The following is a 144,179-nucleotide window of genomic DNA, read 5'->3' on the forward strand; positions in this document are numbered from 1 at the left end:
TAGTATCAGACTCTGATGAATCAATACAGATATCAGTAGAGCACGATACCGTTGCTATTATAGATTAGAGTGCAACCACACATCTTATATAGTGTGTGGAGGATTCCGTCAACTGTGCCCAAAGAGATTGCAGACTCCCCAGAAGACTGGGTTGAGGTGGCTGGTTTGACGAGGTAGATACCAGTACTGTGCCTCGGAGAGATTGGAGATGGTCGGGTTGAGGATTGGTAGAGCTACAATTGACTTTTCCTAGTAGGCCAACCAGAGTTAAGTCCTACTTACGGGCCGCACAACCCGGTCATGAGGGGTTAAATCATAACGTACAATTTTTCAGGGTAAATATCACAATTATGCATATGTATACAGATTTATAGAATATCAACAGATATATTATGATACTAGAAGTATAGAAAAGTAGAAAACTCAGATATTATAGTTGTATTTAAACTATAATAGATGCAAGTTGTAATGTATATATTGTTTTACCAGCTTTTACAGTTTCAAATAATTATCAGTATAGTATTTATGAAACTCAGTTGCCACACACTAGTAATAATATTTTTTCTTTTACTGAGCATTGTTTCATCCCAATGGTTTAACATTTTTCAGGTGATCCAGCTAGATGAGCATATTAGGCTCGCCGATAGAGGAGTTGTTGCACTGCCTTAGTTATGGGGTAAGTGTTTTTAGGGAGATGTGTTTTGGGTAGTTTTCTAGGGTTTTGGTGGATGTTACTAGGAGATGTGTTATTGTGTATGTATATTTTGGGAAATTATTGAATTCTAGTATTGTAAATATGGATGTACAGTTTATGTTTTCCCGCTGCGTAGGTGTGCAAAATGAAAAGGGTTTCCTCAGTGCTTATTTGGGGTCTGAGCTGTTATAGTAGATAATCTAAGGGTATTGGAGTAAATTAAGTTTCAGTATATAGTAAAGTTAAAAAGAAAAAAAAATGGTATAGATTTTTGGATCGTTACATTAGCTGTCCCTTTGCTCTGATACCAACATAATTTGATTTGAAAACATCCCTTAGGCCTGCTGAATGTAAGTCATGTTTACCCCTATGACTAGGTTATGCAACGCAAAAAGTGGACTTAGCTGGTTGGTCGACCAAGCTAAATCAAATTGTAAACTATAAGTGAGAATTTCCCAATTAAGTCCTGGTCTAGAACCAGGTGCGCACTTAAGAGAAATCCACTACTCTGTAAAACCACTTTGTAAATAATGTGGGTGCACTCTATAAACTGTAAACTGTAAGTTACGGTACCGAGCATATGTAACCTTGTAATCTTTGAGCCATAAGAGTTTCTAAAACATATTAATATAATTTATGCAATAAAAATAACATTATGAAAATCTCATCATTACTTATTATAAAACATGTAATAAAATAACATTATAAAATCTCATCATTGCTCATTTATAAAATATGTAATAAAAATAAGTTCATGTCATACGATTTGCGTGCTAATAATTATTTATTTAATAGAATATTATAATACTGTAAATTACCTGAGTGGATTAAAATACTTCCTTTAAAACAATAAACTCAGTTATATTTAATAAAAAAAACCGATATAATTAAATCTACGTACTTTAATTTAACTCATGTATATTTAATAAAAGCTGATATAATCAAATCCCCGTACTTTAATTTAACTTAGGTATATTTGATAAAAACTTATATAATTCAATTCCCATACTTTAATTTAAATTAGGTATATTTAATAAAAAAATGATATAATTCAATCCCCGTACTTTAATTGAAATCAAGTATATTAAATAAAAGCTTATATAATTCAATCCATATACTTAAATTTAAATAAGGTATGTTAAATAAAAGCTGATATAATCTAATTCCTGTACTTTAATTTAAATCAGGATATTTTATAAAAACTGATATAATTCATCCTTCGTACTTTAATTTAAATCAGACATATTCAATCAAAGCTGATATAATTCAATCCCCGTACTTTAATTTAAATTAGATATATTAAATAAAAACTAATATAATCCAATTCGCGTACTTTAATTTAAACCAGGTATACTTAATAAAAATTGGCACATACACACACACACATATTATTTTAGTATTTACTATACATATTATTTAGGAAGTGAGTATAACGGAAGTGATAATGAACTTCCTAATATTATATTATATTATCTTACTCAACTCATGTATATATATTTTTGAGATCATTACAGAGACTATTTAAAATACTTTTGTAGTAAATTTCGAAAGAAAATCCTCAAAATCCCCTAATCTACTGATCTCTTGATTCAAATTTTGTGACCTGTGCTGAACAAAATCGTCGACGATTTTAGGTAAATTGTCGACGAAAAGATACCGAAAGCTGAATCCTGCAGATGACTAAAACTATCGATGATTTTCCTTCTACAACCTCCTTCTTTATTCTTTACATCAATATATTTTTCGACGCATGTGTTCCACACAAATATGAAACACATCTACAACAGTTGATCATGCGGCAGACGTTGGTGACATCCAGTCCAATCTATGCAATTGGGATTGCGATATAGAGTTTGGGTATCAACGGTATAAATTGACATGTTATATGGTAGGCGTGTGGGAGAATTCGTGGGTGGTGTTTTGCACGTGTGTGTGTGTGTGTTTGAGTGTGTGTCCCTTTTCTTGAATAAATAATTAAGGTTGGAATGCGTTGTCCTCATGAATTGATTGCCTTATTGATAATGAGTTATTGGCTGCACTAAGTAGAAATTGGTACCCTAAATGGTAAAGATTTCTATAAAACTTAGATTTGTCACGAATATAACTTTGTCCAAAAATTTCAATTTGTAGTTACGAAAAGACTAATCTTATGTTTAGAAAAATCTTAAATTTGGAGTCATATTAAATTTAGATAAACTATAATACAAAATTATATTTAAATTTGTTCAAATTCACTCAAATCTGAATTTAAGAATCGAATTCATACTCCCAAATGCAAAATAATGAAAAATCAAACTAAAGGTTTAAAATTAACAGAATAACAAGCTAAAGTTTAGAAATTAATATTTAACAAAAACCACAATTCTTTGACGTAACTTATCCAACAAATCCTAGATTTAAACTACCTTTACTCATATAAAGAAAATTCTTAAATCATGAGTCTATAGGACATAACATGTATTCGTGATAATGATGACCCATAATAGTAGCATTACAGATTCAACAATAAATTAGGTGTTGGGTTTTCCTAGTATGGCAAAGCTGGTGCACGCGAATCTAAAGTAACTACTAAGTACTAAGAGATCGTTTGAAACCACTTATATAAAAATGTTTTTCAGAAAAAAATGCTGAATTTAATTAGTAATAGTATAAGTGCTGAACTAAAAAAATGCTGAAAATTATAAGTGACGTTTGCTTCTGTTCAAAATAAGTGGTATTTAGAAACCTATTTTCATTATAGGGTACTATAAGATTATTTTGTAAATATATTTTAAATTACAAATATTAATATTGTTAATTAATAATTTTATTAATAATTATTTTAATTATAACATATTACTATCATATTAAATTAAGATAAAAATAAAATTATTAACTAAATTTAAAATATTAATTTAAATTAATAAATAATTCTTATTCAATCAAGAATTGAATTATAGTAACTCTTATGTATTTTTAAATATGTTTAAAAAATAATATTAAATGAAAATTATATCATTTTTCTAATTAAAAATTTAAATAATTTCTATTAACTAAAATAAATAATATTATTTATTAATTTAAAATAATCCTACTATTAAAGTATATTTATAACTTATGATCATCACATTAATTTATTTTAAAAATAGTATTAATAACTAAATTAAAACATTAATTTATTTAATATTAATTTAAATTTATAGATGATTCTTTTTATTAATTTCAGAATTTAATTATATTTTATTAATAACTAGTAGGTTATAATACATAATAAAATAATATATGATTAATTCTTAATTAACAGTTTAATTAAAAATTATTTTAACTATTATTTTAAATTAATATTTAAATAATTTTATTAAGTAAAAGTATAAAAATATATTTTTTGGATTAATAATAATCTTGTTCTTAATATATATTTATAACATATAATTTTCATATAATTTTTATTAAAATAATATTATTAATTAAATTAGTATTTCTAATTTTTAATATTAACTTAAATTAATAGATGATTTTTCTTCTTTACTTCAAAATTTAATTATATTTTATTAGTAGTATATATTATAATGTATAACAAAATAGTATATGATTATCTTGTAATAAATTTTTTAAATTATAAAATAGTAATTAAATTTCAACAGTATTATTTATAAGTGGTTAAAAGTTATTTGTATTGTTTCTCAAAATTTACTTAAAGAATTTTAAAGAGTGATTCTTATAAATTATTTTAAATGATCTTAAGCGTTGCAACGTAGTAAAGCCAATCTCTTTCAAACACCGACGCAAACGAGTTCTCATCTACAGGAAATCGTGTGGGTCTCAATCTCACACGCAATCATTTGTGGCTCTGCTACATATTCAGACGACAGCCGCAGTCAATTTCTCAAAAAACCCCCTCCCTGTAATTGTATGGCTTTTAAAATTGATGAAGATTGAGAAGTGGATCCTCAATTATTTTCCTTGTCCGTTTCTTGCAAAGAATCCTCCAGCTATCATCCTTTCTCCAATGCTTGGGTGGTCTTCTCAACAACTCTGTTTTTTTTATTTTTTTTACCGTGGTGGACAAGCCAACAATTGAAAAATGACAAAACCCATCATCGTCAACCTCCTCTCCCCTTCCAGTTGTATTTTTTTTAAGCTCACTAGCTCCAAATCTCTTTCTTTTTTCCTATCCCTACATTCTTGGTATTTTTAAATTCCCGCATTTTCTGGGTCATTACACTGTAGAATTCAAGAAGTCCCAAGTTCCACACGAAACAATCCTATCCAGTTTCTGCGTCTCTCTCAAATCTCTACTCTCTCTGGGAATGGCTCAGATCTCTTTCTATTCTCATAGTGTTCGTTCTCTATTTCGTTAAGTACTTACACTTCTGTTGCAGAGGTGCAGGGTAGCCCCAAGTTGAGCTTGAAGTGCTGGTTCTTGAGTGCAGTTTCTTGCTTTGTTTTGTACACATTTGATGCCTTTGCTTGTAGAAGCCATGGCAGCTGTTATAAATTTCCCGGTTTCGCCTTTCTTAGCTTTTAATTTGGGCTGTAAGCGTCGGTGTCAAGTTCAGGTTCGATGTTTGGGTGGTGACAATTCGAGAGTGTTGTATTCGGATTCAGTAGCAGTTGATGGCGGCCTTACTGTTGGAGAGAAGGAGAGGATTGAGTCTCCCGTTGAAGCTGGGAATGGGTTGCCGGGTTACAAATTTGAGGAGAAGAAAAATGAGAAGGATGTAGCTAAAGAACAACTAGAAGTGCTGTGGGATGATGGTTATAGGACCATGAGTGTGAAAAATTACCTTGATATTGCACAGGACATAATTAGGCCGGACGGTGGACCGCCCCGGTGGTTTTGCCCAGTTGACTGCGGCCACCCTTTGAAAGGTTCTCCCATCCTTCTCTTTTTGCCCGGTAAGCAATGGCAGTATCTGGTCCATACACACAATGCTGAGTTCTATGTTTGTCAAGTGATCTTTCTTTGATTGCCAAACAGGCTAGCTAGATTCATGTACATTAACTCAATTTGACTTTGCTTTTCTAGCGTCTTAGTTTGATGTTGTTTGTTAAAATAATATGCTCAAAGCAGAGTTCTAAGTTTGTCAAGTTTTGGGGCTATTCAAGTGATGCCAGTTTTTTTTTTTTCGTGTCGATATCTAGGAATGGATGGTGTTGGTTTGGGCCTCATCTTGCATCATAAAGCTCTTGGGAAGTAAGTTATCGCATCTATACCCTTTTTCCGTTGGATGTGCAAAGAGATAATCTATCAGCATGCCTCCTATGAATGATTATAATGTTAACCAAAAAATTTTATTAGCATTTTTTCCTCCCAATTTGAACCAAGAGCCTTAACATTGCAAGCCTGAACGGAGTAGCACTTATATTGTAATATAATGTTTAAAATTACATTTGCATTATCCTCACACTCTTTTCTTGCTATTTGTGTAGTACTTCCCTGCTGCGTGCGGACTGTGGTCAAATGTTTTGGTTTGTTTCGGTTCCATTTCAATGTTTTGATTTGTACCATATTTATGTGGTCATTTCGGTGTTTGTTTCAAAACACAAAAGAAAGAAAAAGTATGAAACATGGTTGCAAAGTTGTTTAGATTCATGATTTCACATATTTGGGGGCCAAAATATGATCCCAAAGATGTCTCATATGATCAACTTTCAAAAAGTCAAAATGGAAACATAAACAACTTTCTGAGGATTTGATTCCTCTGTAACTGGAAATTTTGTTCTTAAAAGTTGAGCTGAAGTTGTTCTGGTTACTTCTGGTTTCACTGCAACAAATGTAGACCAGCCTAGCTGTTTAAATATTTGATTGTTCTTTTCTGTATTACCAACTTTAGAAGAAAAAAAAAAAAGAAGGGAAAAAAGTATTATTTATCTTTCAATGCACAACTGAGTCTAAGTAGAATCATGATTCATCATAACATCAAGTGAATTGAGATCAGCCTGTTCCCATTTCATGTCATTGTGTTAGACGTGGAAACACGTCAATACCCATAGATTTGTTCTCATTACTTATATTACTTTTCCGAATCAGCTTGTCCAATTGGCTTGTTTTTCAAATTACTCAATCTAAATTTCCTTCCTTGTAATTGTAGTGACCTGGTTCACTCATGCCGCCGTCCAGTTTAGTCTCTTATGAGCATTTATCATAATCATGATTTGTCGTGTTTCATGGCAGAGAGAGAGAGAGAGAGAGAGAGAGAGAGTATTACTTGAGGCTTAACTAGTGTGGTTGCCTCTTTCTCTGTTTATAATAAAGGCTATTTGCAGTAGACAAAAATACCCCCAGACAATATCCTTTGACCTATATACTCTTCAATACTTACCCTAAAGCTGAAGCATATGAATGGTACATATGCTCCTTTCTTGTTACAAATATGTGTGCCTCCTCTTTGTGTCAGCAAGTTGATCGGACTTGATCCTCTGCTTTCACATTAGTATAGACAAGTTTCTTTTGAAGTTTCTCCCTAACAAAGTGAAAATCAGCTTCAATATTCTTAGTTCTTTTATGGAATTCCAGTACCAGATCTGAAGCAGTAATTATCATGTACTAACTCCATTGTTAATAAATATAGAAGCTCAAGCCTGTTTATATTCTTGAAATAGATTTCTGACAACTTGCACAAACCATGTGCACATTTCGTTATATTTGGATTCTATAAAATAGAAGTCCAGCCCATTCTGCACATGAATGTCCCTGGATCAGAGCATGACCATGATTCCAATGTAAAAAAGATGGTCTTTGAGGTATCTCAAGATGACTACAACCATGACTAGTCCGAGGTGAACCTAAAGCCTGACTTGAATATTAAGCTTCCCAACCTCCTGTATTGTCAGAGGGTTTGGTATCAATTCACCATCATTTGAGGATCCATAGGTGAATCAATGGGCTTGGATCTTAACATTCCTGGTTTGCTAACAAATCTACTACATATTTTTGCATAATAGAAAATTCCTTGAACATGCCCTGGCCGCTCCAATGCCCAAAAAGCATTTTAAGTGACCCAAAACTTTGGTTTGAAGTTGACCTTGCAAGAACAATTTCAACTTTTGTATTCCTGTGCTATCATTACCAGTAATGACAATATCATCCACATATGCCACTGACAGGAATTTTTCCTGTAGTGGTTTTATAGAAGAATACAACATGATCCACCCTACAATGTAAAACAAAAATAATTTTCTTTTCACCTAAATCTCCCAAACCATGCTTGGGGAGACTGTTTTAAACCATGTAGAGATGAATTTGAGTGGCAAACCAGTTGATTCAGTGTCTCTCCTTAAGCAACAAAACCTGAAGGTTTCAGATCTTGATGCAAAAAAGAATTCTTGATTTCTAATTGATGCAATGGCCAATAAAAGGTGACCAGAAAAGAAAAAAATGCACAAATGTGCTCTTGGCCACTGGTGTCAGTAATCTTGGCTGTGAACCCAAGTATGTCCTTCAACCATAAGATGAGCCTTTAACATGTCAACTCCCATTATAAACACTAACTGATGACCAACGACGGAATTACCAGAAGGAATGTTCTGCTTCTTGGTATCATTTTGCGGCAAAGCATTCATACCTTCTTGCGTAGATGCTCCTCACTAGGATTAGACATGGTCTCACAAAATGATTTAGGAAGAGAAATTGAAATGATAGTAAGGATACAAATGCACAATAAGTTGGTGGAAAATGAACATGAGAGTCTGAGATGCATAATTTGATATGGGATGAGATATGCGAGTGTATTTACCTTTACAGACAGCAATTGAAAGAACTAATCTATTATGAACTGGATCAAAGCACAAGGAAGTGTTTGGTGAAGTATGTGAATCCATAATCAGAGATATAGCCTTGTGACAATGCTGCCAAGGGGGCACATACAAAGGTAGAGATGGACGACTAGAAGAAGGAAGATAAGATGAAAGTATTAGGGTTTTGAAGAGGACTTTGGAAACTAGAGTAGGAACAGTAACAGATAGTGGAAGATATTCACAGGGAACTGCAAAAGCATGTGTGTGGTGCAATCAGAAGTAGATACAAATAATATAACATCAGCACCAAAAAAGAATCGACTCAAGGTAGGACAATAACATTGATAGATTTTTGAGATTGAAAATATCCTTAAATAATATGTTTGATTGCATGAGGATCCCATTTATCAACACCTAAATCAAGTTGAAGTATTTAAGAGACACATCTAAATGTAAAGGGGGAGAGGTTCATGAGGAAGGAGAATAGAATGGGGAGATGGATCATCAAAAGCCGAAGGAGGCATCTTGTTCATAAGATAACATGCTGTCACTCCAAAAGATATTTGGAACATTCATGTGGAAGTTAGAACTATAAGCATGGAGCAACTTCTATGAGATGCCTTATTTTTTTAATTGACAGCTCCATTTTGTTGTGGACTGTGAAACCAAGATGACACAAGCATGCCAAAATTAGTCAGGAAAGTATGAAAAGGTGTAGAGAAGTACTCTTGGGTATCGTCACGACAAAGGATATGAATAGATAGTTGAACTGAGTCTTAGTTTTGGGGCAAAATGCACAAAAAATAGAAAATAGTTTGGAATTATCTTTCATAAATAAAACCATGCTGGACCCAAAAAATCCTCTACAAAAGTGATAGAATAAGGTAACAGTTTTACCGAAAACATCATAATGAACTAGCAAGAAGAGACTTGGCGCCTCTTGACTCGGGAAACAAATGGGACATGATGAGGCTTTCCCAATTGACATGACAACGACCCTAAATATGATGAAGAGTTCAAACTAGGGACCATACCCCCATTTGAAACTACTTAAAAAAAGTACTTATTGTAAAAAGTACTTGAAATAAGTATTTTATTTCGCTAGATTAAGGGCTACTAAATCCTTGACTACCTCTTTTTTAGTTATTTTAGACCTACCCCTACCCCTTTTCATGCTAGAAATAATAACTAACTCACTCCTCAAAGGCGCTCTACTTGGCATGCGTTTCAAATGCCCAAAACCATCAAAGTCGCCCCTTCTTCTCTTGTCTTCAACTGGTGCTATGCCTAAATTATTGTGCATATGCTCATTCCTTAGCTTATCTTTTAATGTTATACCACTCACCCATGTTAACATTCACATTTTGACAACTTTTACTTTTTGTACATGTTTTTTTTTAGTTGCCCAACATTCTGAACCATAAAGCATAGCGGACCTTACAGTCGTATTATAAAACTTTCCTTTTAATTTTAAGGGTATTCTAGGATCATACAACACGCCTTGATGCACTACTCCTTTTACCTGACTTGCTTTAATTTTATGTATTACATCTTCTTTAATTTTTCCTTCTGCTTGCATAATAGATCCAAGATATCGAAATCTATTAGTGCTAACAATTTCTTAATTATTAAGTTTAATCTTCTCTCCACTACTCCTTATGTTACTGAAATTACATTTCATATATTCTATCTTATTCCTACTTATCATAAAACCTTTGGACTCTAATGCAGTTCTCCAAAGTTCTAGCTTAGATTCCAATCTGCTCCTACTTTCATCAATTAACACAATATCATCTACAAACAACATACATTAAGGGATCTCATTTTGGATATTTCTAATAAGTTCATCAATCACTAAAGTAAAAAGATAAGGACTCAAAGTAGAACCTTGATATACACCTATTTTGATTGGAAAATCTCTAGATTCCAATCCTATTGTCCCAATGCTAGTTACTACTTTATCATGCATATCCTTAATGACTTCAATATCTACTACAAATCCTCTTCGTTTCTAATACACACCAAAGAACTTCCATAGGTACTCTATTATATTCTTTCTCTAGGTTAATAAAAACCATATGCAAATCCCTCTTATTTTCTCTAAACTTTTCCATTAATCTTCTTAAAAGATAAATAGGTTATGTTGTTGATCTCCCAGGCATAAAACTAAATTGATTCTTTAAAATCTTCATTTCCTGTCTTGTTCTTTGTTCAGTTACCTTTTTTCTTGATTTCATCGTATGACTTATAATCTTAATTCCACAATAATTATTACAATTTTGAATATTGCTTTGTTTTTGTATAAAGGTATTAATGTGCTTTTCCTTTATTCTTCCAACGTTTTCTTGGTTTTTATAATTGTTGTGATTTGAATTGAGTATAGGATATACACACACACAGCGGAAGATGTAAACTTGCAACAAATCACCAAGCCTCAACAGCACACAACCAATATGGATGAGAAACAACAATTTATTGCATAAGAATAAAGCAAATCACACTCAATATTCACTATAATGTGAAGAACAACAATACACTAGTCTTACAAAGTTCTTTATAAACAAAACACATTTAGAAGCATATAAATAGAAGTTTCTCGGAGGTTTCCCTCCAAATACCCAACTACCATAACGTCTAAATTCAAATTTTGAATTTCTCTTTGCCGCCCTAGCGACACTCGTCGATGAGTACAAGGATTCGTCGACGATACGAAGAAGACCACTCGTTGACGTGTCCATACTCTCGTCAATGAGTCTTCAATTTTGAGAAATTCGGGCTCTTGGTATCTACTCGTCGACAAGCTCAGGGCACTCATCGACGAGTCCCTGCTGTGCAGCCCCTCAATGTTTTTCTTCCTTCCCTTGTTTATGAAACTCCAAGTATAAGAGCCACACCATAAACAACAATCTCCACCTTGGCAATTATACGCCCCCTTAGGAGAATATTGAAAAACATATGAACTGCTCCACCTTGAACTTGAATCACCCGGTTGGGTTATATCTTCCTTCTAACACTTGGAGGCAAATACCAAGTCCAAGCAATACCGCTTGAACTTACCGATGGCAGCTTTAGCTTCTACCATCATCCCCGATGCAGCTGTAGATTCATCACCCGAAGACTTCACCCTAGGCTTCCAACAACAGTAAACAAACACTGCTGCAAGCCTTATATCACCAAAGCCCCTTGCATAGTCTTCAACAAATCTCACAACTGACGGCCCACTCTGTTGCTTGCTGAAACACCCCATTTACACAATCATGGAGGACCTTTGACATATCTCGGACATCACAACCCGTTCTTTGGTACCGAGTGGTAGACATTTCACAACTATTCTCCATAGAACCCCCTTGAGACGGCAAACAAAGTCTCCCTACGGTTCCGTCCACAAAGCCACCCTGAGATAACACTAATCTCCATGCAGCTTTATCCACAAAGCCACCATGAGATAATACTAATCTCCCTGCAGCTTTGTCCATGTGAATCAACAAACCAAGACCCATCTTGGTCGTACCCAAACACATTCATGTCAAAACCTTTCAACAGAGTTTCCAACTAATTAAAGCCTCAGTTAAAGCATTTCCAGCCAATAACATGTCATTCATACACAATAAACATATCACTCCACTGCATGTTATCACCCTCTTTCATATTGGAAGCCTCACCACCTCACACACCTGAGTGGTGGTCTGATAGTGCACATGAGCTTACCGTGATTCTGTGGATCTCTCGAGCTGAAACTCACTGCAATATGACCAATGCCATCAATGTCCTGAGTCTCTTGCTCCACCTGTATCACAAGCCTATTTAATCTGTGATATTGTTAACCTGAGTTGGAACTCCCTGCATTTCTGCTTTGAGTCCCTAACTCCACCTAAATAACATGATTGTTGATGCCGCAGTTTTCTAGCATTTCTATTTCTCTTCCTTTACTTGAGTATGTTGCCCCATGACTTTATCAAAAAAAAGCCATGTCCTTGATCACCCCTTTGTTTGCCACAGGATCACCCAACTTGCACCCTCCTTTCTTAGTGAATAAAGAAAGAGATATTGTTCGGACAAAACACCAAGCCTAGATCCTCCATCACTAGAATAGTGCACCAGTGGACATCCACTCGCAACCGAGTAGTATACCGCAAAATCATGCCCACAATTCACTTGCAACTTTCCCATCTAGCGATACTTTTGGCCATCGATCATACGAGAAACACACCATACTCATTGACTTCATCAAGAAGTACCCTGCAAGCTCTGCATATAGCCTGCTCTGCTCACAAAACTTCTTGAACAAAACCAGCGTACTCAGTCCCCAATTTCTCATATAAGGATTTCTCTCCTAGTCTGGTTGTCCACCTCAGCCACTGCATGAGGTACACCAAGACCTTTCATTATAAACTCACAAAATACATATGTCTCTCCTTTGATGCTATCATCATCGGTTTCCAAACATCTAAATATATGTAGTCACTCATATGCTTCAACTGCATATACCACGAAGTAACTGATTCAAATTCAACGGTTGTATCTCCACCTACAACCCTAACACCTTGTAGTACATAGATATTTTCCTCTATCTTTTCTCCTTTCATCACTATCGAATCACCTTCACACACCTTCATTCCTCCTTTTTCAGACTCGTAACTATACTCGTTACAGTCTAAAATACCCAATGAAATAACACTCTTTCCTAGACCCTCCACATGCCTTACATCATATATAGTTCTTACAACACCATCATACATTTTTATTTTTACATCTCCAATACCAAGTATTTTGCATGAAATATTATTTCCCATCAAAACACAACTAGTATTGACTAACCTGTAGGTGTCAAACCATTTTCTATTTGTTGTCATATGATAAGAGCATCCGATATCTAGAATCCAAGAATCTTCTGTGAGGCACTCCGAACCTGATGAAATACACGACATATTTCCATCACTGCATTCTGAATCTCCTTCCACTACACACGTAGATTTTGACGAACCTTGCTGATTTTTAGAATTCCCTTTCTTCCACTTCGGACATTTTGGCCTTATGTGCTCGATTTCACCACACTTAAAGCATTTCACGTCCTTCTTCTTCTTCCCGGACTGCAACCGAGATTTACCTTGGGACTTATGTCTCCCATGTTCTTGATTACCTTTTACAACAAGTCCTTCACCATATGAAGCTTCATTGCTAATCACCATTCTTTGATGAAAACCAAGCAATGCATTTGTCACTTCTTCCAAATTCAGATTATCTTTGCCCCATGTAAGAGTTGTAACCAAATTTTCCTAAGTTTGAGACGTAGGAAGGGCATTTAATAGCATCAATGCTTTATCTTCCTCCTCGAACGTCACATCAACACGTGCCAAATCACTCACAATTTGATTAAAAATGTTGATATGTTGATTCAAATCCGAACCCTTAACCATCTTAAGCCAATACAATCTTTGCTTAAGAAAAAGTTTGTTCGACAAGGATTTAGACATATACCGGCTTTCAAGCTTTCGCCACACAGCCACTCGAGAATCCTCCTCCATCACATGATAGAGAATTTCATCAGCCAAACACAAGCGTATTGTAGAAATGACCTTTGCTTCCAATTCTCTTCATGTTGCCTCATCCATTCCAACCGGTTGAACACCAAGTAGAGCCTTAGTCATTCCCTGTTGCACAAGAATATCCTTTACTCTCCTCTGTCACAAACCAAAGTTTCCGATTCCATCAAATTTGACAACGTCAAATTTTGCAAAAGATGATCCCGATGTCATGACAACAATCACTTTGATACCAATTTGTTGTGATTTGAATTGAGTATAGGATACACACGCACGCGCACACACACACACACAGCGGAAGATGTAAACTTGCAACAAATCACCAAGCCTCAACAACACACAACCAATATGGATGAGAAACAACAATTTATCACATAAGAATAAAGCAAATGACACTCAATATTCACTATAATGTGAAGAACAACAATACGCTAGTCTTACAAAGTTCTCTTTAAACAAAATACATTCAGAAGTACATAAATAGAAGTTTCTCGGAGGTTTCTCTCCAAATACCCAACTACCATAACGTCCAAATTCAAATTTTGAATTTCTCTTTGCGGCCCAGGTGACACTCATTGACGAGTACAAGGATTCGTCAACGATACGAAGAAGACCACTTGTCAACGTGTCCATACTCTCATCGACGAGTCTTCAATTCTGAGAAATTCTAGCTCTCGGTATCTACTCGTCGACGAGCTCAGGGCACTCATCGAGGAGTCCCTGCTGTGCAGCCCCTCAATGTTCTTCTTCCTTTGTTTATGAAACTCCAAGTATAAGAGCCACACCATAAACAACAATTATAATGTTGAAAAGATTAGTTAACCAAATTTTTGCTTTTTCCCCTAAACATTTCTAAACTTCAATTGGTATGTTATCTAGTCCTATAAGTTTCCCACTTTTAATCTTTTGTAACACAATATTAACGTCAAGGACTCTAATTTTGTGAATAAATCTTCTATTTTTAGTCTTATCCTCATTTATCACTTCCAAGTTCAATCTTTCATTTTGGTTTTCATTAAACAACTTATTGAAGTATCTTTACTACCTCTTTTTTATATCTTCTTCTCTAGTTAAGATATTTTCATTCTCGTCCTTTATACATTTTACATTACCTAATCTTTGCATTTTATTTTTTTAGCTCTAGCAAGTTTATAAATGTCTCTTTCTTCTCATTTGTATCCATTCTAATATATAAAGTATCATTAGCTCTATGTTTAGCTTCACTAATAGTCTATTTTAGCTTTTTTTTTTTCTTGCCTTTTATACTTTTCTATATTTATATATTTCTACAACTTTGCCTTATTTTATACCAATTTCTTTTTGTATTAACAGATTTTTGGACTTCTTGATCCCGCTACCAACTTTCTTTCCTACTTGAGTATTTTCCTTTCGACCCACCTAAAATCTCTTTTGTTATCATTATGATAGAGTTAGCCATTTTATTCCAAATAGTATTTGCATCTACCTTATCCCCTATTGTCCAATCATACTCTTTGATAATTTTATGTTTGAATTTTTTACTATATTATCTCCTTTCAAGCTCCAGCATCTAGTCTTTTTGTGTCGATTTATGTTATTCTTTCTCTTCCATTTTTTAGGATGTATATCTAATACTAGGACTCTATGTTGTGTAAACAAAATTTCACTTGGGATAACTTTACAATCCTTACAAGATAAATGATTCCCGTTTCTAGTTAAGAAGAAATCTATTTGCCTTTTATTATGCCCACTCTTGAAAGTTATTAAGTGTTCTTCTCTTTTTCTAAAGCAAGTATGCAATATAACCAAATCATAAGACATGAAAAAATCTAAAATTGTATCACTGGCCTCATTTTTATCTCCATATCCATGGCTGACGTGTATCCTCTCGTTGCCTATATTATCCTTTAATGTCTCCATTCAAATCAGCTCATATGAATCTGTTTTTAGACATTGTTAATTTGTTATTATCCCTTGTAAAATATTATCCAAATCTTCCCAAAATTGTCTTTTAAGATTTTCTGCTAAGCCTATTTGGGGAGCATACACACTAATGGCGTTCACTATCTTTAGGCCAAGGGCTATCCTGATTTTAATGATCCTATCCCTATTCTTTTAACATGTACAACATTATTTTTTAGGTCTTTTTCTACAATAATTCCCACCCTATTTTTATATTTCTTTTTTCCAGTGTACTCGTTTCGTCTCTTGAAGGCAAATTAAGTTAATTTTCCTTCTAAACTTTATTTCCACTATTTCCATACTTTCGCCTAGAAGAGTCCCTATGTTCCAAGTTGCTAATCAAACCTAGTTTCTTGTTTTAACTTCTTAGCCCTCTCCCTTCTTTACTGATCCGTCTATTCCCTTGACCTTGGTGAATTTGGTAAGAATTCATGATATAAACATTCGCCAAAGTTTTACGTTGATTGTCAGCTACCTAAGACAACCTTGCTCTTTTATTCGGACTTGGCATAGACTTTGTATACAAAGATAATTTGTGTTAAACAGGCGAAGTGCAAGTTTGATTTTTTTTTTTCCTTTCTTTTGAATGCAAACTTATTTCACGTAAGACAATTTTCTAAAACACACCCTACAACTAGTGGGAACCACATAAACAATGCAATCCATTTAAAAGTTTGAAGCATACAATTTTGGCTTGTGAATCCAATTTGGACTAAAAAAAACTCGTGCCATAGTACTAAAAAACTTTGTATATTGCAAGATTTGCAAATGGAAAACATAAAAATGCATATGTTAAGTCTATAGACCATAAATGCAAAATCTACTCTACTATAGCCAACAATTGAAAAAAAAATGTAATAATACTAATAATAAAAAATAACAAAAGAGGAGAATATCTCACCGGTGGCTGAAACTAACAGGCAATGACAACTGATCGACTAAAAAAAAACTATCTTTAAGTGCCCTTTGGTGCCAAAAATTTGTTGCCGCTAACAAAAAGTCAATCTAAGAATATGGAAACAACGAGGGATGGCAAGAATTCTTCAATTCAAATTCAATATTCAAATTCAAGATTGGCGATGGAGTTGAATAGTCAATGGTGCTGACATAACCTCTCATTTTACTCATGCCCCCTCACACATAACCACAATGATCAAAGCTGGATGTTCTTTTCCGGCATGGTCTTGAGATAAAATGTGCAATCTTGCACATTTTCAGTTAAAATTCTATTGGATCAATCCTTTGGAAGAACTTTGAATTTAGCATTTCTAGAGAGACAAAAAATATGAGAGCACAAAAAATTTTGAGGATTTGATTTCTTCACTTCCAAGAAAATAAATTCAAGAATTGAGATTGTGTATATAACTCAAGATTTCGTATTAGAAAGTTGGCTAATGAAGAAAAGAAGAGGAGAGAGAGAAACTCCTCAAGATGACGAAGAAACTCATGCCAGAAACCATGAAGAACACCAGAATGACCATGAGAGGGGGAAGAGAACGAAAAGCAACTGGTGAAGGCTAAGATGTCAAATTTCTTTGCTACTAATGCGAGCAACATCCAAACCCAATCGAGAACCCATACAAGAACATTGGATGAAACATCAATCGAAATCAAGAAACTGGAAATCAAGAACATGGGGAGATCATGGGCCTTTAATTTGTGATTTAATCGATTGATCTTGTACACTAAAACTCAAGATTGAGATTATGCATGTATAGGCTCTAGAGATGGGCTTAGATGACGCTCAAAGAATGGAACGAATGATGACATTCAGGGTGAGGTCTTGATCACACTCAACCATTGCACTCAAACAAATTTGTCACCCTTGCCAAAATTTTCTACTGAAACAATTTCCCTTGGAAGCTCATTTTGAAAATAGTAGCCCCCTCAAAGGTTGCTTTTTTCATGTGGGAGGCTACTGCCATGGATGCAACAAAATAAGGTTGGAGGAGACCAAAGGGGAGAGGGGAGATCGTGAGATACAAGAGGGGAGTGACAGCAAATAGCTTGAGTGTGTAGGGGCAGGAGCTGAAATAAGCAAGGGAAAGTCCGAGGTGATCTTCGCTGATCGGGCGACCCTTCGCAGACCGAGGGGCTCTGACGGACGGCTCTTCGTAGAGGGGCTCCAATGGACGACTCCTCGCAAACAGAGGAGCTTTGACACTGGCGGATGGCTCTGACGAACGACTCTTTGCAGAGGGGCTTCGACGGACGGCTCTTCACAAACCGAGGAGCTCTAATGTTGACGGATGGCTCTTCGTAGATTGGGTGTGTGGGCTGAAGTCCTGTGGGCCATGGCTTATTATCGCATGGAGGCTGGGTCGAAATATTGTGGGCTGGGAACCATGGCCGTGTGGAAGTGGGGCTGGGCGTTGTGGTTGAAGCCCATTTGAGTCTTTATTACCCAGTTTGTTTCTTTACTATTGTCTTTGTGTAAAAGGGCCAACTGGAGGCCCAAGTGAAAGTAGAGCCCATGTGGGCATTCCAGATCAATTAGTTACAGGTTGTTATGTATAAATGTAGTGGCCAGCGGGAATTGGGGGTCAGCTAGAAAATTGGGGATGTGTTTGTTGATTTGGAGAGTGGCTCTCTCAAACCAACCAACCTGTAGCTTCATTTCCATTTTTAATTGCATTTAGTAAATCTTCATTCAATCATTCATTCTGTTCATTCCATTTGCCTGTTATAATTCATCAAATTATTCATCACACACTAGCAGGTTCATTACAATTGGTATCAAAGCCAACTCCTGCGACCATAGGTGAGGGAACTCGCATGAACCAGATTTTGGAGTCCATTGCCGTCCTGAAAAATCACAGGAAGAACATAAGAGATTTCAACAAGTGATCCGAATATCACAAGAAGAACATCGGAGATTTCAACAGGAGATCCAAATTACTCAAGCCAATACATAGCAAGTTCAAGCAGATCAGTAGAAGTTACTTATCAATATTACTCAACAGCTAGGAGCTCTCTCTGTGAGTGTGAAACTTCTCACAAGTAGAAACTCGATCATGAAGGCCCAGGGGGAACATATGGAAACAAATTCAAACAACAACACTATAAGGGCTACAATGGGGAGCAACACAATATAGATAAAGCAGGTATTCAAACTAAAACCGTGTAGGTTGATTTTCCTAAATTTAATGGTTCAAATCCAGCTAGTTGGCTCTACAGGGTTAATCATTTCTTCCTATTTCACGAAACCCCACCCCATCATAAGGTTCTGTTGGCATCCTTCCACATGGAGGATAAGGCCTTAACCTGGTTTCAGGACTTGGAGAGGTCTAGTCTATTAACGAGTTGGGAGGCATTTGAAAGAGCCCTGCATACCCGATTTGGGATTAATCCTTATGACGATCCGTTGGAGCAATTATCCAACCTAAAACAAACTTTGACGGTAACCGTGTTCAAGGAACAGCTTGAAGAATTGTCCAATAGAGTACGAAACTTAGATAAGGACCATCGGCTCAGTTTGTTTATGGTGGGATTGAAGGAAGAGATGAGGTGGGCAGTGAAACTCTTGAACCCTATCAATGTGCATATGGCCTATGGCAAGGCTTGAATACAAGAGGAAAACCTGTTAGCAACTAAGAAGTACATTCTACCTAAACATTCTAACCTATCATATCATCATCCCGTGACCAAACTAGTAGCCAAAACCAACACTCAGATCCACAAATACTCACCTAAACAAATAAGAAAAAAGAAAAGCAAAGGGTTATGTTTCAATTGTGATGCCAAATGGCACCTAGGGCATAAATGTGGGGCTGCCAAGCTTTTCCTGTTAGAAGGGAGTGAGTTAAACTATTTCAACAAAAAGGAGGAGCCACCCGGGGTAGTATGGCATGATTGCCCCGAGGGAGAAGGGTTTAAGCAGCAGCATGGAGAGGATAGGGTGTAAATCACCCTACATGCACTAACGGGATCTCCTCACTCCAGAAGAATGAGAGTGGTTGGTTCTTTCAGAGGACAATCTTTCGTGATACTGGTTGATTTCGGCAGCACTCATAATTTCATTGATCCAGCCCTGGTTAAGAGACTTAAGCTGGCCACGAATAGTGAAGAGAAGGTGAAGGTGGCTAATGGAGAGGAAATATGGTGTGAAGGAAGGTGTCCAGCAGTGACTTTTGCGGTGCAAGGGACTAGATTTGAAGTTAATATGTACTCTTTGATTTTGGGGGACTGTGATATTGTACTCGGGATTCAGTGGCTCAGTATGCTTGGTGAAATCATGTGGGACTTTGTTAAACTCACTATGAAATTCCATCACCAGGGCAAGGCTGTTTGCTTGCAAGGACTCACTTCCCAAGGGTTAGTGGATGAGGAAATGGAAGGAAAATTATCTCAATTGGAGAGGAAGGGAATTCTATTTCAACCATTGGAAGAAATAGAATAAATGGCAACTGACAACACTTTCCCAACCCTAACATTCTTGCTGGATGAGTTTCAACAAGTATTTGCAGAACCTAAGGAATTACTGCCCATTAGGTCATGTGACCATGGAATAACTCTTAAGGATTGCACGGGAGTTATTGGAGTTAGGAACTATAAGACCAAGCCATAGTCCTTACTCCTCTCCCGTTTTGTTGGTAAGGAAAGCCGATGGCACGTGGAGGATGTGTGTAGACTATCGTGCCCTAAACGAGGTTACCATAAAGGATAAATTTCCTATGCCTGTGATTGAGGAGTTGTTGGATGAACTACATGGGGCTGAGGTCTTTTCAAAACTGGATCTGAGGTCCGAATACCATCAAATTAGGGTAAAGGTAGAGGACATGCCTAAGATAGGTTTCCGGACACACGAAGGACACTATGAGTTCCTTGTGATGCCCTTTGGACTGACAAATGCACCATCGACCTTCCAAGGCTTGATGAATGAGGTATTCTGACCCCATCTTCAAAAATTCATTTTGGTTTTCTTTGATGACATTCTGGTGTACAACAAATCTATGGAAGAACACCTCGAACACCTAAGAATGGCCCTACAAATTCTATTCGATCAACAACTGTTTGCCAAAAGAAGTAAATGCAAATTTGGCTATTGAGAGGTGGAGTATCTAGGGCATTTGGTATCGGGTAAAGGGGTGAAGGCAGACCCCACCAAGTTACAAGCTATGATTGATTGGCCTTTACCTAAGACTCTCAAAGCTCTAAGAGGGTTCCTACGTCTCACAGGGTATTACAGAAGATTTATTAAGGGGTATGGAGCCATAGCAGCACCACTGACCAATTTACTTAAGAAGAACGGGTTTCACTGGAATGAGGAGGCTGAGAAGCTTTTAGGGAACTAAAGGAGGTAGTGTCCACTCCACTTGTTCTAGCCCTACCAGACTTCACAAAGAAATTCATAATTGAATGTGATGCATCAGGCAAGGGGATTGGGGCAAGTACTCATGCAACAAGGGCAACCAATAGCATACTTCAGTCAAGCATTGAAAGGCAGAGCCCTTCTTATGTCAACATATGAGAAAGAATTGGTAGCTTTAGTAACAACAATCAAGAAATGGAGACCCTATATCTTAGGACAGTCATTCATTATCGAAACTGATCAACAGAGTTTAAAATTCATGTTGGAACAAAGAATGGGCACCCTAGTGCAATAGAAGTGGATCACAAAACTACTGGGATATGATTTTATAGTACAGTACAAAAAGGGACAAAAGAATCGAGTAGCAGATGCTCTGTCTAGAAAAATTCGGAAAGTGACATCTCCAACACAACATACAGCCATGCAACATACAAGGATGCAAGTATAAATGGTTATTTCATTCCCCACTGTTGGGTGGGTTGATGATTTGAAAGCCAAATATGCGATCACAATGACATACAAAACCTCATTCAGCAAATTCAATCGGGCACCCAAGCAGAAGGGTTCACCCTGAGGGAGGGATTGTTATTTTACAAAGGCAAGCTGTTTATAGGCAGAGATGCACAGATCAAGCAACAAGTATTACAAATGGTTCATGGCAATGCAGTAGTAGGGCATGAGGGGCATGAGAAAACCACATAGAGAACCATAACAGATTTTTACTGGCATGGCATGAAGAAAGAAGTTAAGCAGTTCATCAAGGAATGCCCCATCTGTCAGCAAATGAAAGGGGAAAATACTTAACCCGCAGGATTGTTGCAGCCACTTCCCATTCCAGAACAGGTATGGACTGATCTAAGCATGATTTCATAGAAGGTTTACCCCTTTTGTTGTGCCGGGCACCCCACTTGTGCCAAACACCAATACTACAACTATTGCTATTGAATATATAAGAAATTAAAGTAATGCAGAAACTAATAATAAAACAGTAAAAAGAACAAGACAAGAAATTAACGAGGTTCGATATAGAATTACCTACGTCCTCGGGCACCGATGATCAATACACTATTTCTTGACAAAGTACAACTTTGAGGTGCATTTTACAAATGAAGAGTTGAGCTCTTTATATAGTTTCAACCTCAAGTTCAAAAAACACTTCTCTTCAATGTGGGACAAATAATATAAAAAATTCAAAACAACCTTCTATACTAATGTGGAACTATTCTACCAATGTGGGACAAAAAACAATAAATTTCCACCTTGACGATAAATTCAACAAAATTTTGAGTCACCGACATTTTCTAGAGTTCCACATTATCGGCGCCTTTCAAAAATATTCAGACTTGTAGGATATTGATCAAGTCCAAACAATATTTAAACTTGATTGTTGTCACAATCTTGGTCAACATATCTGTGGGATTTTCAGTTGTAGCAATCTTCTGAAGAAGTATCTTGCCTCCATAAATAATATCCCGCATAAAATGAAATTGAACACCGATGTGCTTCGTTCGTGCATGGTAGACTTGGTTCTTTGCCAAATGAATAACACTCTGGCTATCATAGAATACAACGATGTGCTTTTGAATAACTCCCAAATTTTCAAGTAAACCCTGCAACCAAATAGCTTCCTTAACAGCCTATGAAGCTGCCATGTACTCTGCTTCCGTTGTATTTAAGGCAATGGTAGACTGTAAAGTAGACCTCCAACTCACTGGACCATTAGCAAATGTAAAAACATATCCGGTAGTTGATCGACGTTTATCCAAATCACTTGCAAAATCAGAATCCACATATCCAATAACACGTTGATCAATAGTATTATTTTTCTCAAATACTATACCAACATCAATCGTATTCATAATGTATCTCAAAATCATTTTCACAGCTTGCCAATGTCCTTTACTCGGATCATGCATATACCTGCTCACCATACTAATAGCTTGTGAAATATCAGGTCTAGTACAAACCATTGCATATATCGGACTACCAACAACACTTGCATAAGACACTTGTGACATATATTTACGTTCCTCATTTGATTTAGGAGATAAAGCCGTACTAAGTTTGAAATAAGGAGCAAGAGGAGTGCTTATTGGTTTTGACTACTCAGACATGCCAAAACTTTGTACTACCTTCTTCAAATGCTGTTTCTAAGACAAACTAGCTGTTTCTAAGACAAACTAACTCTTCCTCTCATTCTGTCTCTACGTATCTCCATGCCAAATATCTTCTTTGCTTCACCAAGATCTTTCATCTCAAACTCTTGATTTAACTGACTTTTCAACTTGTTGATTTCTTCCCTGTTCTTTGAAGCTATCAACATATATCATTAACATACAAGAGTAAATATATAAAAGATCCATTTTGTAGTCTGCAAAAATAAACCCAATGATCATGTTTATTTCTGATGTACTTATGATTCATCATAAACTGATGAAATTATTTATACCACTGTCTTGGAGACTGTTTTAAACCATACAACGATTTATCTAGTTTACATACCCAATTTTCTTTTCTAGCAACCTGAAATCCATCTAGTCGAGTCATATAGATTTCCTCTTCCAAATCACCATGTAAAAATGTAGTTTTTACATCGAGTTGAACTAGCTCAAGATCAAATTGTGCTACCAAAGCCAACCAAATTCGAATGGAAGAATGTTTAACAACTGGAGAAAATACCTCATTATAATCAATGCCTTCCTTCTGTGCGTAGCTCTTAGCTACCAATCTTGCTTTGAAGCGAACATTATTTGCATATGGAAATCCTTCTTTCTTTACGTAAACCCATTTGCAACCAATTGCTTTCTTACCCTTGGGCAGCGGGGCTAGCTCTCAAGTCTGATTCCGATGAAGAGACTGCATTTCTTCATCCATCGCTCTTTTCCACTTGTCTGATTCAGAGTTCCTCATTGCTTCTTTGAAAGTGTAAGGAACATTATCATCCACAACTAGAAGTGCATAGGCCACCATATCAGTATACCGAGCAGGTTTTCGAATTTCTCGTCTTGGCCTCTGAGAAACAATTGATTCTTGTTGTTGTGAAGATTCTCGAATTGAAATCTCCTCTTCTTGTACACTATTCCGCATCGTAACTGGAGAGTTACCTTGTGTAGTATCATTTTTCACCGGATTTCCCAAAATTGTCTCAACCTCCACCTATTATTGAGTACCACTGGTCTTCTCTTCAACTAGTGACTCCTTGCGTATTGTTTTCTTCATCATCGCAAGTTCATCAAAAGTCACATCTCTGCTTAAAATCATTTTTTTTTCTTCTGAAGACACCAAAGACAGTATCCTTTGACACCTGCATTTATCCCCAAGAATATTGCTTTCTTGACTCTTGGATCCAACTTAGATTCTTTAACATGATAATAAGCTATAGTACCAAATACATGTAAAGAATCATATCACTAGCAGACTCTCCAGACCATACCTCATAGGGTGTTTTTCCCCCTATTGCAGATGATGCTAGACGATTGATGAGATGACACGCATATCTAACAGCTTTAGCCTAAATGCTTTTGTCTAACCCAGCATTAGACAACATACATCGAACTTTCTCCAGCAAAGTCCGATTCATGCGCCCTGCCACCCTATTCTGTTGTGGTGTATCTCGAATTGTGAAGTGTCGAGTAATACCTTCATCCTGACATACTTTCATAAACGGGTCACTCGTGTATTCACCACCATTATCTGATCTGAGTCGTTTAATCTTTCTGCCAGTTTGAGTTTTAACTAGTTTTTTCCACTTAAGGAAAATATCACACACTTCATTTTTATGCTTCATAGAATACACCCAAACTCTTCTGGAAAAATCATCAACAAAAGTGACAAAATAATGCATACCACCCAACGAAGCCGTTTTTGTGGGCCCGCATACATTTGTATGGATGTAGTCTCAAATACCTTCAGTCTGGTGGATTGCTATGCTAAATTTCACTCTAGTGTGTTTTCCCAGAATGCAATGCTCACAAAATTCAAGTTTGCACACCTTTGCACCCTTTAACAAACCTCGCTTAGCTAATTGTTGCAAAGATTTTTCTCCTGTATGTGCTAATCGCATATGCCATAATCTGGTTGTATCTGAACTTGTATCTTTCTCAGAAACAACAGTTGGTGAGCCAATAATTGTACTACCTTGTAAATAATACAAGTTATTTTTCCTTATTCCTTTCATCAGCACTAGCGCACCTGATTTAATTTTTAAGGTTACATCTTTCAAAGTGATAGTGAACCCTTTAGATTCTAAGGCACCCAATGAAATCAGATTTTTCTTTAGGCTTGGAACATACCTAACATCAGTCAAGGTCTTAATAGTTCCATCTTGACATTTTAACTGTATTGATCCAATTCCAGTTGTTTTACAAGTATTATCATTTCCCATAAAAACAATCCCACCATCTAATTCTTCAAAATTAGAAAACCATTCCCTATTCGGACACATGTGATAGGAACAACCAGAATCCAAAATCCACTCACCAAAATAATGTGATGAAGATGTTCCAACAAGAGAAAAATCTGACTCACTTCCATCATCATTGGCTATATTGACATTAGAATGTGCTTTGCCATTATTCTTCTGCTGTAATTTAGGGCAATCTTTCTTCCAATGCCCCCTCTCACAACCAAAGGCGCATTCATCTTGAGCGAGTCTCCCACGAGATTTATTCCTCCCATGAGATTTACTCTTCCTTACAGGATTACGACTCTGAAAACCTCCCCTTATTGTTAGTGCTTCTGCTGTTTCCTTATGGGCCTTCTAATCTTTTTTTTCTACATTCAGTACTAATCAATGCTGTACAAACAACATCATAAGTAACTTTATCTTTCCCATACAATAAAGTGGTGGTCAAATGTTTATACTCATCAGGGAGAGAATTCAGTAACAATATGGCTTTATCCTCATCTTTCACCTTTTCATCCAAATTTAACAAATCGGCCAAAATTTTATTGAAAGCATTTATGTGGTCATTAATCGAAATACCTGGTTGATACTAGAAGCGAAACAATTTCTTGTTTAAATAGGGCCGATTTTCTAGACTCTTGGTCATAAATGTATCTTCCAATGTCTTCCACAATTTCTTTGCAGATGTCTCCCTCATAAAACAATATTTCTGATTTTTAGCGAGACACAGACGTATCGTACCACATGCCTGACGATTGATCTTTTCCCAATCTCTATCACCCATATCTACTGGTTTATCATCTAAAGCAATATCTAGTTCTTGTTGATACAAGATGTCCATAACCTCACATTGCCACATACCAAAATTATTGGTACCATCAAATTTCTCCATCTCAAACCGAGCATTAGCTATCGTCTTCGATGATGATGTCGAAGTCGAAGAAAGTTGGAGTTCGTGTGGACAGAGTTTCTATTGCTGCACTAGTTTCTGCCATCTTCTATATATTCAATAGCAACCAACAAAGCAAAAGACCTAGGATGAATAGTATGTACCAATTGTGTCTACTCTGTTTTGTCCTATGAAATTCTACTTTGACCAGGCCGACGTCCAGGGAGCGACTGAGCCACAATAGTCTCTGAGCACTCGCTTAGACAAGGTTAGTCTTAGCCATCAAACGTGGAATCAAGGATCCTAACAGAGGAACACCTCCGTATCGACACTATTCAACCTAGCTCTGATACCAATTGTTGTGCCGGGTACCCCACTTGTGCCAAACACCAATACTACAACTATTGCTATTGAATATATAAGAAATTAAAATAATGCAGAAACTAATAATAAAACAGTAAAAACAAGGTCTTAAATTTCGATTTCGACTCAAATTTCGAAGCTCCAAAAGTACGGAAATTTCGATTTCGATTTGAAAAAATAACGGAAACTAGTGGTAAAGCATGGAATTCTTTGTTAAACTTTAGAAATGGTTAACAAACATAAAAATATAAGTTTTAAGACTAATATATTACAAATTAAATACATCTATGTTTTGTATGAGGTGGAAAAGTTTTAAAATAGTATGTTTATCAAACATGTTTGAAAGATAATTTACATTAAACATATTTAGTTAATGCAAATGAAATTCATAAATCATTTAAATATTATTTATTATACAAATATTGATAATTTAGACATGAATGGTTAAATAAAATATTACTATAAGTTTATATTTTTCATATAATTTCAAAAGCACTTGTGATAACCTTTTGTTTCAATAAAATAAATAAAATAAATTAAAAGAGAAATTTCACTTCACTCTCGAGGTTTTGATAAATTTCGACAAATTTTGCTAAAATTTCGAGGTTTCGATAAATTTCGGATGATTCGTTGAGATTTCGACGAAAATTATACAAGACAAAAATTGACTGCCATTTCGATTTCGAAGGTGATGGATATCGGAAATTTTGACGGAAATTTCAATAGTTTCGTGGAAATTTAAGACCATGAGTAAAGAGAACAAGATAAGAAATTAACAAGGTTCGGTATAGAATTACCTATGTACTCGGGCCCCGATGATCAATCCACTACTTCTTGACAAAGTACAACTTTGAGGTGTATTTTACAAATGAAGAGTTGAGCTCTTTATATAGTTTCAACCTCAAGTCCAAAAAACACTTCTCTCCAATGTGAGACAAATAATATAAAAAATTCAAAACAACCTTTTATACTGATGTGGAATTATTCTACCAATGTGGGACAAAAAACAACACCTTTCACATGGGAAAAACGTCATTCTAGTGGTGGTGGACTGTCTCTCTAAGTATGCTCATTTCCTACTCCTAAGTCACCCATTCACAGCAAGTCAAGTAGCACAAAGCTTCATGCAGAGCATTTTCAAGTTACATGGGATGCCAAGATCTATTCTCGGAAAGGGGGACCACATTTTTAAGTAAATTCTGGCAAGAACTCTTTAACCTACCAGGAGTCCAACTGAAATTCAGTACGGCTTACCACCTGCTGACCGACGATCAAATAGAGGTGGTGAACAAGTGCATGGAAGGGTACCTTAGGTGTTTTGTGGGGGACACACCAAAAAGTTGGGTGGAACACTTACCCTTAGCGGAATATTTGTACAATACATCTTCCCACACATCGGCGAAAACTACCCCCCTTTTAGATTGTTTATGGTGTACCACCACTGCACCTCCTGAGCTATATTCCGGGGACCAACAAGGTGGCGATGGTAGACGAATACCTCAGACACAACTTGCAACATGCCGAACACCGAATGAAAAAGTATGTTGGCCTAAAGAGGAATGAGTGAAGGTTTTTAGTGGGCAACTAGGTTTACCTGTGACTCCAACCTTACCGACAAACAACTGTGGCAGTCCGACAGAGCCTGAAGTTGTCACGAAGGTTTTACGGACCCTTCCGGGCATTGCAAAAAAATTGGAGAAGTAGCGTACCGAATCGATCTTCCGAAGGAAACCCAGATTTATTCCATCTTCCATGTGTCTCAGCTCAAGCCGCACCTTGGAGCGTTAGCTGAGGTGACCCCACGACTATCCCCCACGGATTCCCATGGAACCCTCAGCCCAGAACCTGAAGGAATTTTAGAGAGGCGTATAAAGAAAAGGGGGAAAATTTCAGCAATAGAGATATTGATTCAGTGGGAGGGGTAGGAGAAGAAAGATGCGACGTGGGAGTGGTATCATACATTGAAGGAGAAATTCCCCCACCTTGTGGGCAAGGTGCTCTAAAGGGGAGGGTATTGCCATGGATGCAACAAAATAAGGTTGGAGGAGACCAGGGGGGAGAGGGGAGATCGCGAGATACAAGAGGGGAGTGATAGCAAATAGCTTGAGTATGGAGGGGGTAGGAGCTGAAATAAGCAAAGGGAAAGTCCGAGGTGACCTTCCCTGACCGGGTGACCCTTCGCAGACCGAGGGGCTCTGACGGACGACTCTTTGCAGAGGGGCTCCAATGGACAGCTCTTCGCAAACCGAGGAGCTCTAACTCTAATGGATGGCTTTGACGGACAACTCTTCGCAGAGGGGCTCTGATGGACGGCTCTTCGCAAATCAAGGAGCTTTCATGTTGACGAATGGCTTTTCGTAGATTGGGCGCGTGGGCTAAAGTCCCGTGGGCTGTGGTTCATTTTCGCATGGAGGTTGGGCTGAAATATTGTGGGTCGGGAACCATGGCTGTGTGAAAATGGGGTTGGGTGCTGTGGCCGAAGCCCATTTGAGTCTTTATTACCCAGTTTGTTTTTTTACTATTGTCTTTGTGTAGAAGGGCCAATTGGAGGCCCAAGTGAAAGTAGAGCCCATGTGGGCATTCCAGATCAATTAGTTACAGGTTGTTATGTATAAATGTAGTAGCCAGCGGGAATAGGGGGTCAACTAGAAAATTGGGAATCTGTTTGTTGATTTGGAGAGTGGCTCTCTCGAACCAGCCAACTTGCAGCTTCATTTCCATTTTTATTGCATTTAGTAAATCTCCATTTGATCATTCATTCTATTCATTCCATTTTCCTGTTATAATTCATCAAATTATTCATCACACACTAGCAGGTTCATTACAACTACACTTAGGTAGATCCCTACTTATGATAATCTTCAGAAAAATGGCTTATCTGTCATGGATAAGTGTTTTTTGTGCCTTGAGGAGGTTGAACTGGTGGAGCACATCCTTTTGCACAGTTCTTGGGTCAGAAACCTCTAGCACTTGGTCATTTCCATGGTCAAACAAAAGTGGGTCACTGTAGCTTTGGTGGAGGGTAAATTTGGGCTTGATAAAGGGTCCACTTTTAACAAGGTCAGAAAGAGGGCTTTTTCCCTCATTCGTCCTGCATTTTTTTTTTGGGCATTGTGGAACATGGTTTTAAAAACCTGACTGGTGATCAACTTGATGAAGCCATTGGGTCGGTCTGACTAGGTCAAACCAGTGGTCGAACCAGTGACTTCAACATGATATTATAATATATTTTATTTATTTATCTATATTAAAAAAATAATATCATTAGTAATCTCATGTATAATCTAAAGAAGTCACCTATTATCGAATTAAAGCAAAAAAAAAAAAAAAAATTGCTAATAAATGTCTAATAAATTTTTTATAACTTTTCATATATATTTTTTAAAGATATCATAAATAATAATATATTTATTATTTATATAAATGTATTAACCTGATTAGCTGACTAAGAACTCAGGTTGGTATGGCGGTAAGGTTGCATTGTGTTTGGGAGGAGGTCACAAGTTCTAGCTAGCACATGCCTCTTCCATTATGCCTTTGACTCCAGTTTAGACCAGTTCACGCTATTTTGGACTGGGTTAGCATTGGTTTGCAGCATTTCCAGTTCAGGGGTGTTGACCGGACCAGTCTGGCAACTAGTTCCGATTGAACTGGGTCAAACCTGTTGGTTCAGTCCAGGTTTGAAAACATGGAGCATGAGAGCTTTCGATGGAATGGTTTAATTTTGCAGGCTGTTACAGACTATCTATGATTTCTAATTGGCAAAGTGGGCTTCCTGGGAGGGACATTTGTGTAATCCTTGGGTTCCTTGATGCTTTACAGTGACTTGTATTGTTTACTGTTGTTTTCTGCTGTCCTTGATTGGCATTCCCTTGATGCCCTTGTGTTTCTTTTAATTATATATCTATTTTCTGATTAAAAAAAAAATCTATAATATGGTATTGCTTTGAATGCAGGGCTTTTGAAGTTAGATGTATGCATATTCCTGTTTATGATCGAACACCATTTGAAGGTATCAATTTTTATAGCTTCTAAATGAGCAAATACCCCTTCTTGATTTAATTTTAATGTTAATATTTCTGTTAAGGATCAAAATGATGTTCTAGGTTTGGAGTTGATAGTAACAACTTGATATTTGCTAGCAACTAAATTTTTTGTTAGGTGAAAGTATTATGATGCAATAGCGATAAGAAGCATAAAAGGGCCAATTTATCAACCAAAAGATTTGTTTAGCTGGGATAATATTGGAGGATTGATTTGGGTGCTAAATTGGATGTTACATTCAATTATTATTCAGAGTACTGTGGCTGAGCATTGTTATCAACATTGTAGTAGTCTGGTTGTACCATAGAAGAAGCGCTCTTCATGAGTTCTGTAGCTGTACTCTTCCTGGGGATATTTTGGGTTATTTCTATATTAAGGGTAATTTGGGTCTTTACTTCTGAGTTTAATTTTATTTAATTTTTATTTTCTCTATTTTCTTATAATCATATGTATGTATGTATGAATGAATTCTTTGTATCAATTTTTCTTGGAACAATTAATGAATTTTTTGTGAAATCATGCCCTAAGGTTATGCGCGCACACAGCAAATATGAAAAAAAAAAAAAAAAAAATAACACATAGAAAATCAAAAGAGAGAAGAAGAGCAACAAATTTACGTAGTTTAGTAATGTGCCTACAATGAATCATCAGATAGACTTTTAAAGCAAATATAACAATCATACTCACAATGGGTATATCCGATACTAATCATGTATGAATCAAAGCACTTGTACAACTGCCTTGGCAATTGCTTCAAACTATACAATGATTTCCTCAATCTGCAAACATAATTATTCCTTCCCAGGTTTTATGAAACCTTTTGGCTGCTCCATATAAATTTATTCTTCTAAGTCATCATGAAGAAATGTTGTTTTAACATCCAGCTGCTCTAACTCTAAATCAAACTGAGCTGCCATGGCCAGTAAAACCTGAATGGAGGTATGTCGGACACCCGGAGAAATATTTTATCATAGCCTTCCTTACTCTGCACAAGGAAATTCTGAATTCTGGAGTCCTTTAACTGGATACTGGATCTTAAGATCTTTACAAATCTAATACCATGTTAAGCAGCCATCTGTTCTAAAATCTTAAGCTGTTGAATTGAGGTATAGGAATGATTTACTAGCTGCCATGCTAAATCATCATCTTGATCAAGTGATATTTTTTTGTATGAAGGTCTTGTGAAATTTGTAGAAGAAACTGTGAGGATAGAGCATGCTTCAAACCCAAATAAGCCAGTTTATTTGGTAGGGGATTCTTTTGGTGGATGCTTGGCACTTGCTGTTGCTGCTCGTAATCCTACATTTGATCTGGTTCTGATTTTAGTCAATCCAGGTCAGTATCTGTACATGTGTTTTGAGATGCAAGCTTGACCATATTGTTGATATTCTGAGGTAGCACATGACACTTTTGGCTTTTTATTATCCAGCAACGTCATTTGGCAGGTCACAGCTGCAACCTCTGCTGCCTGTCTTAGAGGCTTTGCCGGATGGGCTTCATTTCACTGTTCCTTATCTCCTTAGCTTTATCATGGGTACGTGTTCTGCTGCTTTGAAGCCTTACCGTGGCTTTCCTTGTATTGTTTCAATAATAATTATGCAGCTTTTCAATGTTATTGTTGGGAACCCTTAACCCTCTGGGCCAAAAAATAAAAAGCTGCTAGCAAGAACTAAAATTTGGATTTCACATAAAGTACTACATGAAAGATCCTACATTTTTTTTTCATTGCTCGAGTTTCTATCTAAATTTCTGAACCTGACTCAACATATCTCTTCAATATAGCACAACAATTAAATTAACTTTCTTTGTTTTGCAATTTAAACTTTTTGGATATGCCGTTTCTTAGTTAGGTAAGATTCTTATCCATATAGAAATTGCAGGTTTCTTTGTTTTGCAACTTAAACTTTTTGAATATGCTGTTTCTTAGTTACGTAAGATTCTTATCCATATAGAAATTGCTGGTCTTATGGTTTTGATTTTTCCACAAAATTGTCAAGATTTCCATCACCCTTGAAATTGAAGTGGCAGTCCATTTCCGTGTTACAGAATTTCTGTTTGAAATTTCAATGAAACATTTGAAATTTATCAAAATCTAAAAATTTTAGCAAAACTTGTGGAAATGTAACTATAGAATGAAAACTTCCTTAGAATTCAAATGTGAGATTAAATGCAAAGTGAAATTTCTCTCCAAAATTTATCATATTTGTTTTGTTGAAACTGAAGACTATCATAAGGGCTTTTGAAATTATATTAAAATTATTAGCAACAACGTTTTTATTTAATCATTTATGTATAATTATCTTTATTTGTATAATAATATTAAATTCATTTATGAATTTATTTTTTATTAACTAAATATGTTTAATACAAATTTTATATTATAGCTACTATGCCTCACACACAATAAACCTGTCATTGCTGTATTTAATTTATAATATACATTAGTGCTGAAATTTGTGTTATCATGTCTATTAACCATTTCTAAACTTTCATAAAGAATTCCATGCCTCACTACTAATTCCCATCATTTCTTAAATTGAAAGAAATTTACATCAAAATTGAAATTCTGTACTTTTGCAGCTTCAAAATTTTAGTTAAAATTGAAATTTAAGACCTTACTTTTCCTATAGTCCTCTAATTTTAAAGATGTATGTTTTACGATTACACAACACAGTTGATTCATTTCTTCATTTACCAACTCACTTTGACCTTAAGTATTGCATTTTTCTTCAATTTCTTCTTTAGTTTACATAGTAGATCCTAAATAACAAAATCTACTAGAACTATGAACTTTTGACTGTCAAGTGAAATATTTTTTCTATTATTGCTCCTATAATGACTAAAATTGCATTCCATGTATCTTGCTTGTACTTATCTTGAAACTTGGATTCTAAAGCTTCTTTCTATGATTCTAACTTAGATTCTACTCCACCTATAGTTTTATCAATAAAAAAATGTCATTTAAAGAAAATATTTGCCATAACCTCATTTTGGATGTACTTAAATTCATTCATAAATAAAGAAATCAATTAAGGACTTAAAGTAAATCCTTGATGAACACATGTTATGATTGGAAATTTTTTAGATTCTCCTCCTATATTCCTAACACTAGACATGATCTCACCATACATTTCTTCAATGGCATCAATAAACCTACAACTTACTCCTTCTTTTCTAGAACCCACCATCAGGCTTTTGTTGGTACCCTAAGGTCTTCTCATCAATAAAAACCATGTGGAAGTCACTATTCATTTTTCTCTTAACTTTTCTATTTTTTTCCATTGATATTTTGAATAGATATATAGCATACGTGGTTTATCTTTTGAAGCAAACTAATTTTCAGGTACCCTCATTTCTTGTGTAGTTTAGTTCAATTATTCTTCCCCAAAGTTTTGTTATATGATTGATAAGTTTAATTCTATGATAGTTATTACAAATTTGAATATCTTTTTCGTTTTTGTATGAAGGTAGTAAAATGTTTTATTCCTCTGAATTTTTGTAATTATAATAATCTTGTTAAATAAACTTGTTAAAACTTGATATGTGTTGTTGGCCCACAACCAAATCTATGGGTGTCATGAGGTCCTGGGTTCTAGTCTTGTTGCCTATGTTTGTTGTGTGGTAGTTATAAATTATCTTATTCCTTGTGATGGGTGTTATTTATGGGTTGTTTGTCTCTCCACTTGCTATCAAGCTACATGTAGGGGAGAGAGTTAAAGCTTTGATATACATTGTTGGGCCACAACCTAACAATTTAAGCTTGTAGATAAAATGTAATTTAACCAAACTCAGCGACAGTGAGTTAGTAAGGGTATAATGCTCAATGTGATGTGCAAGACATATAATATAAATAGAAAAGATGACGTATCACTGTGATAAGTTTTTCCAATTTACTAATCATGCAGTTTTAAATTATCATTGAGGGTAACATTGCGTCGCGGTAGCAAGTAGCAAGTGTCGAGGGACGAGGGAGAAGTGGACGTTACATAAGGGAAGCAATCATAGTGGCCATGAATTCTTTTTATGGATGCACAACCATGCCAAAATTAAATAATAAGCATGGCATTTTTAGTAAATGATTTTTAATGAATTTTGATTGCTTTTATTCCACCTACAAACACTTTAATAGGCAACATGATTTTTCTATTAATTTTAGTGTCTTTTTTACAAAAAAAGTCATATATATATATATATATATATTATAATTATCACTACTTAAAAGTAAAAAAAATAAGAAAGGTGATGAAATTGAGAGCCAATTAGAGACATAAAATGAGTCACTATGCAATTATTCATACACATAAAATTCATTAATCATTAGTATCAATACATGAACTTAATAATTAGGTGTGTAATCAGTTCACTTTGATTCGATTTTCGGCTAAATCGAAAACCAAACTGAAAAAATCAGTTTCTCATAGTTGCAAACTGACACCAAACTGACACCATCGGGTTTCCCTAAATGGTTATTGCGATTTACTAGTTTGGTTTGGTGTTTAACCTAATGTTCGAAAGGTAACAGTTCAACTTCCCAATTCCTATTCCCACATCGGAAGAGGAAATCTTCTTGGGTCTCCTTGTTGCTATATAAACCCCCTTTCCCACAAAAAATTGTCCACCACAATGCATTTGTAACTTTTGTTTGAAAAGAAATGGATAATTAAAGAACAATAATTTTAAAATAGAAGATTTATTTAATATATAAAACTAAAATTAACTAATTTTTATTTAATAATTATAAATACTTATAGAATTGAAAAGAAATGGTAAAAAGCCTATAAAATAGAATATTTGATGTATAAAATTTAAATAATACATGTGTTTTGGTTTTTCAGTTCCGTTTACTTATAAAACTGAAACCAAAATCAAAAAGCGAGTTTTAAAAAGATTAAAAATCAAAAAGAAAAAATTGAATCAAAATGTAAATGGATTGGTTTCGGTCCGGTTCTCTGTTTCAATTTTTTTTTTCTCTTTTTGTAATTTTTGTACATCTACAATGTTGGTCACCACCGAAAAGAATGATGTGGAGGCTGTTCGTAGTCTTCATCTCTAGTGTCACCTTGGGTTTGAGATTCGGTCCAGGAATCATCTACCCACCTTATTGGAAATGCATAACTATATAAACTCAAGTTCTAATAATATGCTAGTGGTGAATATCCAACTGATATAGGAGGTGGATAATCTCCTCCTTGATCGTATCTTGAACTTGAGTCATATTCAAATCCATATCCATCAGTTGATGCTAGGGCTAGCTTTGGATAGTGACTAGGAAAAAGACTCCTGGACCAACTAGGATAAGGTCTATGACAATATGCATGAGATAGACTAATTCTGAGGCAATGGAGGTGGATGCACCGGTTAGTAATTCCTCCTAGGTTGCAAAAGTTGGTATTGAGGAGGAATAAAAAACTCATATTTTCAGGTATATCTTGTAATCCATAATGACCAGGAGGATGTGTCTCCTACAAATGATGTCACCATGTTATAGCCATAGCCATAGCCAAGTCCCTAACAATCTTCAAAGTTCAGCTTAAATAATAGTAGAAAAGAGAGAATAACAAAAACACATCCAAACAAGAAGAGTCAAGCTGTGAAAGAGAGGATTCAAGATTTCAAGCCCAAGCCCTAAAAAATACTCAAAATATCTTCATTGTTATGAAATTTCGATTTAAGAATTTGAACCCCCAAGTGAAATCAACAAAAAATTTTTTTACAACAAGAAGAAATTGGCTGGAAATTGCAAGAAAAGTAGGGGAAACCGAATGATGTTCTTCTCCTTGAAGTTCAAACACCAAATCAAAGGTAAAATTTGTGTTTTGGAGGCCTTGGATTTGTAGTTCAAGGCTAGATAACTACTGGGAGAGGGAGATTGTTGCATAAATCAAGAGAAATGCGTGGGGAATAGGAAATTCATGGCCGTTGCGCAGGAGCGGCTCTTCCCAATATGGGGCCCTAGCTGAATGATTTAATTGAGGCCCTTAATATTTTGTTTAATTTTTATTTTTATTTAAAATTAATTTTTCTAGGTACATCAAGTAATTTTAATTGCACTGCATGTGCACTCTACCCACCAAACACGTGAATTCCATGAAACTAATAGAGATGGGGAATGGTGAATGCATGCATGGGGATGGGGTACTGAATTGAGAAATGAATAGTTAAATTAAATCCCAGGGGCTGGAGAGAGAGGTCATGCGCGGGTCTATAATCTATATATACATATAGGCGCATAAGCTTTATTGTGTGCAGGGGTATTGACATGGTAGCTAGTAGCTATAAATAATGTTAACATTATTATATTAAAAAAAAAAATTTGGGGGCCCCAAAATTTTTAGGGCCTTAGGCAAGTACCTCAATAGCCTTAATGAAGAGCCGGCCCTGCCGGCGTCGCGTAATGGTTGTTATTTAAAACCATGTAATCACCCCTAACATGGTACTAGAGCATGGTTTTGAGACCTAAACCTAAGTGCCGCAATCACCACCAGCCGAGCATCAAACCTCACAATCCTATGCATATCAACCACTGTAGGAGGGTTATCCACCATGGTTTTAAATAATGGCCGTTACGTAGTGTAGCGGCTGTTGCATTACAGAAACTAAAGCCTCCCAATCTGATAGAGACCATTAATGCGGCGAGGATGAAATTCATAGTCGTAATGGCTACTAAAGTTGTGTTACGAACCGTAATAGACCGTTAGGCACCGTGATGCTGCTTGAACTTCTATTGTCCCATTTCTTTCCCATTTCTCTCACGTTTCTTTTGATTTCACTTTGTTCTTCCTCTCCTATAGTCATCTAGCCTTGATCTACTGATTATAGGCATGTAGAACACAAATTTTCCTTCGATTTGGTGTTTGAATTTCAAAGGGAAGAACATCCTTCGGTTTTCCTTACTTTTCGTGCAATTTTCTGCCAATTTCTTCTTGTTTTAGGAAGATTTTGGTTGATTCCACTTCGAATTCAAGTTATTAACTTCAATTTTCATCAAGGAAGAAATTTTGAGGATTGTTGAGGACTTGAGCTTGAAATCTCGGATCCTCTCTTCGACAACTTGGCTTTTCTTATTCAGTATTTTTTTTTTTTCAAGCTAAACTTTGAAGATTGTGGCAGACTTGGGCAGTTGGGGGCCTTTGGTATGGTTTTTCTTTTTTTTTCTCACCCTTTTTTATTTAAGCAAAGCTACCAAGCTAAATAAATATCACATTAATTATTGAAGATCTTGTGTTGTTTTTATTTACGCAAGCTAAGAAATATCACAAGTAGTCTAGAAGATCTATTTATTTGATTTTTTTTTAATTTATAAATCTTATTTATAGATCTAATTTTTAAACTCGCTAAGAAATACCATAAGTAGTGACGTAGAACTTTTTATTTTTATTTTTTACGAAGATTAGATTTTTTGCATAGAAGATCTAAAATTATAGTAGTATTACTATTTATTTAGTAAGGATTTAGTAACTAAATCTAATTCTACTTATCTACTATAGAGTTAGTATTAACTATTTAGTAAGTAACTTTGTATTTATTTATCATGATTTAACTATTTAAGTAATAATGATAATTTACTTATTTGTTAATAACTAGTAATTAGTGTTATTGTTTAACTTGCTATGTAAGTACTTTAAAAAAAAAAAGGGCAGCTCGATGCACAAAGCTCCTGCGCATGCAGGATCCGGGTAAGGGGTGGACTCCAATGGGTCTATAGTACGCAGCCTTACCTTGCAATTTTGCAAGAGGCTGTTTCCATGCCTCGAACCTGTGACTTTGTTATGTAAGTACTATTTACTAATTATGTTATATCATCCATGAGGACCATAACTTTGTACTTATTATGTGTATTGTGTAGAAATTACCGATCAAGATGTCATATGACAAGAAAGGAAATGAGGAGCTACCTAGTATAGTGGGGGCATTAGTTGACATTTTACTACTCCAGTGAGGGTAGCAGACATGTTCTGTGTAGGAAGACCATTAAAGGAGTTATTGCATTCTTGAAACAACACTTTGGCATATTAAAAGGTCAAGTGGCTGGATATCCAAATGTAATCATGTAGGTAAGAGAACAATTGATGAAACACTTACAACAATATGCCTAGAAGATGTGAGAGAAACAAAAAAAGTAAAAAAAGATTTAGAAGCTCAAATTAGGTGATTTTGAGAATTTGGGCGATGAAGAAGATTTAGAATAAGAAAGAATTAGAATTTTCCCAGTAGGAAAATAGACGATCACTGGAATAGTGGAAGATAGATTTTAAGAGACAAAGATTTATGGCAATAACTAGTTGGAGGGGGGTTGTATTATTTATGAGGAGGGGGTCGCTATGGCAGTGGTGATGCTAGTGGTTCATGTAGAGCTCAGTTACATAGTGTCTAGGAAGCTGGAGGTAGTCGGCGACAATGGAACAATCTGATGCTCCTAAAGCTAGATTAAGGGCAATGGATCATATTCTAGAGAGAAGCAAGAGTGCAAAAAAAAAAAAAAAAAAAAAAAACATTAGACTCACGAAAGGTTTAAGGAGTACATTAGGAAAGGTAGTGGGAAAATTCCAAATTCATAATTCTATCCCAGCAAATGTAGCTGACTCTCCATTTATGCAACTTGTGTTTGATGTTTGCTATAGAGGTTGGAAAGGGGGTGAAAGACCCAACACCTAATGAGGTGTTTGAAGTTCTTTTGGAGCAAGAGCATCAGGATATGAAGGGCTACATATCATCTTTTGCTGACATATGGAAGGAGAGAGGTTTAACCATGTTTGATGGTTAACAGGACTAACTAGAAAGTACATTATATATATATATTAGTTTACTCCAACAGAGGTACCATGTTTCGTAATTCAGATGCCTTAGAGGTGCCTAGCCAAACTGTTAAATATTATTTCGGATAATTTTCTAATTTTGATTGTCTATGCAAATATTTTTATAGACTTGTGTATTCTTAATTAGGTAACACCATAATAGTAACATTAAGGATTAAATTGATAATTTCATTTTCAATTAATGGACAAAGCTGTTGAAAAAGTTTGAGAGGAAAATGTTGTTTAGGTATTGACTAAAAATGAAGTTGCATTGAGGGTAGGAGGGTAATTGTTGATGCATTCTTGCTGGAGCTTGGCTTCAAGCAAGAGAGGTATATGCTATATTGTGATAGTCAGAGTGCGATTCATCTTTGTAAGAATCACACTTTTCATTCTTGATCGAAACATATTGATGTGAAATATCATGGGATTAGAGATGCATTAGATTCTGACTTGTCAAAAATTGGAAAGATTCATACTGATGACAATGGTTTAGACATGATGACAAAATCCCTATTAAGGGAAAAACATAAAACATGTTGCATGATTTCCGTTATGGTGAACTCCTCCACATAGTCAAGAGGGGGAGATTTGTTGGGTTTCCCTTTTATGTGGAGGTTGGCCTACATGTATGAATGATTATCTTGGAAGTCTTGGTCAATGCCCAAGTGAAATTCATGTCCAAGTGGAAGTGAAGAGTCTTTGTGCTTAGTGATATCCCTCTTGTTGTCTTGGAATGGGGTGGTTCTTTATTATTTGAGTGTGACTTTCTTTGGAAGATGGTGGGTCATCTTTTGAGTAGTAAATAAACACTTTTTTTGGGAATCTATTGCTGAAGAAAAAGAGAGCTTTGTGCACCCTTGGGACAGCCAAGAAAGAGTGAGGGAGAGAAGAAAATAGTTTGCTGAAATTTCAGGATTGAAGGTGCCTGCACAGTGAACTTGATCTTGACAATCGGATGTTTATTTCTCGTCCGATTGAGCTAAAATTTTGATAAGTTGTTCATGACTCATCCTTATTCATTCTGATCGGTCTGATTGCCATTTGGAGCTTTGTAAATTTGGTTTCATGGCTTGTACTGAATCCCCTGTTTTGGGTGAGACCTCTCCATTTCTTATTCAAGTTTGATTCCACCTTGATGGTGATGGCTCATATTATTTTTCTATGCCAAAAATTTGTGATTCTTGATGATTTTCATTGATGTATGCCTCTAGTTTTAACTAGGGAAGACCTATTGTAACCTACTATTTTGTAATAGTGGAAGATTGGAAGTGGACTTCGGTCCCGTGGTTTTTCCCTTCACACCGAAGGGTTTTCCACGTAAATTTTGGTGTTCTTTTTGTGATTGTGTGGCTGATTTTATGTGTTTTGTTGTTATGTATTTCTATTTTTGGATAATTAATTATTTGACTTAGTGTTGATTGGACATGGGGAAGGTTTATTTTTGGGTCATTGTGTTTTGGACATCACCTCCATAACCCACCTCTTCCCCAACAATTCATTCAGATATTTGGGTTTTTTCTAGAGTAAAAAATTTGACTATCATCAATATTTTGTTTCCTTTGTGGATGGATTTTTATATATGCCTTGGAACTTTTTGTTATGATAGGTCTGACTTTCTTCATTTATTCGGTCAATTTTATCAGGAAATATAAACTCAGTTGGGCATTGGTATTCAAAATCTTTTTTATTGATAATGAACTTGAATTTGTTCGAAATGATCTTTAGTATTTTGGGGAACTCAAAAAGGATATAGATATTATGATCCCCGCATTCGCAGGAATTATGTCAGTGCTGATTTCACCTTTTTTAGGGTTTCTCTAGTGCTGGGTCTTCACTCCTCTTAGATTTGACCCTGTGAATGATTTTTGGTTCCCCTTCGTGTGTTTGTCCTCTTGTTCCTACTCTTATTCCTTGGGAAAATGTCAACTCCTTTTCGTAGTCTATTATTTACTGAGGTACAGTAACAATTAGGGTTTTATGAATGTTGGAATGCAAGTGCAGACATCTCTACCACAATGCAACTACCTTTTCTGTATTTATCAGTCAGACCTCTGGCGTTTGAACCAGACTAGGATTTTCCAATTGCTCACTGAACTTTTACTCAACAATGCTTAATTACTCATCCTAGTGCTCATTATGCTTAAGTTCTTCACCTTCCATTACTTTGCATTCTTTTGCCTTGTTATTTGCTATGTTTTTATCCCTTCCTCACATATTGGAATGCTTCCTAACTCTAGGTTGTAGCATGCAATTGATATAGAAATGAATGACTTGACTCCTTAATGGACATAGTAAGGAGTTGGTTAAGCGTCATTGGATCTACACCATCAAATATCTTTATCGATTCTATGGAATGACTTAAGACTTGATTGGATGCCAAGGATTATGCTCGAACATATGGTATTGATTATTGTGAGACATTTTCTCTTGTTGCTCATTAATTTTTTTTTAAATTTATTTATTGATTTGTTTGTAATTAGTTTTGTTTGGTCCTTGTACTAGTTCGATGTGGATAATGACTTCTTGTATAGGGATTTATTAGTACAGATGTATGTGGAGCAATCTCAAAGGTATGTTGCGTGGAGAGTGGTAAGGTGAGGCTGCCTGAGACTATTTATGATCTAAGTAGTCTCCTTAAGTGTGGTTGGACAAGATATACCTTGGGCTTGCTATGTTAAACTTGGTTGATACTCCTCTAGATCCCAATGTGAATATGTTTAAGGATGTTGGACTGGATTTTGAAGACCAAGCTTCGTATATGTAATTAGTTTTGGCAAGTTATCTACTTAACTATCACTAGACTTGACTTTCATTTTCTGTGGGAAGGGTGAATTAATTAATGGAGAATCCCAAACAGCTGCACCAGAATGTCATTTGTAGGATTTTTCAGTATCTCAAGAGCTCTCTTGGCTAATGCTTGGTATATAAATGTAATATAATCTATATGAGATTGTGGGGTACTGTAATGCAGATTGGGCTGGCTCCAGCATGAAAGGTCTATTAGATACTGTATGTTTGTGGATGGTAATCTTGTTACCTAGTGTAGTGAGATCTAGTGCCAAAGCAGAATATCGAGCTGTGGCTTATAATCTTAGTAATGAACACCCACATGATTTAAATAGTGGTTGTGACCATTGTGTAATGGTTTTTTGGTTTCTCGATACTATGCCACACTCTAAAATGGTGGAAAGAAAATTTAGAGCCATAACTACTACAGGATTGTTATAGAGAGAAGTATTTTTTATTTTTACTTTTTCTTTTCATTTTTTATTTTTCCCTTTCATAAGTCATTATTGATAAGCCATGAGAAGAGGGGCTGGATATAAGATTTTAATGAGGATGATGATGTTGCAAAAATTATTTATTTTTATTAATATTCACAAGAGATCCATTAATTTACAATTTGGTATGAACACTATTTTGTTAAAAAAAAATTATTTTGATAATATTAGTAATTTAATATTCTTTTTCCATATTTTTCAACTTCAACCTTCTTTTCTTTCTGGTTTTGTCGTGTTTTCAAGTTGTTAATATTTTATTTATTTATTGATAAATTTATAAAGTTATATAGTTTGATTTTAAAGCTTAGGTTATAGATGTACAATATCACTCGTTCATCTAAATTTATTACATTTTTATTCTTTTAAAAAAAGATAATAGAACTTGTTTAATTTATTGTTTTCTTTGATGTCATAAGTGCTGAATTGATTAATGGAGTCATTGGAGTGTGTAATGTATTTTATTTAATTAATTAATTTGTCACACATGATTAAAAAGTGAAAAGAATATGTACTTTTTCTATCAATAGCAGTTTAAAACAAATATAAAATTTATTTCACTTACTAAAAAAACATTAATAAGTTGAGCAAAAGGATTCAAAATGCACAAAAAATCTTTTTAAGGAGGGTTGAGAGCTTAAAACATGCTGATAAACCCATGTACATAAGATTGTGTGTCGTTGAGAAAATTCACATCTGTTACACCCGCTTCCCCATATGTAACATTCACTACTCTCGCTTTCCGCTACACCCGTACTATGCTACCCACTTGCTATTTAAAACCATGAGTACCAATACCAAGCTATGTCTTATACTCTTAGTGAGCTTGATGGTTTTTTTAAACAGCATATACGATGTCTTCAACTTTGTTTTGCAATGTGTCTTAAAAAGTAGCTGTCATAATGTATAGTTAATTTGTTTCTATACATGTGGATCAAGAACAGCTGTTTCACGATTGCAATTGGATGTGATTATTTTCTGTTGTTTGCTTTTATAACAGGTGATCCACTGAAGTTGGCAATGGTCAATATTGAAACTAGGTTTCCTCCTGCACTAGTACTAGAGCAATTGTCTGGCAACCTCACAGCTTTGCTACCACGCCTTTCTGTGAGAAATATTCTCTATTTTGCCTTTCCAAATTATATATGTATACATGCAAGCATGTATTTTTTATGCAGGGTGGAACTTTTGTTTTGTTTTTTTGTTATTTTCTTTTGTTTATATGTATGCTTGTTGTTTTTGTTTTTTTTTTGTGATAACGAATATAAGATATGTTAAGAAGTAGAATGTACAATCAGAGTGAGGATACTAAATTCTCAAAAAGAAAAAGGAACATGTGCGCTTATAGCTTGTTTATAGTTTTTCCTGGATTCTCTCCAAAGGTTAGCTGAATTATCTATTTGTAAGATAAGCTTGAAACCGGATTTTGGTTGCTTCTATGTCATTTTTGGTAGCTTTAAGACCAAGAAACAAATGGAAAGATATTAAAACAGTTATTGCTGGAGAGAGATTTTATTTCATATTGCCATGTTGCTTTTAGGAAGAATTGCCTTGGACAAACGGATACAGATAGTATATTCTGCTGCTGCCCAATGTGTTGAGTCGATAGATTGAGAGAGGAGTTGCTAGAGAACTGGTGGAATGGTTTGTGGTGGGACATGAGGATTTATCTATCTCACATTTACAGTTTTCTGATGATACCATCATTTTTCGTTTGGATGATGTTAGCAGTTTCTCTAATTTTAATACTGTTTTACAGGTTTTCTTTGATAAAAGTTTCAGGTTTTGAAAGTTGAACTTTCCAAGAGTGGTGTTATGGGAATTGGTGTAGAATTGAGTTTTCTTTCTTCGTTAGCTAGGAAAAAGGGGTTTGTAGTTTTGAGTTGGCCTATTACTTATTCAGGAGTTTCCTTAGGCTGTAATCCTTATGTGTCATCTTTTTGGGCCTGGGTTTGTGAGAGGATTTCTAGGGGATTGAACGGGTCCAGATTTATCATCTTTTCAGCCCCAAAGTTTGTTACAATGTTGATAATGGGCAGATATTTCAGTTTTAGGAAGATATTTGGATTGGGGAGGCCACTTTGGCTTGTTTGTCCCTCACTTGCTTCATTTATCGACCTTTATGATTTATGTCCAACGCATAGTTACTTGGGTTGCAGTTTACACCACCACCCCCCCCCCCCCCCCCGGCGGGGGAAAAAGAAAAAAAAAAACCCTAGAACTGCAGTCCACATGCACATGCTGATTGGTGGTCAACGGTGTCCCAGATTGAAAAATGGCAAACTAGATTTGTTAACCATTTTCAAATAAGGATTCATGTGAAAATATTCAGATATTTCCCGCTGTCAAGCTTGCCATGGAAAGAGAAAAGGGGGTTTTGTGTGGCATGAAGCCAGCAATGTGAAATAGAAGAGGGCTTCCTGCTGCCACAAAGCTGGATGGTAATTTTATTTGAGTACAACCTCTAATTATAAATTTAATTTTTTTACATTAACTTTTTTATTTAAAGAGTTCAACAATTTTGTAAAAAAAAAAAAATTAATTCATTAATTTACAGTAAAATAAATAAATAATTTACCAGTTTAATTAACAAGAATAATAGCACTGAAGCTATATTTCTCTCATAAAAATTTTGCAAAAATAAAAATTGCAATTTTTTTTTTATATGAAAATTACTAATAATTTTTAAATTTTACTACATTGATATTAGAAAAAACATAATAATAGTACTGAAGCTCTATTTTTCTCATTGAAATTTTGCAAAAAATAAAATACAATAAAATAAAAGGGCAGCTTGGTGCACAAAACTCTTGCGTATGTTGGGTCCAGGGAAGGGGTGGACCATGATGAGTCTATAGTATGCAGCCTTACCTTGCCTTTTCACAAGAGGCTATTTCCATATCTCGAACCCATGGCCTTGAGGTCACATAGCAGCAACTTTACTGTTGCGCTAGGCTCTCCTTTGCAAAAGGAAAAAAAATAAAATGCAGTTTTTTTCTTAAATATGAAAATTATTCACAATAATCTTTATATTTTACTATGTTAATATTAGAAAAATAGATTTCAATTTTGGCTGTACATTATCCTCTCCAATTAATTTTTTTTTAAGTGTTGAGACAATAAAGTGATTTTTTTTTTTAATTATAAAATCTAAGGGAGGTGCTCCAGTTCTCATAACTTTGGTTATGTATGAGCTATGAACTATATGGAATTACGTTTTTCCATATTCTATATTCCATCCTAAGTAAACAATTGAAAAATGTACCACGACCCAGCATTGTGTACTGACTAACTCAAATAAGTGGTTCAAGCGTACCATGATCCGGGATGGTGTCCCACTAAGCTTACCTGCCCCAGAACCATGCACCTCTTAAGTAGCGTACTGCATACCACAGTCCTGTACCTGCACTCATAACACGGCCCAAAATGCACTGCATTCCAGGTAACTAGGGCCTGATCTCAGATTTCCTTTTTTTTGCATGAGGTTAGCTTGTTTTGGGTTTTTCATTTTTTAAGAAACCTTAATGAGAGGGACATGGATCATGGATGAACGAGTCCTTTTGTTGAATGTGCTCTCGTTTTATAATGTTAGGGGAGGGAAAGAAGAATTTGGTTACTTGATCCTTTTGGGAATTTTCATGCAAGTCCTTTTCCTCTTATTTAATTCATGATCCTTGTGTTATTCCCTTTACTGCATTCTTTAATCTGGAAAGCAAAGTTTCCTAAAAAATTAAGTCATTGACTTGGACTCTGATCCTTAATAAAATCAGTACTAGTAATGTGCTTGACAAGCAGAGACCAAATAAATCTTTGTCATCTGCCATTTATGTCATTCGTTTCAGGTGTGAAGAGAAGTGTGAAATTATTTTCTTACATTTCCTTCTGCTTGGTCGCTTTTTAATTGATTGTTTGGTGTTCTTCGAGAGCTTTGGGCCACTCCTTCGGATGGTTTATGTCTTGTTATTTTTACAAAGTTTGATAGGGGGAAAAAGATGAAAGCTCTTCGATGCATGTTTCTTGCTATTGTTTGGTGCATTTGATTAGAGGAATGCAAGAATTTTTAAAGGGGTTCATATTTCTACACGGTTTGGATTAGAATGGTTTTCCTAGCAGCATGTCTGCTGCTCATGGCTTTTTTTAGAAATGTTTCTTTAGCAGACTTGCGGAGAGATTTGGGTAGTTTTCTTTATTAGAGTTGTAATACAGACTATAGTTCTTTTCTCTCTTTGTTTCTCTTTTTTTTTTTTTTCTTGGAGGATTCCTCGCCCTCCTCTTGTCTGTTTTTTTTCCTTTTCTTTGGTTGTGTTAGATTACCACTTTTTTAAAAGCTTAAGCTGTTAGCTTGTGGACCAGCAATGTATATCAAGATTTAACACTCCCCTACATGTGCAGCCCGACAGCACATGGAGGGATAAGCACACAATGGATAACACCCATTATAGGAAATAAAGTAGTTTTTAAACAATACACAATAAATGTGGGCAACAAGATTAGAACCCAAGACCTCCTGGTAACCAGCTCTGATACCATGTTAGATTACCACATTACCTAAAAGCTTAAACTCTTAAGTTGTCGTCCAATAATGTATATCAAGCTTTAACAGGTTGTGCCTTTTTTTTTGTTTAATAATATTCTTTGTTGATTAAAAAAGTATATGTTGCACCTGGGATTTCCATTTCTGGAGAGTCTTGAATGATGTGGAAACTATTGAGTTATCTTCTTTACTAATAAAGTTGAATAATTGTAGGGTATCCTCTGAAAATGATAGACGATATTGGTTCTTGGATTCTTTGGGAGTCTATTTTTTAAATCTTTGTTTGAGTTCTTGGTTTCGACAAATTCCTATTTTCCTCTATGGAAGGTCAAAGTTCCCCCTAAAATCAAAGCGTTTCTTTGGTTGATTGTGCTTGATAGGATAAATACTAATGACTTGTTTCAGATGAGGAGTGTTATGCTGGGCACCCCACTTGTGCCAAACATCAATACTACAACTATTTCTATAGAATATATAAGAAACTAAAGCAATGTAGAAACTAATAATAAAACAGTAAAAAGAACAAGACAAGAAATTAACGAGATTCGGTATAGAATTACCTATGTCCTTGGGCGCCAACTATCAATCCACTACTTCTTGATAAAGTACAACTTTGAGGTGTATTTTACAAATGGAGAGTTGAGCTCTTTATATATTTCAACCTCGAACTCCAAAAAACACTTCTCTCCAATGTGGGACAAATAATACAAAAAATTCAAAACCAACTTTTTATACCAATGTGGGACAAAAAAATCACAAATCTCCACCTTGACGATAAATTTAACAAATTTTTTAGTCACCAACATTTTCTGGAGTTTCACATCATCGGCGCCTCCCAAAAATATTTAGACTTGCAGGATATTTATCAAGTCAAAAAAAAAAATTTGAACTTGATTGTTGTCACAATCTTGGTCAACATATCTGTGGGATTTTCAGTTGTAGCAATCTTCTGAAGAAGTATCTTGCCTCCATCAATAATATCCCGTATAAAATGAAACCGAACGTCGATGTGCTTCGTTCGTGCATGGTAGACTTGGTTCTTTGCCAAATGAATAGCACTCTGGCTATCACAGAACACAACAATGTGCTTCTGAACAACTCCCAAATTTTCAAGTAAATCCCACAACCAAATAGCTTCCTTAATAGCCTCTGAAGTTGCTATGTACTCTGTTTTTGTTGTAGACAAGGCAATGGTACACTGTAAGGTAGACCTCCAACTAACTGGACCATTAGCAAATGTAAAAATATATCCAGTAGTCGATAAACGTTTATCCAAATCACTTGCAAAATCAGAATCCACATATCCAACAACACGTTGATCAATAGTATTATTTTTCTCAAATACTATACCAACATCAATTGTATTCATAATATATCTCAAAATCATTTTCACAGCTTGCCAATGTCCTTTACTCGGATCATGCATATGCCTGTTCACCATACTAACAGCTTGTGAAATATCAGGTCTAATACAAACCATTGCATACATCAGACTACCAACAACACTTGCGTAAGGAACCTGTGACATATACTTACGTTCCTCATCTGATTTACAAGATAAAGCCGCACTAAGTTTGAAATGAGGAGCAAGAGGAGTGCTTACTAGTTTTGACTGCTTAGACATGCCAAAACTCTGTACTACCTTATTCAAATACTGTTTCTGATACAAACTAACTCTTCCTCTCATTCTGTCTTTGCGAATCTACATGCCAAGTATCTTCTTTGCCTCACCAAGATCGTTCATCTCAAACTCTTGATTTAACTGACTTTTCAACTTGTTGATTTGTCCTTATTCTTTGAAGCTATCAACATATCATCAACATACAAGAGTAAATATATAAAAGATTCATTTTGTAGTTTGCGAAAATAAACACAATGATTATGTTTATTTCTGATGTACTTATGATCCATCATAAACTGATGAAATTGTTTGTACCGCTGTCTTGGAGACTGCTTTAAACCATACAACGATTTACCCAGTTTACATACCCAATTTTCTTTTCCAGCAACCTGAAATCCATCTGGCCGAGTCATATAGATTTCCTCTTCCAAATCACCATGTAAAAATGTAGTTTTTACATCGAGCTGAATTAGTTCAAGATCAAATTGTGCTACCAAAGCCAACCAAATTCGAATGGAAGAATGTTTAACAACTGGACAAAATACCTCATTATAATCAATGCCTTCCCTCTATGCATAGCCCTTAGCTACCAATCTAGCTTTGAAGTGAACATTATTTGCATATGGAAATCCTTCTTTCTTTACATAAACCCATTTGCAACCAATTGCTTTCTTACCCTTGGGCAGCTGGGCTAGCTCCCAAGTCTGATTTTGATGAAGATATTGCATTTCTTCATCCATCGCTCTTTTCCACTTGTCTGATTCAGAGTTCCTCATTGCTTCTTTAAAAGTGTAAGGAACATTATCGTCCACAACTGGAAGTGCATAGGCCACCATATTAGTATACCGAGCAGGTTTTCAAATTTCTCGTCTTGACCTCTGAGAAACAATTAATTCTTGTTGCTGTGAAGATTTTCGAATTTAAATCTCCTCTTCTTGTACACTATTCCCTACTGTAACTGGAGAGTTACCTTGTGTAGTTTCATTTCTCACTGGGTTACCCAAAATTGTCTCAACCTCCACCTGTTGTTGAGTACCACTAGTCTTTTCTTCAACTCGTGACTCTTTTCGTATTGTTTTCTTCATTATCGCAAGTTCAACAAAAGTCACATCCCCGCTTAAAATCATATTTTTCATCTCTAGATACCAAAGACGGTATCCTTTGACTTCTGCACTTATCCCCAAGAATATTGGTTTCTTAGCTCTTGGTTCCAACTTAGATTCTTTAACATGATAATAGACCATAGTACCAAATACATGTAAAAAATCATAATAACTGCTAGGCTTTTCAGACCGTACCTCATAGGGTGTTTTTCCCCCTATTGCAGATGATGGTAGACGATTGATGAGATGACACACATATCTAACAGCCTCAGTCCAAAACCTTTTGTCTAACCCAACATTACACAACATACATCGAACTTTCTCCAGCAATGTCCGATTCATGCGCTCTATCACCCCATTCTGTTGTGGTGTATTTCGAACTGTGAAGTGTCGAGCAATACCTTCATCCTGACATACCTTTATAAACGGGTCACTCGTGTACTCACCACCATTATCTGATCTGAGCCGTTTAACCTTTCTGTCAGTTTGAGTTTAAACTAATTTTTTCCACTTAAGGAAAATATCACACACTTCATTTTTATGCTTCATAGAATACACCCAAACTCTTCTGGAAAAATGATCAACAAAGTTACAAAATAATGCATACCGCCCAACAAAGCCGTTTTTGTGGGCCCTTATTCATCTGTATGGATGTAGTCTAAAATACCTACAGTTTGGTGGATTGCAGTGCGAAATTTCACTCTAGTTTGTTTTCCCAAAATGCAATGCTCACAAAATTCAAGTTTGCACACCTTTACACCCTTTAACAAACCTCGCTTAGCTAATTGTTGCAAAGATTTTTCCCCTGCATGTGTTAATTGCATATGCCATAACTTGGTTGTATATGAACGTGCATCTTTCTCATAAACAACAGCTGGTGAGCCCATAATTGTACTACCTTGTAAATAATACTAGTTATTTTTCATTATTCCTTTCATCATCATCAATGCACCTGATTTAATCTTTAAGGTTCCATCTTTCAAAATGATAGTGAACCCTTTAGATTCTAAGGCACCCAATGAAATCAGATTCTTTTTAGGATTGGAACATACCTAACATTAGTCAAGGTCTTAATAGTTCCATCTTGACAATTCAACTGTATTGATCCAATTCCAGTTGTTTTTCAAGTATTATCATTTCCCATAAAAACAACCCCACCATATAATTCTTCAAAATTAGAAAACCATTCCCTATTAGGACACATGTGATAGGAACAACTAGAATCCAAAATCCACTCACCAAAATAATGTGACGAAGATGTTCCAACAAGAGAAAAATCTGACTCACTTCCATCATCATTGGTTATATTGACATTAGAATGAGCTTTGCCCTTATTCTTCTACTGTAATTCAGGGCAATCTTTCTTCCAATGCCTTCTCTCACGACAGAAGGCGCATTCATCGTTAGCAGGTCTCCCACGAGATTTACTCCTTCTGTGAGATTTACTCCTCCTTCCAGGCATACGACTCTAAGAACGTCCCCTTATTGTTAGTGTTTTTGTTGTTTCCTTATGGACCCTTTGATCATTCTTTCTGCATTCAGTACTAATCAATGCAATACAAACACCATCATAAGTAATTTGGTAGTCAGATGTTCATAATCGTCAAGGAGAGAATTCAGTAACAATATGACTTTATCCTCATCTTTCACCTTTTCATCCAAATTTCACAAATTGGCCAAAATTTTATTGAAAGGATTTATATAGTCTTTAATCGAAATGCCTGGTTGATACTGGAAGCGAAACAATTTCTTTTTCAAATAGAGCCGATTTTCCAAACTCTTGGTCATAAATGTATCTTCCAATGTCTTCCACATTGTCTGTGCAGATGTTTCCCTCATAACACAATATTTCTGATTTTTAGTGGGACACAGATGAATCGTACCACATGCCTGACGATTGATCTTTGCCCAATCTCTGTCATCCATATCTACTAGTTTATCATCCAAAGCAATATCTAATTCTCGCTGATACAAGATGTCCATCACCTCATATTGCCACATACCAAATGTAACGCCCCGAACCCTTAAAACCGGGTTCGGCGCATTATACCTGATAAAACCCTGATAATCCATAAATCAATATATACGTAGCGGAAAACATAAACATAATCTTCATAACATAATACCAGAGTTTACTAATTCTAACTATAATCCATAACAAATCATCCATCATCTGCATTTTCATAAATACATAATTTCATAATCGTTTCAGTATTTTCACAACCATTCATCCCTCAACATCCTTAAAACATAAAGACATAAAAGACAAATATTTATATTCCCCAAAATTAACTTAGAAATATACCCTTTTCTTTTTCTATTTTCCAATAATGCTATAAAAACCTCGAGCTCTCAAAACTCGATTTCGAGGAAATCCTGAAAAAGATGAATTCATATTTGGGTGAGACACATCTCAGTAAGGGAAGAAGTATACATATTAAAACAGCGTGTGGCAACATAAGATATATAAATATTATTTTAATACATTTGCAAATCATTACCATAACTCTGAAATCATTTTCTGAACCTAATCAATTACAAGCCAAAATTTAACCCACGAGATTACCCAAGGATAGGGGTGATTACCCACCCATACAAGTAGCACCCCTCTGCTCTGATACCTAGGCAACCCAAAGGTCACAGCTAAAGCATATCAGGGTACTCACTTTACTCAAATAACCCTCAAGTATTAGATTGATCTCGTACTCACACAGTTCATACAAAAGTTTACCGGCGAAGGCTCCCAAGAATAGGGAAATCTACCCGTCCATACAAGTAGTTTCCCTCTACCCTAGCATGTTATGCAGCCTACTGCTACACCTGATGCAACTAGGGCACTCGCCTTTCTCAGCAAGCCCTCGGGCGAAGAGTTTGCCTCGCCCAAACGTAACATGTTCTACTAGCATAAATACTGCTAATACTATAATACATTATTCTTTCTGTCATTGTTCAACCATTCACCTATGTTCATGTTCATAATTTTAACATTTCACTTCATTTTACTTTAAGTGACTCTTTCCCATTTTACATTGTTCACATTTCACATTTCATTTCCATTTCATTCATTTTCCTTTTCATTTCATTTCATTTCATACCTAGCATCTTTCAGCTGTTTTACCCAGCATCTTTCAGCTGTTTTACTCAACATTTTTCAGCTGTCATACATTTACTCAGTATATTTCAGCTGTTTTATCCAACATTTTTCAACTGTTACACATTTACCAAGCATCTTTCAGCTGTTTTACCCAGCATTTTTCAGCTGTTTTACCCAACATTTTTCAGCTGTTTACCCAGCATTTTTCAACTGTTTACATGGTTGCATTAACACACACAAGCAACATAGTCCATATTATGTTTTATTCACAATGCATTACTTACTTAACCTGTATCTCATACATTTAACATATATTTGCACAGAATCTCATGCCACACAGTTTAGCAATAAAATTCACACACTGCCTGTAAAATAAGCCAACCAACATTTAATGTTTATATACTAAAAATACCTTACATTTCTTATATAATTATCTTGAAAATATTTTCCCACTTTCATTAGTTCATTTTCGCGTATACATATCTAATAAACAACCCTAAATTCGGAAAAATATAATTCAAATGGTTGACATTTTGAACCAATACTGAAACATACACACGTATATATAACACAATTTATTTTTTTATTAAATTCATAAAAATTCTGATTTAATATATATTTTTTCCCTTACTTGATTTCTTGCACTACGCCAACAGGGACCCCAAAAAGATGCCTGCAGCACTCACCTGTACCCTGATTCAACAACCCTAGTTCTATTAAATTATTCCTAAATAAAATACTATTTAAATATTTCCTAGGATCATAATTCCCAAATAAATAGTTATACCCGCAAATATAACCAGTTTGCCAAATTTCCCAAATCCACTCTTGCTTTGGAGTGGAGCCTAGAAAGCCCCAATTGGAAGTTTACCTACGACAAAATGACGATGATCATGACTAGGACCCCATGGTGGTGCCTAATCGTTGATTTGGCTGAAGATATAAGGAAAAATTGAGGATTTAGAGGAAATATACCTTTCCTCAGGAGTGGTGCCTACGCCGCTCCTACGATAAATCCGCTCTAGTAGAAATGTCGGTGGCGGAGTTACGAATCTAGCGACATCTTCCGTTTCTCGATTGGCGCTTGTTAGACCGACGGAATTGAGGAGAGAGAGAGAGGCGGAGACGGAGACGAGCGAGACGGTCTAAGAGAGTTACAGAGAGAGAGATTGAGAAGCGCTGAAGAGAGGCGCATGTCTTCCCAGGTAAGCTTCTTTATTTTCCTTTTATCCTTCCTATTTTTTTTTTACTTACTTTAACTTAACTTATATATATATATATATATATATATTATAATAATATATTATATTATATTAATATGTTATGTTATGTAATTTAACTAGTGATTAACATTATTTAGTTAATTACTTAATTTAATTAATTCAATTAAATATCGTTTAGTTAATTTATTAGTTCAATTAAATATTAATTAATTAATTAATTTAATTTAATTTAATTTTTTTATTATTAATTTTTTTTTTCATACTATTCTTTTTATCTGTTCATTTATTATTTTATTTATTATTATTTTTTCTAATTATTTTAATCATTTTAATTTTTCGGGTCTTTACACCAAAATTATTGGTACCATCAAATTTCTTCACCTCAAACCGAGCATTAGCTATCGTCTTCGATGATGATGTCAAAGCCGAAGGGGTTGGAGTTTGTGTGGACAGAGTTTCTTCTACTGTTGCACTAGTTTCTGCCATCTTCTATATATTCAATAGCAACCAACATAGCAAAAGGCCTAAGATGAATAGTACGTACCAATTGTTTCTACTCTGTTTTATGCTATAAAATTCCACTTTGACCAGGCCGATCTCCAGGGAGCAATTGAGCCGCAATGGTCTCTGAGCACTTGCTTAGACAAAGTGTTTCTTAGGCATCAAACGTGGAATCAAGGATCCTAACAGAGGAACACCTCCGTATCGACACTATTCAACCTAGCTCAAATACCAATTGTTGTGCCGGGCACCCCACTTGTGCCAAACACCAAAACTACAACTATTGCTGTTGAATATATAGAAACTAAAGCAATGTGGAAACTAATAATAAAACAGTAAAAAAAACAAGACAAGAAATTAACGAGGTTCAGTATAGAATTACCTACGTCCTTGGGCGCCGACAATCAATCCACTACTTTTTGACAAAGTACAACTTTGAGGTGTATTTTACGAGTAGAGAGTTGAGCTCTTTATATAGCTTCAACCTCAAGTCCAAAAACCACTTCTCTCCAATGTGGGACAAATAATACAAAAAATTCAAAACAACTTTTTATACCAATGTGGGATGAAAAAACAAGAAGGAGACCTTTAAAGGCTCTCCTTCCTGATATTTGTATGCTGTGCTTTAATTGTCCAGAGTCTGTTTCACACCTTTTCCTGCATTGTGATTATGCATGGAAGGTTTGGAACAAGTTATTCAGTTACTTTGAAGAAAGCTGGGTTTGTCCTAGAGCACTGGAGGAGTTTTTGGAAATTTCTCTTGTGGGGCTTGGGAGGAAGAAGGAAAGAATTGCGTAATGGAATTTTGTTATATTTGCAGTGTTTTGGGGCTTGTGGAAGGAATGTTATGCGCTTATGTGCAGGGAAGAAGTTACTGTATTGGTTGGTGTGGGAAAAGATTTTGTTATGGCTTCTTTATGGTTTATGGGCCTTGGGAATTTCAAGAGTGTTTTAGAAGTATAGCACAATTGGAAGTCTCTTCTAAGGGTGTTTTAAGTTTTTTGTAATTGTTTATTTTTGCAATTCTCTTTTTGGTTTCCTGAGGATTATCAGACTTTGATAAGTTGTCGTCTCTCCTGCTTGTAAATTCTGTCTTTATATAATGAATTTATTTTTCTATCTAAAAAAGAAAAAAGAAAAGGATATGGTACTATTGCGGCACTAATTGTGTACAATGGTATATCTTCAACGATTTTATAGGGGGTAAATTATTTGGGTTGTCTTAAGATTTTTTAACAACATATAGAATCCTCACTTGATAAAGTTTATATGATTTCTCTTTAATAAAAGCTATTTCCCAAACAGCTTATTTTAACTTGTGCCATAATCTGAAAGGGTTTCCATGCCAGAGATACAGTTTGTGTTCATAAATTGCCATTAACATCATAAACTTTTTGAAATAAAGACACTTGATTAATATGAATTTTATTCAAGTTGTCATTTTTACAATGTTGGGCACAAAATATTTATGCTGTTTTCTGTAGAGGGGAATTCTTTAAAATGGGGTGACCCTATGTTGTACATAAGTAATGAATGTTCTTGAGGGCCTGGAGAGGAGCACCACACAAACCTTAAAATGCATAAGCGTGAGAGTTGGCAGGGGAAGGAAGTCTGATTGCTTAAGGGAATCCCTATTTGTTAGTAGATTGCCATTAACATTGTAAAATTCTGTGAAATACAAACACTTGATTATTATGAGTTGTATTTAAGTTGTTAATTTTACAATGTTGGGCACAAAATATTTACGCTGTTTGCTGTGGAGGGATTCTTGAAAAGAAAGAGAGCCTACACTATACACAAGTAATGGATGTTCTTGATAAGGCCTAGAGAGGAGAACCGCACAATCACTACAATGCTTAAGCATGAGAGGTGGCAAGTGAAGGAACTCTTGTTGTTGGAGAGAGAGAGTGGGGGACAGAGGCATGCTATTTTTTAAAAAATTAAAAACTGAAAAAAACAAGCAAGTTATGGTGCTTTTTATCTTGGGTCCAAATTATTCATGATCATATATGATATATCTTTATATTTTGAAGTTTCAGCCATGATTTCTACAATTTACTATAAGTTATTTACTATAAGTTATAAATGCTGTTTGTTTAAATCGAAATCAGAATTTTCATCAATATTTACTAGTCTGAGACCCTTAAAATTTCTTGTGAAATTGAAATTTTAGTCCATGGAGAGAAGACTCTGCCACATGCCACCATAACCAATCCTGAATGTGTATGCTATGAGTTCAGCTTCCTGCAAGGGTGCCAATATAACATGATTAACATGTAGTTTGTAATTGTGCACATGAAAGTTCAATGGGAGAAAAATTCATAATCAACAGCAGTACATTACTTTTACACATTTAAATATTCTTAGATTGTGTTTGAAAGCATGGATTTTTCAAGACTTCGACATGAATTTGTGTGGATTTGGAAGAAAATACAATTTTATACTATATGCTTTGTACAAATCCGCACTAATCCAAATCCAATGTCTGAATTACAAGCTCCCAAATGCATAGTTTGTAAATTCTTAATATTGGGTGCCTTCGAAATCTGAATTTTATCCTGTGTTCTAGATTTTCAGTTGAATATATATTAGGGGACCTTGGTTAAGGGACTATATAATGGCTCCTTTCTCAGTTTTTAACTCTGGAATGGTTGGCTTTGTAGTGTTTAGACTCAATATACTTACAATTTAAAGTTGATTCTTCTTGCTTTTGAAATCTGAATTCTTTCTTTCAACCCCAAAATTGTCAGTTGAGAGCCCATTGTTGGGATGAAGCTTACTAAGATGTTATTCTGGGTCTTAGTTCTTTTTGTTTCCTTGACAGGGCTTGGCTAATATTATACCGAAGGAGACTCTTCTTTGGAAGCTAAAGCTCCTAAAATCAGCTGCTGCTTATGCTAATTCACGTCTCCATGCTGTTAAAGCTGAAGTACTTGTTCTGGCTAGGTTTTAATTCTGTCTACCTTAAATGCTCATTTTTCATCTTGTGTGAATAGTCCATATTTCTGCTCTTTTTAAGTTCTGTTCAATTTTCTCCCATCATGTCTACCTTCTTTGATACTATTTATTGTTATGTTCGCAATGCATGGATGTCCATCTTGTTTCTTGTTTTGACATTCTCCAACCCTAATCCCTGCCACCATCGCCATTATTATTATTTTGTGAAGTTTATTTCCTGTCACCCCATGATTATATCGAATTTAGTTGCCGCTGCCGCCACCATCATCACTACCTTTATTTGATTTTTATTTTCCTGTCAAAACCACAATTCTATTAAGCTTATTTTTCATCAACTCCAGGATTCAATTTTTATGTCTTTATACTGAATGGTTGCAATTAAATTATGATCATATGCCTTTTATTTATTTATATATTCTTTGATAACTATTTTGGGCTGTGTGAGGGAAAAGAATGGAGGGGCATTGAGTGAGAGAAAATACCTCTTCTGTGCCTTAAAAATAGGTGGCTAAAGATTCTAATTTTTTGACACTGGCTAAATAATCTAATTTTTTGGCATAGTGGATGGAATATTTGTGGCCTTTTAGATGTTGTGCCGGACACTCCACTTGTGCCAAACACCAATACTACAACTATTGCTATTGAATATATAAGAAACTAAAGCAATGTAGAAACTAATAATAAAATAGTAAAAAAAACAAGACAAGAAATTAATGAGATTCGGTATAGGATTACCTACGTCCTCGGGCACCGACGATCAATCCACTACTTCTTGACAAAGTACAACTTTGAGATATGTTTTACAAATGGTGAGTTGAGCTCTTTATATAGCTTCAACCTCAAGTTCAAAAAACACTTCTCTCCAATATGGGACAAATAATACAAAAAATTCAAAACAACTTTTTATACTAATGTGGAACTATTCTACCGATGAGGGACCAAAAACAAGAAGGCTTTCTGTATTTCCACATCATCAGCACCTTCCAAAAATATTTAGACTTGTTGGATATTGATAAAGTCAAAACAATGTTTGAACTTGATTGTTGTCACAATCTTGGTCAACATATCTGCGGGATTTTTAGTTGTAGCAATCTTTTGAAGAAGTATCTTGCCTCCATCAATAATATCCCGCATAAAATGAAACCGAACGTGGATGTGCTTCGTTCGTGCATGGTCTATTCTTTGCCAAATGAATAGCACTTTGGCTATCACAAAACACAACAATATGCTTCTGAACAACTCCCAAATTTTCAAGTAAACCCCACAACCAAATAGCTTTCTTAATAGCCTCTGAAGCTGCCATGTACTCTGCTTCCGTTGTAGACAAGGCAATGGTAGACTGTAAGGTAGACCTCCAACTCACTGAACCATTAGCAAATGTAAAAATATATCCAGTAGTTAATCGACGTTTATCCAGATCACTTGCAAAATTAGAATCCACATATCTAACAAAACGTTGATCAATACTATTATTTTTCTCAAATACTATACCAACATCAATCGTATTCATAATATATCTCAAAATCCTTTTCACAGCTTGCCAATGTCCTTTACCCGAATCATGCATATACCTGCTCACTATACTAACAGCTTGTGAAATATCAGGTTTAGTACAAACCATTGCATACATCAAACTACCAACAACACTTGCATAAGGAACCTGTGACATATACTTACGTTCCTCATCCGATTTACGAGATAAAGCCGCACTAAGTTTGAAATAAGGAGCAAGAGGAGTGCTTACTGGTTTTGACTGCTCAGACATGCCAAAATTCTGTACTACCTTCTTCAAATACTGTTTCTAAGACAAACTAACTCTTCCTCTCATTCTGTCTCTGCGAATCTCCATGCCAAGTATCTTCTTTGCCTCACCAAGATCTTTCATCTCAAACTCTTGATTTAACGGACTTTTCGACTTGTTGATTTCTTCCCAATTCTTTGAAGCTATCAACATATCATCAACATACAAGAGTAAATATATAAAAGATCTATTTTGTAGTTTGCGAAAATAAACACAATGATTATGTTTATTTCTGATGTACTTATGACCCATCATAAACTAATGAAATCGTTTGTACCACTGTCTTGGAGACTGTTTTAAACCATACAACGATTTACCCAGTTTACATACCCAATTTTCTTTTCTAGCAACCTGAAATCCATCTGGCTGAATCATATAGATTTCCTCTTGCAAATCACCATGTAAAAATGCAGTTTTTACATCGAGCTGAACTAGTTCAAGATCAAATTGTGCTACCAAAGCCAACCAAATTCAAATGGAAGAATGTTTAACAATTGGAGAAAATACCTCATTTTAATCAATGGCTACTCTTTATGCATAGCCCTTAGCTAGCAATCTAGCTTTGAAGCGAACATTATTTGCATCTGGAAATCCTTCTTTCTTTACGTAAACCCATTTTGCAACCAATTGCTTTCTTACCCTTGGGCAGCTGGGTTAGCTCCCAAGTCTGATTCCGATGAAGAGACTGCATTTCTTCATCCATCGCTCTTTTCCACTTGTCTGATTCAAAGTTCCTCATTGCTTCTTTGAAAGTGTAAGGAACATTATCATCCACAACTAGAAGTGCATAGGCCACCATATCAGTATATCGAGCAGGTTTTCGAATTTCTCGTCTTGGTCTCTGAGAAACAATTGATTCTTGTTGTTGTGAAGATTCTCGAATTGAAATCTCCTCTTCTTGTACACTATTCTGCACTGTAACTGGAGAGTTACCTTGTGTAGTATCATTTCTCATCGGGTTCCCCAAAATTGTCTCAACCTCCACCTATTGTTGAGTACCACTGGTTTTCTCTTCAACTCATGACTCCTTGCATATTGTTTTCTTCATCATGGCAAGTTCATCAAAAGTCGCATCTCTGCTTAAAATCATTTTTTTTTCTTCTGAAGACACCAAAGACAGTATCCTTTGACACCTGCATTTATCCCCAAGAATATTGCTTTCTTGACTCTTGGATCCAACTTAGATTCTTTAACATGATAATAAGCCATAGTACCAAATACATGTAAAGAATCATATCACTAGCAGACTCTCCAGACCATACCTCATAGGGTGTTTTTCCCCCTATTGCAGATGATGCTAGACGATTGATGAGATGACACGCATATCTAACAGCTTTAGCCTAAATGCTTTTGTCTAACCCAGCATTAGACAGCATACATCGAACTTTCTCCAGAAAAGTCCGATTCATGCGCCCTGCCACCCTATTCTATTGTGTTGTATCTCGAACTGTGAAGTGTCGAGTAATACCTTCATCCTGACATACCTTCATAAATGGGTCACTCGTGTATTCACCACCATTATCTGATCTGAGTCGTTTAATCTTTCTGCCAGTTTGAGTTTTAACTAGTTTTTTCCACTTAAGGAAAATATCACACACTTCATTTTTATGCTTCATAGAATACACTCAAACTCTTTTGGAAAAATCATCAACAAAAGTGACAAAATAATGCATACCACCCAACGAAGCCGTTTTTGTGGGCCCGCATACATCTGTATGGATGTAGTCTAAAATACCTTCAGCCTGGTGGATTGCAGTGCCAAATTTCACTCTAGTTTGTTTTCCCAGAATGCAATGCTCACAAAATTCAAGTTTGCACACCTTTGCACCCTTTAACAAACCTTGCTTAGTTAATTGTTGTAAAGATTTTTTTCCTGCATGTGCTAATCGCAAATGCCGTAATCTCGTTGTATTTGAACCTGCATCTTTTTAGAAACAACAGCTGCTGAGCCAATAACTGTACTACCTTGTGAATAATACAAGTTATTTTTCCTTGTTCCTTTCATCAGCATTAGTGCACCTGATTTAATCTTTAAGGTTCTATCTTTCAAAGTGATAGTGAACGCTTTAGATTCTAAGGCACGCAATGAAATCAGATTCTTCTTTAGGATTGGAACATACCTAACATCATTCAAGGTCTTAATAGTTCCATCTTGACATTTCAACTGTATTGATCCAATTCGAGTTGTTTTACAAGTATTATCATTTCCCATAAAAACAACCCCACCATCTATTTCTTCATAATTAGAAAACCATTCCCTATTGGGACACATGTGATAGGAACCATGGTCTTAAATTTCCACGAAATTGTCGAAATTTCCGTCACCCTCGAAATCGAAATGGCAGTCGATTTCCGTCTTGCGTAATTTCCGTCGAAATCTCAACGAACCATCCGAAATTTATAGAATCTCGAAATTTTAGCGAAATTTGTCGAAATTTTAACTACACAATGAAATTTCGTTGAAATTCAAACAAGAGATTCAAGAGTGAACTGAAATTTCTCTTTTAATTTATTTTATTGAAACAAAAGGTTACCAGAAGTGCTTTTGAAATTATATGAAAAAAGAAACTTATAGTAATAATTTATTTAACCATTCATGTCCAAATTATCAATATTTGTATAATAAATAATATTTAAATGAATTATGAATTTCATTTGCATTAACTGAATTAGTTTAATGTACATTATCTTACAAACATGTTTGATACGCATACTATTTTACAACTTTTCCACCCTGTACAAAATATAGATGTATTTAATTTGTAATATATTAGTCTTAAAACTTATATTATTATATTTGTTAACCATTTCTAAAGTTTCACAAAGAATTCCATGCTTTACTACTAGTTTCCATTATTTTTTCAAATCGAAATAGAAATTTCCCTCGAAATTTTTGTTCGTTTGGAGCTTCGAAATTTGAGTCGAAATCGAAATTTAATACCTTGATAGGAACAACCAGAATCCAAAGTCCACTCACCAAAGTAATGTGACGAAGATGTTCCAACAAGAGAAAATTCTGACTCACTTCCATTATTATTGGCTATATTGGCATTAGAATGTGCTTTGCCCTTATTTTTCTGCTGTAATTCAGGGCAATCTTTCTTCCAATGCCCTCTCTCACGACAGAAGGCGCATTCATCTTTAGTAGGTCTCCCACAAGATTTATTCCTTCCCTGAGATTTACTCCTCCTTCCAGGTATACGACTTTGAGAATGTCCCCTTATTGTTAGTGCTTCTGCTGTTTCCTTATGGACCCTCTGATCCTTCTTTTTGCATTCAGTACTAAATTACTAATCAATGCAGTACAAACAACATCATAAGTAACTTTATCTTTCCCATACAATAAAGTCATGGTCAGAGTTGATAATCTTTAGGGACAGAATTCAGTAGCAATATGACTTTATCCTCATGTTTCACCTTTTCATCCAAATTTAACAAATTGGCCAAAATTTTATTGAAAGCATTTATATGGTCATTAATTGAAATACGTGGTTGATACTGGAAGCGAAACAATTTTTTTTTCAAATAGAGTCGTTTTTCCAGACTCTTGGTTATAAATGTATCTTCTAATGTCTTCCACAATTTCTTTGCATGTCTCTGTCATACAACAATATTTCTGATTTTTAGCGAGACACAGACGAATCGTACCGCATGCCTGATGATTGATCTTTTCCCAATCTCTGTCACCCATATCTTTTGCTTTATCATCCAAAGCAATATCTAATTTTTGTTGATAAAAGATGTCCATCACCTCACATTGCCACATGGCAAAATCATTGGTAGCTTCAAATTTCTCCACCTTAAACCGAGCATTAGCTATCGTTTTCGGTGATGATGTCAAAGCCGAAGGGGTTGGAGTTCGTGTGGACAGAGTTTCTTCTACTACTGCACTAGTTTTTGCCATCTTCTATATATTCAATAGGAACTAACAAAGCAAAAGGCCTAGGATGAATAGTACATACCAACCGTTTCTACTCTGTTTTATGCTATGAAATTTCACTTTGACCAGGCCGACCTCAAGGGAGCAATTGAGCCGCAATGATCTCTGAGCACTTGCTTAGGCAAGATCTTTCTTAGGCATCAAACGTGGAATCAAGGATCCTAACAGAGGAACACCTCCGTATCGACACTATTCAACCTAGCTCAAATACCAATTGTTGTGTCAGGCACCCCACTTGTGCCAAACACCAATACTACAGCTATTGCTATTGAATATATAAGAAACTAAAGCAATGCAGAAGCTAATAATAAAACAGTAAAAAGAACAAGACAAGAAATTAATGATGTTTGGTATAGAATTACCTACGTGTTCGGGCATTGACAATCAATCCACTACTTCTTGACAAAGTACAACTTTGAGGTGTGTTTTACAAATGGAGAGTTGAGCTCTTTATATAGCTTCAACCTCAAGTTCAAAAAACACTTCTCTCCAATGTGGGACAAATAATTCAAAAAATTTAAAACAACTTTTTATACTAATGTGGAACTATTCTACCAATGTGGGACAAAAAACAACATTAGACTTTTATTTTTTGGATTGTAAATGTTGTTGCTCTTGTAGTCAATTTGACACCCCCTTAGTGCCTCTTAATTTTCACTCTCCAAAAAAAAAAAAAAGGAAGCTGGAAACTGAATGCATCCAGTGGCTTCTTAATCTTGTGTTTGATAATGTGTGCTGAATGCCTAAATTTAGCCTGATAGAATCATGGAGTTCCAACTTGCTGTCTTGTATCTTGTATGTCAATTCCAATCAACCCCAATGTAGCATGTAACACCGCTTGAATGTTGCACTCTCTGCAACTTATTGAGCCATTACTTTAGGCTGAGCAGAGTTGACTTTTTCAAGTTGCTGGTGAGGTTTTCTCTGACCAGTAGCCTGGTGATCTGAACTTCCAGTTTGTTGTTCCGGTTGTTCTTGTTGCTGAACTTGCTTTGCAGCTGGCTGTTCAGATTTTTGAATGTATTATAATAGTTTTGCTTGCTTTTTACACTTTCCTACTTGTTTTTTAAACTGTTCCATTTGCTGTATAGGATTCCCTGCTTGACTTCTTGTTCTTTAAGATTTTCTGTTTGATGGTTTGCCTCCTTAGCTTGTCTTGGAAACTTTGATGGCTGATTAGGGACCTACAAGAAGTAGTTTTCTGGATTTAGTTCTCAGATCTCACAAACCTTAGCAGTTTCTTCTCTGTGGCTGGCACTTCAGTTGCATCCATGGTCTTAAATTTCTACAAAATTGTCAAAATTTCTGTTGAAATTTCCGATTTCCGTCACCCTCGAAATCAAATTGGCAGTCGATTTCCGTCTTGCATAATTTTCTTCGAAATGTCAATGAATCATCCGAATTTTATTGAAATCTCGGAATTTTAGCGAAACTTGTTGAAATTTTAACCATACAATGAAATTTTGTTAGAATTCAAATGAGAAATTTTGGAGTGAAGTGAAATTTTTATCTTAATGTATTTTATTTATTTTATTGAAACAAAAGATTATTACAAGTGCTTTTGAAATTATATGAAAAAATTAATTTATAGTTATTTAACCATTCATGTCTAAATTATCATTATTTGTATAATAAATAATATTTAAATGATTTATGAATTTCATTTGTATTAACTGAATATGTTTAATGTACATTATCTTATGAATATGTTTGATACACATATTATTTTACAATTTTTCCACCTCATACAAAACATAGATGTATTTAATTTGTAATATATTAGTCCTAAAACTTATATTATTATGTTTTTTAACCATTTTTAAAGTTTCACAAAGAATTCCATAATTTACTGCTAGTTTCCGTTATTTTTTCAAATCGAAATCGAAATTGAAATTGACATCAAAATTGAAATTTTCGTCGAAATTTCCGTACTTTTGGAGCTTCGAAATTTGAGTTGAAATCGAAATTTAAGACCTTGGTTGCATCTTCCAAAGTTGCACGCAAAACGTCTCCTTCTGAATTTCACATTTGAGTCCATTCCCAAATTGAGCTATGGTCGTTCTACCACCATCAATTGCTCCACATGCGATGGTTAATTTTTTATACTTTTGAGCGCAATAACCAACCGTCAATTTACCTCATTGAAAACTGTGGAGCTCCTCACAAATTTTTCTTTTCTCTATCTTGAAGCACTTTTTCTTAGATGCACATTGTTGAGGCTTGATATATGTTGTTGGACCACAATTTAACAACTTAAGCTTTTAGGTAAAGTGGTAATCTAACATGGTACTCAAAGCTGATTACAAGGAGGTCCTGGGTTCTTGTTGCCCTTGTTCATTATGTGGTGTTTAACAAGTTATTGTAGTCCCTGTATGGGTGTTATCTTTCATGCGTGCATCTCTCCGTGTGCTGTCGGGCTGCATGTGAGGGGGAGTGTTAATGCTTGATATACATTGTTAATCTACAACCTAATAGCTTAAGCTTTTAGGTATAATGGTAATCTAGCACACATATTGAATCAGTGGCAGTTTCAGGACACTTGAGCAATGGGGGCAGTGGTTCATACTTAAGATTTAAACATTCAAAAGCATTCATTATCTTAATACACTATCATACCACCAATTAATCCAAAATATTTATCAAAACTTAAAAATAAATTTTTCTATAAAATATTTTAACTAAAATCATTCCAAAATAAATATATAGACGAGCAATAGTTGTCTCATCATCTTTTGCAAACTCGTCAAAGAAGGCTAACTTGGCCACGTAAGATCATTGATGCTCAAAAGGAGCTTTGTTCCTACATCCTTCCTGTTCCACCTCCCCTTGATGCATTGGTGGAGGATGGAAGGAACTAAGTTAAGATCATGTAACCACTTCCTACCAATGTGTAAGTGGTAGACAAGAGAAGCATCAATTACATGAAATATGGTAGAACCTATTTGGCCCAATTTGAATATCAACATTCACATTTCCAATGGTTTTTGACCTCTTGAATTTGCTATGGGCTGTTTCACCAAATAGCGTTCTCAAATATTTGCAGCCTAAAAAATTGGAAAGAGGCATGGTGTGCAGAGATGACTCATTGTCAATGGAAGTATGTTGAATAGGGAAATCATTCATCTTGCTCTCCACATGGAAGGGTCAATTATGGTTGGTAGATTTAGTGCTCATATTTGCTTCGACGCAATGAATTCTCATAAGACTTCACCATTTTCCCACTAGATGAGTTACCATAGTGCACTCTCCACAATGTGAAGTGTGAACTAGATATCTCAATAAGAGCCATTACTGAAGTTCTCATTGAGGCTTTTGAAAATCCTAAGTGGTCAAAGAGAAATTTGAAACTGGCAGTCTTCGTCAAAGTGCATACTGTTAGATCTTCCTTCGTTGCTTTTGTTTGTGGGTTGGACATTCCTTGTGCAGGAGTAGGATTGCTTTTGAAACTTCAATAGGAATCTAGCCAATGCATTAGCATCAGCACCTCGATTATCTTGGCGAGGTCAAGGATTATTCTGAACATCATTCCCCTCAACCAAGAGCTTTCCATATGCAATTTTCCTTTGAAAAATCCTCTTTAATGTCCCAAAATCCGTTTTAGGATGACCAACAAATCTATAGAATTGACAATACTTTGGATGAACCTTATCTCTATTGGTAGGCTGGCGTTGGATATTAGGAAGTTGTATTGCTCCATCCTTAACCCATTCATTATGGGGAGCATATATATTATTCATGTCACAAGGGAAAGTGGGTGGGCTATTAGGTCTCCCTGTATGTTTATAATTGCAAGGTTTCTCATTAAATTCATCCTCCCTACTTTGGATGACATTCATTTGGACCTCTATTCCCAAAATGGGCATTGTCATTCCTTTGCCTTTAAGTGGAATTATTTGTATTCTGAGCAGCTTCTGCTAGGGTAGGAAAGGATGGCAACGCCAAGTTCTCCAAGTGCACTCGATATTGAATAAACATCCCTTGGATGCAATCTTTCACAAGTTCCCACTTTTTCAATGTTATCTTAGATGTCTACCCACTATGAGAAGGGTTCTAAATAGTTCATAATATCCTCATTGGACTTCTGATGCCCCTACCCAAGATTCGCCAAAATCACCTTCTCCTAAGTAAAGAACTTCTTGCAAAAAAGATCTCACATTTGATTCTAGTTTTCCATCTACCTGGGTTAAAGATTAATATACCATGTATATGCCTTCTTAGTCAAAGATTTAGGAAATTCCTTTAGCTTGTGATCATCATCTAATCTATAGATTTTGGACGTTAGATGCTCCTTGGCATTACCAGGCCATTTAAAAGCTTAAATTTGGACTAACATAGTCCTTGGGATAAGGCTTAGAGATAGCGAGTTTCTCTTGATTACTCTTGAAAATTTTGCAAAATTCTCCGTAGTGATGTGGGGGCAAATTGGGCATGATGAGGTTTAAGGAACATGACTGAGGTTTTCAAAAACATGCCAAGTAGATCCCTTTATGCTCAATTTGAGGAAGAGGTGTGGTGGATGCGGGTGGTATAGCAAGGACCAGAATGGTAAAGTCATTGCTCCCACTCAGAGGTAATATTGGAAGCGAGGTTCAAGGTAGTCCCTTGAGGTTGTGAAAATCAAAGTGGATGCAGGAATCATCTGATGGTTGCTACTCTTGATTAAGTATTTTAATGATTTCTTGAATAATAACAAACACCTTCTCGGAAGATTGAAACATCTGCATTATCTAAGCAATGTATGGAGATTCTTTGTGCTTGATAGGATGATCGCTAGAGTCCTAGATTCAGTATCATGAGTGAATTGAGTATTGGACGCTTCTAGTGGAGTGCCTATCTATCTCTTAGCCGTAACTTTGCACACTCAATCCCTCCCTAGTCCTTAGTGTAGTTGCCAAAATTTGGAGGTGGTTCTTGAGTGGGGAGGATAGTTTTTGTTGTGCTAAAGTAATAGGGGTTTTGGAGAGGGCCCAGATAGAAAGCAAGCAATTTTCAAGAAGCTCAAGTAGGGATTGTCTAAGATGAAGGTGTCTAATGGCTGAATGATATGTTAAAGCTTGATATGCATTTTTAACCCACAGCGTAACAGCTTAAGTTTTTAGGTAAAGTGGTATTCTAACATGGTATTTGAGCTGGTTACCAGGAGATCTTGGGTTCTTGTCTTCTTGCCCACATTTATTGTGTGGTGTTTAAACAATATTTATCATGTGTTTATCTCTCGATGTGCTATTGAATCGCATTTGTAGGGGACTATTAAAGCTTGATATACATTGTTGACCCACAACCTAACAGTTTAAGCTTTTAGGTAAAAAGGTTGTCTAATAGGATACTTGAACTACTGGGAATCTAAAGGGAGGAAGGGAGGGTGGCGTGACAGATAAGGTAAAGTGGTCTTGAACAGCTTAAGACAATGTCAAGGGGTTAGGACTCCTTAGCATTGCTTTTGTAACAAACAAGGACAAAAAATCAGTATGGAGACTGTTAAAGCCTGATATGCATTGTTGTCGCGTGACCTAAAACCTTAAGCTTTTAAAATCAAATCTTTTGGTTGATAAATTTGCCCATTTATTTTTGATTCTTTTCACTGATTTCAGTCTACTTCTGGTGTGTGCTTCAGCTCATATTGCCAATATAGTACAAGCATTGCAGATTCTTTAAAAAAAATTGAAATTCAATTTTTATTTGCATTTGCCCTTGAAAATTAGCTTCTGTCACTTCTATTTAAATTCATTTTGCTTGTAAACAATACAGTTTTTTTTTTTTTTTTTCCTCTTTATTTTCATGTTGAACTTTGGTACCTATGCATGTGATCATGTTATATATTAGTGTTGTAATACGTGTAGGTAAGGCAATTATAATCCTAGGTGTGTTTGTTTTATCTAAGTTATTTTTTTTCTATTTTTTCTAGGATTTATATTTTTAATTATTTTTTTTACATATTCTATTTTATTGCTGCATCTAGGACAAAGCCTGGCTGTTTTATGGATATTGAGATGTAATAGTGTCTGTTAATAATCTAAAACCATCTCAAGCACACATTATGATTTTGGAGTTAAAAATGTTAAATGATTTTGACAAAAATAGTAATATTCTCTGCAATTAGCTTTTAAGATGGTTCAGATTGCAGATTAGTATCATTGCACAGGACTAACAAATGTTATCTTCATCATTGCCTCCATTATTCCGTCTTCACCAAAACTTCTAGACTAGATACATAGTCATTTGCATACTTATCCATGCATGCGAGCAGGCATTCTAGCTAAGCAACTCAGCATCATTATCTTTACTACTCATTAACATCGTGCAGTAAATTTTCCATATTATTGAATCTAGGCACTTTCATGCATGCTTGTAACAACCCAAGCTTATGTTAAAACCAAAAAGTAGGATTACTATGTCATTTAATTTTGATTCTTACTCCTTGCATGAACCAAGTATATTTATTTCATCTGTTTTTAAGTGATATTACTCACTCTTTATTTGAAATAAAAATTAATGTTGAACAATCTTGACTGGAAATTTGCAAAAGTCTTTATTTCACAATTTCTTCTGGCTACTCCATTTTTCAAATGATAAATGGGATGATGGATGTAAGTTGATTTTAAATTGATATATCTTGATGAAAGTTTAGGTCTGAGCTGCTTATGTTTTGTTCTGCATTTCAGTGGCAGTGATAACATGCTACCTAGCAAAGATGAAGCTGAACGCCTTTCACGTTCATTACAGAATTGCATAGTTCGTCTCTTTAAGGACAATGGGCATACCCTTCTATTGGTAGGCGAGGGAATTGTTTTTTATTTTAATTTTTAAGTCATCTAATCCTGCTTCACATTGGTTTTAAAGCTCTTATTATATAAGTGAAAAATCAGAGTAATGGAGTTGTTGAATAATTGGGTAAAATGGAAGACTTTACTTCAATAATAGGTCTCTCCCTCTATTTATAATATATGTCAAGTAAAATATCAATGACCATAATACCCTTATTAACTCATACTTACTAACATTAGCACTTAATAATAATGCTAAATGACTAAATCATTATTAACACTCCCCCTCAAGCTGGAACATATATATCATATGCTCCTAGCTTGTTACAAATGAATTTCACATAATAATAATGCTAAATGACTAAATCATTATTAACACTCCCCCTCAAGCTGGAACATATATATCATATGCTTCTAGCTTGTTACAAATGAATTTCGCACAAGCACCTCCCAAAGCTTTAGTGAACAAATCAGCAAGATGAAAGTCAGATTTCACATGAGTGGTTATAATGAGCTTCTGTACAAATTTCTCCCAAATAAAGTGGCAATCAACTCCAATGTTTTTTTCTCACTTATGGAAGATTGGGTTGGAGGCAATATGAATAACAGCTCGATTATCACACGTCAACTCCATAAGTTGATAATGTGGAAAACCTAGTTCTTTAAACATGTTCTTCAACCAAACTAGCTCACATGTAGTGTGTCATAGCCTTATAATCTGACTCAACACTTGACTTGATCACCATAATTTGTTTTTTACTTTTGCAAGACACCAAATTACCATCATGGTCTTAAATTTCCACGAAATTATCGAAATTTCCATCAAAACTTTTGATTTTTGTCACCCTCGAAATCAAAATGGCAGTTGATTTCCGTCTTGCATAATTTCCGTTGAAATCTCAACAAATCATTCAAAATTTATTGAAATTTCGAAATTTTAGCGAAACTTGTCAAAATTTGAACTATACAATGAAATTTCCTCGAAATTCAAATGAGAGATTTATAAGTGAAATGAAATTTCTCTTTTAATTTATTTTATTTATTTTTATAGAAACAATTGATTATTACAAGTTCTTTTGAAATTATATGAAAAATAAACTTACAACAACATTGTATTTGACCATTCATTTCTAAATTATCATTATTTGTATAATAAATAAATGATTAATGTCTTTCATTTGTATTAACTGATTCATTGAGTATGTTTAATGTACATTATCTTACAAATATGTTTGACGCACATATTATATTACAACTTCTCCACCTTATACGCAACATAGATGTATTTACTTGTAATATAGTAGTCCTAAAACTTACATTATTATTCCTATTAATCATTTCTAAAGTTTCATAAAAAATTCCATGTTTTACTGATGATTTCCATTATCTTTTCAAATCGAAATTGAAATTGAAATCGAAATTACCATCGAACTTTTTGCACTTTGGGAGCTTCGAAATTTGAGTTGAAATCGAAATTTAAGACCTTGATTACCATCGACAAAAATACAATACTCAGTTTTGGATTTTGGTTGGAATGTGGCCTAGCCCAAGCTGCATCTGTATATATTTGAATATGAGTGTGACTCCTATCCTCATATAAGAGATTTCTCCCTTGTGTACCTTTGAGATATCTAAAATTGCGAATTACTGCATCTTCGTGACTTGTTCTCAGGGAATTGAGAAACTGACTCACAACACTTGTTGCGAAGGATATATCTAGTCGAGTGACTGTGTGATAATTCAACTTCCAGTTCTAACGAGTCTTTAGTATCATCCTTGGTTAGGCAAAAAATCACTCATATCTGGCACTAACTTACCATTGGAATCCATGGGTGTATTAACAAGTTTGGATCCTAAAGGCCTCGTCTCATCTAAAAGATGAAGAACAGACTTCCTCTATGACTAGACAGTTCCCATATGAGATCTCAATACTTATATACCCAAGAAGCACTTCAATGGTCCTAAGTCCATGGTCTAAAACTTACTTTGCAGAAGAAGCAGAAAAGCTTAAGGTCCTGCCGTCCTGGATGCCTTGATCATCATCACTAGTGGTCACAATGTCATCCACATACACAGGAAGCAAAATCCTGCTAGATATAGTATGATGATAAAATACAAATATGATGATGAAATACAAAGAAATGCAGGGGACAACATCAAGGTTTTGAAGCCATGGGAGAATTAGAAAACAAGAAGGAAAGAGAAGGGGGGAGAGAGGAGATACGAGGGAGAAGGAAAGGGAAGGGAGAAGAGAGGGGATAACAGGGGGGAACTCAACTTCAATTCCAATTCACGTTCATGAATAACTATGTACATCATGGCTTTCACACACTTTATAAGAAAGCCTCTAAACACATGAAATTACACATATACCTCTAAAAAACTATATTGCATTACAAACATACCCCTAGAATACACAATTGCTACAAAAAAGCCCTCAACGTAAAAGTCCTAGTACAAGCAACCCACACACACATACATAAACAACTAACTAAGCTTATTTGGGTTATGGACCCAATAAATCATTCACCCTATTCATTGACATAGGCCTCCTAATTGGGTTGAAATGATCTATCCAAATAGCCGCTTTCCATCCTACATTACATAGTGATCTGCTGAATATTGTCGGAGGCCAAACTCAAGTACTATAGCACTAAATTGGCCAAAATCATGCTCTAGGAGATTGTTCTAGTCCATATAATGATTTCTTAAGTTGACACATTGAGCTTGACTCCCCTTGAGCAATAAACCCAGGTGCTAGCTCCATATAGACCTCCTCATGAAGATCATCATTCAGGAAAACAATTCTTCACATATAACTGATGTAAGGCTAGTGACAAGTAGTGGCTAAAGAGATGAACAAGCGTACTGAGGCAATTTTAGCGGCTGGAGAAAATGTGTTAGAATAATCCAAACCGTACACTTGAGTATATCCTTTAGCAAAAAGGCAAGCCTTCAAATGAGCCACTAAACTATTAGGTTTGACTTTCACATTGTACAACCAATGACAACCAACCATAGATTTACCAGGAGGAAGTGGTACCAAATCCCTATTTCATCATCATGTAGCACAAACATCTCTTCAACCATTACAATGCTCCACCCAGAATGGGATAGGGATTTAGAAATAGATTTTGAAAGAGTAATAGAAGATAGAGTATTAATGAAAAAGTAATATGAGGGTGACAAGAAATTATAAAAAACAAAATTAGAGATTGGATGTTCGGTACAAGTGCATTTACCTTTTTGAATGGCTATAGGAGGATCAACATCATGGGAAATAAGATCATCTGACGAGGGAACTAGAGTTGCAGCAGTAGAAGTTGGAAGAGGGTCTCCTCCCTTGAGTTGCCATGTGTATTCTTGCAAATTGGGATGATATAAACGACGAGAAGGACTCAAACTGGATGAAGATGTAGGAGGATTGGGCACAAAGAATAGGTTGGGATCTGGAAGGCAAGGAAAAGGAAGGGACTCATCAAGGTCAACAAAACTCAAGGACTCAAAGTAGTATGGTTTAGACTCAAAAAAGGTGACATCAATAGGGCTATAACACTAATATCCCTTTTGAGTATAGGAATAGCCCCAAAAAAATAGATTTGATAGCACAAGGATCCAACTTATCCATTCCTGGGGTTAACTAATGGACAAAGGACACAACTGAATATACGAGGAGGAAGGGAGAACAAAGGAGCCTTAGGGAAGATAAGTAAATATGGGATTTTACCACCAAGGATAGATGATGACATTTTATTGATGAGGGAGCAAGCTGTGAGCACAACATCACTCCAAAAACTTTGGAGACATTCATTTGATACAATAGGGTATGAGTGACTTCAACAATATGTCTGCTTTTCTACTCTGCAACTCTATTTTATTGTGCAGTGTGGGCACAAAAAGACTAATGGATCATGTCAGAATTAGTCATATATGTAGTGAATTGGTACTGAAGTACTCCTTAGCATTATAACTATGAAGTATTCTGACTGGCATATCAAATTGAGTCTTTATTTGAGAATAGAAGGCACAAAAGATACTAAAAAAATTAGAACAATCTTTCATTAAAAATAACTAAGTCATCTTGAAACCCCAACTTCGATTTGACACGAGTAGGACACCAAATATTTGAATGGACTAGCATGAAAGGACTAACCATCCTGTTTGCTGACTTGGAAGCAAAGGGAACACGATGATGTTTTCTCAACTAACAAGATTCACACTCAAGATTAGACACAACACTCAATATAGGTACTAGTTGTTTCAATTTGTCCAAGGACGGATGACCAAGGTGACAATGGATTTGAAGTGGTGTAGCTGTGGCTTTGCAGGCAATGGGAGGAGAACAAGACTCAGAGTAGTAAAGCCCACGAACCTCACATCTTCCTTGTCTTCAGATCTTGAATGACCGCAGAGATGGGAAAGCAAGTGACAGAACAATTTAGTGACTTTGTAAGCTTACTAACTAACATGAGATTGAAAGGAGATTTACGGATGTATAAAACAAAAGAAAGAGATATGGAAGGAGTAGGTAATCAAGAAGTATGTAATACTATAATTTGCTCAAATAGAATTGAAGAGTATAATGCTCTGGTGCTCATTGATCTTTCTTCTTAAAATTCTGCTCACTATTTGTCCTACACATTATTCTAGCTGCAAAATTTTAGTAGATGAAAAATTTGGAGGATGCCCATAGCACTATAAATGTTTTTTTTAATTGATGAACTTGCATTTCTTTGTGCAATTTCATCATTAGAATTGCTGTGAAACTTCACTGATTTCGTTATTCATTGCCGTGTCACAGGAAGATGGCTATAGTCTGCTGACCATCATTAAATGTACTTCCAAATACCGTTGTTCAAGGAAGCATGATTTCATCACGGATTTTCTGCCTCCAAGTATGTCTGAATTCAAACAGGAATTGAACCAGAGATTTGGGTAATTCAGTAGACATTGTTTATAATTTGTTGTAATTTTTAATTGAGCATATTTGGGGTTGCAACTTGATCAATCTCAACCTGTTCCATGGCTGAGCTGTTGAAACTCATTAACTGTACATAGGACAGAGGTCATTTGATGCAAAGAGTAACATGTTCCAACCAGAACTTCGCCACACAAATGCATCTTAAGTTTACCTATGATTTCAGACTATAGGGGATTTCTTACAGGCTTTTAGATTTTTACACTTAATAGATTACAATTATCAAAGGGATAAGAGTGTTCAATTATTGATTGAAGTTGTTCTGTTCAGCATATATGCTCAACAAGAATTTTAAGTTTTGACAATAAACGGAAAAATGAGGGGGTAAATAACGAAAAAGATCATAAATAAATGGACAAGTAACTGCAAAATGAGAACTTATGAGCACTAACTTTTGTTTTTGTAACATTTTATTTCTCTTCAACCAGAGGAAGACAATAAACCAAGAAGACAAACATGTGTAACCCCATTTTGTGGTACAAGTGAATGTTAGGACTTGGGACAAGGGGCAGTGAAGGGTTGATTAGAACATAAGGGGCAAGATTGAATAGTAAATAGGGTTGGAGATGTTTGGGGCACACGTTTTAAGTAGTTATATTATATGTGCTGCATTGTTCAGATGGTCATGTTATTTTGTGCTGATTGCCGACTAACATGAAATTGATCAATACAGGGTCAATGAATAAGATCCTTTGTTTTAAAGCTTGAGCTAATTTGGCCTCAAGTCAATTGTCCAACTTAGTTTGGGCTTGGGTTTGCCATAGCTAAAAAAGGCAGCCTGAGTTGCTCCCCACTGCATATTTGTCGAATGAGGTTGAATCTGAAACTATAATTTATCAATGAATTGCAGGTTATTTCGTGTTGCTACTAGTCCCATACTGTTCTCAACACTACCAGATGGGAAGATAGTTAAAGGTCTTGCCGGAATCCCAAATGAAGGTCCCGTCTTATTAGTTGGTTACCACATGTTGTTGGGATGTGAACTAGGTCCACTTGTTGAAGCATTCTTGAAAGAGAAGAATATTATGATTCGCGGTGTAGCGCACCCAGAGATGTTTTCAAAGAAGCATGAAGGTCCATCAAATGAATTTGGACCTTTTGATTTGGTGAAACTGTTTGGTGGCCTTCCTGTCACACCAAGAAACCTTTTCAAATTGTTTTCAACAAAATCACATATACTCCTTTATCCAGGAGGTGCACGTGAGGCTCTTCATCGCAAGGTTTGCCAAGATTTCTTCTATTTCAATTGAAATTCTCTTCTTTGGCTGCAGAAAGAACCATTTATGTGATCTCTGCAGCTCAGCTTTCAAAAATCTGCATCATGATTTATTTATTTTGTACAAAATTCTGTTTACCCTTATACTGAATTTTTTCCCTTCTCAAATTTTGGTGTCACAAGTAAATTAATTCCATATGAACCATTTAATAGAGCGTGAGTAATGAAAATTTGGAAACTTTGATAGTAAATAGAGTTGCCTCTAGTGATGATAATGATTATCGCCCACACTGACATGATGTGCAGCTCTTTATACCCATATATTTGCATCCATGACTGAGTGGATGTGTATTCATTTGTGTTTTCCCTTGCTGGTGTTCATCTGTTTATATTTTGGTCAATTTATAAGAAGAATCTTAGCGCAGTTGGATTTTCAGAGTAAAGATACAACTTTGATATTTAAGATAGGAATTTTGTGGAAAATGGGGAATAAATATCAACACATTTCAGACTAGCTGTATGATTTAAAGCAATTTTTCAAAATTGAAGATACAAGTTTAAGGAGTGATGTCTGCATTTGCATTTTTATGAATCTTCAATGTTTAAAGTAATCTGTTATTCATAAACAAATATGTTCTAAGAATATTTTTATGAGAGCTGTGTAACTGATCTCCTGTTTGCTGGGAATCTTGGGATTAAGACCTAGTTGAGTTGAGTTGATTTTTTGAAAAAGATAGTTTGTTTTATCAGAGCCCTCTGTTATCTCACGTTTGTGTGAAGCTACTCTGAGTGATGTTTTATTGTATTCAATGTTATTGAAAATGGTGGTTATAATGGGTAGTCATAAGTGTAAATTGTCCGTTGGTTAGTAACATGATATTAAAATAGTATATGATATTTCTGTTAAAGCTTGTTATGCATTGTTGGCCCACAACCTAACAGCTTAAGATTTAGGTAAAGTGGTTGCTTGACATGTTATGAGAGCTATAATTTTCAGGAGGTCCTGGGTTCTAGTCTTGTTGTCCACATCTATTGCATAGTGCTTAAGAGTTATCTTATTCATTGCCTGCATGTGCTGGGGAAAGTTAAAACTTGTTATACATTGTTGGCCCACAACATACCAGATTAAGCTTTTGTGTAAATTGATTTTAGCTCAAGCATTTTCTTTGTTTATTGCAGTTAAAAAACATCATGTGGCAATTGCTTGTCAAATGTCATTTCTACCTAATTTTCATTTTTGAATAGTATTCTCAATAACGTATGGTTGTTTTTTTAATGAGTAGGCTGGGTCTGTTGAGTCAATGACAGCTAATTTTGTTGAGCTAATGGAGAGAAAAAAAGGTACTAAAGTTGGTGCATGAAATTGATTTTGTGTGGTCAATATTGTCACAGCATTTCTGTAGATAGAGGGTCATTACTGCTTATCCTTGGTTTGGCTGTCAGACGTTGCTATGAAAATTTTCATACAAATTCTGGGATGTGAATGTTTTACAGATAAATCCTTCATCTACATGCACTGACAACAGTACTATTGCTTATAAAACGATAGAATTTTAATCATGCCTGTATATTTACCCCAATAAATGAGATGTTTGAGAAGCAACAAAAGGCCATTGTGCAGCTGGTCATTAAAGCTATATTTTATTTGGGCAGCATATGCTGGTTTCAAGCATACTGTTGTCTCTGTCAAAATCTTGTTCTCCATTATTATAGTGCTTCTATGTTTTCCAGGGCGAAAAGTACAAGTTATTGTGGCCCAACCAGCCTGAATTTGTTAGAATGGCTGCAAGATTTGGTGCCACCATTGTACCGTTTGGGACTGTTGGAGAAGACGACATAGCAGAAGTAGGTGCCTTCATTCTCATGATACTTATTTTATTTTTATTTTTTTCGGTTTTTGAAAATCTCTGTGATTGTTGAATATTGTTTTGTTCATCATTTTCATTTGCTTAAAACATTGATCAATTCCTTCTAAAACATTGACAATCTAGCACAAAGTAGAACTTTGCAGTAGAATAATTGGTTTTTTCTGTGCTGGTCAATAGTTTAATCAAATGCAAAGTTTTTATCAATCCTTTTAAAATTATTCATGTGCAGGTCAGCTAGGGCCAGTTTAATTTTCAATCATGGTGCTGAATAAAGAGTTGCAAGATTTCTGATAAATAAATTATTCCTGAGCAGATCAACACATTTCTAATAAGTAAGAAGAAAGAAATGAATTCTTTATATTAAATAATGAAGTTTATTTATTTATTATATGAAAAACCGGGAAAAACTGTAAAACTTTTAAAGAAAGAGAGTAGAAAAAAGAATGCATGGAGCATAATTTAATATAGCCCAATAAAGGCTGGATAAATGTGGGAGGTGGAGTTGAACCCTGTTAGAGAGTGAAAGGTCATTTTTGCTGTGTGCGTATGAAGCTATTTTGTCATATGTAATTTATTAGTTACAATGTCTGGTCTGAAGAGAACGAATCCTACAATCCTCTCGATGGTTATTTTGGTAATTTAGCATTATCAATGTGTTAAGTGTTATGCTAATAAGTGTGAGTTGGTAAGGGTATTATGGTCATTGGAATATACTTGACATATATTATAAATAGAGGGAGAGAACTATCATTGTGATTAGGTCTTACGTTTTACCTAATATCTTAACATGGTATCGGAGCAAGATCCAACCAAAACCCTCAGACCCTAGACCTTATCAGCCTATGCAAATCAACAACACCTCTATAGCCTAGAAACCAGTCCAAGGGTTGCTAGAAAAGTCACAGTTGCTGGAAAAACACTCTGCTGTTGCTGCCCTTCTCAGATCCATCAGATTCCTTTCATATTTCAGTAAAACAACCATGTAGGTAGTCACGCGTAATATTAAGTTGATGATCATGTTTTTTTGTTCAAAGATACAACATTTTTCAATTATGCACTTGTGGAAATCTATCAGTTGTTTTTCGGTATTATAGAGGACAGGAGTGAGTCTCTTGGAGCAGTGACAATAATCATATGATGGTTTTGTGCTCTGGCAGTGTGTCACAAGTTGTGCTTGTTTAGGACATAATGCTTGTCTGTGATTGCTTGTCTTGTGTACATAGAATGGGTAACCATCATGTAAATAAAAGTGTAGGTATTATTTGTTGAACGTGACAATGCTTTAGTGTAAAATGAGGTTATGACTCAGTCAGTTTTAGTGTTTCTTAGTGCCAAAGTTAGAATGGCATAGAAAGCTTTTTTAGAGAGGGTGAGTGTTCATCAAAACTCACGAGCTTTTGTAGATATGTTTAGCCTTCTTGCCTCCCTCGCTAAAAAAATTGTTGTGAAAATTAAGGCGCAGCGGAAACAATCTTACAATGCAGCAACCAACAGTGAAATATGCAGAAAACACAATCACGCAGATTATAATGAAAGCAATAAAATAATGACATGAAGAATTACGTGGTACGGAAATCCAATTTTACTATCTTGCATCCAAAGACACGGAGTTACATCATACAATATGTATATATAACTTTTCCAGAGGCTTTCCCTCCAAAACCCAACCTATCCAACTTCCCAATTCAAAATTTGAAAACGAATGCTGAGTTACCGAGTCAAACCATCGTCGGTTTCAGACATACGGTCGACAGCTTAATACCAAGAGCAAGTAGTCAATGTAATGGGACCAAAACAGTCGATTGTTGCTCTACACTTGGACCAAACCGTCGACGGTTTCCTCCTGCAAGTCAGCATTCCTATTTTCTTCCATGTTTTCTCTTTGTACATGCCTTGCACTATGAACCACATATTACAACAATTTCCACCTTGGCGAATATACCCGCTGCTCCACTTGGGACAATAGGTTGGGACCACCTCTCATCTAGCAACTGGAGACATTTAGTAAGTCCAAGCAATGCTTGAACTTATCCTCTGTAACCATCTTTGTCAAGATATCTGCTGCGTTTTTTGAAGTGTGAACTTTCTCAAGCGCAAGTTCACCTGAAGAAACCAACTCCTGGATCCTGTGGAACCTCACATCTATATGTTTGGTTCTTGTAGAAATCCCGAGTATCTTGGAGTAATTTAGGGAAGTATATATGTAAAGAATTGTACATTCTTGAGAGATTCTTTTAGGAGATTATTTCCATATTTAGATTTTTTGATTGTATCATAAATATTGTGTATTGATTTGTACAGAATGCATTCAAGAAATACAGAGATCATTCATTCTGATTTCATGGTATCAGAGCTAGGAGATTAAACCTAGCTATCAATGGCAGAAACCGCCAGCCGAAGTAGAGGTTTGATGACCTTTGAATCTCACGGGGTCTTCCTAGAGAGTTTCATGAGGTCCTCCAACAGAGTTTCAGTCTGTGATTCGTCCCGTCTTTGCATCAGAGGGAAGAACTCTCGAGTTAGGGTTTCCTTTTTAGTTTCGTAGGCGGAATCGACTATGTTGGCAAAGAAGATCACGCTGAGGAGCTCTGACGGCGAGACCTTTGAGGTTGACAAGATCGTGGCTCTTGAGTCTCAGATGATCAAGCACATGATTGAGGATGACTGTGCGGACAATGGAATACCCTTGCCCAACGTCACCAGCTGGATCTTGGTGAAGGTCATCGAGTACTGCAAGAAGCACGTCAAGGCTCCCAAGATCGAGAAACGAGGCGACGTCAACAAGGAGCTCAAGTCGTGGGACGCTGAGTTTGTCAAAATTGACTAGGCAACCCTATTTGATCTCATCTTGGCTGCAAACTATCTGAACATTAAGACCCTCCTAGACCTTACATGTCAGACTATAACAGACATGATCAAAGGAAAAAATCTAGAGTAGATACGCAAGACATTTAACATAAAGAATGACTTCACATAGGAGGAAGAGTAAGAGGAAAGAATGGAGCGAGACTTCGACGTTTTTGGTTTCGACAAAGAGATTGGGATTGATGAGAAAATGCTGAGGCAGGGTCTATTTAGGTTGGCAGACCAGACCTCCTTTAGTTATTATAGATTTTCACCTTCCACAAATATTTCTTTGGGTTCTTTAGCTCAAAGAGGTAATTTTTTGCAAGCCTTGAGTATAACCTCTGGATCCAAAATTCCTTGGATTATTGATTATGGTGCTTCTGACCACATGATTGATGCCTATCATCTTTTCTCATCATATTCACCCTGCGCTGGAAATTTGAAAGTTAAAATTGTAGATGGATCACTCTCGTCTGTTGCTAGCAAAGGGAATATTTGACTCTCTGATTCCATCACGCTAGAGTCCGTTCTACATGTTCCTAATTTATCCTGCAAATTACTATCTATTAGCCAGTTAACTAAAGATTCCAATTGTTCTGCTAAATTTCTTCCCTCTTATTGTGTTTTTCAGGATTTATCATCGGAAAAGATGATTGCCAGTGCTAAGGAGTGTGAGGGACTCTACTACTTTGAGGAGGCTAATTTGAGTAAACAATGTCAAACTGCTATTTGTGATTCTACAACTGTTTCTAGGAATAGTGAGATTTTGTTATGGCATTCTAGGTTGGGTCATCCAAATTTTTAGTACTTAAGACGTTTATTTCCTTCCATTTGTTCAAATAAGTCTTTTGATTTTCAGTGTGAGATTTGTGAACTTGCAAAACACCATCGTAATTCCTTTCCAAAATCCACATACAAATCATCTAGACCTTTTACTATGTTTCACAGTGATTTATGGGGGCCTTCACGCTCTCTTAATCGCACTCACATGAAATGGTTTGTTACTTTTATTGATGATCACACTTGTATTTGTTGGGTTTACCCGTTGAAAGATAAAACTAAAATCCGTTCTATTTTTATCAATTTCCACTCCATGTATCAAACACAATCCCAAACTCACATTCAAATCTTGCGTACTAATAATGGTACAAAATATTTCAATACTATCTTGGGAAATTATCTTCAAGAAAATGGAATTATTTATCAAAGTTCCTGTGTAGATACCCCTCAACAAAATGAGGTTGTTGACTGTAAAAGTAGACATATTCTTGAAGTAGCTTAGGCATTGATGTTCACTACAAATATGAAAAAATATGTTTGGGGCGATGCCATTTTAACAGCTACACATCTCATTAATCGAATGCCTACTTGGGTTCTTTCTTTTGCCACTCATCTCCAGAAACTCCAAGAATGTTTTCCCAACTCTCGGCTCCACTCCAATCTCTCTCTGAAAATCTCTGGATGTACTGCAGTTTCATGCTCACAATCGGGATAAATTGGAACCTCGTGCCAAGTGCGTATTTATTGGTTACTCTCCTACTCAGAAAGGCTACAAATGTTATGATCCTGTCACAAAAAAAAATGTTTGTTAGCCTTGATGTCATGTCCTTTGAAACCACTCCTTATTTCCAAAAGCCCTCTCTTCAGGGGGAGAAGTGGAGTGAAGATCGGTTCTTTGATTTCTATGTTGATGAGTCTGCCATTGCATCATTTGATTTTTTTGTTGATGAGTCTGCCATTGCATTATTTCCTAACTTGTCATGTGCAAAAGGTCACTTAAACTCAGGGGGAGATGCAAAAAAACAAAATAACAAGAAAATACTTGTTTACTCAAGAAAGCCAAATAAATAAACAGGGAGAATCTTACACCCGAGGCACCAAGAGAGTTGGAACCGGTGATAGCTCCGAGCAACCATGAGTCCACACCCAATCCCGATTCGGTAATAGATGGCCATGAGCTTCCTTCTAATAAGTCTGCACCTGATGACATCAATTTACCCATTGCAGTCAGAAAAAAAACTAGGTCATGTACTCTATATCCCTGGTCAAAATACATGTCTTATAAAACTCTGTTTACAGGGTATCGTGCTTTTACCTTTAACCTTGACAGGATAAAAATTCCAAAGAATATCCAGGAAGCCCTGGAGAATCCTGAATGGAGAGAAGCTGTCATCGAGGAAATGTGGGCCTTGGAAAAAAATGGAACTTGGGATGTTATGAATTTGCCAAGTGGGAAGAAGTCAGTGGGCTGCAAATGGGTCTTCACAGTGAAATATTGAGTTGGTGGGATAGTTGAACGGTATAAAGCCCGACTTGTTGCAAAAGGGTTTACACAGACTTATGGTTGACTACACGGAGCTATTTGCACTAGTGGCAAAATTGAATACAATTTGGGTCCTCCTATCCTTGGCAACTAACTTAGATTAGCCACTACAACAACTCGACATTAAGAATGCATTTCTAAATGGCGAGTTAGAAGAAGAAGTCTAGATGACGATACCACTAGGTTTCAGTAAGAAAGGTGAAGAAAATAGAGTATGTAACCTCAAGAAGACGCTATATGGACTCAAGCAATCTCCTAGAGCATGGTTTAACAGATTTGCGAAGGTGATAAAGAACCAAGGATATCGACAAGGGCAATCAGATCACACTATGTTCTTCCAACAGTTTGAAAGTGGTAAGAAAACAATTTTGATTGTGTATGTTGATGATATAATCCTAACTGAAGATGATATAGTGGAGATGGAAAGATTGAAGAGAGTCCTAGCTATTGAGTTTGAAGTTAAAGACCTGGGACAAATGTAGTACTTCTTGGGAATGGAAGTTGCTAGATCAAAAAAGGGTATTAGTGTCTTTCAGCGAAAGTATATCCTTGATCTCTTAACCGAAACTGGCATGCTTGGATGCGAACCTAGTGAAACCCTGATTGAAGCAATAAAGAGGGTCGAAGTCTGCAGAATACTAGTTGAAAAGGAGAGGTATCAGAGATTGGTTGGTAAACTATTCTATCTATCACATAACAGATCCGACATTGCATTTGCGGTAAGTGTGGTAAGACAACACATGAATTCACCAAAAAAGACTTACCTAGATGCTGTGTACAAGATCCTCAAGTACCTCAAGGGCTCTCTGGGCCAAGGAATCTTCTTCAAGAAATATGAAAACAAGGAAGTAGAAATTTTCATAGATGCGAATTGGGCAGGATCAACAGAAGATAGAAGGTCTACTACTAGATATTGCACCTTTGTATGGGGAAATTTGGTAACTTGGAGGAGCAAAAACAGAATGTAGTGGCTCGAAGTAGTGTTGAAGCTGAATTCAGGGCAGTTGCACAAGGGATATGTTAAGGGCTGTCGTTACGGAAACTCTTGGAAGGATTATAGATCCCGACGAAATTCCTTATTAAACTCTATTGTGACAACAAAGCAGCCATTAGTATCTCTTTCAATCGAATTCAACATGACATGACTAAGCATGTAGAAGTGGACTGACATTTTATTAAAGAGAAGGTTGAAGAAGGAACCATCTGTATGACTTATGTACCTACCAAGGAACAAACTGTAGACATCTTTACCAAAGGGTTAGCCTAACAGAGCTTTGATGATTTCATCTACAAGTTGGATATGATCAATATCTATGATCCAACTTGAGGGGGAGTGTAGAAATCCCGAGTATCTTGGAGTAATTTAGGGAAGTATATATGTAGAGGATTGTATATTATTGAGAGAGATTCTTTTAGGATATTGTTTCCATATTTATATTTTTCGATTGTATTATAAATATTGTGTATTGATTTGTACAAAATGCATTCAAGAAATAAAGAAATCATTCATTTTGATTTCAATTCTTGCATGATACACTTAATTCTTTGCCAAATAGATAGCACTTTGACTATCACAATGTAGCTTAACTCCACCTTCCTGTATACCCAGCTCCTTGACTAAACCAGTAAGCCACGATGCTTCCTTGGCAGTTTCGGCGACTGTCATATACTTTGACTTAGTTGTTGATTATGCAACAAGAGATTGTAACATGGACCTGCAACAAATAGTTCCTCCCACAAGGGTGAACACATACCCTATTGTAGACCTCCTGTCATCCAGATCCCCTGCATAATCTGTGTCAACATATCCCACAATTGACAGATCACTCTGTTGCTTTACGAACATGATGCCATAGTGAGAAGTACCCCGCAAGTATTTGAAAATCCATTTGACGGCATCCCAATGCTGTCTACCGGGATTTGAAATAAACTTACCACACTGACAGCTTGTGCCAGGTTCAGTCTTGTACATACCATAACATACATTAAGCACCCCACTGCACTCGCATAGGGTGCCTTTGACATGTCACGGATATTTTCATTTGTCCTTGGGCATTGAGCGATAGACAATTTAAAGTGATTCGCTAACGGTGTACTTACCGGTTTTGCATTAGTCATGCTAAACTTTTCTGACACCTTCTCCACATAATCGCTTTGAGATAACCACAATCTTCCTGCAGTTCTGTCCCTGCGAATCTCCATCCCAAGAATTTTCTTGGTTGCACCCATATCTTTCATGTCAATCTTTTTACTCAACAGAGTCTTAATTGGTTTACCTTAGTCATATCCTTCGCAGCAATTTGCATGTCATCAACATAAAGCAACAAAAAAAAAAGAGAACCATCATTAAGATTCTTTCCATACATGCAGTAATCATACTCACACCTTCTGTAGCCTATCCGGATCGTATAGGAGTCAAAACGTTTGTACCATTGTCTCGGAGACTGTTTCAGACCGTAAAGTGACTTCAGTTTACAAACCAAATGCTGTCTGGGTTGACTGAACCCTTCTAGTTGTACCATATAAATTTGCTCCTACAAATCGCCATGGAGAAACATTGTTTTTACGTTCATTTGCTCCAATTGCATATCATAATGCACCATCAATCCCAACACTACCCTAAAGGAAGTGTGTCTGACCACTGGGGAGAAGATTTCATCATTATCAACCCTTTTCTTTTGTGTTGGAGATGTGACTCATATTTTGAGCGGAAGCGCATGCATTGGAGAAAGCTACGTGAAGCGAAAGGCAAGAGCATAATAGGAGTCTGCAAGAGGAAGGCAAACCGTCGACGGATTGTGCCCTAACCGTCAATGGTTTCAGTTGGTGCAAATCACGTAAATTCAAATCGAGGGCCATTTAGTTTTGGGCTAATTTGAGGGATTTCCTCAGGGGATTGCTATAGGGATTGTTTAGATAGGATCTAAGGTTCCTGTACGTTTAGGGTTCACATATAATCATTGATTTGTAACCCTATTAGCTTTGACATCTTTAATAGTGGAAAAGAGGTTGCTGCTCTCGTGGACGTAGGTAAATTGCTGAACCATGTAAATCTTGTTGTTTTGCTTGTGTTTTTTATTCTTCTCATTACTGAGTGTTTGCTTCTTGAGTATATTTCATCATCGAGGGATTGCATTGGTGGTTGTTGATAGATTCGTTTGTGATTGTGTGCTTCCTTTGCGTATTCGAGAACGAACAACAAGAAGTGGTATTAGAGTTATTAGCTAAGGTATCTTCGATGAAGTTCGATGTAAACAAGTTCGATGGAATTGGTAATTTTGGGTTTTGGCAACGATGGAAGAAAGATGCACTAGTGTAGCAAGGGATGGTGAAGGCTTTGTGCGGAAAAAAAGCCGGATGACATGAACGATTCAAGTTGGAAGGAGCTTGAAGCAAAGGCGGTATTTACTATCCAGAATTGTCTGGCCTATGAGGTTACGTACAACGTCATGGATGAGGAATCGCCAGCTACAATTTGGTTGAAGTTTGAAAGCTGGTACATGTCCAAGTCGCTTACGAACAAGCTGTATCTTAAGCAAAGGCTTTGTTGGCTTAAGATGGCGGAGGGTTTGGACTTGACTCAACACATCAACACTTTCAATCAGATCATTAGTGATCCGAAGCACGTTGATGTGAAGTTTGAGGAAGAGGATAAAACATTGATGCTACTGAATTCCCTACCGACATCTCCTACATATGAAAACCTAGTTACGATGTTGACTTGGGGGAAAGAAACCCTGAAGTTGGAGGACATCACAAGTGCGTTGCTGGTGTTCCACCAGAGGAAGAAGGCCAATGACAAGGATTCACATGTTGAAGGGGTCGTGGCGAAGTTGAATCAGGATCAGTTGAGGAGCGGTTTCCAGGGTGGATTGAGCAGCCATAGGGCTCGGTCCAAGTCCCAGAAGAAGAAGGACGTGCGGTGTTTTAAGTGCGGGAAAAGAGGGCACATAAAACCCGAGTGTCCGGAGAGGAGGAAGGGAGTTGCTGAAAGCAAAGAAGGTTCGTCAACAACGGCAAATGTAGTTGAAGGAGACTTTGGGAGCAGTGACGGTGATATGCTCTCAGTTTCATCAGGGTTAGATGAGTTTGCAAATTCTTGGATCTTGGACTCGGCGTGTTCGTATCATATGACGCCTAATAAGGATTGGTTCACTACGTATATATTGGTCAGTTCCGGTTTTTTTTGTTAATGGGGAATGATGCTGTGTGCAAAGTGAACGCTATGGGGCATATCAGAATCAGTATGTAAGATGGTGTGGTGAGGATGTTGTGTGACGTGAGACACGTACCAGAGTTGAGGAAGAATCTGGTTTCGTTAGGCACCTTGGATTGTAATGGGTTCAGTTACAAGTTTGAAGGTGAGGTAGTGAAGGTGAGCAAGGGAGTTCTGACCATGATGAAGAGGAAGAGAGTGCCGCGTAATATATACACACTACTGGGTACCACAGTTGTAGGTGGAGCTGCGACCATAGAGTCTAAGTCTAATAGTACTGTTCTATGGTTTTTGCGTCTAGGGCATATGGGTGAGCGTGAGATGAATGAACTTCACAACAAAAATCTTTTGAAGGGGGTAAAATCACGTAAGCTGGAGTTCTGCAAGTACTGTGTGCTTGAGAAGTAGAATCGACTTGAGTTCATGACAACCACACACAAGGAAGGAGTACTGGACGTAATTCATTCAGACGTTTGGGGACCAATGATAATTGCATCATGAGGGGGACGTGTATTTCGTGAGTTTTATCGACAACTACTCACGAAAGGTTTGAGTTTACTTCATGCGACACAAGTTGGAGACTTTTGCTATGTTTAAATTGTGGAAAGCTGAGGTGGAAAATTAGACCGGGAGAAAGATTAAGTTTCTCAAGACTGAGTACACAAACTGAGTACACAAACTCGGGATTTGGAGAGTTTTGCGAGCAGCACGACATAAGGAGGTATTTTACCGTACGGAGGACACTGCAACAAAAAGGTGTGGCAGAGAGGATGAACCGAACCCTAGCTGAAACGACTCGGCACCTTAGGTTGCATGCTGAGCTTGCCATGAATTTCTGGGCCAAGGCGGTTAGTATGACATGTTTCTTGGTAAACAGATCACCTAAGGCATCACAAAATAGGAAAGTTGCTGAGGAGATATGGACAAGAGACAAGGTAGACTACTCTAGACTGAGAGTATTTGGGTGTCCGGCTTATGTGCACATCTTGGGTGAGGAGAGATCTAAGCTTGAGGCGAAGTGTAGAGTGTGCATATTTTTGGGATATTCGAAAGGCGTGAAAGGGTTCAAGTTGTGGGATCTAGTGACAAGCAAGGTGGTAATCAGTAGGGATGTGGTTTTCGTTGAGAAAATCATGTTGTGGCGTACTAAGGAAGAAATAGAGAAACAAATGCCAGAAAATCACAGCAACAACAAGCATGCGATTCTGGTGGAGTTAGAGACTTGAGGGCAGACATGCAAGGAGTCCTAGCCTGAGAGATCAGCCAGCGGTGCAGGTGGAGTCAAAAACTCAGGGTGGAGATGACACAGTGAGTTCTAGCTCGGATGACCATCAATCGCGTTGGAGCATAGTTATAAACAGACCCAAATACATCATTAGGCCACCCCCCATGTACGGTTTTGATGATTTGGTGTCTTATGCGCTTGTCATCAGTAGCGGGGATCCTACTACCTTTCAGGAGGCAGTGCATAATCCGGAGAAGGGTAGCTGGATAGGTGATATAGTGGAGGAGATGAAGTCGTTGCATAAGAACCAGACTTGGTACTTGGTGGAGCTTCCAGCTGGGAAACAGGCGATTGGATGCAAGTGGGTATATAGGAAGAAGGAAGTAGCTTCAGAAAAGGAAAGAGAGAAGGACAAGGCTCGCTTGGTATCGAAGGGGTACTCGCAGAGGAAGAGAGTAGATTACGATGAAATCTTCTCCCCTGTGGTCAGACACACTTCCATTACCGTAGTGTTGGGACTGGTGGTGCAACATGATCTGCATTTGGAGCAAATGAACGTAAAGACGGCGTTCCTCCATGGTGATCTGGAGGAACTGGTTTACATGACACAACTAGAAGGGTTTAGCCAACCTGGACAGGAGCACTTAGTCTACAAATTGAAGAAGTTACTCTATGGGCTAAAGCAGTCTTTGAGGCAGTGGTACAAGAGGTTTGACACCTATATGACCCATTTCGGCTACAACAGGTGTGAGTACGATTGCTGCATCTATGTGAGGAAACTTGTGGATGGGTCTCTTATATTTTTGCTGCTATAAGTTAATGATATGCTGATTGCTGCTAAAGATATGATCAAGGTGAATTGGTTGAAGACTCTGTTGGGAAAAGAGTTAGACGTGAAAGACTTGAGTGCAGCCAAGAGGATACTTGGCATGGGGATTCGCAAGGACAGAGCTGCAGGAAGGCTATGGTTATCTCAGGACGGCTATGCATGACTAATCCAGCGAGCATGCCTTTGGCGAGTCATTTCAGGCTGTCTACCCCCAATGCCCAAGGATGGACGATGATGCTTGTGATATGTCGAAGATCCCTATGCTAGCACAGTGGGGGTGTCTGATGTATGCCATAGTGTGTACAAGGCCGGACCCGGCACATGCTGTCAGCGTGGTGAGCAAATTCTTCTCGAATTCAAGTCGACAACACTGGGATGCCATGAAGTGGATTCTCAGGTACTTGAGGGGTACGACCGGATATGGCATAGTGTTCAGTGCACAACAGAGTGATCCGTCGGTAGTAGGGTACGTGGATGCTGAATACACAGGAGATTTGGATAACAGGAGGTCTACCATAGGCTACTTCTTTACCTTTGTAGGAGACCCATTTGTTGGAGGTCTATAGTGCAGTCATTCGTAGAATTGTCTACTATTGAGTCGGAGTACATGGTAGTGGCTGAGGCTGCCAAGGAAGCGTTGTGGCTTACGGGGTTTGTCAGAGTGCTAGGTGTCCAGCAAGGTAGAGTTTGCCTGTAGTGTGCTAGTCAGAGTGCCATCTACTTGGTGAAGAATCAGGTATACCATGTGAGGACGAAGCTCATTGATTTGTGGTATTACAGGGTCAGGGAATTGATTGCTTTAGGGGAACTTCTTCTTGAGAAGGTTCATACGTCTAACAATGCGGCTGATATGCTAACGAAGCCGGCCACAACAGACAAGTTCAAGCATTGCTTGGACTTGATCAACGTCTCCATGTGCTAGATGGGAGACATACCCAATCTACAGGCCTGGGTGGAGCAGTGGTTATACTTTTGGATTTCCTAAGTGGTGCATATTCGCGAAGTTGGAGATTATTAGGAATGTGGCTCATATTTTGAGCGGAAACGCATGTACCAGAGAAAGTTACGTGAAGCGAGGGGCAAAAACATGAGAGGAGTTTGCAGGAGGAAGGCAAACCATCGACGGATTGGACCCTAACTGTCAATGGTTTCAGGAAAAATATGACGGTTTGGTAAAACTGTTAACGGTTTCAGTTGGCACGAATCACGTAAATTCAAATCGGGGGCCAATTGATTGGGCTAATCGAAGGGATTTCCTCCGGGGATTGCTACAAGGATTGTTTAAATAGGATCTAAGATTCCTGTACGTTTAGGATTTGCATATAATCATTGATTTGTAACGCTCTTGTATGCTTTGACATTGTTCATAGTGGAAAAGAGGTTGCTGCTCCCGTGGATGTAGGCAAATTGCCGAACCACGTAAATCTTGTGTTTTTGCTTGTGTTTTTTATTCTTCTCATTACTGAGTGTTTGCTTCTTGAGTATATTTCATCATCGAGTGATTGCCTTGGTGGTTGTTGATTGATTCGTTTGTGATTGTGTGCTTCCACTACGTATCCGAGAATGAACAACAACATTTTGTAAGTATCCCTTTGCTACTAACCGTGCCTTGAACTTCACTCCATCTTTTTTCTGATACTGTTTCGTTCTTTTTATACACCCACTTGCAACTTATCGCCCTCTTTCCTTCTAGAAGCTTCATCAAATCCCACGTCTGGTTCTTATGTAAAGACTCCATTTCCTCCACCATAGCATCCATCCATCTACTTTTCTCTTCGTTGTGCACCGCCTCTTGAAAAGTAGTTGGATCCTTGTAACTAGTTATGAGTGCATAAGACACCAGATAATCAAATCCATACCTTGGCGGAAACCTTATAGTGCGTTTGGGTTTGTGTATAGCGATACTGTCATCTTGCTGATTTCCCGAGCTAGAACTTGCTGCATTCTGAACACCATCATCATTACCCTGAGTTTCTAACTCCATATACACAACATGCTCATTTTTGCTTCAGTTTTCTAGTTCCTATTTCTCTTCATCTTCCTCTTGAGTACGCTTCACCATGGTTTTCTCGTCGAAAACCACGACTCTACTGATCACCACCTTGTTTGCCATTGGATCCCACAACTTGAACCCTTTCACACATTTTTGATATCCCAGAAAAATGCAACGTCTAGACTTTGTATCAAGCTTTAATCTCTCCTCACTAGAAATGTGCACATAAAAAGGACAACCAAATACTCTCAAACCAGAGTAGTCTACTGCATTGCCTGTCCATACTTCCCCTGCAACTTTCCCCTCTAGCGATGCCCTTGGCGACCGGTTAACCAAGAAACATGCCATACTCATTGCCTTGGCCCTAAAAGTTCTTTGCTAGCCCCGCATTCAACCTGAGACCCAACCTATCCAACTTCCCAATTCAAAATTGGAAAACCAACGCTGAGTTACCGAGCCAAACCGTCAACGGTTTAATATCGAGAGCAAACAGTCGATGTAACAGTACCAAAACAGTCGATTGTTTCTCTGCACCTAGACCAAACCGTCAACGGTTTCCTCCTGCAAGTTAGCATTCCTGTTTTCTTCCATGTTTTCTCTTTGTACATGCATTCCACTCAACATATGAGCCATATATTACAACAAGCATGTTGCTCGCGGAGGTGTTAGTAATGAATTTCATTGCTTTACAATTTACTGCATGATTCTCATTTGCTTACTACTTCCACTTACTTTGCATTTAATGGTTTGAATGTATTCTTGTGGTAAACCGCAGTATACTTTCAGATGACTAGTTAAGTGAGAGTGCTTTAGCTAGTGTCACTTGGTCCTTCACAAGGTATGAAGTGTTTGGTCTGTGACAATTGGTACTAGAGCTTAGTGAATTGTTTTGTGAATTCAGTTGCCTTCATTGTGGGTTTGTGTGAAGTATCAGTGAGAGACCATGCCAACTAATACCGAGAGAATTGAGGTGCTAAATGTCCAACCTGAGACACCCAACCATGTGACGTCGGAGATGGCCAAACTTGTTGAACGTGTTCATGTGTTGGAGGGACCACAAAAACATCACAAGGGTTCTATTATGGAAGTGTCAAAGGACCTTCGTACTACGGTAGAAGCTTTACAAATCCATATAGGGGATTTTAATGCAAATATGAACTTAGATAATTTATGCTGTTGGGAATTCCAACTCTATAGGGATAGAGTATAGAAAAACAAGGGTGCCAGAACCTTGAATCTATTGGGGTGCTCGTGATGCTAAAGAGTTGGAGAACTTTTTATTTGACATGGAGCAATACTTTTGTGCGATGAGGACCAACTTAGAGGAAGCAAAAGTATCCATGGCAATAGTGTACTTGAGGGGTGATGCTAAGATATGGTGGCGTACCAAGTACTATGTGATATAGAATGGACATTGTGTAGATCAAGGCCCAATTTTTTTTTCGAAAATGTTTTGAGTACAATGGTCAGCACACTAGAGAGACCTCAAACACATTGGTACAGTTAGGGAGTATATGAAACATTTCCTTGCTTTGACGTTGGATATTTGAGACATCTTAGAAAAAGATAAGTTGTTCTATTTCTCGAGGAGTCAAAACCATGGGCAAAAGTAGAACTTCAATGACAAAGAATCTTATGCCCACTATATAGGCTTCCATATATTGTTTGATTAACTATGTTGGAGAGAGATCCATAATGTCCTAAGAGAGACATGTTGGGTGGAAATAGCGAAAAGTCTCTCAAGACGGCAAACCCGAAAATGAGGCAGCTAACACCAAGGCATCAACTTCAAAGGAAGATTTGTTATCTTGGTCTTTCGACACAACTGAAGCAGGGGTAAGTTGACATGCTTCTTATGTCGAAGCTCTCACAAAGTTGCTGATTGTCTTCATAAATCATCCCTCAATGCATTGCAAGCTTCCATTGCAAAAGGAGCATAAGGAGATGATGAGGATGAGGAAACCTTGAGAATGAGTGCAATACGATTACTTAATGCATTGGAGAGGTAGGCAAAAGAAGCAAAAGTTACTTGAAGGAAAGGGTTAATGTTTGTGGATTTGTGGAGCAATGAGACGAGCACCCGTGCTATGGTGAACATCGGGGCTACCTATAACTTTATTTCACAGGCTAAAAGCACAAAGACTTAACGTAAACTTGGAGAAAGACTCAAGATGCATGAAAGTGGTTTACTTTGTTGCTATAGCTACTGTGGGAGTAGCTATGCAAGTGAGTGTGAAGCTTGCACAATAAGCAAGACAAGTGAATTTCATAATCGTGTCGATGGATGATTTTCAAGTGATTCTTAGAATGAAATTCTTAAGGAAGACTAAACCAGTACTAATGTTGTTTTCTAGTTCCCTTTTCCTGATGGGAGATCACCCTTGCATGGTGCAAGCCGTTGCAAAGAAAGGGGATGACGAGAAGTTCCTCTCAACTATGCAACTAAAGAAGGGGTTGAGAAGAGGTGAACATACATATCTTGCCATGTTGGTGGTGAACAAAGAGGCAAACAAAGAGTGGTGCCTATTGCTTGTCAAGAGGTGTTGGATGAATACAAATTTTTGATGTCGAAAACGTTACGACACAACTTGCCTCCACGATGGGTTGTGGAGTATGAGATCAAGTTGTTGTCAGGGATAAAACCTCTAGCTAAAGCCATATTGGATGGCATCTCAAAAGTTAGCAAAGTTGAGGAAACAAATTGATGAGTTATTAGAAGAGGGATATGAAATTAGGAATAGCTTCCCAAGAGGGGGGGTGAATTGGCTTTTAAAAATTTCTTTTAACTTCTTTTAAGAATCCTTAACTTCTTTAAACACTTAACCAATTCTTTAACTTGTTTATTTAATTTCACCAATTACACAAGAACTTAGTTCTTTTATCCAATCAATAACACAATTAAACAACCAATCAATTAAACACAATCTTCAAACCAAATAATCAATTTATTTGCCAAGTACAAGTTAAACATCAAACAACCAAACCAGGATATAAGGTATTCAATACTTTGGTAATATAAGATCTTGAGATTGTTTGTTTGTTTATATAAGCCCTGTGATCATGAATTTGAAAACCTTGTGAAGAATGTAATTTAATATTCAACAATCCTTTCACAAACACACTAAAGCTTTTGTAGTCAGCCCTAGATATAAATTTTAATCAAGCCCTGTATATATGGATTTGCTTAATATGATGTTCAATACAACATTCAATCACTCTTTCCAAATATTCAAAACTCAAATAAACTTTCAGTTAATTTATCTTTGAGTGTTTAACCAAGAAACGTACTCCCGTATGGTTTCACCAACGTACTCCCTTTCGGTTTCCGCAACCCAAATCAAAATTAATCTTTAAGTTTACTTGATTTCCAAATATGCGTAGTATATTTGATTTTCAATTTAAATCATCTACGCAATTTAAATATGTACTGAAAATAAAGAATAGGGAAAGAGAGAGTGAGACGGAGATTTTTACGAAATTCGACTTATACCCAGCCTACGTCATCGCCTTTGGCAAACCACCAAAGGATTCACTAAACCTGTTCCGTTGACGGGTGGAGCAAAATCGATTACAACATTCCTTGGTTAAGGCTAGAGCCTACCTTCTCCAAACGATATTCTCTTGTTCGGTCACTCCTTACATAGGCTAGAGTCCGCCTCTCTAAGCAATATCCCCTTGCTTAGCCAACGATCCAAACACCTTGCAACGTCAATGAACTACAAGAAATATAAGATAAAATCTGCGTACAAGTATACCCTCTCAAAGAGCAAGTTAGTACAATTTCAGCACTATATACTTAAATGTAAAATATCAATAGGAAATAGAATGAAGCTTAGGTGTAGAATTCACCAATATCCTTCTTAGAAGAGGATTAGCAGTAGGAATTCAAAGGAAGAAGGATCAGCACTTCAGAATTCTCAGCAAAAGAATTTTTCAATGAGTGAGCAAGAGAACTTAGGAAGAACAAGAGTACTTTCAACTCCTCAAAACAGATTTTTCAATTCTTAGAATTTTTATTTGTTTTGCAAAACCATGTATTTATAGGCTTTCAAACTTGCAAAAGTTTCCTTAAAGAATTTTCCCATTTATTAGAATATTTAAGGTTCAAACGGCTATAATTTAAAACATTAGAATTTTAAAAATTTGCTCGTTGAATAGTTTTTAAATGTCTGACAGCAGTTACCCCATTTCAGTGTTTTGGCCATAACTTTTTCTGTATAACTCCAAATTATGTGTTCTTGGTGTCAAAAGAAAGCTAAGAGAAAATCCTACAACTTTCATGTTTACCACTCTTTAAAATAATGAGTGTTTGATAGAGAAAAATTCACCTCAATGCGGCTGTATAAAAACTGGCACCATTTGGGAAAAAACTCTTTTTGGTGCTCTTTATTCCAAAAATGATTCTAACCTTTTTTAAAATAATTTTTGACCTTATAAAAATATTATTCAGGTATTTTAAAAAGTATCTAGGTATAAGAAGTTAACCTAAGAGCTTCAAAATATTTCAAACGATATTTTAAACATTAAAGCACTTACATGAGACTTCTAAAATATTAACATTCTAAGTTCTTGAGTCTTCATGCTTTGTCCTTGGATTGAATCCATCTTTTCTTCAAGCTTCCATATTCTTTAAGCTTTCTTACTCTGCCTTTCTTTAGATCTTTTGACTTTAATATGCTTTGGCTTTCAACAACTTATTCATGTTCTCATGTTCTTCAACAAGTAATTCATGTCTTGACTCATTTAAGCTTCATTTGATCCTTGTGAGCACTTCGACCTTGCTTCCATCATATTTGATCCTTGTGGGCACTTTGACCTTACTTTCACATATATGAACCCTGAAATATCATTACTCACACAAATACATTAATTTTCACTTGTTTGTTAGCATCAAAACAAGATAACAAGATTTTAAGCCTTGTAAGGCCAACAGGATATATGCATCCTTCCAAAGAACCGTTTAAGCACTAGTGGTGTTTCAGATGAAACACAATGGAGGCATGTGAATGTGTTTGGATTGGATTGTATAAGGTGAATATGCGCAACAAGTATCCCATTCCACTGATTGCTAATTTTTTTGATCAACTAAGTCATGAAAAGTACTTCACCAAACTTGCCTTGCAGTTAGGCTACTATTAGGTGAGGATAGTAGATAGCAATGAGCAGAAAACTACATGCATGACATGGTACAAGGACTATGAATTCTCGGTGATGCCCTTTTGGTTGTCAAATGTGCCGGTGACATTCTACACACCAATGAACCAAGTGTTTCATAAGTACCTTGACAAATTTGTCATGGTGTACTTGGATGACATTGTAGTCTACATTTCCACTCAAGTGGAACATGGAGAGCATCTATGTAAGGTGCCCAATAAGCTGAAGGAGAACAATCATTATGCTAAGAGAGAGAAGTGCTCTTTTACCCAAAGGAGCTCAATGCACAAGGTTCTAACTAAAATTTGGTATAAAGTATCATGATTTATGCGTTATTTTATTGCAAAAATTACAAAATGAATGAGTCTTTCAAAGGGGTTTTCAAAAAAACATAATGTACAACACTTCAAAGAGATATTCGTGGAATGAATGTTCGACGTTACAATGACAAGGAAACAAAAATGTGTTTATAATTGCATGCCTACCACGCCTTGTAACTTGTAGGTGTAAGTTTAACTATGGGTAGGCTTGGGATCATTTTGGCTTTGAAGCACGGCAAGCACGGGGGTTGAGTGGATGTGCAATTCTAGAAGTGCATTTATGGTGTTCTAGTAAAGCACTATGTTCTTTATAGAGCGTGCATCATATTCTATTGTCGTCCAATTTTTCTGTACTATATTTTTGTTTGGAGTTGGGAATTTCAATGTCGAGGCAAAATTGAGGGCAAGTTTGAGTTCTAGTGGAGGGGTTTGATGTGGCACAAACAAGTGAAACCCCCAGGAGAACTACTGCTAATCAGGACCATAATATGTTCTTAAAAAAATTAAAATTTTAGTTATTTTCTTGTAAAGCATTTTTAATAAGTTGGAACTGGTTTATACTTTTTCTTTGTCCATAAATGTAGTAACTGCTCAGATGCATGTTCTTTTTTGTATTTTTGGTGGTTATAACCTAATGCATTATTTTACATTTCCTTTCTCACCGTTGTCCTTCTAATTTTTTTTTTTTTTTTTTAACCTTTTGGTATTTCTTTATCTTGGTTGATCTCACTATGCCTTTTGATGTGGCAGCTGATTCTTGATTACAATGACTTGATGAAGATCCCTGTGGTAAGGGATTATATAAGACAAAGTAACCACGATGCCATAAGATTGAGGTACTTATTCTTCATTTGATGATTTCTTCTTTTCTTGTACTTCCACTTCAATTATTACATATAAGCTTAAACTTTCTTGCAAGAAGTAAATATTGACAAGGGACATGTTGCATTATAGGAATGAAGAAAATTTATTCATTCCGGGGCTTTTGCCAAAGATACCTGGTCGGTTTTACTATCTGTTTGGGAAGCCAATAGAAACAAATGGTAGGGAAAAGATGCTGAATGAGAAGCAACATGCAAATGAGTTGTACTTGCGGATAAAATATGAAGTTGAACGCATTTTGATCTACTTGATAAGTAAGCGAGAAGAGGACCCTTACAGGAGTATTATTGAAAGAACTTTATACCAGTCAATTCTTGGTCCTGTAGATCAAGTTCCAACATTTGATCCCTGATCTATGGGGTTTGATAGGTAAAATGTCTGCATCTTGTACAATATAATTTTTTTGAATATTGAAAGAAGTATATTAAATATATAAAATTTTAGTTGGAAAAGGTGGGAATTAATTCATGCGTTACCTTATTTAAGCTAAATGGGCTCATGAACGGAGACAGCAGAAAAAGAAAACAAGATACCAAATTTTGAAGTGACCAACAATATTAACGGAGGAGTTGTTGCTTAGTATGTATTCTTAACTTTGAGTTTGTGGTTCGTGTTTGATCTCTTCAGAATTGGGAATGAACTGTATGATTGAACTCAGTTCATGTATGCAAGTAGACTGTAGTTGAATAGTTGTTGGTTTGAAAGTTTATTTTTGTATGACATAAAAATTAAGAAAAATTAAATATTAATAATGTGTAAAATCAATTTTTTTTTTTTTTTATAGATTTAGTATATATATATATTTATTTATTTTCTTTCCCACTTTTCTTGACAACCAAACATGAAAATTTGGATTCTTTGATATATTTATTTCCTTTTCCTATTATTTTTTGTGTTCCAAATAGATCCTAAAGAAAGAAATACTATGGCTACTTTTTCATATGCATCACAAAATGAGGGAAATTGTTGAGGAAAGGGTGAAGGGGGAAGAATGAAATAAAGGAAAAGAGAAAGGAGAAAGCTGAAGCTTTAATTTTCTATCTTGCATGCAGGAATATTTCCCGACCTTTACTTTTGCTTCTTATGAGTTCTATTATTGCTATTGGAAAGCTGACCTTTGGAAAAATTCTTTGGGGTGCATGTGTCTTGTTTTTTGATCAAATCCATTACCATCATTCATTTGATAGCTAGGTACCATCACATAAAGCATGTAGGACTCGAATGAAATATATTTGATACAAGTGCATGTCTCGTTGATCAAGCACACCTGAGAATTCCTTCATTGCAATTCGACTCACCTAAAACAAGGGCCAAGGCTCAAATCTCGCTGTGAGAAGGAATTGAGGTTCGAGCAACACTTCGAGTAGTTTAGGGGCTGCCATGTGGGGGCTTTAACCCCAAACGAATGGAAAGGAAATAAAGAAAGTATTACTTGAATTGAAGCTAGCTATTTTAAGATTCTAGCCATCCACTTGCCATATAAAAAGAATGAAGTATATTCCCATTTTTTGCTAGTTGGTTGGATGTAGCTATTGATATTCTCTTAGTTCTCTTTATTCATCTCTTTGTGGGGACTGGAAGATATATGTTGATCAATCTGTATAGTTCATAAATGACCATTATTCTTATATATCCATAAGAGACTTAACTGCCTGCTGAAGCCTGTGGAGGGGAAAAAAAAGGTACTAATGGAGTTCACACTCCATGAAAAAAAAAAAAAAAAGTGAACCCATTCTCATGGTTCGCTTTCATGTTCCGTTTGGCACTACTGTAGTTTTGTTTTGCTTTCTAATTTGTGAACCGAAGGGTAAGTATTAGCTACACTCAATATATGCATTGGACCTAATATGATTTTGTCAATTATATAAAAAAACTATTTAATTTAATTTAGTTAAATATGGACACACACACACACACACATATATATATATATGATGAAATCATATTAGATCTTGTGCATATATAGTAGTGTGTCTAATAATTTCTTGTCTATAAAAAGTATTCTTGAAAGAAGTTTTTACTTGTGCTAGGCATGCACACATGTAGTGTGGCATGTCACAGACCTGTGATAATTTGGGTTGGCGTGACAAGCAAACAGAGTATGGACCATGCCTTGTTGCTCTCCTTATTAGCCCGTTACTGAGATGATGAGGATGAGGAAACCTTGAGAATGGGTGCAATACGATTACTTAATGCATTGGAGAGGTAGGCAAAAGAAGCAAAAGTTACTTGAAGGAAAGGATTAATGTTTGTGGATTTGTGGATCAATGAGAAGAGCACTGGTGCTATGGTGGACATTGGGGCCACCTATAACTTTATTTCATAGGCCAAAAGCATAGAGACTTAATTTAAACTTGGAGAAGGACTCAAGATGCATGAAAGTGGTTAACTTTGTTGCTCTACCTGCTGTGGGAGTAGCCATGCAAGGGAATGTGAAGCTTGCACAATAAGCAAGACATGCGAATTTCATAACCGTGTCGATGGATGATTTTCAAGTGATTCTTAGAATGGAATTTTTAAGGGAGACTAATGTGGTACTAACATTGTTTGCTAGTTACCTTTGCCTGATGGGAGATCACCCTTGCATGGCGCAAGCCGTTGCAAAAAAAGGGGACGACGAGAAGTTCCTCTCAACTATGCAACTAAAGAAGGGATTGAGAAGAGGTGACAAACATGTCTTGCCATGTTGGTGGTGAACAAAGAGGCAGACAAAGACTAGTGCCTATTGCTTGTCAAGCTGTGTCGGATGAATACAAAATAATGATGTCGAACAAGTTACAACACAACTTTCCTCCACGATGGGGTGTGGAGCATGAGATCGAGTTGTTGTCAGGGATAAAACCTCTAGCTAAATGCCATATTGGACGACATCTCCAAAGTTAGCAAAATTGAGGAAACATCTTGAAGAGTTATTAGAAGCGGGATATATGCATCCTTCCAAAAGATCGTTTGAAGCACTAGTGTTGTTTCAGATGAAACACAATAGAGGCATGTGGGTGTGTCTAGATTGTATATGGTGACTATGCGCAACAAGTATCCCATTCCACTGATTGCTAATTTGTTTGATAAGCTAAGTCATGAAAAGTACTTCACTAAACTTGTCTTGCAATTAGGCTACTATTAGATGAGGATATTAGATAGTGAAGAGCATAAAACTACATGCATGACATGGTACAAGGCATATGAATTCTTGGTGATGCCCTTCAGGTTGACAAATGCGCTAGTGACATTCTATACACCAATGAACCGAGTGTTTAATAAGTACCTTGACAAATTTGTCATGGTGTACTTGGATGACACTGTTGTCTACATTTCCACTCAAGTGGAACATGGGGAGCATCTATGGAAGGTGCTCAATAAGCTGAAGGAGAACAACCTTTATGCTAAGAGAGAGAAGTGCTCTTTTACCCAGAGGAGCTCTATGCAGAAGGTTTTGACTAAAATTTGGTATAAAGTATCATGATTTATGCATTCTTTATTGCAAAAATTACAAAATGAATGAGTCTTTCAAAAGGGTTTTCAAAACCACATAACATACAACACCTCAAAGAGATATTTGTGGAATGAATGTTGAACGTTACAATGTCAAGGAAACAAAAATGTGTTTATGATTGCATGCCTACCACGCCTTGTGACTTGTAGGTCTAAGTTTAACTATAGGTAGGCTTGGACCATTTTGGCTTTGAACCACGGCAAGCACGGGGGTTGAGTGGACTATGTTCTTTACAGGGCGTGCATCATATTCTATCGTCGTCCATTTTTTTGTACTATATTTTCATTTAGAGTTGGGAGTTCCAATATCAAGACAAATCCGAGGGCAAGTTTGAGTTCAAGTGGAGGGGCTTGAGGTGGCATAAACAAGTGAAACCGCCAGGAGAACTACTAATCAATACATACCATAATATGTTCTTAAAAATATTAAAATTTTAGTTATTTTCTTGTGAAGTATTTTTTATAAGTTGGAACTGTTTTATACTTTTTCTTTGTCGATAAATCTAGTTACTGCTCAGATGCATGTTTTTTTTTTTTTTTTGGATGATTATATCCTAATGCATTATTTTACATTTCCTTTTTCACCGTTGTGCTTTTTAATCTTCTTTTTTTTTTTTAAATTTTCTTTTAACCTTTTGGTATTTCTTTGAAGTTGGTTGATGTCACTATGCCTTTTGATGCGGCAGTTGATTCTTGATTTAGATCCCTGTGGTAAATGATTATATAAGACAAAGTAACCGCGATGTCATAAGATTGAGGTACTTATTCTTAATTTGATGGTTCTTCTTTTCTAGTAGTTCCACTTCAATTGTTACAGATAAACTTAAACATGCTTGCAAAATGTAAATATTGACGAGGGACATGTTGCATTATAGGAATGAAGAAGATTTATTCATTCCAGAGCCTTTGCCAAAGACACCTGATTGGTTTTACTATCTGTTTGGGAAGCCAATAGAAGCAAGTGGCAGGGAAAAGATGCTGAATGAGAAGCAACATGCAAATGAGTTGTACTTGCGGATAAAATATGAAGTTGAACGCATTATGATCTACTTGATAAATAAGCGAGAAGAGGACCCTTGCAGGAGTATTATTGAAAAAACTTTATACCAGTCAATTCTTGGTCCTGTAGATCAAGTTCCAACCTTTGATCCCTGATCTATGGGGTTTGATAGGTAAAATGTCTGCATCTTGTATAATATAATTTTTTGAATATTGAAAGAAGTATGCTAAATATATTAAATTTTATTTGGGAAAAGTGGAATTCATTCATCGGTGTTACCTTATTTAAGCTAAATGGGCTCATGAACAGAGTCGGGAGAAAAAGAAAACAAGAAACCAAATTTTGAAGTGACCAACAAAATTAACGGAGGACTTGTTGCTTAGAATGTGTGCTTAACTTTGAGTTTGTGGGTCATGTTTGGTGTCTTCAGAATTGGGAATGAACTGTATGAATGAACCCAGTTCATGTATGCAAGTAGACTCTGGTCGAATAGTTGCTGGTTTGACCCAAGTACTAAGGAGATTAAGGATCTGTTTACATCAAGTATTTTTCTTGGGAAAAGGAAAGGAAAATAAGGACGGACCTCATTTTTTCCTTGTATTTTTCTTCTCTATTAGATACTATCAAAATTAAAAGTTTGTTTTAGTATGACATAAAAATTAAAAAACATTAAATATTAATGATGTGTAAAATCAAAATTTTGTATAGATTTAGTATATTTTTGTTTATTTTCTATTTTATTTTTCTTGACAACCAAACATGAAAATGTGGATTCTTTGATATTTTTCTTCCATTTTTCTATTATTTTTTTAGTTCCAAATCGATCCTAGAGAGAAATATTGTGGCTACTTTTTCAATTGCATCACAAAATGAAGGAAAATGCTGGGGAACGGGTGAAGGGGGAATGAAAAAAAGGAAAAGAGAATGGAGAAAGCTGAAGCTTTGATTTTCTATCTTGCATACAGGAATATATCCCAACCTTTACTTCTGCTTCTTGTGAGTTCTATTATTGCTATTGGAAAGCTGACCTTTGGAAAAATTCTTGCCAGTGCATGTGTCTTGTTTTTGGATCGAATCCATTACAGTCATTCATTTGATAGCTAGGTACCATTACATAAAGCATGTAGGATTCGAAGGAAATATATTTGATGCACAAGCATGTCCCGTTGATCAAGCACACCTGAGAATTTCTTCATTGCTTGCCCACTCCCCTAAAACAAGAGCCAAGGCTCAAATCTCCCTTTGAAGAGGAATTGAGGTTCGAGCGATGGTTCGACCCGTATAGGGGCTGCCATGTGGGGGCTCTACACCCCGAAAGAATGAAAAGGAAATAAATAAAGTATTACTTGAATTGAAGCTTGCTGTTTTAAGATTCTAGCCACCCACTTGCCATATAAACAGAATGAAGTATATTCTCATTTTTTGCTAGTTGGTTGGATGTAGCTATTGGTATTCTCTTAGTTCTCTTTATTCATCTCTTGTGGGGACTGCAAGAGATATGTTGATCCATCTGTAGTTCTCAAATGACCAATATTCTTATATATCCGTAAGAGACTTAGCTGCCTGCCGAAGCCTGTGGAGTGAAAAAGAACGGGTACTAGTGGAGTTCACACACCATGAAGAATCAGTACTATACAAGCTGCCCCACATACTTTCAAATTTAAGGCTATTTTTGGGTTAAAATTTTGTTTGAAATAAATAAAAAATAAGTGATGAAGTTTGAAAATATTGACAACAAAATTTGTATTATTCTCGTGAAGAATATTTCACACACATTACAAATGTTTGTATGGAAATATATACAAGTATACAAAATATATTTTAGAAATGAAAGAGTTAAAATCCCAATCCCGAGAATCATTGTAAATAATATACAAATTAGGGAAGTAGGTTGATATGGGGATTTGATATTATTCAATAAGGAAATTGTTTTCTTGTTTAGAATAGGTAATCGTATTATATATATTGGGATGTACATATGAACAAATCAATGAAGAAAATATTCAATTGTTTCTTCCTTCATGGTATCAGAGCTAGGTTTTCTCAACCCTAGCTAAACGATGGCCAACAGCACCGCCAACAGCAGAGGTTTTACCTCATCTGCAAATATCAATGGTGACTCAGAGGCCGCATCCGTTGGGGGTTTGAATGGGCTGGACAACATAGCTTTTCCACTCTCATTGGAAAAATTAAACGGAAAAAACTTCCGTGAATGGGCTTAATCCATGAAATTGGTGATTGAGGGAAAAGGGAAGCTAAGCTACCTTATCGGTGAAAGGATGAAGCCAGACCCTATCGACGCCGTCGCCTTGCAAAGATGGAAATTCGAAAACTCCATGGTTACAACTTGGCTCATCAATTCGATGCAGCCATCAATTGGAAAGGTTTACTTGTTCATGCCAACAGCGAAGGAAGTCTAGGAAGCTGTACGTGAGACATACTCCGACATCAAAAGCTACTCGCAGATCTTCGAAATCAAAACACGATTGTGCCAGATGAGACAAGGGGAGAGAGGCGTCACCGAGTATTTCATGGAGATGACTCATCTCTGGTAGGAGCTTGATTTAAGCACCGATGAGGAGTGGGAGTGCTCCGACGACAACACAAGATACCGAAGGCAGCTCGAGAACGAAAGAATCTTTGAGTTCCTTACTAGCCTGAATCGAGAGCTTGACGACGTGAGGGGAAGGATTCTTGGCCGGCAACCTCTTCCTTCGACCCGAAAAGTATTCGCAGAAGTCCGGAGGGAGGAAAACAGGAGGTGTGTGATGTTGAGGTTTCACAATGAATCTGCTGGGCTAGACCTCACTGTACCCGTGTCTGAAAAAAAATTAGAAGGGCACGCTGGACATCCTGGGCCTGATATTTCAGCGCTAGTATCAAAAGGTCCAGGTGGACTGAGTCAATGACCACAAAAAGGAAAAATGTGGTGTGAACATTGCCACAAAACAGGTCATTTAAAAAATACCTGCTGGGAGATTCATGGAAAACTGGAAGATTGAAAGCAGAGACAATACCAAAAAAATCATGGATATCAGGCCAGAACCAACGGATCAACTGAAAAATTACAAGGAGAAAACACCAATACCGCTCCCAATAGTGCATTCAGTCCTGAACAATTGGATCAGTTATATAAGATGATTTCTTCCATTCAAACGTTGGGTCAGTCTACCTCTGGTTCCCTGGCTCACCGAGGTGATTATTTATCAGCTTTAACTTTTACATCTTGTTACAAATCTCCATGGATAATTGATTCGGGTGCATCCGATCATAGGACTGGGTTTTACCAATATTTTTCATCCTATTCTCCATATGCCGGAAATTTGAGAGTAAAAATTGCAGATGGCTCCCTCTCACCAGTTGCTGGAAAAGGAAGTATTCGTATATCTGATTCTTTAACTTTACAATCTGTCCTATATGTTCCCAAATTGTCTTGCAACCTGTTATCCATTAGTCAGTTAACCAAAGACTCAAATTGTTCTGCTAAATTTGTTTCCTCTCATTGTGTTTTTGAGGACCTATCATCGGGGAAGACAATTGGCACTACTAAAGCGTATGAGGGACTTTACTACTTTGAGGAGGTAAGTTTGAGTGAACTATGTAATACTGCAATTTGTGATTCCGGATCTACTTCTAGAAATAGTGAACTGTTGTTATGGCATTCAAGGATGGGTCATCCCAGTTTTCAATATTTAAAACATTTGTTTCCATCTATTTGTTCCAATAAAATGGCTTCTGAATTTAAATGTGAAGTGTGTGAGCTTGCCAAACATCGTCGTACTTCTTTCCCATCATCCATATACAAACCATCTCGCCTATTTACTATGTTTCACAGTGATGTATGGGGTCCCTCACGTTCCATTAATCGCACCAATACAAAATGGTTTGTTACCTTTATTGATAACCATACTAGTCTTTGTTGGGTCTACTTACTGAAAGACAAAACTGAAGTCCACTCCATTTTCATCAATTTCCATTCCATGATTCATACACAGTTCCAAACTCATATTCAGATTTTACGTACTAATAATGGTACAGAATATTTTAATACTATCCTGGGAGCTTTTCTTCAAGATAATGGGATTGTTCATCAAAGTTCTTGTGTGGATACCCCTCAACAAAATGGGGTTGCTGAACAAAAAAATAGACACATACTTGAAGTAGCCCGGGCATTAATGTTTACTACCAACATGAAACATTATTTTTGGGGCAATGCCATCTTAACGGCCACACATCTCATTAATCGAATGCTGCGTCGAGTACTTTCATTTGTCACCTCTCTTCAGAAATTTCAAGAACATTTTCCTACCTCTCGACTCCCCTCTAGTCTCCCGCTGAAAATCTTCGGTTGTACTGCTTTTGTTCATGTTCATGCACACCATTGCGATAAATTGGATTCTCGTGTCGTTAAATGTGTCTTCCTTGGTTATTCGCCTACCCAGAAAGGCTACAAATGCTATGATCAGGTCTCCAAACGACTGTTTGTTAGCCTTGATGTCACTTTCTTTGAAACCACTCCTTATTTCTCAAAGCCCTCTCTTTAGGGGGAGAAATGGAGTGAAGATCGGTTCTTTGACCTCTTTGCTACAGAATCTGCGTCATTTTCTTCGGTTACTCCATTCTCTAACCCATCTATTCCATCTATCGAGCCTTCCATTAACTCGCCAAACATAATAGAACACTTACCCTCAGGGGGAGACACAGGAGAGCAAAACAACGCAGACATATTGGTTTACTCAAGGAAGCTGAAAACAAAGGATAAAGAGAATCTCATACCCGAGGCACCAAGAGCGTTGGAACTGGTGATGGATCCGAATAACCATGTACCCATGCCTAATCCTAATATGGTAATTGAGTCTTCATCCAATAATCCTGCACCCGATCATCTCAATTTACCTATTGCAATCAGGAAACAAACTAGGTCATGTACCCAATACCCTTGGTCTAAATACATGTCTTATAAAAGTTTGTCTATGGGATATCGTGCATTTGTTTCTAATCTTGATAGGAAGCAAATTCCAAAGAACATTCAGGAAGCTCTAGAAATACCGAAATGGAGAGAGGCAGTCATGGAAGAAATGCGAGCCTTAGAAAAAAATGGAACTTGGAAGTTGACAAATTTACCGAAAGGGAAGAAGCTAGTGAGTTGTAAATGGGTCTTCACAGTGAAGTATAAATCTGATGGAACAGAGGAAAGATATAAAGTCATACTTGTTGCAAAAGGTTTTACTCAGACTTATGGCAGCGACTATACTGAAACATTTGCACCAGTGGCAAACTTAAATACAGTTTGAGTTCTTTTGTCCTTGGCAACCAATTTAGATTGGCCACTGTAACAACTTGATATTAAAAATGCTTTCTTAAATGGAGAATTAGAAGAGGAAGTATACATGACTATACCACTAGGATTCAGTGAAACAGGTGAAGAAAACAGAGTGTGTAAACTCAAGAAATCCTTATATGGCCTCAAACAATCTCCTAGAGCATGGTTCGACAGAGTCGCAAAGGTACTAAAGAATCAAGGTTATCAACAAGGGCACTCAGACCATACACTATTCTTCCAATAGTCCGAAGGAGGTAAGAGAACAATTCTAATAGTGTATGTTGATGATATAATTCTTACTGGTGATGATGCTATAGAAATGGAGAGATTGAAGAAGGTCCTAGCTGCTAAATTTGAAGTTAAAGACTTAGGATAGATGCGGTATTTTTTGGGCATGGAAGTGGCAAGAACGAAAAAAGGGAATTAGTGTTTCCCAGAGAAAGTATGTTACTGATCTCCTGGTTGAAACCGACATGCTGGGATGCAAACCCAGTGAAACCCTGATGGAAATGGTAAAGAGGGTTGAAGACTGTGGAAAACCAATAGAAAAGGAGAGGTATCAGAGATTGGTTGGCAAGCTAATCTACCTATCACATACTAGACCAGATATTGCATTTGCAGTCAGTGTAGTAAGCCAACACATGCATTCACCAAGAGAAGTTCATTTAGATCCTGTTTACAAGATCCTTAGATATCTTAAGGGATCCCCGGGAAGAGGACTCTTCTTTAAGAAATGTGAAAGCAAGGAAGTAGAGATCTTTACGGATGCAGATTGGGCAAGACCAGTGGAAGATAGAAGATCCACCACAGGTTATTGTACATTCTTCTGGGGAAATCTAGTGACTTGGAGAAGCAAAAAGCAGAATGTGGTGGCTCGTAGTAGTGCCGAAACTGAATTCAGGGCACTCGCTCAAGGGATATGTGAAGGGTTATGGTTACGAAAACTCTTGGAGGAATTACATGTCCCAATGAACTTTCCTATCAAACTCTACAGTGACAACAAAGCAGCTATTAGCATCTCTCTCAATTCAGTTCAACATGACAGGACTAAACATATGGAAGTAGACAGACACTTCATAAAAGAGAAAATTGAAGAAGGAACTATATGTATGACTTATGTACCAACTAAGGAACAAACTGCAAATATTTTCACTAAAGGTATGGGACGACAGACCTTTGATGATCTTATTAGTAAGTTGGAGATGATTAATATTTATGATCCAACTTGAGGAGGAGTGTTAAAATCCCAATCCTGAGTATCATTGTAAATAATATACAAATTAGGGAAGTAGGTTGATATGGGGGATTTGATATTATTCAGTAAGGAAATTTTTTCCTTGTTTAAAATAGGTAATCGTATTATATATATTGGGATGTACATATGAACAAATCAACGAAGAAAATATTCAATTGTTTCTTCCTTCAGAAAGTTAAAAATATGCCTAACTGTTACAAAGCTTTAACTCATGATTTGCCTAACTGTTACAAGGTTTTAACTCGTGATTTGTCTAATTGTTACAAAACTTTAACTCGTGATTTGCCTAACTGTTGCAGAAAGTTTGTGGCTGTTACAACCAGATTCTCAGCTTAATAATCAAGTTGTATGATCTTGTACTTGATTTGAGGAGTCATCCTTTATAAGCTCCCGCAAGATAGAGCTGCCATCGGCTAAGCCAATCTTTTTTTTATAGAGAATATGTGCATTGTCGTGACAGGGCTTTGTTAGTAAGTGTGCGAGCTAATCTTGAGTGTTGTCGTGATGAACATTGAGAATGCCACATTGAGCCATATCACGAACAAAATGTTGATAAATCCGAATATGCTTCATTCGAGAATGCTGCACTAAATTAAAATTGAGGTGAGTTGCACCCAAATCATTACATAACAGTTTCGGTGAAGCTTTCACAGGTAAATTGAGTTTTTTGAATAGTGATAGCAGCCACACAGTTTCTAAAGCTGCATTTGCAAGGGATCTATATTAAACTTCGGTCAATGATCTTGCTACAACTCTTTGTTTTTTTGACCTCCAAGATAAAGGGGTTTGATCCAAGAAAGCTTATGTATGCGAAAGTGGATGTACAATCATCAAGATTTCCCCGCCCAATCAGCATCGGAATATGTTGTGAGATCAAAACTGGAATTTTTTTTATATCCATGAAAGATCATTTGCTTCAAGTAGCGGAGGAGTTTCTTTGCAGCTGCCCAATGAGTTACTGTGGGTTTGTGCATAAACTATGAGAGTTTATTTACTGAAAAACAAATGCCTGGACGAGTGAGAGACAAATATTGGATACCTCCAATAACACTTTGAAACTCTGTACTATCAAAAGATGTTGTCCCATAAACCAACTTTAGAGTTGTGCTTGTGGACAGCGGAGTAGAAACTTCTTTAGCACCCTTCATGTTTATTTTAGATAGGAGGTTTTGAATATATTTGTGTTGTGAGAGGAAGAGACTGGAATGTTGATTGGTTAATCGGTTAAGAGGAATGTAAATTCGGTTAACTGAAATAACTGATTTAATAATTAATTAAAATTTAAATAAAAATTAGTTTATGTTAATTAGTATATGCTAATTTGTTAATATGTTAATTAGTATATGTTAATTTGTTAATATGTTAATTAGTATTTGGTAAAAAAATCTACAATTATATTATGTTTTTATTAATTAATTTCAAATTAATTCGTTTAAATTCGATTAACCGAATTACCTAAAAAGGTAATTCGGTCGGGTTCGGTTCAGTGAGACCCTTCTATTCGGTCAGTTCGGTTAACAGTTCTCCTTAATAAAAAATTTCGTTTAATTCAATTAATTAATTGAATTTAGCCAAATCGACCATTTGCTCACCCCTAGTTCTTGTAGATGAAATCTGGGTTCTTGTGGTAGTGGTGGTATCATCCGCTACTCATCAGGTAATATTAAGGCCACTTTCTTTGAAAAATTTGAGTAAGGTACTAATAATGAAGCGGAGTTGCAGGCTTTTACTAGTGAGTTCAACTCTGTAAAGAGTTGGGATATCATAATATTTGTATTGAAAGCGACTCGGAATTGGTGGTGGGATGGATCACATCTGGAATTTGTTATTCATGGTACTTATGGGACTTTTGGGAAGTGTTAGAGGAGGAGCTATTAGGCCTTCAGCTCTCTCTAAAGCACCAATTTAGAGAAGGTAATCAGGTGGCAGATTACTTGGCTCGTCAAGGTGAGGGAAGCAACACGAGGAGATATTTAGTAGGTAATGTGATGCCGAGTAAAATGAGAGGTCTAATTTGTATGGATAAGATGAGTATTCCTAGCCTTCATATTTAATTGTCATAATTTGGTTCTCCTGTGTTTTCATTGGACTTTTGTTTTGCAGGTAATTGACATTAGTTCGCAAGTTATGTGTTCTTTGTTTGTGCTTGTTTGTTTTGATTACATATAAGTATGTTTAGTTTGGTTTAGTTGGTTAATGGTATGTGTTTTGATAGGATAGTTTTGGTTTTTGCTGCCTAGGCCGATTTTGATAGTTTATTTGTAAATCCATTGTGGCATGTTTGTATCCACGATTTTCCTCTACCATAAGTGAGGCCTATCAATAAATTTTGGGTTTTCATTAAAAAAAAAAAAAAAAAGTGGGGTAAAGCTCCTTTCAGTTTCGACAACAGCTGGTTTATGATCGACGATTTTGAGGGTAAAATGGAGGATTGGTGGAAGTTGATGGATTTTAGAGGATCAATGTCTTTCATTCTTGCCAATAAACTAAAAGCTCTGAAGGTCCTGTTGAAAAATTGAAGGAATAAGAAAAAGTACTCCTAGAATAAAAACTTGTGGTTAAGGGAAGTATATTTCTAGAATAGTAATGGAGTAGGGCCCACTAAGCGAGCAAGATAAAGTTTCAAAAGAGGAAGCCAAGAGAAAGCTTCTTCAGTTGTTGGATCGGGAAGAAGCCTCTTGGAGAATCAAATCCCGTGAATATGGTTCAAGGCCGGAGACAAGAATACTAGTTACTTCCACAGAATGGCTTCAATGCACCGAAAAAAGAACTTCATCTTAAGAATGGTTGCACAAAAAAAAAAGAACTTTATCTCAAGACTGGTTATCAGAAACAAGGTTTACGTGAAAATAGAAGATACAAAATTTGAGGTTACAAAATTTTTTCTAGATCTTCTCAAGGAACCCTTTCTATGGTTGAGTGAAAGAATTAGTTCCAAAGGTAAGGAGATGCGTGATAAAAATCATGTAATGTCATTTATTTGGATATGGAACTTTTTCTTCATAAAAATGTATAGAAGGAGTGTTGTTCCAGGCACCCCACTTGTGCCAAACACCAATACTACAACTATTGCTATTGAATATATAAGAAACTACATCATCGGGCGCCGACGATCAATCCACTACTTCTTGATAAAGTACAACTTTGAGGTGTGTTTTACAAATGAAGAGTTGAGCTCTTTATATAGCTTCAACCTCAAGTCCAAAAAAAACTTCTCTCGAATGTGGGACAAATAATACAAAAAATTCAAAACAACTTTTTATACTAATGTGGAACTATTCTACCAATGTGAGACAAAAAATAACAAACCTCCACCTTGACGATAAATTCAACAAATTTTTCAATCACCAACATTTTTTGGAGTTCCACATCATCAGCACCTTCAAAAATCATTTAGACTTGCACGATATTGATCAAGTTCAACAATGTTTGAACTTGATTATTGTCACAATCTTGGTCAACATATCTGTAGGATTTTTAGTTGTATCAATCTTCTGAAGAAGTATCTTGCCTCCATCAATAATATCTCGCATAAAATGAAACCGAACGTCAATGTGCTTCTTTTGTACACGATAAACTTGGTTCTTTGCCAAATGAATAGCACTTTGGCTATCACAGAACACAACAATGTGCTTCTAAACAACTCTCAAATTTCATGTAAACCCTGCAACCAAAGAGCTTAACAGCCTCTGAAGCTGCCATGTACTCTGCTTTTGTTGTCGAAAAGTAAATGGTAGACTATAAGGTAGACCTCCAACTCGCTGGACCATTAGCAAATGTAAAAACATATCCAATAGTTGATCAACGTTTATCCAAATCACCTACAAAATCAGAATCCACGTATCCAAAAAATACGTTGATCAATAGTATTATTTTTCTCAAATACTATACCAACATCAATCGTATTCATAATACATCTCAAAATCCATTGCACAGCTTGCCAATATCCTTTACCCAGATCATGCATATACCTGCTCACCATACTAACAGCTTGTGAAATATCAGGTCTAGTACAAACCCTTGCATACATTAGACTACCAGCAGTACTTGTATAAGGAACCGATGACATATACTTACGTTCCTCATATGATTTAGGAGATAAAGCCGCACTAAGTTTGAAATGAGGAGCAAGAGGAGTGCTTACTGGTTTTGACTGCTCAGACATGCCAAAACTTTGTACTTCCTTCTTCAAATACTGTTTCTGAGACAAACAAACTCTTCCTCTCATTCTGTCTCTGTGAATCTCCATGCCAAGTATCTTCTTTACTTCACTAAGATCTTTCATCTCAAACTCTTGATTTAACTGACTTTTCAACTTGTTGATTTCTTCCCTATTCTTTGAAGCTATCAACATATCATCAACATACAAGAATAAATATATACAAGATCCATTTTGTAGTTTGCAAAAATAAACACAATGATCATGTTTATTTCTGATGTACTTCTGACCCATCATAAACTAATGAAATCGTTTGTACCATTGTCTTGGAGACTATTTTAAACCATATAATGATTTACCTAGTTTACATACCCAAATTTCTTTTCCTGCAACTTGAAATTTATCTGGCTGAGTCATATAGATTTCCTATTCCAAATCACTATGTAAAAATGTAGTTTTTACATCGAGCTAAACTAGTTCAAGATCAAATTGTGCTACCAAAGCCAACAAAATTCGAATGGAAGAATGTTTAACAACTAAAAAAAATACCTTATTATAATCAATGCCTTCCTTCTGTGCATAGCTTTTAGCTACCAATCTAGCTTTGAAGCGAACATTATTTGCATCTGGAAATCTTTCTTTCTTTACATAAACTCATTTGCAACCAATTGCTTTCTTACCCTTGGGCAACTGGGCTAGCTCCCAAGTCTGATGCAGATGAAGAGACTGCATTTCTTCATTCATCGCTTTTTTCCATTTTTCTGATTCAGAGTTCCTCATTACTTCTTGGAAAGTGTAAGGAACATTATCATCCAAACTGGAGAGTTACCGAGCAGGTTTTTGAATTTCTCGTCTTGGCTTCTAAGAAATAATTGATTCTTATTGCTGTGAAGATTCTCGAATTGAAATCTCCTCTTCTTGTACACTATTCCCCACCGTAACTGGAGAGTTACCTTGTGTAGTCTCATTTCTCACTGGGTTTCGTAAAATTGTCTTAACCTCCACCTGTTGTTGAGTACCACTGGTCATCTCTTCAACTCATGACTCCTTGTGTATTGTTTTCTTTATCATCGCAAGTTCATCAAAAGTAACATCCCTACTTAAAATCATTTTTTTTGTCTCTAGACACCAAAGACGGTATCCTTTGACTCCTACACTTATCCCCAAGAATATTACTTTCTTGGCTCTTGAATCCAACTTTGATTCTTTAACATGATAATAAGCCATAGTACCAAATATATGTAAAGAATCATAATCACTAGCAGGCTTTCGAGACCATACCTCATAGGATGTTTTTTCCCCTATTGTAGATGATGGTAGACGATTGATGAAATGACACACATATCTAACAACCTCAACCCAAAACCTTTTGTTTAACCCAGCATTAGACAACATACATCGAATTTTCTCCAACAATGTCCGATTCATGCACTCTGCCACCCCATTCTGCTATGGTGTATCTCGAACTGTGAAGTATCAAGAAATACCTTCATCCTGACATATCTTCATAAATGGGTCACTCGTATATTCACCACCATTATGTGATCTGAGCTGTTTAATCTTTCTACCAGTTTGAGTTTCAACTAATTTTTTCCACTTAAGGAAAATATCACACACTTCATTTTTATGTTTCATAAAATACACCCAAACTCTTCTGGAAAAATCATCAACAAAAGTACAAAATAATGGATACCACCCAACGAAACCATTTTTGTGGGCCCCCATACATCTGTATAGATGTAGTTTAAAATACCTTTAGTCTGGTGGATTGTAGTGCCAAATTTCACTCTAGTCTGTTTTCCTAGAATGCACTACTCACAAAATTCGAGTTTGCACACCTTTGCACCCTTTAACAAATCTCGCTTAACTAATTGTTGCAAAGATTTTTCTCCTGCATGTGCTAATCACATATGCCATAACCTGGTTGTATCTGAACCTACATCTTTCTTAGAAACAACAGTTGCTGAGCCAATAACTGTACTACCTTGTAAATAATGCAAGTTATTTTTTCTTATTTCTTTTCATCACCACCAGCACACCTGACTTAATCTTTAAGGTTTCATATTTCAAAGTGATAGTGAATCCTTTAGATTCTAAGGCACCAAATGAAATCAGATTCTTCTTTAAGCTTGGAACATACCTAACATCAGTCAAGGTCTTAGTAGTTCCATCTTGACATTTCAACTGTATTGATCCTATTCCAGTTGTTTTACAAGTATTATCATTTCCCATAAAAACAACCCCACCATCTAATTCTTCAAAATTAAAAAACCATTTCCTATTGGGACACATGTGATAGGAACAACCAGAATCCAAAATCCACTCACCAAAATAATGTGACGAAGATGTTCCAACAAGAGAAAAATCTGACTCACTTCCATCATCATTGGCTATATTGACATTAGAATTTGCTTTGCCCTTATTCTTCTGCTGTAATTTAGGGCAATCTTTCTTCCAATGCCCTCTCTCACGACAAAAGGCGCATTCATCTTTAGCAGGTCTTCCATGAGATTTACTCTTCCCATGAGATTTACTCTTCCTTCTAGGCATATGACTCTGAGGACGTCCCCTTATTGTTAGTGCTTCTACTACTTCCTTATGGAACCTTTGATCCTTCTTTCTGCATTCAGTACTAATCAATGCAGTACAAATAGCATCATAACTAACTTTATCTTTCCCATACAATAAAGAAGTGGTCAAGTGTTCGTACTCATCAGGGAGAGAATTCAGTAACAATATGGTTTTATCCTCATTTTCACCTTTTCATCCAAATTTAACAAATCGGTCAAAATTTTATTGAAAACATTTATGTGGTCATTAATTGAAATACTTGGTTGATACTAGAAGCAAAACAATTTCTTTTTCAAATAGAGTCGATTTTCCAGACTCTTTGTCATAAATGTATCTTCCAATGTCTTCCATAATTTCTTTGCAGATGTCTCCCTCATAACACAATATTTCTGATTTTTAGTGAGACATGGACGAATCGTACCACATGCCTAACGATTGATCTTTTCCCAATCTTTGTCACCCATATCTACTAATTTATCATCCGAAGTAATATCTATTTCTTGCTGATACAAGATGTCCATCACCTCACATTGTTATATACCAAAATTATTGGTACCATCAGTTTTCTCCTCCTCAAATTGAGCGTTAGCTATCATCCTCTACGATGATGTCGAAGCCGAAGGGGCTGGAGTTCGTGTGGACGGAGTTTCTTCTACTGCTACACTAGTTTCTATCGTCTTCTATATATTCAATAGCAACCAATAAAGAAAAAGGCCTAGGATGAATAGGACGTACCAACTGTGTCTACTCTATTTTGTCCTATGAAATTCCACTTTGATCAGGTCGACCTCCAAGGAGCGACTGAGCCGCAATGGTCTTTGAGCACTCGCTCATACAAGGTCTTTTTTAGGCATCAAACGTGGAATCAATGATCCTAATAGAGGAACACCTCCGTATCGACACTATTCAACCTAGCTCTGATTCCAATTGTTGTGTCGAGCACCCCCTGATTCCAATTGTTGTGTCGAGCACCCCACTTGTGCCAAATACCAATACTACAACTATTACTATTGAATATATAAGAAACTACGTCCTCAGGAGCCGACGATCAATCCACTACTTCTTAACAAAGTACAACTTTGAGATGTGTTTTACAAATGAAGAGTTGAGCTCTTTATATAATTTCAACCTCAAGTCCAAAAAAACACTTCTCTCCAATGTGAGACAAATAATACAAAAAATTTAAAACAACTTTTTATACTAATGTGGAACTATTCTACCAATGTGCGACAAAAAAAAAAAAAAATAAGGAGAACTTTCGAATATAGCTTTTTAACTTAATTTATGGCCGCTACGTACAATCCAATTGCCTTCTTAACATTGCTCAAAATATGACACATCATTTATGTTGTGTTTGGTTTATGAAATGGATTTGAATGGGAAGGAAATATGATGAAGTTAAGCACTAATTTAATTTTATTTGTCTCAATTTCATTCCTTAATTCAATTATTACATACCAAACACATGATCAGTGCAAACAAATGCATAGTTTCCATCACCAAAGGAGAGGCACAACTGATTTTCAAGCTCCTTATCCATGTTGTGTAAATTATGTGTTTCTCTAGTCATTGCATGGAGACAATGGATCATGTACTGCCTATCATCAATAAACCTTTTCTACATTTTAATGAATGGTGAATAAATATGTTTCTTCTCAATTTTAATAATTAGAGGAGTCATGTATTGTTTATTTTTTTTTTGATTTTTTTTCTTTTACGATGTTATGAGGCTATGATGGAGATGGATATAAGTTGTATCTCAAGCTTATGGCTTGAGTCTATTTTTCAGTATTAATGGAATATAATTCCAATTTTACCTTTAAAAAAATATATATGTTTCTTCTCAATTAAGCTCAAGAGACCTATAAGATACAACAACCCACTCTCTCTATCTCACCTTTATAATTTTTTTTTTTTAAATAGTAGAGATGTTATTGGAAGATGGCCTTAAGCTAGAGACTCAAGGAGAACCAGTAGAGAGAGCGGATTAACTCAGTTTACAAATCAATACATGAAAGCAAAGAGGTAAACTCCTCCCAATAGAGATTAGAGAAAGAAGAAGAAAAAAAAAATCTAACCCATTGGTAAAGGTTACTGAGGTCCTTAAGTGAAAACTCAATCTCAGCTTTATAATTTGTTCATGATATAATCACATTCTACATGAATTCAATACAAGAAGTTACACAAGCTAGAAGGTAAGGTAAGAAGTCACGTGTTCCTACTACTGCATGATCTAAACCACCCCCCCACCCCCCTACCCCCCCTCCCAAAAAAAAGAAGAATAAAAAAGCAGTCCAATGTACAAAGTTTTCACTTATGCAGGACCATAAAAGGGATGGATTACAATGGGTTTGTAGTATATAACCTTACCTTTAATTTTTATATGAGGTTGTTTTTTTTCATGCCTCAAACTCATGACCTTCAAATTACATGATAACAATTTTATCATTATGCTAAGTGTTGGATTATTCCATATCAGCTGTGTAAGGGTCTAGTGGTCAGTTATTAAGTGTGACGGAAAGTCTCACCCCATGAGCTAGCTTTTGGGGTTAAGAAGGCCCTAGACCACCCAAAACTGATATCCCTCTTCCCACATGTCTCAAAAAATATTAAATTTTATATTTTTGACTAAATAATATTTAAATGTGTAGAATATATTTCTTTAAAAGATCATGTATTTGCAGAAAAAATCTAATTTTATTTATTTTATGCAAGTTGAAGGAGAAATTGAAGATGATGTAATGAATAGAGTTAAAACAGGTTGGGTAAAATGGAGAAGTGCTTTAAGTGTGCGACATGATTGTAGAATACCCTCAAAATTGAAAGGTAAGTTTTATAGGACAACTATAAGACTAGATATGCTATATGGATTGGAATGTTGGGCGACGAAGAAACATAATATCCAAAAAGTAAAAGTTGTTGAGATGAGAATGCTTAGATGGATGAGTGGTATAACATTGAAAGATAAATTAAGGAATGAACATATTTGTGGTAAGTTAGGTGTAACTCCTATAAAAGATAAGATAAGGGAGGGATGACTTAGATGGTATGGACACTTGCAACGTAGGCCACATAGTGCACCTGTAAGGAAAAGTGTAAAGACTCGGAGAATTCATAGCAATTAAATGATTGAGAAAGAAAGAAAAAGGGGAATTATAAAAGGGGACTTACAGGGTCTCGTGGACGAACGTAGGGCGCTCGTCGAAGAGAATCCTTTTTGGGCTCGTTGCTCGTCGGCGAGAACTTATCGAGAGGATTGTTTCTAGGATCTAGTACTCGTCGACGAGGTATCATGGCTCGTCGATGAGGCCACATGGACAACACTCTATATATAGCCCCAAAACAGATTTTCAGCGAGGTAATTTCATTTTATCAGTTTTTTTTTTCTCTCTCTCTCTACATGGTTTCTCTCACTTCTCTCTAGGTTTCCGACTCCGTCTTTCCTCGATTCAACGATCAGAAGCCACCATTATGATCCTAGGGAAATTCTCTACAGCATAGCCAGAGTAAAATGTTGATTTGAGAAGTTTGGGAACCATCCCAAAGCAGGGTAAGTAGATTATTCGGGTAGTTTCAGTATTACCAAGCTTATTTGAGCCTAGATTTTATATCATATACGAATATACTGGTGTTTTGTGGAATAAAATTAGGATATTATATTTTTAGGGTTAGACTGTTTTGGGACCTTGCAGGAATGGGTTAAGGACCCCAGTGGATATCTTTTCAGAAGTCCAAGTAAATAATGAATAGTTTATAATTTAGAAGATAGAAGAATGAAAAATATTCTGGGTATTTAATTGATTGATAGGATATATGTAATATTTTCAGGATTATGGAATTATAAATACTAGAGGCGTAATTTAGAACGTTAGTAGACGAGCTTAATTACTAGGTAAAGGGAATATGCTATGCTAGTTAAATTAGTAATATTATCAGTAGGTTTATGTATTTTGGGAAAGTATAGATTTCAGTATAGAAGCTCTTTATTTAGTTGTATGGCATGAGTTAGTATAAGATCAGTATAGTATTTTTATAACATTCAGATATCATGATTTACAGCATATTAGTAGAAAATATTATTATATAGAATTTATACGAACTTCAGAATATCATGATGTACGATATATATATATATATATATATATATATATATATATATATATATATATATGTATGTATGTATGTAAAAATATCTACAGATAGATAGATATTTTCAGATTTTGCAGAATCGCATTTTTATGGAATATATTCAGAAAATAAAAAATACAACATATTCAGTATACCATGATTTACAAATTTTAGAACCTTTAGATATTCATTATTTAAATCTTAAGATATTCAATATTCAGATTATACAACACATTCAAATCAGTTATTTCATGTTATGGTTATTTCAGTTATATATCAAAATCATGGTAAAATAGTAATATACAAATATCAGTTATATATATAGTATTAGACCCTAATGGACAAGATTAGTTTCAAAGCATGGTACCGTAGCTATTTTCAGTTCAAAGTGCAACCACATAACTCAGATAGTATGTGGATTTTCAGTAGTCGATCGTGCCTATGTTATGGACAGGCTCCTCATCAGTTTGGGTTGAGAAGGTTGATCAGACTTTTAGAGTTCAATTGACTTATCATGATCGGCCAGCAAGTGATAGGTCCCGCCTGCGGGCTGCACAACCCTATCATGAGGGGTTAAATCATGACTTTTAGTTATCCATCTAGGGAAGTTTTCTCAGTTATTATATATATATATATATATATATATATATATTTAGATTTATAGAAACCGTATACATGCCTATAAATATTAGAAGTATTATGAATAGAATATTCAGAAAAATAGTTTATATTAAGCAACATAGGTATGAGCTATACTGCGTATTATTTATGCGCGTCTCCTCAGATTCATTTATTTGCAGTACTTCTAGATCAGATTTTACAATTATGTAAACTCATTTGCCACACACTGGTAATAACATATTTCGTCTTACTGAGAGTTGACTTATCCTAGTATTCCATTATTTTTTAGGTGAACCAGATAGGCGAGTAGATCAGACTCACAGGTAAAGGGGACTGCAGTACTGTCTTGTTTGGAGGGTAAGTATTTTGGGAAGTCACTTTTTGAGTAGTCACTAGATGAGTAGGCGGGGGTATTTTGGGAATGGCTATGTATGCACATTCTAGACAAATTCTGACACTCTGGTATTGTATATATTTGATGTGGTTATATGTATTCTACTTTCCATTACATAGGTAGTTTATGATTATATAAGTTCCACGGTCCTTTCCTAGACTGTGATGATGTTATAGTTATATAAATATTAGGGGTATCACAGTAGTGAAATTTTACAGTCGATATGTGTATATGTGTGTGTGTGTGTGTGTGTGTGTGTGTATAATGGCATTACAAATCAAGTCGTCACAATTTGGTATCAGAGCCTAGGTTATTAGGTTCTGTAGACTTTAGAGTGCAGCAAAAATAATACCAGGGTATAGGAAAGGATTTGAGATTTGTTTTGTGATCTGGGTATAGGATTTTCATGGTGGTTTCTTTGTCTTTCCTGGGGTGACGATTTCTGGAAAGCCATGGTAAACTATTGTCGAGTTATGTGTCTAGGTTGCAGGATTGAATTTTAAAGTAAGATCAGGGAGGGTAGTTAATTGTGAATATGAGATTTCAGTTGAATGAAATAAATTAGATCTGTATAGGAGATAGGACCCTTAAATTGTGTTCTTTGTCTTTTCAGGATGAACACAAGGAGCAGTGGTACAAATGCTAGGGGTGATGGAGCAGAACCTTATAGTATGGGAGGTGGAGATACTGATGCGGTATTGCATAGCGTCACCTAACAGGTGATGGTTGAGATGACCAGAAGTTTAGTGGAGCGTAGCTGCACAATCGAGCAGTTTACGCGGATGAAGCCCCCATTTGTACTAGAGGCATTGACCTGATTGTGGCTAAAAATTGGGTCTAGGACATTGAAAAGATGTTGGCAGTGCTTCCATGTACATATGAACAAAAGGTAGTGTTTGCAACTTTCAAACTTATTGGGGAGGCAAAATGCTAGTGGATATCAACAAGGTTGATTGAGGAGTAGAGACCGGATCTTGTGCCAGTGACGTGGAGTCGATTCAAGGAATTCTTCTTTAAGCGATATTTCCCTACTATCGTTCAGAGTGTAAAGGCAGCAGAATTCATGCACTTAGCTCAGGGGCAGATGACAATATCACAATACGCATATTGATTTATTGAGTTGTCTCGGTTTGCCCCACATTTGGCATTGGACGAGGAGAAGAAGAAGGCGAGAAAGTTTGAAGAAGGTCTGAGGCAGAATCTATTTAAGCAGGTTATTGGTTTTCAGGCTCAGACATTCACGAAGGTTGTGGATAGAGCTACGGTTATTGAGAGTGGCACGCAAAGAGGCACCACAACTCAGAGTCAGAGAAAGAGGTCCACGCCTTAGGGTTTTCAAGTGGGTTCCAACCGGGGCCCATGGAAAGGAGATTGTTACAGCGGAGGTTAGAGGTAGATGATGGGACCTCATGAGAATCAGGGTGTGCAGACCTACCCTATGTGTCAGACGTGCAGAAGGAAACATTTGGGCGAGTGCTGGATAGAGAGAGACGTCTGCTCTTGTTGTGGAAGATCCGGCTGTATGGCACGAACATGCCCAGGACCACCGATCTAGGTCCCAGCTCCCAAACCATTCCGCAGTGGTTATCAGGCGCCTCATGGTGGCCAGCAAAGGAACACAACACTAGCGAGAGTCTATGCTTTGATTCTGGGAGACGTCGAGGCTACCGGAGATGTTATTACAAGTATACTTATTGATTTACCATATAAAGCTGTTGTTTTGTTTAATTCAGGTGCTACTCATTCATTTGTGTCGTCGGGATATGTTAGACTGTCTAGGATTTTGACACAGTTTTTAAATATTGAGTTGTCTGTAGCTACGTCGACTAGATAAATGGTGAGATGTAGGAAGGTACTTAAAAACTATCTAGTTAGCATTCAAGAGAAGATATTACCAGCTGACCTCGTGGTATTAGATATGCAAGGGTTGGATGTTATTTTGCGTATGGATTGGTTGGCAATAAATTATGCCAACATTGATTGTCATCAGAAAGATGTGATCTTCAGACCCCCCGGAGAGCAGGAATTCATATTTGTGGGGTCGCGTGTGCGCACTTCACCCCATTTGATGCCATCTATTCAGGCGAGGAGACTACTTCAGGGTGGGTGCCAGGGATATGTTGCCTACATAAAGGAACTTCCAAAAGAAGAACTGAATCGAGCTGACATTCCATTGGTTAGAGAATTTTTGGATGTCTTTCCATAGGAGTTACTTGGCTTACCACTATTGGGTGATAGAATTTGCAATTGATCTACTTTTAGGGATGACACCAATATCTAAAGTGCCCTACAGAATGGTTCTAGCTGAATTGAGAGAATTGAAAGACCGGCTACAGGAGTTATTAGATAAATGTTTTATCAGGCCCAGCGTGTCGCCCTTGGGGGCTCCAGTCTTGTTCGTGAAAAAGAAATATGGGACCATGAGGATGTACTTTAATTACAGAGAGATAAATAAAGTGACGATAAAGAATAAATATCCTCTTTCCAGAATCGATGATCTATTTGATCAGCTTTAGGGGACTCAAGTCCACTCCAAGATCAATCTCAGGTCAGGTTATCATTAGATGAAAGTTAAAGCAGAGGACTTCTCGAAGACTACTTTCAGGACTATATATGGGCACTACGAGTTTATCGTTATGCCGTTTGGTCTGACGAATGCATCGATAGCATTTATGGACCTGATGAATCGAGTGTTCCATCAGTTTCTAGACCAGTTTGTTATGGTTTTTATAGATAATATATTGGTCTACTCAAAGAGCTTTGAAGAACATGAGCATCATTTGAGGGTGGTGTTGCAGATATTAAGGGAAAGAAAACTGTACTCGAAATTCAAGAAATGTGAATTCTAGTTGAGACAGGTCACCTTTCTAGGGCATGTGATCTCCAGGGATGGTATATTAGTTGACCCAAGCAAGATAGGGGCAGTGGTAGATTGGGCGAGGCCGAGAAATGTTCAGGAGGTTAGGAGCTTTCCAGGTCTGGCAGGGTACTATCGACACTTTGTAGATGGTTTCTCCAGACTATTAGGTATTTTGATACGACTCACGAGGAAGAATGTAAGGTTTGAATGGTCTGATGAATGTGAGCAGAGTTTCCAGGAGTTGAAGCAGCGGTTGGTCACCGCCCCAGTGTTAGATATTCTATCAGGAGAGGATAGATTCGTTATATACAGTGAGGCATCCCTGAAGGGACTTGGGTGCGTGTTGATGCAGCACGACAGAGTTATTGCATACCCTTCTAGGCATCTTAAAGAATATGAGAAAAATTAACCTGTGCACGATCTAGAATTAGCAGCAGTGGTGTACGCTCTGAAAATATGGAGGCATTACCTTTATGGTGGGAAATGCGAGATTTTCACTAATCATAAAAGCTTAAAGTATTTCTTAACCCATAAAGATTTGAATATGTGACAGAGAAGATGGTTAGAGCTTATCAAGGATTATGATTATACTATCAACTACCATCATAGGAAAGCAAACGTGGTAGCTGATGCACTGAGCAAGAAAACAGCAAAAGTAGCAATGTCAGCAGTGGAGATTCAACACCCTATCTTGATGGATTTGGAGAGGTTAGATATGGAGCTAATAGAGGATGATCACCAGGATTTCATAACCAACGTGGTGGTGTAGCCTACGTTATATAAAAAGATTAAAGCAACCCAGAAGAATGACGTAAAATTGACGGAGTTGATTGAGAAAGTGCAAGACGGGCATAAGGAGGATTTTAGCCTATCTAATGATGGAGCCCTGCAGTTTAGTACCAGACTATGTGTTCCTGTAGATGCTGAGATTAGGAGGACTATTTTAGAGGAGGCACACAGATCCCTATATACCATGTATCTAGATAGTACTAAAATGTACCGGGATTTGCAGGAATCCTTCTGGTGCAGCGGCATGAAGAGGGGTATTTATGAATTTTTGAAGTAGTGTTTTATGTGCCAACAGGTAAAGGTGATCACTAGAGGTCGGCAGGACAGTTGCAGCCACTCTTCATCCCAGAGTGGAAGTGAAATCATATTTCGATGGATTTTGTGACAGGTTTACCGCCGGCGCGGTAGGTACAAAATACTATTTTGGTGGTTGTAGATCGATTGATGAAGACCTTTTATTTTATCCCTATTAAATTCAGCTACTCCATGGACAAACTAGCAAAAATATATATATATTCAGGAAATAATATGGTCACATGGTGTGCCAGTGTCTATAGTATCAGACCGAGACCCATATTTCACGTCACAATTTTGGAGGAGCTTGTAGGAGGCTCTGAGGTCTCATTTATCATTTAGCACGACATTTCATTCTCAGACAGATGGGTAGATTGAGAGGATGATTCAGGTATTAGAGGATATGCTACGGGCTTACATGCTGGATTTCAAGGGTAGCTGGACCTAGTATTTGCCGCTGGTTGTGTTCGCTTACAACACTAGCTATCATACCAGCATTGACATGGCACCATTCGAGGCGTTATATGGTAGGAAGTGTCGTTCTCCATTGTATTAGGACGAAGTGGGCGAGAGATGAGTTTTGGGACCAGAATTGGTGCAATAGGCATACAATAAAGTCCAACTTATGAAAGAAAGAACTAATACAACTTAGAGTTGGCAAAAAAGTTATGCAAATACTCACCATCATGAGTTAGAATTTGACGTGGGAGATCAGGTATTTTTGAAGGTAACTCTTCTGAGAGGAGTTATGAGATTTGGAAAGAAGGGTAAGTTGAGCCCTAGGTACATTGCCTTATTCGAGATACTTGAGAGAGTGGGGTCAGTTGCCTGTAGGTTAACTTTACCACCAGCTCTGTGTAGAATAAATGATGTATTTCATGTTTCCATACTGAGGAAATACGTCTTAGATCCATCCTACATAATTAGTTATGCAAAGATAGAGCTTATAAATTCACTAGCTTATGAGGAAGGACCAGTGCAGATCTTAGACAGAAAGGAACAAGAATTGCGCACTAAGAAAATTCAACTAGTGAAAGTTTTCTGAAAAAATCATGCTATGGAAGATGCTTCGTGGGAGCTTGAGGAAGAGATTAGATAGACGTACCCACACCTATTAAATGGGTTACAATATTAGCCAGTATTATTTAGATAAAAATAATTTTTGTTCAGTACAGAATAATAAATGTATAGTTGTATTTTAGGTTATAGGATAGGTAATGTTTTAGTTTTGGGAGAATTTTCTTTTGTATATATATGTTTGTAATCTTCTAGAACCTCAAACGTAACCACGGTATTCCTCCACCATAAGTAAGGATTAGTAATAAAATAAGTAGCTCGTTTTACGCTAAGAATGGTGTTCAATACAGATAGCAAATTTTGAGAACGATATTTTATAAAGAGGGGAGAATATAGAGACCCGGAGAATTTATTGTAATTAAATGATAAGAGAAAGAAAGAAAAGGGGAATTACAAAAGGGGACTTCCAGGGTCTTGTCTACGAACACAATTTATAGCAATTAAATGATAAGAGAAAGAAAGAAAACGGGAATTATAAAAGGGGACTTACAAGGTCTCGTCGACGAATGTAAGGCACTCGTCGACGAGAATCCTCCTTGGGCTCGTCAACTTGGACATGTGCCTCGTCAATGAGAACTTACCGAGAGGCTGTTTCTAAGATCAGAAACTCGTCGACTAGGGTTAAGTACTCGTAGACAAATCGGCTTCTAGTACCCGTCAACGAGGTATCGTGGCTCATTAATGAGACAACATGAACAACACTCCATATATAGCCCCAAAATGGATTTTTAATGAGGAAATTTCATTTTATCAGTTTTTCTCTCTCTACATGGTTTCTCTCGCTTCTCTTTAGGTTTCCGGTTTCGTCTCTCCTTGGTTCGATGATTAGAAACTACCACGATGATCTTGGGGCAATTGTCTATAACATAGTTGGAGCAAAATGTTGATTTGAGAAGTTTGGGAACCATCCCAAAACTAGGGTAAGTAGATTATTTGGGTAATTTCAGTATTGCCAAGCTTATTGGAGTCTAGATTTTGTATTATATAAGAATATACTTGTATTTTGTGGAATAAAATCAGGGTGTTTTATTCTTAGGGTTAGGGTGTTTTAGGACCTTGCAGGAATGGGTTGAGGATCCCAGTGGATATCTTTTCCGAAGTCTAGATAAATAATGAATAGTTTATAATTCAGAAGATAGAAGAATGAAAAATATTCTGGGTATTTAGTTGATTCACAAGATACACACACACACACACACACACACACACACACACATATATATATATATATATATATATATATATAATATTTTCAAGATTATGGAATTATAAATGTCAGATGCATAATTTAGAACGTTAGTAGGTAAGCTTAATTACTAGGTAAGGGAAATATGCTATGCGAGTTAAACTAGTAAGATTATCAGTAAGTTTATGTGTTTTGGGAAAGTATAAATTTCAGTACAAAAACTTTTTATTTAGTTGTGTGGCATGAGTTAGTATTAGATCAGTATAATATGTTTATAGCTTTTAGATATCATGATTTACAGCATATTAGTAGAAAATATTATTATACAGAATTTATATGAATTTCAGAATATCATGATGTACGGTATATATATGTATGTATGTAAAAATATCTATAGATAGATAGATATTTTCAGATTTTTTAGAATCATATTTTTATGGAATATATTCAAAAATTAAATAATACAACATTTTTAGTATACCATGATTTATGGATTTAAGAACCATAACATTTCAGATATTCAGTATTTAAATCTTCAGATATTCAGTATTCAGTATTCAGATTATACAGCACATTCAGATCAGTTATTTCATGTTATAGTTATTTCAGTTATATTAGAATCATGGTAAAATAGAAATATAGAAATATTATATATATATATATATATATATATATATATATATATATATATATATATATATAGTATCATACCCTAATGAACTAGATCAGTTTTATAGCACGGTACCGTAGCTATTTTTAGTTTAGAGTGCAACCACATAACTCAGGTAGTATGTGAATTTTTAATAGTTGATCGTGTCTATGTTGTGGATAGGCTCCTCATCAGTTAGGGTCGAGGAGGCCGATCTGACTTTTAGAGTTCAGTTGACTTATCTTGGTTGGCCAGCTAGTGATAGGTCCCACTTGCGGGCCGCACAACCCTGTCATGAGGGGTTAAATCATGATTTTTAGTTATCCATCCAGGGAAGTTTTCTCAGTTATTATACATACCTAGATTTATAGAAACCATAGACATACCTATAAGTATTAGAAGTATTATGAATAGAATATTCAAAAAAAAAAAATTTATGTTAAGCAACATAGGTGTGAGCTATACTGTCGTGCTTCCTCAAACTCAGTTATTTGCAGTACTGCTAAATCAGATTTTACAATTATGTAAACTCATCAACCACACACTGGTAATAGCATATTTTGTCTTACTGAGAGTTGTCTAATCCCAATATACCATTATTTTTCAGGTGAACTAGATAGGTGAGCAGATCAGGCTCGCAGGTAGAGGGGACTGTAGTACTATTCTATTTAGAGGGTAAGTATTTTGGGAAGTTACTTTTTGAGTAGTCCCTAGATGAGTAGGTGGGGGTATTTTGGGAATGGCTATGTATGCACATTCTAGACAAATTCTGACACTTTGGTATTGTATATATTTGACGTGGTTATATGTATTATGCTTTCCGTTGCATATGTAGTTTATGATTATACAGGTTTCACGGTCCTTTCCTAGACTGTGATGATGTTATTATATATATTAGGGATATCAGAGCAGTGAACTTTTATAGTTTATGTGTGTGTGTGTGTATATATATATATATATATACAAAATAACATTAAAAATCAAGTCGTTACAAAGAGTGACATTGTTACTGTAGGGGGTAGTAGAAGGGGTAGGGGTAGACCTAAAAAAACATGGGAGGAGATTGTGAGTAAGGATTTAATATCCTTGAATCTATCAAAATAAATGGCCCATGATTGCATAAATTGGCGAAAAAAGATTTATATAGCCGACCCCACTTAGTCGGACTAAGGCTTGGTTCTGCTGTGTTGTTTTATAGCATCTACCTACCCCTGACATGAGACCCCCACTTTAGGCCAAAAGTTTAAACTTGTTAGGTTAGGGCCCTAGAATGATTTTTGTTTTCCCTAATGCACTCCTATGCTTAAAAGCCTATATTGGAGTTAAAAGAAATGATAAATTAAGTGTATGCCTATTATACCCTGTGATATAATTTTAATTAGAAAAATGGGAGCACTAAGGTTTAAACTCTAACTTTTGGTTATTAAGACTCTAACATGATGTCAAGAAAATTATATCATTTTATATTTATTAGGTACAACTCCAAGATATAGTTTTTGGTATCTTTTGCCACACCCATCCTTAGTTATTGTCAAGAGTGCACTACCAACAAGTTCACATTCTTTATGGTTAAGTAGGACGTAAGTCTTTTTGCTTCCAACAAGAAAAGAGAATATGATTCTTTTGATTACTTTTGTTGATCAAAGGACATGAAAACAATCTTGAGGTGCACAAGAGAAGTGGGCATATGATACTTGTACTAACTATAATTGAATTGTAGGACTTTCTTTTAAGCCAATACTATTCAATCTTTAAAGTAAAAAAAAAAAAAAAAAAAAATCTCTACCAACTCCCTTGCAATTTGAAAGCCAATTGAGCTTGAAGACCACATAAGGTGTGTACTCACCATCACTTATGCCACAATTTTGGTTTCAATTAATTAGAAGGGCGGACATTAATAGCAAAGTATGAAGAATGAGAGTGATGAGATTTGAATTGTAGACCTTTTAATCATAAAAGATTTATCATAGGAACTAATTCACCAAAAAAACTATTATATTGTTAAATTGTAATATAAATTTTATTTCCTATGATAGGCCCTCCAAAAATAGTATAGAAGGTTCATATAATGCTTTATATTTAAAATTTTTGAATTAGTTTCACTATATTTAAATTTTTAATATTAAATAAAAATGATATAGATAAAATCATAAAATAAAAACAAGGAAACAATATCCTCTGTATAACACAAGTTCTCTACTAATATTACTATATAAGTAAGTAAGGTACAACTTTTTTTAAGTATCTTTTGAGACATGGAAAACTTTGAGGTTTGTTTGGGAAGAATTTTGATGAGAAAAAGGAAAGGAAAGTAAAATGTATAGAAATTCATTATCCATTATATTTTCTCTCCATACCAATAAAAAAAAAAATTCTAATATAATTCAAAATTAAGAAAAATCAAATGCAAATGATGCCTAAAATTAAAATTTTATTCATTGATTTGGTATATATATATATTGTGACGACTTGGAGAATAATGGTATTTAAATAATAAAGAGGGAGAAAAATGGAGACAGTAACAGAAGGAGAGCGTTCGTCGACAACATCGCATTTTAGGAGAAATAATCGAGGGAAATTATTAGGTCCTCGTCGACGAATACAGGGGATTCGTCGATGAGGGTGCAAGAGGACCTCGTCGACGAAGACGAATTTCGTCAATGAGAAAATACCAAGAGAGGATTTTGGGAAGTCTGAAACTTGTCGACGAAGGTGCAGGTTTGTCGATGAATTTTCTACAGGACTCGTCGATGAGGTGACGTGTTTTGTCGACGAATTCAGCCCTTTAAATAACCCAAAATCTGAATTTAAACATAAAAATTAAGAAATCTCTCACTCACTCACTCACTCACTCTCTCTCTCTCTCTCTCTCTCTCTCTCTCTCTCTCTCTCTCTCTCTCTCTCTCTCCCTTCGGTTTCTATCTTTTCTCTCTTCGATTTTGGGCCGGATTTCTGCTGGTTCGATGATCTGAAGCCATCGTGATGCTCCTAGGGAAGTTCTCTCCAAATCTTTCGGAGCGGATCGTTGGTGAAAGTTAGTTGGAATTCATCCCTAAGTTGAGGTAAGACTTTTTATGCCGAATTTGGTCTTACTGTAGTTATAGGAAATGATATATACGTGAAAATATTGAAGTTTAGTACTAAGAGTTTTCATTTTCAAGGTATTGATCAGGAAATCCTACGGGTGTGAGTCTAGGAATACATAGAAGCTTTTTAGTTGTCAGGTAAGGGAATAAACTAAAGCAGTTATTTTTCCACACATATTATTATTATTATTATTATTAACAAAATAATTTTCAGGGAATATGTATTACATTTGAATATTATTGAGAAAATGTATGTTATTGGGAAAATTCTGCTGTTTTACAAATGTGATTTTAGAATGACATGTACAAAATTACCCAGCTTTGTGTGGTATGAATGTTATTTTTCATTAAAAAGGTAATGATATGACAAATTTTACGAGTAAAGTATGTTTTCAGGAATTATGAAAAGATACAGTATGCTATGATGATTTTGACAAGTACATGATAATTAATTTATTTTTAGCATGATATGTATGAAATGTTCGGCACGAGGCCATATATATAAAATGATATTGGCATGAGGCCGTATTTATGAAATGTTTGGCGCGATGCCGTATATATGAAATGATTGCCGTGTGAGACAGTATTTATGAAATGTTCAGCACGAGACCGTATTTATGAAATGATTTCGGCACGAGGCCGTATTTATGAAATTATGAAAAATGCTATAATATCATGTATTATATGTTATCAGAACCAAGATGTTAGTTTAGTTCAGCTCAGGAGCACGATATCGTAACTTATAGATCAAATATCTATGATCAGATTGGTGCTAACCACCCCACGAGGGGGTGGGAGATGGATAGTCGATGTGGCTTTCAGGGTAGAGTGTAGACATCCACTTCGCAGTCCGGACTAGGGTGTGGCGGGCCCATCATACTTACAGACATTTTTGACTCTGCAGTAATCGGCCAGCCATTGTCGAGTCCCGCCTTCGGGCTGCACAACCCGTCATGGGGGGTAATACATGACATCAGTTAGATATTCATCCTCAGTATGTTTTCAGTATTATTAGTTATAATAGACGTTTTATGAACGATATGATTTATTAGCAAATATGAAAGTATATGATTATTCAGTATTATATGATGAATGTTTACAGATATATGTATATGTATAATTACATTAAATGTTCATATTGCCACACAGAAGTATTTAGTTTATTTTCCCTTACTGAGAAGTGTCTCACACCCGAACTTAATTAATTTTTCAAGAGACTTTGAGAGATCGGCGGGTTGTGACCGCCGTTGAGTTTGTTGAGTTACCCTACTAGGAGGGTAAGATGTTGTACTAGGATTAAGATTATTTTGTTGGGAGATCCTAGTTGTAATTGGAATTTTATGGGAGATTGAAAATATATGTATGCTATTTTGGTGTAAATAGACTCTGGTATTATGTTATATTGGTTGGATGGTTGTAATGTTATACTTACTGCTGCTTAGGTTTCTACTGATTATGACTGGTCTATCCCCACTACCCATGGGTTCAGGTTGATGTTGTTATTGTTTATGATTATTATTTGATAAGTTGAGCAGGTCGTTATAGTTTGGTATAAGAGCCTAGGATACTAGGTTCTATAGACTCTAGAGTGCAGCAGTAATAATACGAGAGTATAGGATAAGGGAATTTGAGGTTTGGTTTTGTAGTTTAGATGCAGGACTTCCGTGGTGGTTTGTGTGATTTTCCTAGGGTGACGATTTCAAGAAAGTCATGGTAAACTATCGTCGGGTTAGGTATCTAGGTTGCAGGATTGAGCCTTGAATTAAGATTAGGAGTGATGAATTAATTAGGAGAATATATTATATGAGTTGGATGACATGTATAGAGAAGGAGGTTTTGAGTTAAGTTATTTATTTTTTAGGATGGACCTTGGTGGCAATAGTGCCCACGCTAGTGGGAATGAGGGTGCTGGACCCTTAGGCACTGCGGATAGTGATTCAGATGCCGTCTTACACAACGTGGCATAGCAAGTCATGATTGAAATTTCTAGGAGCACGAAGGAACGTGGTGGTCCAATGGCAGGCCACGGTAGTTTGATAAAGAAATTCATAAAGATGAATCCTTCAGCTTTCTCAGGGGGAACGGATCTTGCAGTTGCTGAAAACTGGGTGTAGGAAATCGAGAAAATATTTGTAGTGCTGCAATATTCTGAGAAGCAAAGGGTGCTGTTTGCCACTTACAGATTGACTGGGGATGCTGAGAGATGGTGGTCGGAGGTGAGATTATTAAAGCAGCAGAGGACAGCACATGTGGAGATGACATGGGAGCAGTTTAAGGAGACATTCTTCGACAGGTATTTTCCAGTCTCGTCCAAGGAAGTTAAGATTGAGGAGTTCCTGAATCTGAAGCAGGGACAGCAAACCGTACAGCAGTACGCGGCGAGGTTCATCCAATTATCTTGCTTCGCCCCGTACATCATACTAGATGAAGCGAAGAAGGTACGAAAGTTTGAGAGAGGCCTAAGGAGAGAAATTTATAAGAAGGTATCGATATTGAAGTTACAGGATTTTGCTGAGCTAGTGGATAGAGCCACTATAACAGAGATTGGGGAGCAGTTGGAGGCTGAGGAACAGAGACAGAAGAAGTGATCTGCACCTTCCGGTTCCCAGTAGGGAGTCAGCCGTGGTTCGTGGAAAAGATGTGGCTATTACTGTGACCGAAGATAGGAGACCGGGAATCGCGGTTTTCAGGGTGTGCAGCCATCTCCAGCTTGCTCATCTTGCGAGAAGAGACACCTAGAGGAGTGTCGTGTCCAGCGAGGTGTTTGCTACCGGTGTGGGGAGCCAAGACATATGATGAGGGAGTGTTTGGTTCAGATTGGTGCTACTCTTGCCCTTAGACCTACTCGAGGAGGCTACCAGGCGCCACGTGGAGGTCAGCAATGGAATATGGCTCCAGCTAGGGTTTTTGCTTTGACGCCAGGTGATGTTGAGACAGTCGGCGACATGGTGACAGGTACAATTAACATGTTTTCATTTAAAGTTATTACACTTTTTGATTCTGGTGCCACACACTCATTTGTGTCCTAGGGTGTGTTAAATTATGTGCGGCTGAAACATAATCACTAGATGTTGAGTTATTAGTGGCTACACCGACTGGGTCAGGAGTGAGATGTAGTAGGGTGCTTCGTGGTTATCCAATTGATGTTTAAGGGAGAATTTTATCTGCTAATTTGGTGGTGCTGGATATGCATGGGTTTGATATCATCTTCAGCATGGATTGACTAACAGTTAATTCTGTTATTATAGACTGTCGTTTCAGAGAAGTGATATTCAGACCTTCAAGGAAATTAGAATTCAAATTCATAGGGTAATGAGTGCAATCTTTACCTCAGATGGTCTCAGCTGTTCAGGCTTGGAGACTACTCTAGAGTGGCTGTCAGGGATTTGTGACTTTTGTGAAAAAAATATCAGAAAATGAATTGAAGCTTATCAATACGCTTGTAGTGAAATAATTTACAGATGTGTTCCTAGATGAATTACCAGGTTTGCCACTTGATCGAGAGGTAGATTTTCCCATTGATATACTTCCAGGTACAACATCGATCTCTAAAGCACCGTACCAAATGACGCCAGCAAAGTTGGTAAAGCTGAAAGATCAGTTACAAGATTTGCTTGATAAAGGCTTTATACGACCTAGTGTATCTCTACGGGGAGCTCTAGTGCTGTTTGTAAAGAAGAATGACGGGTCTGTGAGGATGTGCATAGACTACAGAGAGATTAATAAAGTGACCATCAAGAACAAATATCCTCTACCCCATATCGATGATTTGTTCGATCAGCTCCAAGGTACACGGGTATATTCTAAAATTGACCTCAGATCAGGCTACCATCAAGTAAAGGTTAGAGCAGAAGATGTATCGAAGATGGCTTTTAGGACCAGGTATGGGCATTACGAGTTTTTTGTTATGCCATTTGGTCTGACAAATGCTCCTGCGATATTTATGGACTTGATGAATCGGATCTTCCATCCATTTTTATATCAGTTTGCAGTTGTTTTTATTGATGACGTACTGGTCTATTCGAGGAGTTTTGAGGAGCACGAGATAAATTTGAGGTAGGTTTTGCAGATGCTCAGGGAGAAGAACTTGTATGCAAATTTCAGTAAATTCAACTTCTGGCTCGAGAAAGTTGTGTTTTTGGGGCATGTAATTTCAGGAGATGGAATTTCTATCGATTCCAGTAAGGTTGATGCGGTAGTGAATTGGGCTAGACCGAGGAATTTCCAGGAGATTAGGAGTTTCTTGGAATTAGCCGGATATTACCATCATTTTGTCAAGGGATTCTCAGTTTTATCAGGGTCTCTGACACGACTGACTATGAAGAATGGCCAATTTGAGTGGGACGACAGCTGTGAGCAGAATTTTCAAGAACTGAAGCAGAGTCTAGTCATAGCGCCTGTACTGATCATCTCGTCTAGGGGTGAGGGGTATACTATCTACAGTGATGCATCCTTGAAGGGACTTGGCTGCATATTGATGCAGCATGGCAGGGTGGTGGCGTATGCATCTAGAAAATTGAAAGAGTATGAAAAGAACTATCCTACCCATGATCTTGAATTGGCTGTAGTGGTTCATGCATTGGAAATTTGGAGGCATTACCTGTACGGCAAGCAGTGTGAGATTTTCTCCGACCACAAGAGCATAAAGTATTTCTTCACCCAGAAGGAATTGAATATAAGGCAGAGAAGGTGGTTAGAATTGATTAAGGATTTTGACTGTACCATCAGTTACCACCCAAGGAAAGCAAATGTGGTTGTTGATGCACTTAGCATGAAGTTTGGGGAATCAGTATTGACGACTATGGAGATCCAGTGTCCAATTATAATGGATCTGGAGAGACTCGATATTGAATTGATAGAGAGTAATACTCTAGTATGTATTGCTAGCCTAGTGGTACAGCCTACTCTGCAGGAAAAAATTAAAGCCTCCTAAAAAGAAGACCCAGAATTAGTAGAGGCAATGGACAGAGTATAGACTGGTCAGGGTGAGAAATTCTGTATTTCAGATGACGGAGCTTTACGGCTCCATTCGAGATTATGTGTTCTTGCTGATGCTAACATTAGGAGGATTATTTTAGAGGAGGCTCACAAATCTTTGTATACAGTTCATCCCGGCAGTATGAAAATGTATAGGGATCTGCGAGAATTTTACTGGTGGAGTGGTATGAAGAGAGAGATTGCCGAATATGTAGCCTAGTGTTTGACGTGACAATAGGCAAAGTCCAAGCACCAGAGGCTAGAGGGTCAATTGCATCCGTTATTTATCCTAGAGTGAAAGTGAGATCATATATCCATGGACTTCGTTTTAAGGCTGCCGTCGACATTGCATGGTTAGAATGCCATTTGGGTGATAATAGATCGGCTGACTAAGCCTGCCCATTTCCTCCCTATCAAGATCAGCTATTCCCTCAGCCATTTGGCAGAGATTTACGTCCAAGAGTTAGTTCGTTTTCATGGGGTGCCAGTATCTATAGTGTCAAATCGAGACCTGCATTTCAAGTCACGGTTCTGGAGAAGCTTGCAAGAAGCTTTATGGTCTCAACTATTGTTTAGCATGACATTCCATCCTCAATCAGACGGGAAAACTAAAGAGGATGATACATATACGAGAAGATATACTCTGAGCGTGTGTATTAGATTTTGGGGGTAGTTGGACTCAATTCATGCCATTGGTGGAATTCGTGTATAATAATAGTTACCAGTCTAGTATTGGCATGACACCGTTTGAGGCTCTGTACGATAGCAGATGTCGATCTCCTTTGTATTGGGATGAGATGGGTGAGCGGAGAGTTGTGGGACTAGAGTTGGTACAACAGACATACGATAAAGTTCGGCTTATCAGGGATAGAATTAGTGCAGCTCAGAGCCGACAGAAGAGTTATGCCAATAATCACCGCAGGAATTTAGAATTTCATACTGGTGATCATTTTTTTTTGAAGATAGCTCCTTTAAAAAGAGTTATGAGGTTTGGAATAAAGGGTAAACTTAGCCCTATCTTTATCGATCTATTTGAGATTTTAGAGAAAGTGGGGCCGGTGACCTACAAGCTAGCTTTGCCACCTACACTATCCAAGATGCACGATGTATTCCACGTATCCATGTTGAGGAAATACGTCCTAGATCCTTCTCATATTATTAGCTATGGTGAGTTGGAACTTAGTGATTTGCTAGTTTATGAGGAGGTACCGGTGCAGACTCTGGACCGAAAGGAACATGAACTAGGTAATAAGAAGATTCCTCTTGTAAAGATTATATGGAGGAATCATGTAATAGAAGAGGCTTCTTGGGAGCTTGAGGAATAGATCAGACAAAAATACCCGCAATTATTCCAGGAAATTCATATGTGATTAGGAAATGTAAATAAATATGTAGTATTTCTTTTGCAGGTACATGTAATGCTTTAGTTAGTAAGTGGTATTTTAGTTTTGGGGAAAATTTTCTTTTGGTATATGTAATCTCCTAGGACTTGGAATGTAACCACGGTATTCCTCCGCCATAAGTGAGGACGAGTAATAAAATAAGTAGACCATTTTTCTTATTAAGGGATAATGAATTATATGAATAGTAAATTTCGAGGATGAAATTTTATAAGGAGGGGAGAATGTGACGACCCGAAGATTAATGGTATTTAAATAATAAAGAGGGAGGAAAATGGAGACAATAACAAAAGTAGAGCGTTCGTTGACGACATCGCATTTTAGGAAAAACAATCGAGGGAAATTATCAGGTCCTCGTCGACGAACATAGGGGATTTGTCAATGAGGGTGCAAGAAGGCCTCGCCGACGAAGACGAATTTCATCGACGAGAAGATATAGACAGAGGATTTTGGGAAGTCTGAAACCCATCAACGAAGGTGCAGGTTCGTCGACGAATTTTCTACAGGACTCGTCGACGAGGTGACGTGTCTCGTCGACGAATCCAAGCCTATAAATAACCCAAAATCTAGATTTAAACATAAAAATTAAGAAATCTCTCACTCTCTCTCTCTCTCTCTCTCTCTCTCTCTCTCTCTTCTCTCTTTGATTTTGGGCCGAATTTTAGCCGGTTCGACGATCTGAAGCCACCATGACGCTCCTTGGAAGTTCCCTCCAAATCTGCCAGAGCGGATCGTTGGTGAAAACTAGTTAGAATTCCTCCCTAAGTTGAGGTAAGACTTTTTATGCAGAATTTGGTCTTACTGTAGTTATAGGAAATGATATGCACGTGAAAATACTGAAGTTGAGTACTGATAGTTTTTATTTTCAGGGTATTGATCAGGAAATCCTACGGGTGTGAGTCCAGGAATACATAAGAGCTTTTTAGTTGCCAGGTAAGGGAATAAACTAAAACAGTTATTTTTCCACACATATTATTATTATTATTATTATTATTATTATTATTATTATTATTATTATTATTATCAGTAAAGTAATTTTCAGGGAATATGTATTCGATTTGAATATTATTGAGAAAATGTATGTTATTGGGAAAATTCTACTGTTTTACAGAAAGTGTGATTTTAGAATGACATGTACGAAATTACTCAGCTTTGTGTGACATGAATGTTATTTTTCATGAAAGGTAATGATATGACAAATTTTACGAGTAAAACATGTTTTCAGGAATTATGAAAAGATATAGTATGCTATGATGATTTTGACAAGTACATGATAATTAATTTATTTTTAGCATGATATGTATGAAATGTTCAGCGCGAGACCATATATATAAAATGATATCGGTGCGAGGCCGTATTTATGAAATGTTCAGCGCGAGGTCGTATATATGAAATGATTGCGGCGCGAGGCCGTATTTATGAAATGTTCGGCGCGAGACTGTATTTATGAAATAATTTTGGCACAGGGCCATATTTATGAAATTATGAAAAATGCTATAATATCATTTATTATATGTTATCAGAATCTGGATGTTAGTTTAGTTTAGTTCAGGAGCACGGAATTGTAGCTTATAGATCAGATATCTATAATCAGATTGGTGCTAACCATCCCACGAGGGGGTGGGAGATGGATAGTCGATGTGGCTTTCAGTGTAGAGTGTAGACGTCCACCTGGCTGTCCGAACCAGGGTGTCGCGGACCCATCGTACTTATAAACATTTTTGACTCGACAGTGGTCGGCCAGCTATTGTCAGGTCACGCCTTCGGGCTGCACAACCCATCATGGGGGGGAATACATGACATCAGCTAGCTATTCATCCTAGGTATATTTTCAGTATTATCAGTTATAATAGACGTTTTATGAACGATATGATTTATTTGCAAATATGAAAGTATATGATTATTCAGTATGATATGATGGATGTTTATAGATATATGAAATGTACTGTATATATATAATTGCATTAAATGTTCATGTTGCCACATAGCTGTATTTATTTTATTTTCCCTTACTGAGAAATGTCTCACACCCGAACTTGTCTCGTATCCTTGAGAGACCAGCGAGTCGTGACCGCCATTGAGTTTATTGAGTTACACTACTAGGATGGTAAGATTTTGTATTAGGTGCAGGATTATTTTGTTGGGAGACCCAGAATTAGTAGAGGTAATGGATAGAGCGCAGACTGGTCAGGGTGAGGAATTCTGTATTTCAGATGATGGAGCTTTACGATTCCATTCGAGATTATGTGTTCCTACTGATACTGACATTAGGAGGATTATTTTAGAGGAGACTCATAGATCTTTGTATACAGTTCATCTCGGAAGTACGAAAATGTATAGGGATTTGCGAGAATTTTACTGGTGGAGTGGTATGAAGAGAGAGATTGCCGAATATGTAGCCTAGTGTTTGACGTGACAGCAGGTAAAGGCTGAGCACCAGAGGCCAGCGGGTCAGTTGCATCCGTTATTTATCCCAAAGTGGAAGTGGGATCATATATCCATGGACTTCGTTTTAGAGCTGCCGTCGACATTGCATGGCCAGAATGCCATTTGGGTGATAGTAGACCAGTTGACTAAGACCACCCATTTCCTCCCTATCAAGATCAGCTATTCCCTCAGCCGTTTGGCAGAGATTTACGTCCAGGAGAAAGTTCATTTTCATGGGGTTCCAATATCTATAGTGTCAGATCGAGACCTGTGTTTCACGTCACGGTTCTGGAGAAGCTTGCAGAAAGCTTTAGGGTCTCAGCTATCGTTTAGCACGACATTCCATCCTTAGTTAGACGGGAAGACTGAGAGGATGATACCGATACTAGAAGATATGCTCCGAGCGTGTGTATTAGATTTTGGGGGTAGTTGGATTCAGTTCATGTCGTTGGTGGAATATGGGTATAATAATAGTTACCAGTCCAGTATTGGCATGACACCGTTTGAGGCTCTGTACGGTAGGAGATGTCGATCTCCTTTATATTGGGATGTGAGCGGCAAGTTGTGGGACTAGAGTTGGTATAGCAGGCGTTCGATAAAGTTTGACTTATCAAGGATAGAATCAGTGCAGCTCATAGCTGACAGAAGAGTTATGGCAATAATCACCACAGGAATTTAAAATTTGATACTGGTGATCATGTGTTTCTAAAGATAACTCCATTAAAAGGAGTTATGAGGTTTGGAAAAAAAGGTAAACTTAGCCCTAGGTTTATCGGTCCATTTGAGATTTTAGAGAAAGTGGGGTCGATGGCCTACAGGCTAGCTTAGCCACCTACACTATCCATGATGCATGACGTATTCCACGTATCCATGCTGAGGAAATACGTCCTAAATCCTTTTTGTTGGCCTAATAAGGCTTAAAATTATTATTTTGATGATAACAAATCATGATATGTTTAATGTGGTTCAAAGTTAAAGTTTTTCAGGAAAAAGGCAAATATTAAAGGAAGTGTCAAAGCTCAAGAGAATGATAAAGCTTATGGATTAAAAGGAAATCTTGAAGAGCATGATAAAGCTTATGGATTAAAAAGAGATCTTGAAGAGCATGAGGATTAAAGATAACTTGGTGAAAGCTCAAAGAAAAGATCGAAATTTCAAAGCTGACGGAAGAACAAGATTGAAGATCAAAGGATTAATTTTTTTAAGGATTTTCTAAATGTAAGTACTTCAAGTTAATTTCAAGTATAAATTGATTTGAACCTCTCAAGAAATTCATAAATATATTTTTTGAAAACTCTAAAGAATACTTTTATAATCAATGAAAAGAAAGAGTTTTTGAAAAAGAATTTTTTTTTTTTGAAAAACAGAAGGGCGAGGTGACTGCCAAATTAAGTAAAGGATTTTTCAAAGAGACAGTAGCAAGACAGGTGACTGCCTGAACATGCCAGGCGCCTTGGTGGTCATGCTAGGTGACTGCCTTAGTTCTGGCAGGCGACTGCCAGTGTTCTATGTTGTGAGTTTGTACTATGACAGGTGACTGCCACTCGAACGTTGGCTTAAAAACTCTCAACGGGAAGATTTTTTAAATAAAGTTTTTGGACACTATTATTTTGAAAAACTTAGAAACAATTTGAAGGAATCTTTGGGGGTAAGGAATTACTTTTAAACATCTATAAATAGCCCCAAACTTCAAAGGTTTGAGACACCTAAGCAATTTTCAAGCAATCAAAGTTCTCAAAGGCTCTCAAACTCTCTTGTGTTCAACTACTGAATTGCTACTGATTCAAACTCTGAAGTAAAACTTTCAAAGTCAGAATCTTTCATATTTTGGAAGATATTTGGCAATCTATATTGAGTATTGAGCTTCAAATTCTTTTATATTTGAATTACTTTGAAGTATTATTGTGCTGAATGTTGTACTAACATACTCTGTTGTGAGAGTGTTTTCTTGAACACAAAGTCTTCTCTATCTTTGTTTTTATTCATAGACGATTTAGGGCTGTACAATCGTTGGACGAAACGAGCCAATATCATTTGGAGAGGTGGGCTCTAGCCTAACGGAAGGAGTGTTTGTAATTGGTATTGTTCCACTTGTCAACGAAATTGAACTAGAGAATCCTTTGGTGGTTTGCCAAAGGCGAGGACGTAAGCTGGGTATAAGTCGAACCACGTAAAATCTTGTGTTCCTCTTCTTCCTTACTATTTACTTTTTCAGCAAAGACTTACAATCTGCGTGTATGTTTTTAAATTGTTAATTCTGAGTCTTTAGTTGTTAAATAGACCAGAGGATAATTTGTTTTTGGGCTTGATCAGCATTGATTGCGGAAACCAAAAGGGACTATGTTGGTTGATCAACCTAAACTTATTAATCTGAAAGTTTGTTTAAAAGCTAAACATAAAGAAGACTTGTGAGTTTGGAATAAACACAGGACTTACATAAATTCAGCGTGTTTTACAATTCATTACAAGGCTATTAAGACAAAGATCGAGTTTTTGATTATCTTGATTGGTTGTGGTTGAAATTGTTTTTTTATTCACTAGTTGTGGTTGTTGATATTAAACAAAGAATTAAAATTGAAATAATTTTAAAATTCCAATTCACCCCCCCCCTCTTGGGAAGTTATCCTAATTTCAATTGGTATAAGAGCCTAGTTATAGCAAATTCCTAACAAGAAGCTATACAAAGATCTAAATGGCTAACATAGGAGTAGCTCTTTTTGGAGAAGGCCAATCCTCAACTCGTCCACCAATCTTTTGTGGACACAACTACACCTTTAGGAAAAAGAGAATGCAAATCTACCTCCAACACATGGATTGGAAAGCATGGGAAGTAGTTGTGGATGGAGACCTTGTGCCCACCAAAATAATAGATAGAAAACATATTCTAAAAGAGAAAAAGGATATGATTGATTCAGATTATAAGATGCTTCAAATAAACTCAAGTGCCATAAATGCTTTGTATTGTGCTTTAGACGCTAACGAATTCAATAGGGTCATGGCTTGTAAAACAGTTAAAGAAATATGGGACAAATTAGAAGTCACATATGAAGAAACTATTGATGTTAGGGACAATAAAATAGACATGTTAACATGCGAATATGAAGCATTCAAAATGAATTCAGATGAATCCATATTAAGTATGTACACAAGATTCACCCACATAATTAACTCCTTAAGTACCTTAGGAAAAACTTATACCACCTACGAAATGATTAGGAAAATTTTGAGAGGCCTTCCCTCAATATGGGAACCTAAGGCTATAGCAATTACCGAAGGAAGAAACCTTAAGACCACCTCCTTAGATGAACTTATAGGTTCTCTCCTTACAAATGAAATGACAATGAATGAAAAGAATGGAAAAACCAAAGCCTAAGAATTAATAGCCTTTAAAGCCTTAAAAGAAAACTCAAGTAGTGAAATGGATGAAGATGAAGAAGCCTTTATATCTAAAAAGCTAGCAAGGATACTAAGAAGGAGAAACAAATTTAAAATAAGAAATCAAAACTCTAAATTAGAAGGAGAAGAAATTAGCAAAAAGAAATCTAAAAGTAAAACTCTTACATGCTATAATTGCAACAAAGCTGGACACATAAAGCTGGAATGTCCACTACTTAAGAAAGAGTCTAAGAAGAAAAAAAAAAAAAAAGGCCATGAAAGCCACTACTTCGGAAAATGAATCAAGTGACCAAGAGGTTGCTTATACGTGCTTTATGGCTTGGGACAATGAGGAAAGCTCCTCATCTAAATCTTTAAATAATTCTTGTAGTGATGAATCCGATTATGAGAGAACACCATCTTATGAAGAACTTCAAAATGATTTATTCAAAGTTCATAAGATGCTAATTAAAGTAACTAAACAAAATACTTCGTTGAAAAATATGAATGAAGGAATAATGAAAGAGTTAGAATCCCTTAAGCCCGCAGAAAGAGAAAAGGAGTCTAGAATCAAGAAAATGGAAAGTAAGAATGAAACTTTGACAAAGGAGTTAGAAGCTAAAAATCTTACTGAAAAAGAGAAAGACTCGAAAATCAAAGAATTAGAAAACAAGAATGAAAAGATGATAGAAGACCTTCAATCCCTATCCTCTATAGAATATAAGAAAAATATTTATATTT

General features: G+C 36.4%; 1 protein-coding gene and 1 pseudogene across 4 annotated transcripts; both read left to right on the forward strand.

Moving 5' to 3' along the window:
* Window positions 1-4,562: 4,562 nt before the first annotated feature.
* Window positions 4,563-103,122, forward strand: LOC131154320 (phytyl ester synthase 1, chloroplastic). Of its 4 annotated transcripts, XM_058107015.1 has the most exons (17): window positions 4,820-5,572; window positions 5,819-5,870; window positions 6,107-6,145; window positions 30,822-30,877; window positions 32,086-32,244; window positions 32,339-32,443; window positions 43,986-44,092; window positions 57,886-58,007; window positions 70,423-70,531; window positions 75,326-75,459; window positions 76,353-76,722; window positions 78,450-78,563; window positions 98,244-98,329; window positions 98,448-98,744; window positions 98,862-98,954; window positions 102,520-102,625; window positions 102,743-103,122. In XM_058107015.1, the coding sequence occupies exons 1-14, from the start codon at window positions 5,134-5,136 to the stop codon at window positions 98,725-98,727; spliced, it is 2,172 nt and encodes a 723-aa protein (XP_057962998.1). In that variant the 5' UTR covers window positions 4,820-5,133; the 3' UTR covers window positions 98,728-98,744; window positions 98,862-98,954; window positions 102,520-102,625; window positions 102,743-103,122. The 4 variants fall into 4 exon arrangements, with proteins under 4 accessions (XP_057963000.1, XP_057963001.1, XP_057962998.1 ...); XM_058107017.1 differs by lacking the exon at window positions 6,107-6,145 and having other exon boundaries at window positions 4,563-5,572; XM_058107016.1 differs by lacking the exon at window positions 98,862-98,954.
* On the forward strand, window positions 81,144-81,575 carry LOC131154321 (SKP1-like protein 1A; annotated as a pseudogene).
* Window positions 103,123-144,179: the final 41,057 nt, after the last annotated feature.

The sequence above is a fragment of the Malania oleifera genome, chromosome 4 (genome assembly GCF_029873635.1).
Source record: "Malania oleifera isolate guangnan ecotype guangnan chromosome 4, ASM2987363v1, whole genome shotgun sequence".
NCBI classification, from domain to species: domain Eukaryota; kingdom Viridiplantae; phylum Streptophyta; class Magnoliopsida; order Santalales; family Ximeniaceae; genus Malania; species Malania oleifera.

What these genes read in the sequence shown, in the direction of transcription:
- LOC131154320 (XM_058107015.1), top strand. Translation starts at nt 5,134, where the DNA reads ATGCCTTTGCTTGTAGAAGCCATGGCAGCTGTTATAAATTTCCCGGTT. An exon ending in TGATCGAACACCATTTGAAG is followed by an intron (nt 30,878 to 32,085) that starts GTATCAATTTTT and finishes TTTTGTATGAAG; the next exon opens with GTCTTGTGAAATTTGTAGAA. An exon ending in ATGGGCATACCCTTCTATTG is followed by an intron (nt 70,532 to 75,325) that starts GTAGGCGAGGGA and finishes GCCGTGTCACAG; the next exon opens with GAAGATGGCTATAGTCTGCT.